The sequence below is a fragment of the Rhamphochromis longiceps genome, linkage group LG19, assembly GCF_057381845.1.
Source record: "Rhamphochromis longiceps isolate RC_006_pf linkage group LG19, R_longiceps_female_GT1.1, whole genome shotgun sequence".
Taxonomy (NCBI): Eukaryota; Metazoa; Chordata; class Actinopteri; order Cichliformes; family Cichlidae; genus Rhamphochromis; species Rhamphochromis longiceps.
This window is the reverse complement of record NC_140575.1, coordinates 15144277-15272901: the sequence shown is the minus strand read 5'-3', so window position 1 is coordinate 15272901 and position 128625 is coordinate 15144277. Positions and strand designations below refer to the sequence as shown.

Genomic DNA, 128625 nt, shown 5'->3' with positions numbered 1-128625 from the left:
CACAGGTGTTCATGGCTTAGTTAACGTAAGCAGAGTTACACGGAGCCTTTATAACTAAGAAGTATGTCGCATTGTTATTTATATGCTGAGAATATCTGTTAAAAGGCATATAGCCTTCTGTAGGCTATATGCCTGTTTTATGTTCTTGTCTTTGCATATGTCACGATAACTGAAAAAAATGAAAAAGAAAAAAACGGCTAATTTTTAACAAACCAGTAAAATTGGTTTATTTCACAGATATTAAAAAAAATGTTTATGGTGATTTCTTTGTCACCTTTGCTAATGTTTAACTGACAGCTTAGCTAAAGGAGTGCCTGCTAACGGCAGAATTCGGTTTTTATAACCAGAGGTTTTAGGTACTTATTATTTGTTCGTGCTGTTTTTTTTTTAATATATATAATAACATCAATTATGGAGTTGTGTTATTGATTTGGGTCTACATATTTCGATTTAAGAGATTAACTGTGCGTTTAAATCAATAATACTCACCTACCTTTTGCAGTTACGTTTTAGACGTCAAATAACAGCCAACGGTCTGATGTTCTAGAAGGAATCTGCTCGCGACCATCAAAGTGCGTGATGCGCTCGAGACAAAAGCCGTTTATTTCGATATACTTAGTGTGTAGAGGGGTGTCTACTCATAAGACAAACAGTCAGCTGGTTAAAAACTTTCATCATTGTTAACAATATTACAGAGGCACTGCCAGCTCATATTAATGTCATCAAGAGTCACCATGAACTGTATCTAGCAGATGTTTTGTGCCTAACATCTGCAGCTGTTACTTTTCAGCTCAACACCCGCCCCCCAATATTAGAATTCACCTTGCATTTTCAGGAAATAACAAGCAAGTACCTTGTAACTAACCTATAGATTGTATTATCTGTCAGGAACAGGAGGAAAGACCCAACTTTTGAAATTGCTTATGTGGCCACTTTTTTGACAGCTGGAACATAAAGAACACATTGTTGTGTAGAACAAGTCCTTAAGACCCTCACGGTTCAAATTGTATTTTCATTGCCTTGGGTTTAGAAGCAGTATTTCAAAAGGTGCACCGATGCAAATTTGACAGGGATTTGCCACAGAGAAACATAATGTCAGTAGTTACTACAGGCATATTGGATAGAGCATTTTGATTGGCCCGATAAATTCAAACTTATTTTCCATTGGTAGAATTGTCTTCACCAGACAAATGGTTTAAATCAGGGCAGCTGGAGTTGATTGACGACTTTAAGATTCATGATCTAGATCTTTTTAGTAATTTCTATACTTCTAAACAATGTTAAAAAACCAAAACAATATTTAACAGTTGACTAAAAAAACCCACCCTGCATTACAGTATAATGTTTAAATTTGAGAAAATACAATGACATGAGTATTAAACAGAAATGTATTAAGTGTGGCATAAATAATATCAGTGAGATTATGATTTTATTTATTACAGAAATACAGTAATGACAGTTTATACTATATTTGGAATGATATATGTATATTGTTTAATTGTAACAAAATGTTATTGAGCCTGTTTTTATTTAGCTATCATTAGGAATTTACAGTTATATCTCTAGACACAAAAATAAGTATAATTTTTATAAGCTTTACTCTAACATGTTATGTGCAATTATCAGGTTGGGTCTGTGTCAATACACATTTCTAACTTGTTTTATATATATATATATATATATATATATATATATATATATATATATATATATATGTAGTATGCATTTGCATTAGTTTCAATTTGTAGAAATAATACCAAGTGTTATTTGGTTAATCTGTGGTTATGTTCATAGTATCTTTTTTCTGTTTTCCACACTTCACAGAACCAGGATCGCAGAGTTCAGGGGTGTCAGGAAAAACCTTCAACCAAACAACTGACAGTATTATGAGCGGATGGCCCAAGCTGTACACAGAAAAATAAGAAGAAGACAAGAACCGAACTTCATGGTCAGCATCTAAGAGTATCAAAACACTGCATAACAAACACTGCACTCAAGTAATTTACCAACCCTCACTGTAGGGAGCATGCAGTGCAAAGCCATATGGATGTGTGTGTTTGTTTGGTTTTTTTGTAGATAGTTAGATATCTAACTATCTATCTATCTATTTTAACTTGTACATAGTTAAGATTTGGCTCTCAATGCTCTAAATCCTAAATGAAGCCATCCTTTCTTTCATCATTCTGATATTTTATTTATTTGACTTTTGGGGGGTTTTTTGTTTTTTTTTTTCTTTTAAATGCTTAAAGCCACAGTGTGACCCATACCTTCACTATAATAAATGCCATGCAAGTGCCAAAACTATACAACTTAATACTATTGCAGTAGTATTATACTGTACCATTAGAGCTAATTTCGAAGCATCAGATCTATGCTCACAAGTAAACATCTCATACTTCAAAATTTACTGAAAATAAAGGGACTGATGGCCCATCTATCGATAGATAGTAAGATATCTGTCTTATTATATAGATAGATAGATATTTTATTTTTTGCTTATTACCCTCTTTAAATTGTGAGGCCAAGCTTTCAAATATAACAAATCTGAATAGATTACATACTGCTGCAATAGTGTTATTATATACAGCTTTGGCTCTTGCAAGAAATGCCAATCAGTCACTTTTTGTTTGGCCACGATCAGGTGGTGTTTTTCTTTTTATTTGGGATGTAAGGCTTTAAAATATTATAAATTTAGGAGATTCCTCCCATCAGATAGCAAACTGTACACAGTAATACTACTGCAGCACTGAACTTCTATAAGACACTGACTGTGACATACTGAATTAGATCAGCGACTCACAGATGCATTTACACCAAAGTGGTGGGTGGCCCCAGAAGTTGCCTCACTCGTCCTTCAACTGTTGACTGACCTGGATGGGGCACACTTCTCAGCATACATCTGATGCTTCCAAATTTGCTCATCCAAGAGACTGTTAAGCTGCGTTAGCTGAATGGATTAGTATCATGTTTTAGCTTTCTACAGTTCTTTGTGAATATACAGGTGTTCTTTTATATTAATTGTTCTGATTGTTTTATGTGAATATGGTAGGTAGATCACTTGTTTCTAATAATTTGTTTCCTTAATTTAATTTTGCAAAGTTGAATTAAAACCTCAGAAAGACAGCCTGTTTGTGTAAATCCATTTGTTTCACGTTTCCATAGCAGCTCCTGTAACCGTTTTGGGGAATTTTCTTTTTTCTTAAGAAACTGCAGTGTGAATGCTTGAATATGAATGTATGCACTGAAATGAATTAATTGCTGAATGTTAAGTTAAAAATTCTGAATGAGCTGGAAAATGCAGAATTTTTAACCTGAAAACAAAAGTGCTGAACTTTTGAAAGCTGATGTTCACACAGAAGAAGTTGGAAAAAAGCTAAACATGTTTAAAATGTAAATAATAAAAAGATGAGTAATGACAAAAGAAAATTTAGAGTCAGAAAACCTCTGAATGAATATTAAAAGTTCATATTCTTCTAATTGAAATGAACTTAAAAGATGAACAAACATTCTGCAGAAAATACAAACTTTAATATACAGCATAATGTTTTTCAGACATATACACATGTGTATATCATGTTTAATAGTATTACATACATCAATTTGTTTTGTATGTCATAGAAAATAACATAAAAATCTTAAGTCAGCTTTAACAGCTTCTTTCTGAAAAGGACTAGTAGAATAAATAAAAATAACTAAATTAAATAAGTAAATAAAAATAATAAGGAAGATATGAAATACATGAAAATTCAACTTTTAAAACCACAATCCTGAACCTTTAAATTGTGTTGGTTTCTTAGAACATGGCTGAACAGCTGTTTCTATCGGTCTACTTAATCTTCTGATCTGTCTACACATCTTTTTATTACTCATTCTTCTTTATGTTTTAATGTAAACAGAGTCCACACTGTGGTAAAAGAGAACTGTATAGAGATTTTTGAGTAAACTCAAATGAAAGCCTAAGGTGGTGACACAGTTTAACACATGCAAATAATCAAATAAGCACATTAGTCCTTTTTGTGAACATGGATAAATAAGTATCAATAGTTTACAGCATTGTTCAGCCATGCCGCTAAATGCTTTTTTACACATTGTTTTAACCTGGGCTCAGACACAAAGTCCCAAATTTAGTTAGTCCCTGACTTTGAGTTGTGGTTATGACTAATTATTATACACAAGGCTTTATCTATCTGAACTCTAAGGACACAAATATGAAAAAAAACTATACTTACCAGCTGATACCCCACACTACACACTAGGTGTGCCATGTGACCTGAAACTTTGGTACAAAATCATCATAATCATTCTGTTAACACTGTTTTTTAACACTGTTTGTGTTGCTGTTCAGCAGTTTAAAATGTTTTAGATTGGATTACATGGAATGAATTTGAATTTTCTTGGGGGGTTTTGTGTGTGTTTTGTTCTTAGCAGATTTTTTCTTCCATACTGTTGAATTCCAGTTACCACATTTCTGGTCATATGACATCCCGAGTGCCCACTTAAAAAAATCCCCACAGTTAATTCAACATTAGAACAAAATAAAAAAATGTTAAATAAATAAAGGTTTGCTCTGTGATGAAATACTAAATAAGCATACATTGTACAGAGCACTAACAATGAAAACAATCCTTTAGCCTGTTGATCAGAGAGAGGCCGTCATTATGTCCATTTAAAACCTGTAATCACAGAGCACAACGTTTCTGTGAAACTATGAAGTCCCATATGATCCTCATCATGTCCAGTGACTGCAGAGTGGATCCTCCCTGTCATCCGACCAGTGTTTGATGTGTGGCAAGCAGCACAGAAGCAGGATAGCGGAGGACTTTAAAAGAAGAGCAGAAAACAGGAATATGTAGTTGTAAATGTAAATATCAGTGATACTTGTCTTGTGAAAGGGAATAAAATAATGGAAATGTTAACTTACACACTCATTTAGGGAGGATCTTGACACTGCACAGAGGAGGCACAGTCAGTCTGACAATGATGGTGATCTCCAGGGATGTTTTCCTGCAGCAACATTCTTGCCAACTGGCCATATGATCCAGAGTAGTTGGTTTGTAATGAACAGAAAGGTGTATATGTTAGGTAGTGTGCACTCAGAGCTGGTCCTAAGAAACAAACACATCCTGTAATAAACTGAATACCTGTAGTAGTGCTGCTGCAAATATGAAGCCCTTCTATCATGTGTGGTTTCAAAGAAGGCTCAGTCACAGAAACTGTGCAGTCTGTTCAGTCCTGAGTGTCTCAGCTCTGAAGGGGATGAATCACAGAGGGAAACACCTGAGTACAGACATTACAATACACTCTAACACTCCTAAGGTCAAGTGAAAACACAATTTAAACAGTTTACAAAGAATGAATACATGTTTTCATGGAAATAATGTCATTAACCCTTTTTGTTGTTAGTAAATCTCACCGACTGCTTGTGGGACAAGCTAGAAGGAAGACTTATCACAGAATCTCTCCTGTGCTCCAGATGTGAAGTCTCACGCTCTGATCGTATGGCGATGAAGATGGTGATGATGAAGTTTCTCTGATCTGTGGCATTACAGTTTCTAGCTGCTATGTGCTTCACACTGTTGGATCTTACATGTGAAGCTTGGAGAAGACACAGGAGGACTGTGTCTCTCTTAAAAAGAAAAAAAAAGAAAAACAAAGGAAACCTAACAGGAATGGAAACCCCCCCCCCCAACTCCCACCGTAAACCCCCCCCCCTCCCACTCAACTCCCCAACCTCACACCATCCAATGTCTATACAAATGTAGGGTATCAGCTGGTAACAGAAAGCAAGTGTTACATATGTACTACATATGTAACACTGCTGAAACATTTCTGGCCAGAAATGTGCAGTTATCAACCCAGACCCACCCTGATGATTGCACTGGCCGAAACATGATAAAAGCTCATAAAAATTTGTTTCATAGAAAAATTTGTCCAAAAATATAATCGTATACTTTTGAAAAAGTTTAAAGTTTATAACAAACCAAAATAATAACATTTTTGTAAATAGTATTTCAAAATAGAGGCACACATAAAGTGGCTTAACTGTCATTATTGCTGTAATTAGGTTTGTTTGTTTGTTTTTTTAAAAAGCAACCTTTAGTCATTATTGTTCTCTCAGAAACAATGAAGAAGCTGTTGAACATTTATGTGTTGTGTAGGCAATCCTCTGGTCCACCCTCCCTCCCTCCCAGCCACAGTGAGACTGGGGCAGCCTGGCAGGATGTTGAAGCCTGGCTGCAGAGAGGATATGCCTACACTGTTCGTTTCAAACTGCTATATTTGATTTTTCTGACATTTATAGGTTACTGTTAGTGAATTTTAGATTTTCTGTAATAAATAAAATTGTCATCTTTTACTGATATCATTACTTAATTCATGTAATTGTATTTTATGTAAACAATTCAACCATTATACTGCAATGCAGGGCGTCAACTTTTAAATATCGCTCTACTTTCTTAAGTCATTCAAAAATATAGAAATTACTTACTGTATTCAAAGATCTAGATCATGAATCATCACAGGACAATACACAGTATACTGGGTCATGGTAACTATGGTATGTCTTCATGACTCCAGAATGGAGACATCGATCTGGCTGAGAAATGAAAATAAGGTCAAGCAGTGTGTTCTTCTCTGTGGTAGGGGCAGTGATGACCTGTGCGTATCCCCTAGACTCAAACAACTCCATGATTGGTTTGTTTGCACTGGATAAAACATTCTCATTAAAATCACCACAAACTATGATGGGATGACAGTCCATGATCTCCAATGAGTCTAATAGGCTTACCAGGTTTTTCAGGAATGGCCTCAGAGTGTAGTCTGGAGGTCTGTATACAACTGCAATCAGAGCACTGACTGGTGCTTCAACCTTTAAAGCCAGAAATTCAAGGTCAGTTACATTATGGATGTACTGTTTTTCATGCACTTGAATGTCACTTTTCACATAAACAGCAACTCCACCACCACTTCTGTTTGCCATCTGGGGAAAGTTTGTGTAGGACAGGTGTCTGTTGCGTTTGAACAAATTGTAATTTTCCAAGTGGAGACTCTCTGCGACAAAAGAGCCCCGCAGGTGTGTTTCTGTTAGGCACAAAACATCTGCTAGACACAATTCATGGTGACTTTTGATGTCATTAATGTGAGCTGGCAGTCCCTCTGTATTATGATGAACAATGGTGAAAACCTCTGACCTGCTGAGGGTTTGTCTCACGTGTAGAAGAGGCATCATGTCATCAAGGTTGGCTTGTCTCATGTTCTCAAGTGCTGCAGTGATTTCTGGGTTGGTGAATATTTTTTTCTCCTCCATATCAAGAAGATACAGTCCACTGAGAGACGTCACTCTACTGACAGCTACGTAGGCCATGCCGGGCTCAAAAATGCTCTTAAGAGAGACAACAGCTGATGTAGTTGTCATACCCTGTACCTTATGTATTGTACATGCAAAGGCCAGCTTCACTGGGAACTGTCTTCGTACCACTCCTTTCTGCTTCAGATTCTCCTCTGCTCTCTCAATGTACACCATGTCGTCTGCTGGTGTGCGGTTATTCTTTCCAGATGTCTCATTATCCATTTTAAGTCCAAGCTTGATGATGTGTTGGTCGTTTTCAGAGTGAACTACTCTAAGTAGTTTTCCAAAAGCTCCATTAACCAAACCATTTTGTATGTCAATGTTTCTGGTGAGCATGACACGAGCTCCTTCTGCAACTTTCAGTGTGTCTGGTAACTCGTTTTTACCTCCTTTCAACGGTCTGTCTTGAAGTGCCATTCTGCCAGTTCTAGGATCTTTTCTATAATCATCTGCATGGATGTCAATGATATGAGTGTGGAGCAGAGCCAGTGTTGAAGAGTTGTGTGCATCCACTTCTTTATTAGTTGCAAAAATGTGCAATGCATCAGTCGGACAATGGGCTGGTTCAGTTATGGCCTGTAACAACAAATCTCTATCTGCTTCGCAAAGCTCATCCAACTTTCCTTTTACACGAATTCTGTTCAGCATCTCAGCAAAGACAACATCATCTTTCTGACGCATAATCTCAGTCAGAGTGATCATCTGAAAATGCTCCCGCCACAGGTCGATCTCGGACGGGTCGTGCACACAGAGAGGTTTAGACTGTCGCACTGGGGGTAGCTGATAGAAGTCTCCGACAGCAATGACTGACATGCCTCCAAAGGGTCTCCGAGTCCCTTTGATCTGTTTGAGTCTTGCATCTACATATGCAAAGAGATGTCTTGACACCATAGACACTTCGTCAATGACGATTATTTCAGCATTCAAAAGTTCTGATCTGACTTCATCCAGCTGATTGCCAAGTCCCTGAATGGGAGGTTTTAAGCTTCTCGGGAGCTTGAGAAGAGAATGCAGTGTTGTTCCAGAAATGTTAAAAGCTGCAGTCCCAGTAAAAGCAGTTAACAGGACAGTGGGTTTTGATATGTCAACGTCGTCTGCATATCTGGGCACTTTGCTCAGTATCTTAGATGCTTCTGAGTAGATGCATTTGATAAGATGTGATTTTCCTGTTCCAGCACCACCATTAATATAAAAGAAAAACTGCTCTGGATTTAGAGCACAGACTCTTTTAATGCACCAGTCTCTAACTGCATAAAATATGCAGGCTTGCTTCTTATTCAGATTTTGAAACATCTGACGTAACAATGTGGGATCAATAGCAGGGGGTTCCCTGATGGCTCTGACTTCTGTTGAAGCATCAGCCTGACGGCTGTAGTCGGGCACATCTTCCTGTTCATTTTCATTGTCTCGCTCTCTTTCTTGTTCAACAAGTGGCAACCTTACGAGATCTGATTCAGGTGCCAGATTACACCATTCGTCAGTCACACCTCTGTTCTGCTCATATTCCTCAACAGCGCTCTCGATCTCCTCACTGTTTTTCTCATATTTTTCTCTGTTTCTTTTGACAATGTGTTGCACGTACTCAAGACGGTCAGTACCTGGCAGCTGTACACAGCCAGCACCATAGAAAGCCTGATAGGTTGGCAACGATGGTGTTTTCAGTTCGTGGTCTGAACGATGAGGAAGGTACAGTTTAAGCAGTCTTCCGTAATATTGCTCTGGATGTTTTTCTTGTGAGCAGCGGTGAAATCTGATGATAGCAGGCTTATTGTTTTTGCGCCTTTGCACAAACCCCATCTCATTGAGAAGGGGCAAAACATCTTTACCTTTTTTCTGTTGGCCATAGACAATCCTGCAAGTAGCAGCAAAGTCTGCCATGCACATCTCCTCATACTCTGGTGTTTCAGGTCTGGCTTTGTATTTGTCATTCAAAGATGTCATCCAAACATTGGAAGACTCAGGTGTTGTGTTGTCCAGAACTGACAGGGGACGACTCATTTTCACAGGATTATCATCAGTTGGAATGAATATTACAGCACGTGAACATTGCTTCATGTGAAGACCACATGCACGAGCAACACACTCCTGTGCACTGATCTCTCGCTTCTTTGAATATGCCTGCATGACGGCTCTCATTTCATCGCACTCATTTACACTGTCCTTATTGGAGTTCTCAATGACAGTTTTCAGGTACTCAGATAGCCCGCCCTCTTTTTTTGATATATATTTCATTAAATAATTTGCAGCACCAAAAGCATCTAAAACAAAGCTTATGTCGATATTACTGTTCCAGGCTTCAAGCAGATGTGGATTATAGCCATTTATCCAAGAGTCTTTTGGATCACGCTTTAGTATGATCGTACTCCTCATGTTCATTTTATTCAGGTATCTCTCATATTCTGCATGTGTCAACTTGCATCTTTCCAAGAGCTGCTCTAAACTCATGGAAGCAGTTTCAGGTTCATTCAGCAGCTGGTTCAGTGGTCTGAGCTTGTTCTTTGCCGTTTCTACTTCCAGTGCATCATCCTCACTGGGTCTTGTGATCATTGTCTCATTGCAGGGTGGTTTGGGAAAACCAAAACGGCACCCGGAGCTTAAACTCCTAAAGCACGTCTTTGTGTGGTTCTTACTGTGTTTTTGCACTTCTGTTACTTTTTTGTACAGTTCGGGTTGTTTATGTGGATCAGGCAGCTGAGCTGTGATGTATTTGTTTATAAAATCAACAACAGTTTGCTCATCATCCTCCTCAAACACAGGAGCACCTTCTACCCACAGGAGACAGTGTATGTGTGGGCTTCCTCTGTGCTGAAACTCAACTCTGTAAAAGTAGTCAATGACTTTGCCAAGTGGCTCTGCGGGAGATAAGAGTAAATCTCTGAATAATGCTTCAACTCTCTTGTCAAACATGCGCATTGTTGTGACAGGATTGCTTCTCAGGATGTCACACTTTGCTAACCAGTCGAGTCCTTCAAAATTCACTTGTTCACCTTGCTGCCTTGTTATTGCCTCGATCACTTCAGGCCAGCGCATTTCAGCAGCTGAAAATGTGCAAAAGAACGTGGGAGTTCCCAACTGTCTGATCATGGCAAAAAGATCTCTTGTTGTTTTCTCCCAATAGGCTGGGGTTCCTCTCAGAGGCTGCATGAATCTCACTGCATCTTTATTTCGCACCAGTTTCTCCACCTCATGTTTATCTTGTAACATGCCTGAGGTTATTTTTCTACCATCTCTGGTCAGAGGCTTTGCCTTCCTTAACTGTACTGTCATGCTGGATGTAGCCAAGTGTATTTCAGTCACAAACTGTGCAAAGAATAAATAGTTTGTGTCTTTGGCAAAACGATCATCAATGCAGAAAAGTCTTGATTTGAAATACCCACTGGGGGATACTTTGATCAGCCTTCTTTCATCAAGTGTGTTTTGGCCTGTAGGAAACTGCACAGGGAAGGCCATGGCCTCCAGTTTAGGTGTTTTGAAAAAACTTATTGGATTGTTTCTCTCTGCAGGAGCAACAGAGTAGATTCCTTCACTGAAACATAATATCTCCTCAGCCACATCAGGGGGCTGCAAACAGGACTCGAGTGCAAAACCACCATTAGTCAGTCCATCTTCTTGCTCTGAATCATCTCTCATCTGTTCATGTGATTCTTCACCATCACAGGGTAACATGTCAATATCCTGTTCATTTTTATTTTGTGCTTCACTCAGTGCATTTTTCTCACAGCTGTCAATTTCCATTAAATCAGCCTCATCATAATCGTCCTCATTCATGTTTTCATCATCATCATCATCTTCATCAGGAAGTGTTGGGTCACACAGCTCAGGATCATCTCTGATGCTCACATCCTTATACTGTGGATGAATCTGCTTGAGTTTATGCAGTGCTTGCACAAGTTTAGACCAGCTTACAGTCTGAAACAGCTGATGACCTTTGTAAGACAAGCGTCTCTTCAGTTTTACTCTGATCACCTGAGAATTAATTCTTAATCGAGGCAATGCTTCAACAGTTTCCTGTACCTCGGATGGGACACAGACCACATTTCCTCTAATTGCTCTTTGTCTGCCTTTGGGAAGAGGAATGATCTTGGCAAATGGTATGCACTTGGCTATGAGATGTCTCTCCAGTATGTTGAGATCAGACAGTTCAGGTGGAGTATCAGCAAGATCCAGTTTATTGGCAACAGCAAGCGCTGGCATGGATCCATTTTTAAGATGATTGTGGCAGGTGTGACAAATCCACTCTCTCTTTCTCTCATCGGGAACATTGCACTGCTCATTTCTGCAGTTTTCATCACAAACATGAACAAATCTTCCAGTCAAACATGTTGCAACTACATGTGGGTTTTTGACATACTTTGACCTTGTGCAGGGTCGCACTTGGTTTGGAAATGAAGCCTTGAAGCATACAGTACATGGGTATGATGGTCCAGCTTTGATTTGTGATTTGAACACAGATATGGCCTCGTTGATCACACTGTTGTCACTCTCTTGGGTTTGTCTGTTCACCCATCTGTATTTCCTTTTTATTTTCATTGCACATCTCATGTTGTGCATAATCCTGAATGCAAGATTACTTTGATACCTGTCTCGCATTAGTTGTTTCATTAGTTGTCTGTGTCTTACTCTGAATGCATTGTCACGTGCATAACGCTGAGTCACTCGAGATCTCTGTCTCTCTCTGAATTCAGGGTTTTCTTGATACCTTTTAGTCATATAGTTTTTTTGTTTTTGTCTAAATTCAGCATTGTCACAGTAGCGTCTTTTAATATATTGTTGTTGTTTCTTTCTAACTGTAGCATTCTCAGAAAAACGTTTTTTAACATATTGTTTTTGTTTCTTTCTGAATTCATCATTTTCACAGTAACGTCTTCTAATATATTGCTGTTGTTTCTGTCTGAATTCATCATTTTCACAGTAACGTCTTTTCATATACTGTTGTTGTTTTTGTCTAACTTCAGGATTGTTTTTATATGTCTCGCTTGTGCAAGATTTTTTCTTTTCTTTGTAATCTTTATTTGAAGCATACTTTTGTCGTTCTTTCCTTTTTTGGTTTTCTTTTCTCTGATTTCTGGGTTTCTCTGATGCCATTAATCTTCTTTTCCTTTTTTGCCTTTGTTGTTTATTAACTTTTTTCACTTTTTGTAAAACTATATCAGAAAGGTCACAGGCAGCAACATTTGTTATGGCAGCATTTGATTGACATGAAAAAGCATCACTTGATGGAAGGAAACTTAATTCACTGCATAGTTCTTCAGTTGGTATATTAGGAGGTTCATTCTGATCTTCATATGATGTGAACTGAGTCATGTGGACTTCTTTTTGTTTCACCAGTGGCGTACAAATGGACATTTGACAAAAGATATTTTCAGTCGGATCAGTGGTTGTGTTTCTCCTTGGAGTAGAGGGGTTTGCTTCATCAACAGTTGTATCAGAGTGAGTAGGTGCCACAGCAGTGGCAGCTGTTGGTCTGCAGACTGTGTCTGTGATAGTATCACTCAGGTTGACTGTGCTCATACTGTAGAACTGCACAGGCTTCAGTTCATAGTTACAAGAGGGTGATATCTCCATCATTTCATAAGAATCTTGGAGCCTCTTAATCATGTCACTGAGGAGTGTGAATTTCAGCATCACAGCTGTACCACGATTACGTGACTGTAGTAGTAGAGGAAGACCAATGGGTGTTCTGGGGTGTGGGTCAAAGAAACCATATATGCCTGATGTGGATCTGAACACTGCGATACACAATCCACTCATAATCAGTAAGGCATACTGCACATCTGACAACAGGCAGCTCAGTCCTGCTTCTAAGCTCAGAAAGGTATCTACTGCCTCCTCTGGAGGTTCTTCAAATGTCCCATACCGGGAAGGCTGTGTCATGTTGACATGATACATAGACCTGCGAGCATCAACTTTGTCTGGCAGCTCATCGGTTGCCAAATGAATATTTTTAGGAAATCTTTTCTTGGCCTCTTTGTACATCACATCACCTTTATCCAAGACCAGATTAAGGTCAGCTGTAGTCATGTTTTCATTCTCATGAAGGAAAGCAAGAAATGTGAGTGAGTTACATGTGCACTGCTTGTTTCTGGAGTCTCCATATTTAGGATGAGCCTGGCTGCGAGATGCACAGACATGTATAACAGAGGGCTGGTTTTCAAGGTTCAGTCTTTCTGCATGAGATGGTCCTGCCACATCACTGTGACAGCCTCTTTTCTAAAAATCAGCATAACCCACCTGTGGGTCACATAACACCTCATGTTGTTCATTAAATTCATGCTGCAGTCCACTCTTTACAGCATCAGCATAAGATACCTGTTGTACATGTGCAGGAACATGTTGACCTGCCTGTTTGACACTGTCAGAATTGGTCTTTGTAGACACACTGTCTTCTGCAGAGCTCTGAGGAAAATCAAACTCAGCTTGTTCACATGTTGGTACTTTGTGAAACTCATGAAACTTTTTCCAGCGTTGTTTTGCAGCTTGTGACTTTGTCTGCTTCCTTGGCATTTTCACACACTGCAAGTGTTTCTTAGTCTTTAGAAAATATGTTCACAAGATAAGAGTGGCACACACCAGGAGATGTTGTCTTTGTTTTTATATTTCAGTTTTTATTTGTCTTAAACAGTTGTCTTTCGTTTGACAGTTTGTTCTTCAGTTGAGAGAATATTATGCACTCTCTTTATTGGCTTGGCACAACTTAGCAGCAAGCCAAGAGTGAAAAACAGGTAGAGAGAAAATTTAGAAGAGAGAACAGGCAGAGCAGGAGAGACACGGCTGGGAAATCACAATCAAACCGTGAATTAGTTTTCTTTGTTCAGTTTGTTCTCAGGTAGAGGCAATATATGCACTCTTTATTGCTTTAATGGCTTGGCGTTTTTCAGCAGCAAGCCAAGAGTGAAAAACAGGTAGAGAGAAAATTTAGCAGTGAGAACATACAGAGCAGGAGAGACACGGCTTTAAATCAAACCGCAGATTTTTCTTTGTTTGTTCAGTTTGTTCATAGGTTGAGGCAAAATATGCACTCTTTATTGCTTTGTTGGCTTGGCGTTTTTCAGCAGCAAGCCAAGAGTGAAAAACAGGTAGAGAGAAAATTTAGCAGAGAGAACAGACAGAGCAGGAGAGACACGGCTTTAAATCAAACCGCAATAAGATTCTTGGTTTGGCAAAATTTCTCACAAACCACAGAGTGAAATACAGATGGAAAGAAGGCAGAGACAACAGGTGGAGCAGGACAGAGGATAGAGGGGTTGGGATGTGAGAGAGAAGACTGGAGATCTGGTCCTTGTTCTTCTTCTGCACACTGTGAACAAAAAACAAGAAAAAAATTATTTTATTAAAATTATATCACATGGTAATTGTATGAACTAATTGTGACTACTGAAAAAGGACAAAACAAATATTCAAGCTAAACTGTTGTCGGCTGCCATGTGCAAAAAGTTGCATAATTGGGCACTTTTTAAAATAATAAATATTTAATTAAATTCAGCAATAATATTTTTAAATACAAATATGATTGAGTGAATCATTAATTAATCACATGTAGTGTGACTACAAAAATGTACGAAAAAAATATTTTAGCCCAATTGTTAAGCTGCACTTATGTGTATTTATTATAAAATTGTGTTTAAAAGGTCTAGCACAAAGTTTGAACCCATCACTTTACATCTTATATTAGTCAGATTATTTTATTATTTTGGTCTACTTCTCTTACAGTATGTGCACACCTACCAGGCAAAGCACAGTGTCAGTCAGGTTCCTGAAAGTGTAACACGAGAAATAATACGTTAGTTGTCTGTACAGTGTTATCAGACTAACAGAAATACAAAGCCCACACGACATGATACACTGAACTTATAGTCAGCAGGGTAATTATAGAGTAATATAGCACACCAACTGATACAGCAGCCATTTTACAATTCAAACTAATTAACTGAAGTATTGCCACTTATGTAAGGCTACTGTTAGACTGTTACTAGCCTTAGCATTGCTGCTAGCGCTAGCATTCCGGCTAGCATTAGCACTTCAGTTAGTGTTAGCAATGCAGCTAGCGTTAGCATTGCAGCTAGCGTTAGCAATGCTACTAGCGCTAGCACTCTTACTGTTAAAACTGAGCCACAATGGCAATAATAAAGCTCATTTCTTACTTTTGTCTCACTGACCGGCAAGAAATATCACAGGAATATTATTTTTGTCAGTTAACAAGTGCTAAGGCTAGTGTTAGCACTATAGCTAGCGTTAGCATTGTTGCTAGCATTAGCATTGTTGCTAGCATTAGCATCGAAGCTAGCGTTAGCACTGCTGCTAACAGCAAAACATCATAAACGTATATAAATGATAGCGAAGGTTATTCTTTTTTCTTTCTTCTTTGAATTCTTTTTAACTCTGTTGGACTTGATATGTGAGTTTAAATGTCAAACATGTATTTTTTCCATCATAAAAATAAAACACTGCAGTACTGAGTGTACTGTACTTACCACAGCAGAGAGCGAAGCGGAATGAGGACAGTTGGTCCAGTGATAGGTTAAAAACAGATGAGGCGTTCAGGTGGTGCTTGGAAATTTGACCATCAGTTTGAACAGCAATAATGAGCATATACATGTCTGTGTGTTGGTCTCTGTGTGTGACAGACATAGAGAGATAGAGGGAAAAAATACACTATACTAGTGTACAAATTGGTACTTTTTGCCCAAGTATAAGCGAATGAGTGACATACAGAAAAACAGGGCAACTGGCATTAAATGAGCAAATAAAAAGTATTAAATCTTGAACTGTTTTGTGGGTTTTATTTTAAGACTACTCCGAGTGTATTCGTGGGGAGATAAACTATACAGACTATAAACAGAAACATTAAATGAGATTAGATTAGTTAAACGTTAGTTAAAAGGTGGGGAAATTAACTACAGACCAATAGATGCTGAGAGCTTTAATTATCCAGTCAGAAAGGATGATTTTGAAGTCATCAACTGACTCCAACTGCCCAGATCTGAAAAACCTTTGTGCCAATCACAATGCTCTACTTAGTTGGCATATACTAACTAGTGACAAACTATTAATCTGTGGCAAAACCCTGTCAAATCTGTCTTATTGTACTATTGAAAAAGTTAATCTTACTACAATCTAACATTTTTAGGTTTAACCTTGGCAGAGTGAGAGAGAGCTCGTTAAGCAGGCAGGTGTGAGCCTGGTTGCTATAGTAACTGCACCCAATGGCTCCATACACACGACACAGACATGCGCCTCACTTTTGCTGCTTAAAATGAACAGAAAAGTCAGGCCGAAACAAATTCTTCCCAAATGAAAAGTACATGTCGTGTTGACAAAATTCTTTCACCGTGAGCGACAGCAATGTCTAGTCTACTGAATTCTCAGTTTTCATGTCTGTGGAGTTTATTATATGGACGTGGTGACAGTGGAAAGACACCATGCTCTTCTGATTTTCAAACGAACCTTCTGAGCCATTTTAACATTAGAGTCTATGGAAGAGTTGGAGGGAGGAGGCTGTGCATTGGTGACATTTATGAAAGAACCATAACACCTAGTACAATAGTAAACACATTGGATGAAAGAGGACAGCCATGGCTACGTTTTGAGGGTAAAATCATACCTGTAGAGCAAACGCTGTGGACACAGCAGCAGTTTTAAAAAAGATTTAAAGATTAATTTTTTTGCTCCTCTCACTCTAGCAGTTGAGCTGCCTCACTCTAGCCCCAACATTCCGTCCCATACACACCCATTATAAACTCTGAAACGGGTGAAAAAACATCATGAAACTTAAACTGGAACTGAAGACAAAGCATAATAGATATTGAAAAGATAAATACAAGTTGAATAGTTGAATGTCTTGTCTTTGTTTTAAAGTTTGAATGGTGGCTCTATGTCAATGTATGTGGAAGTAGTAAGAGTTTAAAAATGAGTAAGTTGAATGAGGATTTGAAGGGTATCCCCATTGAAATACATGGGAAATTTTTGTTGAATAAAGTTGAATAAAATTAAAAATATAAATGTTAAAAATTAGAAAAATAGAAGCAATCATGTCCAAAAGAATAGGAATCTAATGGTGTTTGAATGGTTTTTCTAAGTTGAATGGTTTTGAAGGAGTAGGCTTTCAAAAAACGTACGGAATAGATAATAAAATATAAGAACTAGAAAGTGCATTTTCTGAAGAAACTGCAGTGTGAATGCTTGAATCTGAATGTATGCATTGAAATGAAATAATTACTGAATTTAAGTTAAAAATTTTGAATGAGATAAAAAAAAAAACCCCGAATTTAACCTGAAAACAAAAGTGCTGAACTGCTAAAAGCTGAAGGTTACACAGAAGAAGAAGTTGGAAAAAAGCTGAAAATGTTTTAATTGTAAATTAGAAAAACCTAAGAAATGAGAAAAGAACATTTAGAGTCAGAAAACATCTGAAAGAATATTAAAAGGTCATATTCTTTGAATCACTGAATGACTAAAATGTGATCCCTCCACTTGGACCCACACAGTTTAAAAAGTTTACATCTCTGAGCTTTGAAAGACAAGATGTTGGAAAAAGAACAACGATGGCGATGTTTTGAGGGTAAAATGATGGCTTTAACACTGTGGACACAGCAGCAGTTGAAAGAGAAGTGTTTAAGATTAATTTTGGCAGAGTGGCAGAGAGAGCTCGTTAAGCTGGCAGGTGTGAGCCTGGTTGCTATAGTGACCGCACCCAATGGCTCCATACACACGGACACAGACATGCACCTCACTTTTGCTGCTTAAAATAAACAGAAAAGTCAGGCCGAAACAAATCGTTCCCAAATGAAAAGTAAAAGTCGTATTGACAAAATTCTTTCACTGTGAGCGACAGCAATGTCTAGTCTACCAAATTCTCAGTTTTCATGTCTGTGGAGTTTATTATATGGACGTGGTGACAGTGGAAAGACACCATGCTCTTCTGATTTTCAAACGAACCTTCTGAGCCATTTTAACATTAGAGTCTATGGAAGAGTTGGAGGGAGGAGGCTGTGCATTGGTGACATTTATGAAAGAACCATAACACCTAGTACAATAGTAAACACATTGGATGAAAGAGGACAGCCATGGCTACGTTTTGAGGGTAAAATCATACCTGTAGAGCAAACGCTGTGGACACAGCAGCAGTTTTAAAAAAGATTTTAAGATTATTTTTTTTGCTCCTCTCACTCTAGCAGTTGAGCTGCCTCACTCTAGCCCCAACATTCCGTCCCATACACACCCATTATAAACTCTGAAACGGGTGAAAAAACATCATGAAACTTAAACTGGAACTGAAGAAAAAGTATAATAGATATTGAAAAGATAAATACAAGTTGAATAGTTGAATGTCTTGTCTTCGTTTTAAAGTTTGAATGGTGGCTCTATGTGAACATATGTTGAAGTAGTAAGAGTTTAAAAATGAGTAAGTTGAATGAGAATTTGAAGGGTCTCCCCATTGAAATACATGGGAAATTTTTGTTGAATAAAGTTGAATAAAATTAAAAATATAAATGTTAAAAATGAGAAAAATACAAGCAATCATGTCCAAAAGAATAGGAATCTAATGGTGTTTGAATGGTTTTTCTAAGTTGAACGGTTTTGAAGGAGTAGGCTTTCAAAAAACGTACGGAATAGATAATAATAAAATGGAATAATAAAGATTAGAAGAACAATACTGTGAATGCTTTTCAAGCATTCACACTAATAAAGATTAGAAGAACAATACTGTGAATGCTTTTCAAGCATTCACACTAATTACAAAAACCTTATAGGAAAACCCAAGAAACAGTTGCAGAAGCACAGAAAAAAACTGCCGTGTACGTTATAGTGTGTAAATTCAAAAACTGTATAGAGAGAATGGTGCAATGAAAACAGAATAAGATAAGATGAACTTTATTGAGTAGAATATAGGCAGTAAGAGTTTTTTAATTAACTTTAAATTATGTTTGCCAAAGACAATGCAGCAAATTAACCCAGTTCTACCTGCTAGCTAAAGATGTTATGCTTCTCCCCCTTATACCGTTTAGGACGACTATAGAAAGTTACTAAAATAACCATTGATGAAAACGTATCAAACTTTAAGTATTTACCTTTGTCATAGTTTTCGATTCTTTGGTATCCTTTTGTCCTCCACGTTCTTAAACACCAGGGAGAGAAAAGGCGCAACAGACGAAAGACCGCGAAGACTAGACGCTAGGCGGTGCAATCTGCTCCTCCCTCTTTTTAAACGAGCCAATAGGAGCTGCTCACATTAAAAACAACTTTATTTAAAAAGTCGTTTTACACCTGATACAAAATTTTTAAAAGTCAAACAATGCACAAGTTTAAAAGAATAATTTTATTTTTAAAAGTTTTTTAAGCATAGGGATGGTTAATATGTTTTAAAAAGTAATATATAATATTTATCAAAAAGTGTCACCCAAATCAACATCATAATAAAAATATAATTAATAAAAATATAATAATGATAAGAAGAAGAATAACAGTTTACCTAAAAGCTCTTCTAACATTAGACTGGTTTTGAAAAGTTTCAATAGTGTCAATACACCATAAGGACAAGGGAGTTTCACAGTTGAAGTGTGACTGCTTGAAAGACCCCATTCCCTCTCCTTTCCACTAGTTCAAAGAAAATATAAATTATTTCTGGTTATATAATTTGAGGGCACAAGTTTGAAGAGTAACATTTTAACAGATCGGTAATATACTTCAGGAGCTTTACTGGATCTGATTAACCAAAACTTCCATCTTCCATGTAACTAACTGTCTTTTCTCTAATACAGTAGAGTGTGTCTGATCTACTAAAAATCCTCAACTGCATGTTTGCTCAAGTAAATAGTCTTAATTGTTTGAACAACCAGTAATCCTTAATTTGCAAATGCCAAATCTGGATTTTGTCTGTGTAATTCACTTTTATCTTAGGTTTTTTATTCGTATTTTTTGCTTTTCTTTTTTTCTACTCTTGTGTCCGTTTTAATCACTTATTATTGCTGCTGTGACAAGTGAATTTACCTAAGAAGAATCATGAAGTCCTTATTTTATCTTATCTGAGCCTCACCATGCAGCCTACCATGCAGAGTTCACATTAAGTACATAAAATGAAATCTAAAATTAAAAAGTAACCAGTTTCAAACCAGTTATTTGGAATAGTGTGCAGAGTGTTTTGAGTAACATTGAATGTTCAAAAACACCAAAGTTCCTATAGTCTCACTTGACAGCTGGGTTGTAGTGTCTGATAACACATAACATCTTGAGGTCTCAATGTGGACTTTGAGTACATTTGCTAGCCAAGGCTAAATACTGAGAGGGTCAAAAATGAAGGGTCAAGAACATCTGACTGTACGTAAGGGTAGCAAAAGTAATAGACTGAGGTTGTGCCAAATATGTTAAAGTTAGGGTGATTTCTTAGAGAATGGTACCACATGGGTGCCGTCTGCAGGTTATGAAAGAGAGTTATGTTCATACTTTCTTTTGAGATTATTTTTACAATTTGACTTTCAGAACTCCCTGGGTTGTGCGCAATCTGTGATGGGCTTGTTTGGAATAAATCCTCCTTTATTCAAATAACACTTTCTCAGGCTCTTCACAGAAGAAGAATCCTCACATAAGCATGTGCTACCATTTTGAACCAATGTACACATTTACCATCACTAACCCAACTAGGACCTACATTGGATGCCCACCCATATGGATTTGATGTTAGAAACGCAAGTGGGTCCCATATATACTAAACAATCTTGAGCCCATGTAAAATATATGCCCATATTAATTTAACATAACCCATTTGGGGCCCACATAGACATGTTTTCAGGGTCTGACTTGCATTTGCCCATGTGTGACACATATAGTTTGACCAGGTGGGCCCCACCTATGTCATCAGTACCAAAAAATATATACCGATTACCTCACTTTGCCCCACCTGGGGCACACAGCAAATGCTTTTCTTTAAATGACTGTGTTTGCCCATGTCTAACCCAGGTGAAAAACCCAAGTGGGTCCTACGTGTGTTTCCCATTTTGAAACAAGTGAAGTGTTTCCCATGTTTGACCCAGCCAGGACCTACTATATGTTTCCACTCGGTTTTGCCCATATGGCTTTAATGTGAGAAACCTAAGTGGGTCCCATATATACTAAACAATCTTGAGCCCACATAAAATATATGCCCATATTAACTTAACATAACCCATATGGGGCCCACATAGACATGTTTTCAGGGTCTGACTTGCATTTGCCCATGTGTGACCCATATAGTTTGGCCAGGTAGGCCCCACCTGTGTCATCAGTACTAAAAAATATATACTGATTACCTAACTTTGCCCTACTTGGGGCACACAGCAAACGCTTTTCTTTAAATGACTGTGTTTGCCCATGTCTAACCCAGGTGAAAAACCCAAGTGGGTCCTACGTGTGTTTCCCATTTTGAAACAAGTGAAGTGTTTCCCATGTTTGACCCAGCCAGGACCTACTATATGTTCCCACTTGGTTTTGCCCATATGGCTTTCATGTGAGAAACCCAAGTGGGTCCCATATATACTAAACAATCTTGAGCCCACATAAAATATATGCCCATATTAACTTAACATAACCCATATGGGGCCTACATAGACATGTTTTCAGGGTCTAACTTGCATTTGCCCATGTGTGACCCATATAGTTTGACCAGGTGGGCCCCACCTATGTCATCAGTGCTAAAAAAATATATTGATTACCTAACTTTGCCCCACCTGGGGCCCACATAGACATGTTTCAGGGTCTGACTTGCATTTGCCCATGTGCGACCCATATAGTTTGACCAGGTGGGCCCCACCTATGTCATCAGTGCTAAAAAAATATATTGATTACCTCACTTTGCCCCACCTGGGGCCCACATAGACATGTTTTCAGGGTCTGACTTGCATTTGCCCATGTGCGACCCATTTAGTTTGACCAGGTGGGGCCCACCTGTGTCATCGATACTAAAACATATATTGATTACCTAACTTTGCCCCACCTGGGGCACACAACAACAGCCTATCCTTAAATGACTGTGTTTGCCCATGTCTATCCCAGGTGGAAAACCCAAGTGGGTCCTACATGTGTTTCCCATTTTGGACCAAGTTAAGTGTTTCCCATGTTTGACCCAGCTAGGACCTACTAAAAGTGCTCACTTGGGATGGCCCATATGGGTTTAATGTGAAGAACCCAAGTAGGCCCCATACAAAAAGCCCAGTTTGAGCCCATGCCCACATGGTACCCATCCAGCCCGAGCAAAAACCAGGTGGGGCCCATATATACATGTTGGCTGGGATGGTTGACCTCAGTGCCTATTCAGCCTTCACACTACGCAACGTATTTTTTGTGAGACGTATTACAGTGGGGCAAAAAAGTATTTAGTCAGCCACCGATTGTGCAAGTTCCCCCACCTAAAATGATGACGGAGGTCAGTAATTTGCACCAGAGATACACTTCAACTGTGAGAGACAGAATGTGAAAAAAAAAAATCCATGAATCCACATGGTAGGATTTGTAAAGAATTTATTCGTAAATCAGGGTGGAAAATAAGTATTTGGTCAATAACAAAAATACAACTCAATACTTTGTAACATAACCTTTGTTGGCAATAACAGAGGTCAAATGTTTACTATAGATCTTTACCAGGTTTGCACACACAGTAGCTGGTATTTTGGCCCATTCCTCCATGCAGATCTTCTCGAGAGCAGTGATGTTTTGGGGCTGTCGCCGAGCAACACGGACTTTCAACTCCCGCCACAGATTTTCTATGGGGTTGAGGTCTGGAGACTGGCTAGGCCACTCCAGGACTTTCAAATGCTTCTTACGGAGCCACTCCTTTGTTGCCCGGGCGCTGTGTTTTGGATCATTGTCATGTTGGAAGACCCAGCCTCGTTTCATCTTCAAAGTTCTCACTGATGGAAGGAGGTTTTGGCTCAAAATCTCACGATACATGGCCCCATTCATTCTGTCCTTAACACGGATCAGTCGTCCTGTCCCCTTGGCAGAAAAACAGCCCCATAGCATGATGTTTCCACCCCCATGCTTCACAGTAGGTATGGTGTTCTTGGGATGCAACTCAGTATTCTTCTTCCTCCAAACACGACGAGTTGAGTTTATACCAAAAAGTTCTACTTTGGTTTCATCTGACCACATGACATTCTCCCAATCCTCTGCTGTATCATCCATGTGCTCTCTGGCAAACTTCAGACGGGCCTGGACATGCACTGGCTTCAGCAGCGGAACACGTCTGGCACTGCGGGATTTGATTCCCTGCCGTTGTAGTGTGTTACTGATGGTGACCTTTGTTACTTTGGTCCCAGCTCTCTGCAGGTCATTCACCAGGTCCCCCCGTGTGGTTCTGGGATCTTTGCTCACCGTTCTCATGATCATTTTGACCCCACGGGATGAGATCTTGCGTGGAGCCCCAGATCGAGGGAGATTATCGGTGGTCTTGTATGTCTTCCATTTTCTGATGATTGCTCCCACAGTTGATTTTTTCACACCAAGCTGCTTGCCTATTGTAGATTCACTCTTCCCAGTCTGGTGCAGGTCTACAATACTTTTCCTGGTGTCCTTCGAAAGCTCTTTGGTCTTGGCCATGGCGGAGTTTGGAGTCTGACTGTTTGAGGCTGTGGACAGGTGTCTTTTATACAGATGATGAGTTCAAACAGGTGCCATTCATACAGGTAACGAGTGGGGGACAGAAAAGCTTCTTACAGAAGACGTTACAGGTCTGTGAGAGCCAGAGATTTTCCTTGTTTGAGGTGACCAAATACTTATTTTCCACCCTAATTTACGAATAAATTCTTTACAAATCCTACCATGTGAATTCATGGATTTTTTTTTCACATTCTGTCTCTCACAGTTGAAGTGTACCTCTGGTGCAAATTACTGACCTCTGTCATCATTTTAAGTGGGGGAACTTGCACAATCGGTGGCTGACTAAATACTTTTTTGCCCCACTGTAGCTGTATGTAAAGATGAATGGCATGTCTCCACGTCTTTGCACTATTCAAATGATAAGATTAAAGAAAAAAAAACAAGCACAGACATCTGTTACTTGTCATTTGGATCAAGAGTCTGCACAATAGTGATGGGGCAGTGCAGCAAGGGATATAGTTCTTGTCCATCCACCTGCCAGAAACAAACTGAAATCAGCTGTCAATAATGACAGCTCACAGCCTTTTTATAACATTGAAGTACACTTCAAAGCAAACTGATCAGAAAATTTAACAATTGAACATACATTCGCATGATAAGAAGTAAGTAAAATGAGAGAAACTCTATCAGAACAATTTATTTGGCATGTACTTTGAGGTTTTAGTTTGTCCCCTCTGTTAACAGTCTGCCACCATAAGATTCCACATTTAAGCTGCAAGTTTAAAAATTATCATGTCATCTATTTTTATATACAGTAAATGGCTGGATGCTAAAAACAGTTAAATGCGTCGCCTACTCGATGTTGAGGAACTGAAAGATGAGTCCAATGATACATCTGTCTCTGAAAGATCACTGTTCACATATTTCTGCATTTCTTCTGAAAAGCAGTGATAAGAAAAACACATAGCACAAAAGACAATTACTCTAAAATAAATACATAAATAAGAATATTTTGTTTACCATTGGGATTCATTTGGATTTGACCGAGGCTCATTCCCTTGAAGTCTTACAGTCTGCCTTGTTCTAGGGGTAGGGAACTCCAGGCCTCGAAAGCCGGTGTCCTGCAGGTTTTAGATCTCACCCTGTGTCAACACACTTGAATCAAATGATTAGTTCATTACCATGCCTCTAGAGAACTGCAAGACATGCTGAGGAGGTAATTTAGCCATTTAAATCAGCTGTGTTGGATCAAGGACACATCTAAAACCTGCAGGACACCGGCTCTCGAGGCCTGGAGTTCCCTACTCCTGTTCTAAAGCAATGAGCACTTTGCTGACTTTAGCCAACTCAAGTGTTCCTTCAGGCAGTCTATAGTACTCCCTATGGACTATTATATCATGGCCTAGAAAAATTGCGAGGATGTCCATCTCATTGTCTCTCAGGTTTAGGACTGTGGACACATGCTTTCTCAACTTAGTTGAGGACAATGTTTCTGTCTGATGGCATTCGATCCCCTAAAGTGAGTGTCTGCTTTAGGTCTAGAGAAGAAAAAGGGATTTTCATCAGACACACCACAGGCCCGCCGATGTGAAACCAAGGCTTCTGTTGAGGACAGCATGTCTGGTGTTAAGAGGATAAGAACTTTTCTGTTTCTTTTCCCTCTAATTTTGATGCTGTGGAAATGCAGACAAAGTTTTTGTTCAAACTCTGAAAGTCCTACTGCCAAATCCGAATGGCCTTCTGAAGTATTTCGCAGGGTGAATGCAGTTAGTGGCATTTTTGATACCTCACCCTCTCTCCTGCGGTTAAACAGTATCACTTCACAAAGAGTCAAATTGGCCAGCATGGACCAGTTCTTCCCATTGGGATCACTGGCAAGTCTGGCTTGGTATTCTTTTCTGTACCTATCAAGATACATATGCATGGTTTTTACATCCTCAGTGAAAGGGAGGAGTTGAGGAGTGTTCTATTTTCCTTCTTTTAGAGTTTGCAGGGCAGGAGATGAAAAAAACACATGCCATTTTTTTCTCATAAAGATCCCGGCTTCTGTTCAGAATCTTAAGAAATTCCTCATTGAGAAAATCTGCCATCTTTGCTTCACAATCAAGAATATCTGCGATCTTCTTGAGACTATGGCCCAGTTTCAGAGCCAGTGATGGAGCTCTGTAGTTGAAGCAGTCAAGGATGTGGCTGGCTTTGATGAAGACAAAAACATCTACAAAGTTGAAGTTGGAAGGTACATAGAAATCCTCCATTTTTTTCCAGTCTCTCTGCTTCCCATGAGCACAGAAGTAATCATCCTATTTCTCCCATTTTTTGTCTGATGTACTTATGTTTGGTCTTGTCATGTCCATGTTTTGAATACAAGTGTTCTCCTAGTCTCAAGATATTTTTCTCCTGTCTGATGATGTTTCTGACTTCATCCCGATGCATAGCATTCACCAGTTCCCAAACCTTTCTGCTGACACCATCTGGGACAGGCTGTACAAAGGCACAAAGTGACTGGATCTGACTTTTGCCTGGTTTTGCTGTCTGCACCTCTGTGAAATATGTCTCCATAATGAATGCCTTTTCAGCAATGCCTGGCAGTTTATGCAATGCATGTAGTCATTGGCCTTCACTGGTTTACGAGTTTGCTGATTTGGGATTAGTGTCCCACAGCCAGCTTTCAGAACCTCAATATTATGAGCATGGTTCCCCTTGTTTCCAATGAGGTCAAAATGTAGTTTTCGCTCCTTTGATTTCAAAGGAAAACTGATTGCTCCTGCTATAGCTAGTTCACTGCTGTGCTTGTGTATTAAGTGACTTACTATTTTATGGCACTCCTGTGGACGGTATAAGCAGTGATGCTTTTTACTGTATACTCTAGTTCCATCCTTCTTTTTTTGCAGCTTCATCACAGAAAAATTTCCCTGGTTAGGTTCAGAGCTTTCACTTTCTCCTTTCTCATGGTCCTTATCCAAAGATGTACTTGGGAGTGCTTTTCTTCTGTAAGTCTTTTGTGACTTCTTTGTTTTCTTGATTTTGAACAATGGGACCCTGTTTGTCAGATCCCTCTGAACTGCTTTCATTCCTTGAGTCTGTTGATGGAATATATTCATCATCAGTGCTTTCAATATAACTTCTAGAAGCTTCTGATGTGTCATCCACCTTAGAGATTGACTGATACAACTGACAACCAAATGTCAAATGTTTGTGTCAAAAAAGCTGTAAAATGATTATTGAACAGAGCTGTTCAAATAATTGGATGTGAACTCCTGTATTTTTTTCTTCTCTCTCTCTCATTACTTTACATTTTTCCTCCAAGGAGGCAGACTTTCTTGTAATTTCTAAAGTGCTCTTGAGCAATAGTTCTCCAGACTTCGGAAGGTCTTTTAAAGTTTTTCTTTGGACATTGGCTACCACACACACACATTTTTACAGCACCATCTGGGCGTAGCATTTTCAGTGAGCACAACATTAAGTTACTTATCCAAGTGACTTCTTCAGGCTGATCTTCTTTTTCAGACACCAACTAGGGAGGATAAGATAGACAAACGCAACAATGTCGTCATCTCCTATTTCGCCGGTTTATCAGAAAAACTCAGTCTTCTCCAAGCATCCGAGTGTACTTCAGACCCAGCCACACACTCAGACAAAAACTGGCTCATCCCAAAGACAAAACTCCTAAACACAAACTTGACAATGTAGTGTGTGCAGTACAGTGCAGTGAGGAATGCTCAGACTTTTATCTTGGAGAGACCAAACAGCCACTTCACAAACGCATGGCACAACATAGAAGAGCCACCTCAATGGGACAAGACTCGGCTGTCCATCTGCATGTAAAGTACAAAGGTCACTCTTTCAAGGACGCCAATGTTCAAATTTTGTACAAAGACAGATGACTTCTTTCATTCCTCTTTCAAACTATCTATGTCCACTGTGAACGACCATCTTTGAACAGAGTCAGCGGCTTACACCTCCAACTGTCTTCCATCTATAATCCAGTTTTGAGATCCCGTCCCAGACACCTTAACACCCACTCATATTCTTGAGGGACACTCCAATAGGGCTTAAAAATCTGGGACTCTCTGCCAATTGCTCTTAGAACTGAATAAGCTTCTCAGATGAAAGGTGAAACATCTTCAAGCAACTTCAAGAAGTCCAGACGCTTTTCTTTCCAAGCTCCTTAGACCACGATGACCTGAATGACTGAGAACCTTCACAGACATTTTGGAACCCCTGGCACACCCATGTTTCTGCATGTGGTACTCAGCCTTGTATGGGAAATAGGTGGAATTAAGACACAGTTCCAAAAGTAAACACACTTGGTTGGTGCTGAGAGTGGTGCTGTTGCTGAGGTTGGGGTCATCCTGTAATCTCTTACGCACTACCTCCAGCAGTTCAGTGACTGGAATACAAGTGAAGAGAGATGTAAAATCATACTTACCTGGATGACTGTGCATGCATCAAGACAAATTTGAAGGTAAATAATTCACCTACTGAAAAAGTGGGCACACAAATTGAGGTTATGTTTTCACATAACATTTATTTCAAATAGCCTTTGAGTTTTTGATGTAAGGGCTGAGTGTTTAAATTTCAAAAGCCAGAATGTCAGTGAACTAGCAGCTCACACAGCTCATGATCCATCACAATTGACTGCTAAATTTGACATGTTGACAACAGAGTGAAGGCAATAAGTTATTGCTACTGTTTTTGCTTGGCTATAACGTACAAACAAATTAAAATGCACAGAGAATGACAAAATGCAAACTGGACCTCAGGTACAGTTTGGATGATGACCAATTAGGTGCTCAATATTAACAAATTTGACAAATTTTTGGTCAATACTGTAGGAGTAGCTGTTCTAGTGAATTGTGCCAGGATGGACAGGCACACACCTTGACAAGACCTCACTTGCCCTATGGCCAGCATGTAAAAATGTCTTTTGCATTAATGAACCTATACAAACATATTTGCTGATAACCAAAATCTAATTAATTATTATAATAGCTAATTATTATAATCTGTATCCAAGTTAGTTCTCCAATTGGAATGTGTGACATAAAAGCGAATGTAAAAGAATCTCAAAAGATTCTATTTAAGTGCTTCATATAGAGAATGCAATCTTATTTATTTATTTTTTTTTAATCTAAAGAAAAAACATCTTGGTCCAGCAGAACATTTAAAACAAAAACAAAAAGTCAGGTGAGGCATAAAATTAACAGTTGCAGCCTCAGACTTTTTGAAGGTCTATGCTGGAGGGCAGTGATCCAGTTTTTAACAGAACTGCATTTAAACATGCTGTTCAGCATTTAAAAAATGCATAGAAGCGTGTTCAGTGTGTAAAACTACAAATTTGGGGTTATTACATTTAAGTTGTTCATACACTTCTTTTCTCTTAGCATTCATGGTTTTAACTGGACCCTTAGCATTGCACAGACTCACTGTCTGCTGCTCTTGCACGGACGCCATTCACACAATCTCACCCTTCCATGATGCATGCTATGGGAAAGGAAAGGAAGGGGGGAAAAAACACACTTTAGCCATTTCTCAGAAAATTTACGTTATTCATTTAGTTACTTTCCAGCTGAAGCCAACTCCGAAATTAGTCCCCATGGTGTACTGATATGTCAGGTCATGGTCCCCACCAGCATAGGAAAACAAACACACACACAGAGCTTGTTTAACCTTGATAAAATGGCTTCAATCAGGTCTCGTTCTTCACTTGGTGAGAATTGTTGTCCTAATAGCACAGTTTTACAGCTCATTAAAATGCAGTGTTAATGTTAAGGGCATGGCTGAGACTCATTTAGCTTACAGAAGTCCAAAAATCTCTTTTTACAGGGGTTTTGTTGTCTTTTTTTTTTTTTTTTTACAGTTTTCAAAAATCTCTTTTTACACTTAGATAAGATAAGATAAGATAACCTTTATTAGTCCCACACGTGGGAAATTTGTTTTGTCACAGCAGGAAGTGGACAGTGCAAAAGTTATGAGGCAAAAATTAGAATACAATAAGAATAAATACAGTACACAACTGTACAGAATAGAATAAAATACTATATACAGTAGAATACAATAAAATAAATATACAATAAGATAAAAATAGAATACAAATACTATATACAACTGAGTAAAAATACAACGATGACAGAAAGGATTATTGCACTTAGTATTATTGCATATGTATGGATGTGTGTGCTTGATCAGTTAAAGTCTTTATTATGGAGTCTGACAGCAGTGGGGAGGAAAGACCTGCGAAATCTCTCCGTCCCACACCGTGGGTGCCGCAGTCTCCCACTGAAGGAGCTGCTCAGTGCTGTCACAGTCTGCTGCATGGGGTGGGAGATGTTGTCCAACAGGGATGACAGCTTAGCCGCCGTTCTCCTGTCACTCACCACCTCCACTGGGTCCAGAGGGCATCCTAGAACAGAGCTGGCCCTTCGGATCACCCTGTTCAGTCTCTTCCTGTCCCCAGCAGAGATGCTGCCGCCCCAGCAGACCACACCATAAAAGATAGCAGAAGCCACCACAGAGTCATAGAAGGTCTTCAGGAGTGGCATGTCTAGCATGTGCTAAATAACATTTACACTTTGCACTGAAAGTACTTGAGTGTATGCCGATCATGCTGATAATTTTTGACTATTTTTAAAACTGTTTTGGCACAGGAAGTGACAGTCCACATCAACTACCAGATGGTCTGTGTCTCCATACTTTCCATCAGTGAGATTTAATTAAGTCAAGTCAAATTTATTTGTATAGACACCAGGCACCAGGTTATTCAGAGTGCTTGTACTGCACAAGGTGGCAAAGTACGGAGTCAGCTAATTCTGGACAGGCTAGTTTTCATATTTGTATAATGTGAAGAAATCATGAGGGGAAGTATACACAAAGCAGACTGCAAGTGAAGCAACTTCATCTGACTACCACAATTATTTATTTATTGATCATCATTAAAGCACAATTTGCACTGTAAATGAGGTAACTTTTCTAAACTTTCATTAAACTTGACAGCAAAAGGAAAGATAATGAATGAACTCTTATGAACTGCACTTGTATTGGATCAGGGCAGCTGCTGTGCTGGTAGATGTTCAGTATAAAGGCAAATCTGTCAATTTACTTTTAATATATGTTTATACTTGACCTATGGCCAATGACCAAAAAGACTGGCTTGCTAATTTAAGTGGCTGAAATGAGCTTCCTCCTAAAGGTGCTCCTTGGAGATAAGGCGAGCAGCTCCATTGTTGTGGCTCAGAGTAGAGCTCACTGTTTCTCTGCACAGGTGTGATGGGTGAAGGATCTGGCTTTGGATGCCTTCAGGAGAGAGCTGGGCATATCCAGTAGGGAGTAGGCCCCAGGCAGATCCATGACCAGATGGAGAGATTATGCCTCTGGAATGACTTAAACTCAAGATGCAGTGGCTAGGAAATATTTGTGTATTGTGTGAATATTTATATAGCCATTATAATATTTATAATATTGTGTAAACATTTGTGTATTATGAAACTAGAAAAACCCAAACAATTTAAATGTCCTCATTCCACTGACTGTACTTAAATCACCAAGCAATTAATGTAAATCATCCTCTCCAGACAATAGAGTGGTTGGTTCTAACTGCAGCACAGTGATAATGTATACATAACGGCCATATGCGCCCACACACACCAACAGAAACGCAATAATCCTCAAAGATACTCTATACCAGTTGTTGGCATACTGCGTACCCCATGTTATAAAATCCCTTTAAATCTCTTTCTAGTTTGATTCCATGGCACGCACGCGCGCACACACACACACACACACACACACACACACACACACACACACACACACACACACACACACACACACACACACACTAAGTGAACTGTACACTTGAAATTCTCCTTGCTTCAATACATGAAACCTGTATCGGATCATTTTGTATTCTTTGTGTATGTGTGTACTGTTATACAATACTACTTGTTGTAAAAGAATGACATAAAATAGTTGCCATTAAAGAATGAACGTCTGTGAGCATCACTGTCAGTGGATATCAACAGCCAATCTGTTTCATAGATGAAAGAATGACTGAGGAATATTGTATCACTCTTTTTCATGCACAATTCACACTGCTATTCCTGGTTAATTTAGCCATACAAAAGAAGTGCAGTTTTATGCTACAGATCCTGGAATTCAGCTGCTTTGTAAGAGATTTAAAGTTCACAGTACAGCCAAAAAACTAGATTATTTTGCTTTGGCAGAGGTAATTGCTGAGTGTCATTAGTGCTGTCTGAAACCTCCTGGACAAGTGGAAAATGAGAAAAGGAAGAACTCTTAAATTATTGGTGTTGTTATTTAAAACTGGTCTTTGCAGACCATGCATGCTCTGAGTCCCTTTGTTTTTGAAAGAATTCAATCAGTTAAATTGTTTTGGGTCATTTTACGTCAGAGATTAACTTATGATACAGTGTGCTGACTCTTCTGTGACAACTTTTATTGTTTTAATATTGATGATTTTGGCATACAGCTCATAAAAACCCAAAATTCCTATCTCAAAAAATTAGCATATTTCATCCGACCAATAAAAGAAAAGTGTTTTTAATACAAAAAAAGTCAACCTTCGAATAATTATGTTCAGTTATGCACTCAATACTTGGTCGGGAATCCTTTTGCAGAAATGACTGCTTCAATGCGGCGTGGCATGGAGGCAATCAGCCTGTGGCACTGCTGAGGTGTTATGGAGGCCCAGGATGCTTCGATAGCGGCCTTAAGCTCATCCAGAGTGTTGGGTCTTGCGTCTCTCAACTTTCTCTTCACAATATCCCACAGATTCTCTATGGGGTTCAGGTCAGGAGAGTTGGCAGGCCAATTGAGCACAGTAATACCATGGTCAGTAAACCATTTACCAGTGGTTTTGGCTCTGTGAGCAGGTGCCAGGTCGTGCTGAAAAATGAAATCTTCATCTCCATAAAGCTTTTCAGCAGATGGAAACATGAAGTGCTCCAAAATCTCCTGATAGCTAGCTGCATTGACCCTGCCCTTGATAAAACACAGTGGACCAACACCAGCAGCTGACATGGCACCCCAGACCATCACTGACTGTGGGTGCTTGACACTGGACTTCAGGCATTTTGGCATTTCCCTCTCCTCAATCTTCCTCCAGACTCTGGCACCTTGATTTCCGAATGACATGCAAAAGTTGCTTTCATCCAAAAAAAAGTACTTTGGACCACTGAGCAAGTTTTTAAAAGCCTCAGGAATCTTTTGCAGGTGTTTAGAGTTAATTCGTTGATTCAGATGATTAGGTTAATAGCTCGTTTAGAGAATCTTTTCATGATATGCTAATTTTTTGAGATAGGAATTTTGGGTTTTCATGAGCTGTATGCCAAAATCATCAATATTAAAACAATGAAAGGCTTGAACTACTTCAGTTGTGTGTAATGAATCTAAAATATATGAAAGTCTAATGTCTGTGAAGGTTCTCAGTCATCCAGGTCATCGTAGTCAAAGGAGCTTGCAAAGAAAAGCGTCTGGACTTCTTGAAGTTGCTTGAAGACGTTTCACCTCTCATCCGAGAAGCTTCTTCAGTTCTAAGGTCAAATGGTGGAGAGTCCCAGATATAAACCTAGTGGGAGTGACCCCCCACAGAGGGACAAAAGGACCCCCTGATGATCGTCTAATCGCCTGAGCCAAGGTGTGAAATTGGGTGTGGGTCCCAATCAGCCAGAGTTTCGGGTGTGTTCATTGTGAAACCTGGCCCCACCTTATCATGCGAATTCCTGAGGTCAGATGGCCCAGGATGTGAGTGGGCGTTAAGGCGTCTGGGAAGGGATCTCAAAACTGGATTATAGATGGCAGAGAGTTGGTGTCGTAAACCCCCGCCTCTGTTCAAAGATGGTCGCTCACAGTGGACATAGATGGCTTCTTTCACTCCTCTTTCAAACCATCTGTCCTCTCTGTCCAAAATGTGAACATTGGCATCCTCGAAAGAGTGTCCTTTATCCTTAAGATGCAGATGGACTGCTGAGTCTTGTCCTGTGGAGGTGGCTCTTCTGAGTTGTGCCATGCGCTTGTGAAGTGGCTGTTTGGTCTCTCCAATGTAGAGGTCTGGGCATTCCTCGCTGCACTGTACAGCATACACCATATTGTTAAGTTTGTGTTTTGGCGTTTTGTCTTTCGGGTGAACCAGTTTCTGTCTGAGTGTGTTGCTGGGTCTGAAATACACTGGGATGTCATGCTTGGAGAAAACTCTCCTGAGTTTTTCTGATACACCGGCTACATAGGGGATGACAATGTTGTTGCGTCTGTCCTTCTTATCCTCCTTCGCTGGTGTCTGGTCTTCTTTTCTGTGCCTCTTTGCTGACTTTAAGAACGCCCATTTAGGATAGCCGCACGTTTTGAGTGCTTCATTTACATGTGTGTGTTCCTTCTTTTTTCCTTCAGGCTTAGAGGGAACATGTTCTGCCCGGTGGTGTAGGGTCCTAATTACTCCAAGTTTGTGTTCCAGAGGGTGATGGAAGTCAAAAAGGAGGTACTGGTCCGTGTGTGTGGGCTTCCGGTAAACTTCGATGTTGAGGTTGCCATTCTCTTCAATGTGCACAGTGCAGTCCAGGAAAGGCAAACAGTTGTCCTTTGTGTCTTCCCTGGTGAACTTGATATTTTTATCCACAGCGTTAATGTGCGCAGTGAAGGATTCCACTTCTTGTGTCTTGATTTTGACCCAGGTGTCGTCCACATATCTGTACCAGTGGCTGGGTACTCGTCCTTTGAAAGAGCCAAGAGCCTTCCTTTCCACTTCCTCCATGTAAAGGTTGGCTACAATAGGTGACACGGGGGAGCCCATGGCACAGCCATGTTTTTGTCTGTAAAAGCCTTCGTTGTACTTGAAATATGTAGTGGTGAGGCAGAGGTCTAACAGTGTGCAGATCTGATCGGGTGTGAAGTTGGTCCTGTCCTCCAAGGAGCTGTCTTCTTGTAAGTCGTTTTCTGACAGTCTCCACGGCCTCCGTGGTGGGTATGCCATTTGACCTTAGAACTGAAGAAGCTTCTCGGATGAGAGGTGAAACGTCTTCAAGCAACTTAAAGAAGTCCAGACGCTTTTCTTTGCAAGCTCCTTTGACTATGAAAGTCTGTTTATCAGTACATTACAGGAAATAATGAACTTTATCACAATATGCTAATTTTTTGAGAAGGACCTGTATTTTAGAATTTCTCTTTGAGCAATGATTTCAGTTCAACTTGGAGACCACAACCACATTTACTTTCTCTAGTGTTGCCAAAGGATGACCTGATGTCTTCTCATCTTGTGAGGTGGTTGATGTTTACAAGTGTGAATTCTGGCAAATGTATTTTGTCTTTTGCTCTCCACATTTACTGTACCTGTATTCAACATCAGCCCAGATTGGTCAAATGAACCAGATTATGTATTTTCATACGTTATAACACTGGTATGATTTTTATTTTATCCCCCCCCCATTTTTTTTTAAATAAATGAAGTTGTAATTAAAAAAATTTAAAAATGTGAATTTTTTTGTCTAGTAATTCTCAGAAATCCAGAAATGTTTTCACTTATCAAAGTTATCTCAGATAAGAAAATTCCTTTACAAAAGTGAAACTATGTTTAATTACTTCTGTACAGGAATGTGAACAGACTCAAACTTTAATTACACATTGTAAGAATAAGAAGAGGATGAAAACAGACTGACTGCTACTGGGAACAAATAGATGAGCAAATAAAGATGAACACAATTATTATTTTGAGGCGGGGGGGGGGGGGGGTCTGTCATAACCCTGGGGCTACAGACTACAACATTTTTTATCCTCTTAAACAGAATTTTTTCTCATCTGAACAATTCTTGTTTCTTCTTGCTTGCTTCTCTTTTGACCTCCACCATGTATCACCTTCTGTCTCTTTATCTTGGTAATAACACCAATTCCAAATATTTGCTGACCAGTGTGATTCTAATTGAATGCAACTCCTGGAGCTATAACCTCTCACGATTCTATCAATCTAATCAAGTGGACTTTAATCTCATTCTCTATTTCTTTTCTTTGCGCGTTGTTATAGCCAATAAGGGCAAGGACGTGACAGCTGCATAGGAAGGCTAATTTGAGTCGCCTTTTAATGAAACGATTTAAAGTTGAGTGTGAGTGGTGCTGCTTGGACTGAATGACGGATTTCAAGTGAAATGCAATCTTTATAATGCTGCCAAATTGCACATCACAGATATTTTTTTTTCGGTGTAATGTGCCTCATTTTAATCACAGAGGACAAAAATAAAACCCATTGTGTTACAGAGGTGTACAGCATCAAATATAACAATCAGTGTAGTGTTATGTCTTAATCCAAACCTAGTGCAACATTTCTTTCACTGCACAATCAATGCGCTCCTGAAAGATGTTTCTTCACTTTCTTCTGTTCATGTTGTGAGATTTATTGTAATTTGTAATTGTAATTAAATATTTGTTGGAAATATGGGAAAAGAGATTCTTTAACAACCTGACATGCCACGTTGATGTCTAAAAATGTTTCGTTTTGAACCGGCTGGAGTCACAGGGAGCAGATTCCTCTGTGAATGAGTCACTTGATTTCTCTTTACGCCACACAGGTGCCCGTTAATGGACAGTCAAGATTTGTTGGAATGGAATGAGGGTGGCTAGATTGGATTTCCAGGGGATTCTCATTTCAGTCAACTCTAATCTGAGAGAGAGAGAGTAAGGAGGGGGAGGAGTACTGTCATTATGTGTGATGGAGCAGTCCAGGATAAAACATCCCACTGTGAAGCTTTTAAATTCTGCCACTTGGAGAAACCACTTCTGACTGTGTGTGCGCGTTTGTGTGGAAAAAGTGTGACCCCCTGGTTTTTTAATTAAATATGTAAATTGCCCCCAAACCCCCAACCTACAAATCAGGAATTATGTAAACTGCAAACTCACAGACAAATATTAAAAAATAATCTTACAGTGTGTAAAATCTCACCACTAGAAGTCAGTAAATTGCAGATTGAGTTCTGTTTTCTTACAAGCGCATAATTTTTGCGATGGTGGCTGCTATAGCAACCATGTTTTAGTCAGTCGGAATAGATCAAAAAGAATTTAGTCGGTTGCTGCTGTTAGCCTCTGTTAGCTGCTGTTAGCCATCCATCCATCCATCCATCTTCATCCGCTTTATCCGGGGCCGGGTCGCGGGGACAGCAGCCTAAGAAAAGAGGCCCAGACCTCCCTCTCCCCAGCCACCTCCTCCAGCTTATCCGGGGGAATACCAAGGCGTTCCCAGGCCAGCCGAGAGATATAATCTCTCCAGCGTGTCCTGGGTCTGCCCCGGGGCCTCCTCCCAGTGGGACATGCCTGGAACACCTCACCCAGGAGGCGCCCAGGGGGCATCCTTGTCAGATGCCCGAACCACCTCAGCTGGCTCCTTTCGATGTGGAGCAGCAGCTGCTCTACTCTGAGCCCCTCCCGGATGGCCGAACTTCTCACCCTATCTCTAAGGGAGAGGCCAGCCACCCTTCGGAGGAAGCTCATTTCTGCCGCTTGTATCCGCGATCTCGTTCTTTCGGTCACTACCCACAGCTCGTGGCCATAGGTGAGGGTAGGGACGTAGATCGACCGGTAAATTGAGAGCTTCGCTTTTACGCTCAGCTCCCTCTTCACCACGACGGACCGGTGCAGCGTCCGCATTACTGCAGCTGCAGCCCCACTCCGTCTGTCGATCTCCGGCTCCCTTCTCCCGTCACTCGCGAACAAGACCCCGAGATACTTGAACTCCTCCACTTGGGGCAGGAACTCATCCCCGACCCGGAGTGGGCACTCACCCTTTTCCGGCTGAGAACCATGGCCTCAGATTTGGAGGTGCTGATCCTCATTCCCGCTGCTTCACACTCGGCTGCGAACCGTTCCAGTGCGAGCTGGAGGCCCTCACCCGATGAAGCCAACAGAACCACATCATCTGCAAAAATCAGAGATGAGATTCTGAGGCCACCAAAGCGAAAGCCCTCCGCCACTTGGCTGCGCCTAGAAATCCTGTCCATAAAAATTATGAACAGAACCGGAGACAAAGGGCAGCCCTGGCGGAGCCCATCACCCACCGGGAACGAGTCCGACTTATTGCCGGCAATGCGAACCAAGCTCTTGCAACGGTTGTATAGGGATCAAATGGCCCGTAGCAATGGGCCAGACACCCCATATTCCCGCAACACCTCCCACAGGACACCCCGAGGGACACGGTCGAATGCCTTCTCCAAGTCCACAAAACACATGTAGACTGGTTGGGCATACTCCCATGCACCCTCAAGTATCCTGGAGAGGATAAAAAGCTGGTCCAGTGTTCCGCGACCAGGATGAAAACCGCATTGTTCCTCCTGTATCCGAGGTTCGACTAGCGGACGAACTCTCCTTTCCAGCACCCTGGCATAGACTTTCCCAGGGAGGCTGAGGAGTGTGATCCCCCTGTAGTTGGAACACACCCTCCGGTCCCCCTTCTTAAAGATGGGGACCACCACCCCGGTCTGCCAGTCCACAGGTACTGCCCCTGATCTCCACGCAACATTGCAGAGGCGTGTCAACCAGGACAGCCCTACAACGTCCAGAGCCTTCAGGAACTCGGGGCAGACCTCATCAACACCAGGGGCTCTGCCACCAAGGAGTTGTTTAACTGCCTCAGTGACCTCGCCCCCGGAAATTGGCGGGTCATTCCCCTCATCCCCAGACTCTGCTTCCTCCTCGGAAGACGTGTCAGTGGGATTAAGGAGGTCCTCGAAGTATTCCTTCCACCGCCTGACAATTTTCTCAGTCGACGTCAGCAGCGCTCCGCCAGCACTATACACAGTGCAGGTAGAGCACCGCTTTCCCCTCCTGAGACGTCTGACGGTTTGCCAGAATCTCTTCGAGGCAGTCCCAAAGTCTTTTTCCATGGCCTCTCTGAACTCCTCCCACACCCGAGTTTTTGCTTCAGCCACTGCCCGAGCCGCATTCCGCTTGGCCTGTCGATACCTGTCGGCTGCCTCCGGAGTCCCACAGGCTAACCAAGCCCGATAGGACTCCTTCTTCAGCTTGGTGGCTCCCTTCACCTCTGGTGTCCACCATTTGGTTCGGGGATTACCACCACGGCAGGCACCAACCACCTTGTGGCCGCAGCTCAATGCAGCAGCTTCGGCAATGGAGACGCTGAACATGGTCCATTCGGACTCAATGTCCCCAGTCTCCCTCGGAATGCTGTTGAAGCTCTGCCGGAGGTGTGCGTTGAAGATCTCGCGGACTGGGGCCTCTGCTAGACGTTCCCAGCACACCCTCACTACGCGTTTAGGTGCACCAGGTCTGTCCAGCGTCCTCCCCCGCCACCTGATCCAACTCACCACCAGGTGGTGATCAGTTGACAGCTCAGCCCCTCTCTTTACCTGAGTGTCCAGAACATATGGTCGCAGGTCTGCTGATACGATTACAAAATCGATCATCGACCTACGGCCTAGAGCGTCCTGGTGCCACGTGCACTTATGGACACTCTTATGTTCGAACAGGGTGTTCGTTATGGCCAAACTGTGATTAGCACAGAAGTCCAATAACAAAGCACCGCTCGGGTTCAGATCAGGGAGGCCGTTCCTCCCAATCACGCCCCTCCAGGTCTCGCTGTCGTTACCCACGTGAGCATTGAAGTCTCCCAGCAGGACAACAGAGTCTCCAGGTGGAGCACCCTCCAGCACCCCCTATTTGTCATAGCTGGGAAGGCATCACTTGGATGAGTGATGAAATGCATTTCCCACTGAAAATGCTGCGTCCTGAGATGTTAACCAGCTGTTATTGTTTAACCATCTCGTTGTCAGCTGAGTGGAGAAGGGATGTCTAACCTGCTGACAACAAGTAATTGTGACAATATCGGAACTATATAAGCAAGTTTATGAGTGGTTTTGTGTGTGTGTGCGCGTGTGTGTGTTAGAGCACCGACTTCACCGCAAGGAGATGATGCTTGAGGTTAGGAAAATGCGATTAGGCAAATGGAAAATTCCATCAATTCTAAGTTTATGTGAATGCATCATTACTTGAGTAAAATATTATTTTTCTTCCTATCAAATAATCTCAAAAATGATGGAGTGTACCTTTTAAATAGCTTATCAAGGACCATGAAGTCTGGGCTGATGACACAAACAAAGAATTCAAAAGTGATTAGAGCACTTGACACTTTTTCAACAACAAGCAAACAACTATGCAGTCACTCTGTTGTGTTTACTGTTGGGAATCTGATGTTTGCGCTGATGTTACGAGTGGTTGCAAATGAGATACAGAGATGGAGAGTGATCAAAAATTCCATAGTGCCTTACTGCATCAATCTGCTGAGTGTTTGATGGTTAGATTACCCCTACTCCAGAATATAACCATGATTAAACTATCACCAGAAAGAGCCTCCTCTCATTTCAGCTTGCTCTATCGTCAGTCACTTCAAATGGTTCACACAATAGGACGGTTTCTCTCTCTTATTGTTTTGGGTATTTAAAATTTAAAGGTTTTAAAGTAGCATCACCTCAGTGGACAATAGATGCACATGAATTACACGTATATGCTAGTAATGACACATAGAAAACAATGTCATAAACATTGTTACGCTGCATTATTGTATGCTCCGTACATTAAGCATCTTCTGTGTAGTGCCTATCGATGTTAAAGGTTATTCAGTCAGCAAACACGAAATGCTCCATTTCTTTTTAATGTTTTGTATAAAGTTAAGATCTTTTACTCACTTATGTCTGAAGTGATTAGCTTTGTTCTACGAGCTTAATTGGAAAAAAGAAATTGTGCTTTCTGCGTTCACAAGCAGCACAACATCAAGATCGCAGACACCACACAAACATAAAACCAAAGCCAACAAGCAAAGAGATGAAACTGTTGCCTTTATTGCCAAATGTGGCCCTTGATCTTAGCAGATTGGATCTCAGAAGCAAAGAAACAGAAATATGGAGGTTGAGAGAGAAAAAGTGGGAGAAATCACTTTACTTTTTTTCTTTTTTTGCAGCGGTACAAAAATGAGCTCACATCTTTATAGCTGCTGGATGAACAGAGAATAAAAAATCTGAGTACAGAAGAGGAGGAAAAAGGGAAACAAGCGGAAGGCAGGGAGGGAGAGTGATTGCACGACAGAAAGCTATAAAAGTCCCATTAAGCTCTCAGCCTTGATTGGTCTACAATTAAATGTCCATTTTCTTTGCCTGCATAGACAAGGTTGGCAACTTCACTTCGGCAGTTGGTTTACTGTGTGTGTGGGGGGGGTAAAAGCCAGCTATTTATTGTTGAGTCTAAGTGGTGCTGCTACACAACCACACTTACCTGTCCAAGATCCAGGAGCCTGCCAAATTGATTTCAAAAATCAGTTAATTGAATAAAGACGCAAACAGTATCAGAGTCCAAAGCCGTGCCTCTGTAATCATGGTTTGTTTGTCCTGGAAGTTCACACGAGAGGGCCGTTAAACAATGTTTCTGTTTGACAGGGTGGGAAAAAAATAGGAAAGCCTTCATATAATATTACATCAAGAAAATCTGCTGTACTGGAGTGTAAATGGATGATATTTAGCCAAGCATGTACTGGAAAGCACTTGGAAAGCTGTAAGCAGTGGTTATGTTTACACCCATGCTCTGGATCGGCTTCTTTTCCATCTGCACCTTTCAACATTTCCACAGCATCAGGCACCTGCCTGCACTCCTGATCTATACATTGCGTTTTATATATTAAGTTTCCCTTTAAAAATGTGTTGCATCAATATATATTGCATTTTTTCAGTTTAAAAAAGTCAGAGGTTGAAGATTTGCATAAATGTACTCAGAGTTAGCCGTTTGTGGATCTAACTGCCTAAAGCAATTAAAATCTTTGCAGCCTTGGCTTCAAATACATTTCTCTCATGAGGCTGCACTGATACTGATCAGTATCAGTGAATCAGATCCAGTGCTATGCTCATGTACACGGACTCCTTAATCATAAAATTCATCTGCTCTACAGCAATCACATTAACCTCACCTCAAGCAATGACACAAGTCTTTTCGGTCTTTAGAGACCAGTGGCAAAAAAACATGCGCGCTGGCTTCATTAAAAATGTAGCAGGCACTACTGCTACAGCAATGCACTCTTAAAGGAAAGAAATTTCTCCCCAAGTCCCTTTTGCTTTTCTTTTTTTTTCTGAGACGCTTTATTTCAGCATGTTTTAGTCTGTGCCTCTGTCCTGCAATATACCTGCTGGGGGGAAGGAGACACGGAAACAAGTGCAACAGGACACTCCAAAGGGGCGATTAATTCACCCAATATGTGTCAAGACCTACTCAAGTTAAGTGTGTCTCCTAAAGCAGAACACCTCTCACCCGCAGCTCATCAACATCAGGGGCACTGCAGAAAATGGGACCCAGCAGTCTGATAGTCAGGAGAAGTGCACCAAAAATCCATCAGCCACAGCGAAGCCCTGGGTTTATTATGGCTTATTGGTGGTTACAAAAGTTTCCAGACTAAGAGGGGCGCAAGATCCTTCATCTATCAGCCTTTCTTTTGAATCAACTTCAACATATTTTTTTCCTTTGATATGGTGCCTGTAAACCCAACTTCTACTGGCCAACAAAAAAGCAGCTGAATAGAGGTTACTATACAAATGCAGGCCATTTACCATTTACCATACACATTATCTGGACTTCTCTTTTTTCTTGTTTGTGAAGCAAAATGATCATCATTTCTTTAGAGGAATTTAAGAATTAACTAAAGCTCAGCCAAGACTCATAAATGTATTTAGTTAAGTGGAGCTATGACAAAACATATTTCAGCTGGAACTCGAACCAGCACAAAGAAGTTCATTTTGTTTGGCTGTGCAGTTTAATTACTGAGGTTCGGGTAAAAATAAGCCACAAAAGAAATGTAAAGTGTACATTTTGCTAATTGCACAAAATGTGCATGTAATTTTACCTTTAGTACCAGATTGCACAACTATGGATGCAGACCAAAGTCGAGTCTTGTTCTCTCAGAAACTTTGTGAACAGCTTGCTGCAGTGATGGTGAGTCTCCTTTCTCGTTTGCATAATGAAACCAGACAGCAGCACTAATGGCAGCACGACAGTTACTGCAGTTACATTAAAGCAGAGCTCTAAGAGGTTCTTAAATGTTTGAGTGAGTTAAATCCAATACAGCTACTGATTTCAGTGTGTGTGTGCATCAGTTTGAGTCAGTCTCAATATATTGTTGTAATCACAAGGATCTATAACACCAAAAAGCTCATCAAGCATGTCATTTCTTGACTTTTCTATGGAAAGTATTAACATTTATATGCTAATGCTCAATGTAAACGTGCTATTATTGTTGGTAGAAAGTGTCCTGTTATTGTTTGGGGTGGTTGTTGAGTGGCTGGAACAGCTCTCTGTCATATCCCTGTAACATGTTCCCTGGAAGATCCACTTTATGAAGTGCTACTGAGTAAAATAGGTACTATGATTCATTATAATAACTTCAGTGTTATACAAGGATTACCATGCAAAAAGTATTAATTTTTTCAATATCCATTGAATCTACATTCTAAATTATTATCCTACTAAGCTATACTTTCTTTTTGCTATCTAATTTCAGCATGTTACCTTCCTGAACAAAGACCGTGAACAAATTAAACATTACACCCACCTAAAATCAGCATGATGGCATTGTCAGTGTAGTCATACAAACAAAAACTCTTGCAACAGAAATTATGCACAAGTACCCTCCTGCAGGGCCACAGGCATGGCTGTGGACTCCAAGAGGATGATTATTAATCCTGAAGTTTTTTGAGTTTTTTTACTGTTGTGGAGGAAAAAAACCTTTCCATAGAAAATCATTTCAACATAGTTGACCAAGAAAACATTCTCTGAAAAAGAATCTGCAGATTTACTTCAACAGCAGCACAAGGAAAATTTGCTTTTTCTATCATTTATTTAACAAAAATATCAAGTGAAGCAATGTCTTTTCATGGAAACAGCCTCAGAAACTACTGTTGCTTCTTACTTCTTGTGGGTGTTTTGCATAATTGTCCATCAGTCTCTGGCACTGATTTGCTGTAATTTTTGTGACTAATCTCCCCTGCAAAACTCCTTCAGTGTCGAGATGTTTTCTTGCATAAGACTGCCTGTTTCTAATGTTCCACAAGCTCGTACGTATTCTTTTTGAGTCATTCCATGATGGATTTACTAGTGCACGTGATCATTACAATGTTGAAAGGTCAACTTCAGACAGATGGCCTCTCATTATCTTCAAGCACTCTTTGATATTATGCGGCATTTGTAGATGAATCAAAGAATGAAGGCTGTGGATTCCCTGAGAATTGCAAGCTCTCGCTGTCTTTAGTCTGCATGTCTACTATTATTGCCAAACAGTTCTAACTTTGATTTGATTGTGCAAATGTTTGGCTGTATTTCACTAGCAGACTGTAGTTTAGCTCTAATTTTCTCTGTGAACAGCAAAAGCTTTATTTCAGCACAGCTGCTATGCAGATCCAGCGGTTTTAAGCGTTACCTGGGTTTAAGTGTTTTTTTTCCCTTTGCAGTGAAATTGTTTAAAATGTTTTAAAAATAATCTGTAAATCATTTTCAGAAAGCCTGCAAAACTTACAGGAATCCTCTTTAGAGGGTGTTGGCATGATGATCACACACACTTCAACACATTCCAACAGCAGACACCAGACCCTAGATGCCAGATGGTAAAGATGACAGGCTTGAAGAATAGCACCCTACGAAGGATTTAGGGTTGTACTTACTTGTGAAGATGACTACCAAATTTTAATTTTGCATGATTAACACCTTTATTGTTAGGTTCTTCAAAGAGAATCAACTGTTTGCTTGTTCAACTTAGTTTTCACATGACAGCTCCCTGTGTGCGTACCAGTCTATTTAACATTTAAAAAATAACCTGCTTTAATGATGAAGAGGACTCCTGGAAAGTAACAAAATATATTCAAGTGTTTGATTCCTTTATCTATGTTTTGTTTGTTTTTGTTTTCTTTTGCTGCTGAGCTCATTTACTGGTTCAAGAGAAGATAAGTTGGACCTGAAACTGTGTATTTATCCCACAGGAGTAAGCTGTGCGATAAAATGCTGTCAGCGCAACAAGAAAATCTGTGACTAAATGAGTAAGTGGGCAAAATTGGTGCTTTTGACTAAAGGAGTGTTTATTTCTGTAAACAGATACTATGGCCCATTCAATAGTCATTACTGGTTATCTTAGCACACAAAACTAGACTTGCTATAATGAAAGGTCAGAAAAAACACGCAGAGAAAGGAAATAAAGGATGAAACATATCTGTTATACATTTTATTGTATTATTACTCAAGTTAATTTACTGTATTGTGCTTTTGAGATTTCATTAAAGGTTTTTTTCTTCATTTTTTGTACTTGTAATGGTGGATGCTCATATAAACTATGACCAAAGATTCAAATACTGAGGTCAGTCTATGCTTAAATAATAACTGCAAGTAAAAAAAACTGCAGTTATTTTTTACTCTTGGCTCTGTGTCACTGCATGAAAACATCTTTGTAAAACTTTTGGTCTATCTCACTCTTATACCTAAATTATGCTGATTTGCAGATACAGACATGGACAACTGAAAAAAGGCAAATGCCCAACTGGACATTCGAAGCTGAGCTTTAAGTGTGTTTTTAAAAGAGACATAAGGAGCACTGATATACACACTTACTGTTGGGAGGAAATTTCCTATTTACACTGATGTAAATACTGTTGTCCGTGAGGAAGTCCACAGGCCTGCCTTTCTTTTCTGACCACGTGGACTACAGATAATTTCAATTACAGTGCACCAATTATGCAAGCTCCCCAGGCAGCAGACTTTAAGTGGCTGTCAAAGTATAACATGAATGACTACTTTGCCTGTCCAGTTAGGTACTTGCCTTTTTTCAGATCTCAATAGTAAAGGTCTTTTAGGATCCATTTATTGAGTACGTGGATGTTAGTGGATGTTCTGGCAAGTGTCTCCATGTTGGTGACCTTGTGTTTGTCTTTCTAACAGGAAAACACAAAGTGTTTAACTTGTTGTCCAAGAGTGCTTAAAGGTTGTCCAAGATTGGCTGCCATAGTGTGTCACACACACGGTATATAGTAAAAGTAAGTTTTTATTGCAGCAACCAACAGGCACAATGTACTTTCACCTCTGCAGGATGAGCAGTTGACAAGTGTTTGTATGTCAACATCTTCCTCGCAAACTACAGGTGAGCACAACAATCTGCTGAAACCACAATCACTAGAAGACTTTTGGTGCAAAAACCTCTTTGGAGCCTCCACCATTGACTCACCATGTATTCAGGGAATGCTCATTTCCCTAGTGAGTGGGGATTGTCAGGGAGCTGGCAACAAGTCTCTGGGTCTGTGTGACTGAGTCCTAAGATAAAGATTATACTGTTCTGTGAATCATCCAAAGCTACTCTAGTAGCTCTATAAAAATACAGATTTGGGAATTTGCATAACAGGTACCCTTTAATAATGAGTTTTAGGAGCAAAAAAAACCAAAAACATGAAAAGCAAAGATTTGAGAGATCATGATTAAGCTCATTTGTTTTTGTTTGTTTATTTTACCATAGGTTTCTCCTGAATACAAAAAAGAGAGGCCTCAAAAGTTTTTTTTAAAGCCAGTTTTATTTACTCAAGGATATTAAAAAGCAAGTAGGTATACATAACAAATGCATAAGAAAACGTTTATACTATTGCTTAGTAAGGTAAATATGCAAACCTGTCACAATTGCCCCCAAAGGTCCATTTTGAGCATCTGGTAGGGTCTAGTACAAAGTCTAGTTGGTTTAGATACAATGAGTGTCACAAGTTACCATTTAAGTTTTCTCTAAAGAGACTGAATGACTCATTAAGCAGATTGCCGCCATTTGTTTAAGACACATTCACTGTTCTTCATTTACAATATCCTGCTCAGTCATGACCATTTCATTCCTGTTTTAAACTGATCAGTTCAACTTCACATACGTACACATTCATACAGCAAACAGAAAATCTCTGTTTTAGAAGAACATATTTTGTCTTTCTTCATCATGTTATTGCTGTATTTTACAGTGCTGGAACAACCACACGCAACCAAAGCTATAATCACATTAAAGGACAACAGTTTTATGGTCATAGTAAACATATGTTGTCGTGATTTGATTTAAATCTCCCTTCATCCCCATTTCCCCTACCCCTCTTGTCTCCTCCTGTTTCTTTGCTTCTCTCTGTCTTTCTCCCTCATGAATACTGAGCAGCACATCAAATATTCATAGCACACAACACACAATCAGCCACGCACTGGGGCGCGCACACACACACACACACACACAGGCTTCCATATGGACTTTTAACAAACGAACTTCACGCACGCTCACCCTCGCCCACTCTGTCTTATGCACTTCAACGCACACGTTCACACATATACGTACAGTGGTGCCTGTAATTTACATGCTGCAAGAGAAAGAACCAGCTCAAACCAAGCGGCCATGAAAGTTTAATACATACAGTGTCCAATGGATTCACAAACAGACACACACAGAGTCATGAGTGTGTGCTAGTATAGACTCACCACATCTCTTTCTATACTCACACCTATTAAAGTTTAATCTCCAGGATGTCAAGTGGGTTCTTTTATTGAGCTGTTTGTACCACCTGTATTTTTAAGAGGTCTTAAATAGTTGAAACATTTTCACATTCTATGATACTACCAACATCATTATCATCATCATCATCATATGCCTACTGTTAGTCTGGTGAAGCCAACAGGACCACCATATGGATTCATATTCATCATTAAGGGAAAAAGCAATATGCTTTTTATCATAGTATTTCCTGAGCTGCGCCAGCTGTTAACGTCTTTTTGGCTCTATGTGCTGCACAAACTGTCAAATGATGTGAATAAATGTATTCATTTTCTATGAGAATGCATTATATTTCTAAAATTTGTATTATGTTATAGTTCATCAAAGAAAAACGTTGTTTATACATAAAAATCATCCCATCAAAATATTCTGGTCTACTGTGATTCTTGAGGTGGGCAGATCAATCCAGATATCAATAGCTTTTATTGGTATTGGATCGCTTAATAGTTGAGACTTTGTTTCAAGCCTCTAAGTTCAATATGCAGTCCACTGAATTGTGGTACTGTCTTTTTGGGGAAATAAAAACTATACCTCAAAAATATCTATCTGAGCCTTTTTGTATTGACTGTCATAGCTCTTTTATTTATAGCCTGTGGCACATTTTAACAACAGAAGTAAGTAGACTCAAAGTCCTTTATAAACATGCACATTCCAGGTTTCCACAAAACATATCGATCGATACCAAGTAAATACTGGGACATGCACTTACTGGGTTGGCTGGTCGTTCTAAATTATCCATAGTTGTGCATGTAGGTCTAATTGGCTGTCTGTCTCTCTGTGTTAGCCTTGTGACAAATTAATGACCAGTCCAGGTGTACCCAGGCTCTCGCCCTATGGTGGCTGGGTTAGGGTCCACCCCCAAGACCCAGAATTGGATAGATGGAAAAGGATGGTTGTGTTCATGGGTAAGGACTGTTTGTCCCATGCTTGAGACAGACAACTCTATATTATAAACTACAACTATCTGCATGGCTTAATATCATTGGCTGTAATTTGGGTGTACTTGGCCCTATAATGGTACATCAGCTAGTGCATCTCATTCATGAAAAAAAAGTGCAACTACTAATAAGGGCTGCAATAAGCACTTTCAGTTACCATGCCCAAACCAAACACCATATTGTCTGTCCAAGTTTCCCTGTCCTGACATGCTCTTGACATAAAAACTTAGCCTTGACCGTTCTGGAGGATGTTTTTGTTGCAACTCTTGACCTACAGCCTCCTGTAGGAAGAAGGTGAGCACACATTCTTTGGGGAATTAAGAGTATCACTTAAGAAGGAAGCAGGTTTGAGAGAGCCCTTGATTAAAGTGAAAGAACATAAGGGCTGTAAATGCAGGATCAAAGTCATGGACGTGTCTCTTTCTGAAATGAAGAGGCAGAATGTTGCACAGTCAGAGAGAGCAGTGTAATCAAAGAAAGAAGACGAAGACTGAGGCAAGAAAGAGAAATGAAATGAAAGGGACAATATGTGAGACTGTAACAATGGTTTCAGTCTAGCCTGAGCAGTCACGCTTGTGTAATTTGAGTGCTTTCATAAATGGTCAGTAGATGGTCATAGTGTGCGGACAATTGGCCATTCTACAAACTAATTATTGTAGAACATCTAATCCTCAAACCAAAGACTTCAATCTGGTAACATTCTCCACTTCAGACTTTGTTCTGGTTATTTTCTAAGGGGTTTCCTTTAATTGCAACTAAGCACCCCAAAGTACAAGAAACCTCACCTTGTGCTACCACAACAGCCTTGAACCATGGAAGCATTGACTCCAGAAGGCCATGAATGGAGCCTATAGTGCAAAGGAAAGAAAGGAAGTGAATAACTACAATAAAATGTTTTTTAAACTGTCATTGTCATTTACTGGGAAGCTAATTCTACTGCCAAATAATTTACGGTTCGCCAAACTGGGTTCAGCACCTTGGACAGCGCTCATGCTTCACACAGGAGCAGCATCAGCACAACATGTGGCCCACAAAGAAAACTAGAGAAATACAGTAAATATAAATGTAAATGCAGCATATAAGACAAAAACAGAGTTTTTTTTTCTATAAATCAGTGAGCTTGAAAGTCAATATTTGTTTTGGCCACCTTTATTCTCCAACACAGCCTGAACTCTCTTCGGCAAACTTTTTAATTTCCTACACTGCTAATGATCCCACACTGATTCAGTAATATTGAGGTCTGGGCTCTGGGGGACTAATCTATGATAGTGTTCAATTGTGTGTTTTTATTACACTGTCAGTGAGTTTGGGATCATTGTCACTGTGATGCTCAGCTATTTCTGAAGGACATTCCTTTCAGATATAGTTCATCTGCTGTAGATAGTTCTTTAGGCCTGACACTTCTTCATTTGTCCTCCACTTGTCCAGTTTATTTATTGTGTTTTCTGAGGACACAGTGGACACCACACTAAGATATGCCAAGTTTTCATCTAATAGCTCTTTGGGAAAATGTCATTTTATTCCTGTCAAACTGTGTTATCTCTTCAGCCTTTTTGTAGATTTGCTAAGTTGTCTGTTATGCGTAGACACAACACTGCTTCATATGCTCATATGGTCAATACTGCTGCACATGGTCATCCTATTTCATTTTTAAAACTATTTTTCAGTTTTCTCCTCATTTCAAGGAGACAAACAGTTCCCTATAGAGAAGAACGGGTAGATGTTTGATAGCATGCCTTCCTCTCTCTTATTTTTATCTCCCTTTCAGTCACATTTCTTCTTCTAGGTTTCAGACACCCTGCTCTTCTATTTTTCTCTCTATTACTGTCACTGCTACTTCCGTCATATTTCCTGTCCCTCACTTGGCAAAGTGAAGAAAGGCACCTCTGCTAGGATTACATTCCCAAAGGGGCACTCTTGAAAATTACAAGCTGATGGTGGCCTGATTGGGACTGTGTGTAAGAACATTTATCCTTAAAATGCAAATGTAGCTCCAGACCAGGGTCATATCTTGTACCCATAGCCTCTCATGTTTAAACATGGTTCAAGCCTGAGAGCAGTTTTCATCTTTTTGGCATTAAAAATAATGTATCAATGTTTTCCCATCATCTTTCAGTTTTGGTATTAAAAATAATTTTGTTTGTTTAGGTTTTTAACAGCTATGGCTTATAAAATGATAATAGTATCATTTTAGTTTTATATTTTCTGTTAAGTGTTGTCAATCATACCTCTCTTATTTTAATAGAAAGTGTTAATGTAACAGGACAACACAATTATTTGTATTTAAAAGGTGCTGTGTTTTTCTTAGAATCCCTGAAAGGAGCTGAGAAAAAGCAACTTGACAGAAACAATGGCAGCCTGTAGCTGAATACATTTGCATGAGGCAGTATTGTTTGAATCTCTATTTTTAAAAATGTATGCCCCTTCATTTTGTCATTTTTCCCCCCCTTGGTGTCAAAAAGGCATTATGTATTATTTTCCTGGCTATTGGTGTCCGGTTTGATATTCTAGTCTTGTGACAGCCATAATATGAACACAAAGTGACGATGAAGTTCAACCTCGCCTACGCCAGTGCTGCTAACACCACATCAAATCTTTCAAAGCAGCTGCAGAATATAAAGCAAAGAGCAGGAAATGCAGAATGAGGTGACAATAAGTGTATTTTGATCCCAGTCAAGCAGCCAAAGTTTAATTTTCAGTATTCAGTAAAAGCAGGGCTGAGCAGCCCAGCCTGTTCCAAACAAGCCTCCATAGCAGTTTTTACAGCAGAATCACATTTCTGTGCTCTGTAATTGGCTGATTTTCACCACTTTTGCTCTTGGCTTTGTTAAAACACTTAAACACCAGAAGAAATCTTCTGTGTGTGTGTGTCCTCAGTATGATAGGGATTTGTGTCAGTGTGTGGGTATGTGGCCTAAGGTCGAAAGTGTTAATGGGTAATTATTTGACAAAGCATCTTAGGACTAAAGCAAAAGTAATATAAGGAGTAATCTGTGCAACAAATTACATTTAAAAGGAATAAATAAGTACTTTATATAGCCATGGGACATATTTTGCATTTGATTAATGTGCCATCCTGAGGGTAGCATTCAGATTAAAACATGGTCATTTAGGGCAAATTGAAATAAAATTCAAGGTCTGATACCTTTACTATAAGCAAAGAAAGTCTGGAATTGGAAACACCGGATGTCAGTTTGTTTAATATCCACAGTGATCATCCCAGGTTCCCAAAAACACACAAACTATTAATGCTATGGTCTGTAATCAGACGAGGGATGTCCTAGGCACAGTTTATAAGGGGTCATACAGAGGCCACCTACAGCACTGCTGGATAAAACTGTTTTAATGTCCAGAAGGGTCATTTTGAGGGAAGCCTGGGTTTATCATCCAGGGACAGGCCTAGGGTAATACCTATAGGAAGAGTCATTCTAGAGATTTTACTATCCAGAGGATGTGTTGAACTGCCTATGGGGCCCACCAGGTTCTAATTAATATTACATCTTTCATACAAGGCCCACTGTGGGCTAAAAATGAACTGGAAAAAGAAAGAGACAACTAGGCACAGTAAAGGTCTTTATACTTTGTATCTCTCCATTTTTCTCCATTCCTGGAGCTGAATGGGTGGTCTCGGGGGTGCTGACTATTAAAATTAATTTAAAGTTATCACTGTAATCTATCATTGATGGAAAACAGACATTATGGACCCACCTTAAATGCAAAGTTAAGGGTCTTCAGAGGGACATGCAGGATATGAGAGTAAAGGGGGGCCGGGCAGATGGTGAGAAAAAGCAGAAGAAAGCAGAAAGTCATCAAATGAACAGGAAGGATGAGAGGTAGTGTAGACTATGTGAAAAGCATTTATTAGCTTTTTTCTGTGTGCTGAACTTGACTAACATTTTAAAGGCCTTGTTTCTTTGCTGACTCTTGTTTAGTTCAAATTATTTGCTGTATAAAGTATCATAAGAACACACATGTCAGCTGCAAAACAGTTTAAATTCTGCCTTTAATATTAACAAAGCAAACTAAAAACATTTTATCCACAACACTCGTACACTGTGACTCAAATCAGGTAAACCAGATAGAGCTGCTTTGGCTTATTTTGGCTTATTTTAGCTGAGGTAGATATCGGGTAAAATTGCCTTTTACAGCCTGCTGTGAAGGAATACTGAGCAAAAAAAAATCAGTGAAGCACAAATTTACAAATTCTTCTTATGCAAGAAAAGGGATGGGAATCGATAATAATTTAGAGATTCCGATTCTATTATTGATATCAGTCATTGATTCAACTAATAGCTCTTTGGGAAAATGTCATTTTATTCCTGTCAAACTGTGTTATCTTCAGCCTTTTTGTGGATTTGCTAAGTTGTCTGTTATGCGTAGACACAACACTGCTTCATATGCTCATATGGTCAATACTGCTGCACATGGTCATCCTATTTCATTTTTAAAACTATTTTTCAGTTTTTTTCAGCCTGCTGTGAAGGAATACTGAGCAAAAAAATCAGTGAAGCACAAATTTACAAATTCTTCTTATGCAAGAAAAGGGATGGGAATCGATAATAATTTAGAGATTCCGATTCTATTATTGATTCTATTATTGATTCAACTCCCTATCAGTTCTGTTATCCATTCTCATTGGGTTCATTGTCTCTACTTTCCATGTACATATTGTCTTTGACAAATTAATTGCATGCTGTGTGGTCAATTGTTTTTGCACGTTGGAGGTATTTCCCCTCTTTGTTAGGATAAGTATTGGGGTTGTTCCTCAAAAAAGTAATAATTTAACATATAACACAGAACACTTTTCAAAAAAAGAATGCTGTATGTTACTTAATTACTCCAAGAAAAAAGTAATTCACTGTACTACTCATTACAGTACTTTCACGTTACTCTGTAAAATAGCTGAAACACACTGTCTCATAACTACCATTTAACGATACTAATCTGAAGCTGCAGCCCCACACACCAACACAAATCCCTATCTTGAGCATGATCTTTCTCTTGGTATTTAGGTATGATCACAAAGGCAAAAACACAAAGCATCAGTTTGTTACCTGTTGAAGTTCAGGCTGCTGGGCTGGGGTTGGCATTCACCTTGCTTTCAGCCTGGGTTTTTGGCTAGCTGAGCATTAGCACGCTGTTTGTGCAGGTGCTTGCAAAGAGGCGAAGTTGTGTTAGCAGTGTAATGCAGCTGTTTCCACTTTACTTTACTTTATGCAGTTTCTCATTCTTTTGTGCAATAAAAATATAAGACATTGTGAGGAAAACACAAAGTGAATACAGACAGGGATTTTGTCAGTCTCACTTATTCTGCTAAAATTGTGGGTGTTCTTTTTATTATTCAAGACTTTACTAGAAGATATTTCAAATAATAAGAAAAATAAGCAAGAATATGAGGATACATGATTGCTTTAATGAATTATAGTTAACGGCTAAAGGTAAAAGCAGCAGAATCACTGTTTCAAGTTCCAACAAAGGCAGTGGGTGACATAAAGCAGTTGTGCTTAAATAGAATATATTGTTTCTCACATAGTAGCCTATCCCTCTCCGTTTGTCTTCAACACCAGGGTGATTTTAAACTAAAAATGCAAAGAGTGGGCTATTATCTCATTATGTTATCAGTGAACATAGTATGTCACCCACTGGTTTGTGGATAACCCTTCTGAATCCTCAGCTTGACCATTCTGACCACTGCCATCGGTGTTGAGTCGTAATCAGTGTTGGGTAAGTTACTTTAAATTAGTAACTTAGTTACATTACTAGTTACTTCTATCAAAAGTAACTCAGTTACTTCAAGTTACTCGTTACTTTCAGAGTAACTCGTTACTAGGGAAAGTAACTTTGGTTTTACTCAGAATTCTCTTGTTAATGTGTTGCTTCCGTAACTGGATACCCAGCAAGATTGCCAGTCTTCTAGCTTGCTTACTTGCCACAAGTGCACTGTGCCACCTACCAATAGAAAGGAAAAAATAATGTGCACATTTCCACGAGAGAAATCCCACACCTGATTCTATCCTAGCCATTCTATCCTCGCTTTTTACATGCAACACAAAAAATGCAGTCGTGGTGCTTTCGATTGTACTCAGAACTCGGAAATTCTGCCTTCTGAATATGAAGATGTAGGTAACACCAGACTGCAGATGAGCTGCATACAGAGCTGGACTGGGACAAAAAAAATCGTCCCGGGCATTTTGACTAGAGACCAGCCCACCATTATAAGAAAAATCATAAAGCCTTTGAATGAAAATAAACACTGTTGTGACAGTGATGTACACTGTTTTGATGGTATATATGCATCAATCTATCAATTGTTTGTTGCAAGACTCAGATAATTATTTTTTTAAAAGTGAGACATTTTAAATGAGAATAAGAAAGTATTTCCTTGTGCCCCCCTTTCCCTGTTAATGCCCTACATGGACCCCTGGCAACACTTTGCTAGATCCGCCCCTGCACAGTTACCAGCTGTCAGCTACTTAGAAAAGGATCCTGGTGTTATTTGTCTCTCAGAAACAGTTCATAACTTCCCTTCAACTCATTCATGTCACCTAAAAGGTAAACCTGTTTCTCCATCACAGCTCTGATGATTCAGTAAGGACATGTCCTGGTTTCATCCTCATGTTTCCCTCTCACCAGATAACCAAACCGATATCATGACCAGCAGCTTTACAGCTGTGGCTCCAGCCAACATCAGCTGATACTAGAAATTAATATTAAATAAATTCTAACAACATCTGATCAAGCTTAAAAGTGCTGCTGTTGTTTACTGCGACATCCGCTGGTTTCCTTTTTCTGGCGCAAAGTGGGCGATAAATAAACAAGAGAGAAAAGCCGATCAGCTGATCATTGATCAGTTTCATGATTGAAGTAGAAACAGGAGAGGGAGGGTGAGAGGATGAGAGAAGAAGAGGCAGCTGTGCAGCGTAAACACAGAATAACTCCAGCTTTGTGTCTTTTTCATTGTAGCTGAAACACAAACTGTGTTCCTTTTCACCTCGATACGAAACGCATGATATTTTCTCTGAATACGAGACGATTCCGTTTTTTACGGGACGGTTGGCAACTCTAATTAACCTTATGAACAAAATAAAGTTCAACATCATTAACTTCATAGCACCACCCAGCTGTATAGAAACTCCGTCATGCTAGCTAGCACGCAGTACGAAAAAGTCAGCATAACGAAAATAAACTCCACCTAAACTTGGTTCATATCTGACCCAGATGGACTGCAGGTTATAACTTCTTACCTGAAGTTCAGTTCACCTGACACTCTCGGACCAGCGGCCGCTTCGGGTCTCTCCTCTTGCCTCCCTTTTCCTTCATCCACTGCTGGCTTCCACCACTTGCTAATGTTATTGAATCTGTGGAAGCTCCGCGATAGCCACCACACGAAGTAACGAATAACGAGCCTATCTAAATCCCAGTAACGAGTAACGCGTTCCCGGTTTTGGCATAATAACTAGTTACCGTGCTCGTTACCACAATAATAACGTAGTTACTGTAACGCGTTACTTAATAACGCGTTAGTCCCAACACTGGTCGTAATAGACATTTTTGTTTCTGTCCTGGACCCAGATTGCATTTTACCATCGCACTCTCATCCTGTCATACAATAAAAGTGAAGTAATGTCCATGTGTCCACCCCTTATAACTTTTAGACCAACCTCCTCCATACAAAGTGAAATTAGATGGAAGAAAAACATATATATTTTTTCTGTCCACCTGGTATGCAGACAACTAAAGAATCTTTGGAATCCAAGTAATGATGAAATTGTAACTGTAATATAAGTTACTGAATTTAGTTCAGTAACTTATATTCTCAATATAAGTGATAATAGTAATGTGTTATTGTGGAATACATTACACCCAACACTTGCCTCCATGTTGGACTTTGAAACCTGATGTCATGAATGAGGGTATGCATGATCATGTGGTAGTGCCCTGTCACGCCCCGAAACATATTAGTGATGATTTCTTAGGCTATACAATGTGTTCACATCAAAGTTTATGCATGGCATGCTCATGTGCAAAGTCCCTACAAACTGAAGTAAACTTGAACAGTGCTGCAAATAGAGCTCTTGATTGCACATCTGAAGGTTTGAAAGCATTTGTACTTTAGTTTAACTCCTTTGACCAATGTTTTTACAATCTTCTATTGTCCAGTTTAGGTGCTAGCATTAGCTCAGTTTCCTGTTCTTACCTGAAAGGAATGGCACACTGTGTGGTCTTCTGCTGCTCATCTCTATCAAGGTTCACCAGGTTCTGTGTTCAGAGATGCTCTTCTGTGGAGCTCAGTTACAAGTGGTTATTCAGGTTATGTTTGCCTTCCTATCAGCTTCAAGTAGTGCAGCCAGTCCCTAACAAAGTAACCCCTTTGTTTGGCACATCAACAGCAGCTGGATTTGGATCCACCTTTTAAACAGCAAATCTGTGGATGGGCTGAAGAACAACATCCAATCTGACCAAGAAGCAGCTGGGACCTCAGTGGTCCGGCATCAAAAAAAGGGATCGACCATTAAAGCTGAAGACTCAAACCACAATGGGAACACAAGTGAGCTGAGGATGAAGACTGCAGCCAGACTAAACACACAAACACCCGCCAGCTCAGTGACAAAGTTCCAACACAATGCTTACATACATTATCACAGCCCTGCACACCATCCCCACGACCAGCATCACAGAAACCAGTGAAATGGCATGTGCCACTACAACAGCAATCCTCAAGATCAAGAATGCTACATGCAGAGAGAGCCCCCCCATGGAGAAGAAGGTTGGAAACCAAGATCCAAAGAGGTGTGTTCCTCAACTAACAGAGGTGCAGATCTTTCTACTGTGTGGAAAAGAAGTATAACAAGATGTCACACAGAGAACAGAGAGCTGTTCATAGTGTTTTGTATTATTTTATTTTTAAGGCAGTAGCTGTGATCTCAGAGCAGTTTTCAAAACTATTCAAACGTTAGCGCACTCAGTAAACTAAAAGACTCCCATATTTCCTTGGCAGACAACTGAACCTCTTAGATAACATAGTCTGGAGTTGACCAACTACACACCTTTTAAAAAGAAAAAGTAGTTGGCAGATTTCAATACTATACTTACTTAACTGGACATTATAGTTATGCATGACTGCCATCTTGTGGCAGCAAATGATACTAACACATGATAGTGATATGTGCAGTATACCAAGAATGTTAAGTGGGGTTATCATTTCTTCATTTTGTGTGTTGAAATAACTATTTGAGGAAATCAGAGTGGGACTGTGGTTTACAGGCCAATGTTTCTGACTGTGGAAATGGTATCGTCTGAACTTCTACTGATCTATGCAGTGCTTATCTGCTTTCACTTGTGAATAATCAATGCTAGGCTGGTGGCCAACAGGAAACCTCTCATCTTCAGTGATGTTTTTCAAGGCATAAACACTGGACACACTTACAGATACAGTTATACAGATGAGTATTAGCAGCAGGTTCTCTCTTAAAACTTGTGAAGTTATCTGATTACAACAGCTGTATAATTGAATCCTAAATCGCACACTCCCAGATGCAGTCCCTAAATGTGTCTTTCATGTATGTGCTTGCAATGGCATTTCATTATCTTTCCTTTTATAAATCCGGTTTAGTCACTTCAGTCTAATTACAGACAACAATCAATGTTTTCCGGTTTATGTTTCCTCTCATCTCCAAATTTCAACATATTTCTATTTACTTATTCACATATGTGAGTTAACTTTTCACAAAATGCTTCCAAAGGAAAAAGTAACTATTCCAGTCACATTTCTGCCTTCGAGTTGAGGGGAGAAAGTCTACAAGAGGCACGGGAAAAGCGATGACGAAGGAATAGAAAAAGCACTGGGTATAGACGTGGAGGAGAGAATGACTGAGGCACATGGGAAAGAGAGTAAAAAGACAGACAGAAAAGGGAGAACCAGCCGACATTTAGAGAGCAGTTTTCATTCCCCTGAGAACTAATTACACCATCACCACAGAGCTCAGTTCAAGGCCACTTTAAAAAACTAATTTTTTTTTTTTTTTTTTTTTTTTGCCTGTCCCGTTTGGCTCTTTTGCCATCAGAATTGTTGTCTAAAGGCAAAGAAAGATGCCCAACGGATTTACTTTACCAAACTGACCATCCCAGCCTTGCCGTAATGGTCCATTTGATTCACCTTTTATTGTTTATTTTATTTTCACTTACTGAATACGGGACAGACTTGACTGGGGGAAAGAAGGGGAGAAAGAAAGAGGGAAAGAGAAACAGCTGAGAAGAGGGACGGGGGAGAAGGGCAAAAGACAAAAACCAACAGAACGGGCAGAGAAAAAAAAAAGCATATATCAATCACCTGGATCACCTGCTGAGAAAGAAAAAAGAAAGCAAGCAGAAGAGAACAAGAGTAATAGAATAAACAACATCACAATGATATATGGGAATATGACAGTAAATACTAAATGTTAAACATTATTGTGCAGCACATAAGATCAACAGAACACAGTGTGCTTTGAGGTAGGAGCCAAAAAGGGTGTAGTTTGTGGGTGTGATCACCCGTGTGTACACCTGTGAGCATGGACGCGCTTGTTTTTTGTTTTTTTAAAAGGTTCCTTCATGTAATAATCTGCTAGAGGGTGTGGGGGGGCCACAGCCCCGTAAAAAACTAATGTTGTTTCTTTTTTCCTCCCCCTTTTTCCTCAGCGGCTGCAGATAAAAAACACACAGCTTCTCCAAATACATCCCATGCTGCCATCTAGTGAGAAGCATGGATTTGAACAGCTTACAGAAGGATTAATGAAGCAAAGTGAGTCTGGCACATGTCCTCAAGTGCTTTCTGTTATCTAAACCCAGAAGGTTGTTTTCACATTGATCTACTGGGGTGGGTGGACTCACCTTTACACTCATTTTAAAGGATACTGATGATGCAAGGACAAATATTTTGGCAGCCAGTCCTTGTAATTACAAAGCCCCTTAAAGAGGACCTATAGTGCTTTTTCCCAGCTCCAACATCTCAATTCCTCTCTGCTTGTGACAGGAAGATGTAAACAAGCAACATAGAGGGCAGCCATGTGGATCAGCATTGCTGGTGGTACTGCACTATACTGATGTAGAAAATGAATACCCGTATAGTGGCTGTAGTCCAATCCAGTCGCTGATGGAGTGATGCTTAACCCCGTTCCAGACAGGCATGTGGTGCCAACATGCAAGGAAATAAATAATTCTGCGGCTACTAGCACTTGTAATGTTAGGCGCCCTTGGCAGATCAATGAGCTGACATGATGATTATACAAGATAAAAATCCAGGATAAAAAAAGAGTGTTTAAAGCAGTGTGAAGCCTGAGCTTTTTGGCTCATGTACAAATGTTGAGCTCATTATTTGAAACTTTAGCCATGTTTCATATGAACAGCTACTATTATAGCCGTATACATACATGTCAGAAAGTTTAAAAAAAATGAATAGTTGACCTTTAGGAATCACGAATGGCAATATTCATCTAGACTTTTACTGTGATCCTGATCCACATGAACAGCTTATGTGTTACAAGTTATGTGGTAAGATAATGTGGCATTTATTTCTCATTGTAAAAGCTGCTGCATGAGAGCACAGCAGTTCTTCCTGGCTGTTGTTTCTTGTAGCTCTATGGTGTAATCTATGCTGTTGTATGCATGCCTACCCGTACTGCTATCCGAACCTACAGTGCTTCTGTGACAGGTGTGTTAGCAATGCACAGCATAAGAGCGCACACACAGCTCTTTCAATCTAACACTCACCCAACCCAACCACCACTGCATATGCACACACCCATTAACTCCTGTGTCAAAGCCAAAGTTGTAACAGCCAAAGCACAGCAATGACTGGAGCCATAATCACAGTGACAGCTATATGTCATCCAATAGCTGCAGTAATAATCACTGCAGACAGTGAGAAGCTGGATGGACTAGCTGCCATTATTTCTGAATGCTGTGCTACAGGCTGAGCACACAAAGCTGAGGGTGCCCTGAATTATGCTGTGCTAGCAACCAGTGCAGCCTACTCCTTTATACATGATGCCATCAAACAGCTCAGCCAATCATTGCAGGTGAGAGGAAATGTAAAATGTACTTAAAGCTTTCCTCATCATCCTTAATTGAGTATTTAAAAAGAAATGTGATACGGTAGCAGCTTCCAACATGCATACTGTATGATTAGAATGGACTTTGTGGTGATACAAGAGGACTGCACGCTGGTTAAAGTCAAATATTCAAAGATACAAAATCATAGAAACATGTGCTTTATTTTTATTTTTGAAGGTTTTTAATTGAAAAAAACATTTTAATGTCTCTTATCTACAGCGGAGTCCTTAAATATCATAAGGCAGAGATGTCAAACTCATTTGACATTGTGGGCCACATAAGACCCACTTTGATGTCAAGTTGGACCAATTAGATTCAATTTTATTTATATAGCATCATATCTCAGCTGTTGCATCAATGCTCAACCAGTGAAACTCCTCTTTCTGTCAGTGTAAAGCTTAAGTATAAATTTAATTCTGACATATCTTCAAATAAGAAAGCGAAGTGAACTTTCAGCCACAGGTCTTAGTTTTTCTACATTATAAACAAATGCTGCTGTATTAAATGAAAAAAAATATGTCAACATGACTCTTTGGGCTTAAACTGTGATAAGCAAAATTGCAGGAAAATTTTCACGTAGGTCATTATGCAGACTTGTTTTTCTTACTGGAAAAAAGCAAAAACAAGAGTTTTTCTGTAATTTAATTGTTTTTCTATTATTTAATTACTTTGGTTTAGTATAAATGTAGCAAAAGCTGTGAAATTAAAAAAAACAGATAAAAGTCAAGATAAATTACATAACATTGTGCCTAATAGATAAAATACACAAACTCCAAAGTCCATAGGTCGACACTGGCACTGTTTGGCTCACAAATATGACAATAAAATATAATGTCCAATCATTTTATTGAATCACTGTATTTTGGAAGAGGTAACAATTTCAGTGGGTGTAATGATGCTGAGTTTGGAATTCCATGACTGTTTTCATATGGTCTGTTTTTTATTTCCTTTTTTTGCATTAAATGTAACAAAGGTAGAGGAGTAGAAGAAGAGCACCGGTCTGAGATCTCACAAACACTGATGCTATTGCCGGTGTCCTTTTGTGCTAGCATCCTTCCCACTTTGAAGCGGGCCTTCCTCCATGCATCTTTAACGTGCTTGGTTCCTAATAATTACAAGGCCTCATTTGATGGTTGTTGCAGTTCTTGTTGCCACGTCGAATGTTTCCTTTTTTTGACTTTAGGTATCCAATCACCATAAACACAGCTTTGGAAAATGAGACCAAGGAAACAACAGCAGCCATTATGCAAACAGCAGCCCTCAGGTTCGTCATAATGGCATCAGTGTCGTGAACCTTAACAAGGTACTGAGCAATGGTTTTTCTGTGGACTCTGCCCTTCACTGCTTCTACTGTCTCACATCTGTACAGTCCAGCATCAGAATAGGAAGGTCTGATGATGAGACCCAGACTCAATACAGTGAATTGTGGACCAAAATGAAGGACGTTGTGAGAAAAGTACCAGATGATTGGTAGGTTGGTGTCAGGGGAACATGGGAGGAGCTGAGATATGTTGACGTTGAAGTAGACAGTGACAGGTTTCTTTTTTGCTGAGGGACAGATCAAACAAAACAAAAGCTCTTTATATCTCCATGTTGTTGTAAATGGTAAAAATTAGTGATCTGTTTTTGTCAGCCTGCACTTGCTTGCACTGCAAGAGAATGAATGCTGCACTTACACTCAGAGGGTGGGCACATCGTGATGTCTCCATTACTGAGACTCTGAATCCTAGAAGGAGGGAAAAACCTTCATTTAGTCCAAAGCTTAGCACTCTCGCTCTTTAGCATGGTCAGTAATTTGGCTTACATTGATGAGTTTGATGCACCAAAAACCGATGCACACTGGCTTCTGATCTGGTCCCAGCCACAGTATGGATCTCTGGCAAGAAGGCAGTCATCACATGATGTGTAGCGGCTACAGTCTCTAAGATTAATCTGAACAACTGCATTACTGGTGCCACTGTACAGATGGCCCTACAGGGAAAAAACAAACAAACAAAACGAGTTTACAGCCATCTCTTTACAAGCATATTTAAATTACTACTGCTCAGAGCTGAGTAAGACAGCCATTAAACTCAAGTTAAAGATTTCCCAGCTTAGTTTTGCATTTGGACAAAATTAGTGAACCTTACAGTCTTGGAGGAAAGCTGCAGGAAATCCACAGGCTGAGGCTCTTTAAACAGCTGCAGCTCCTCAATGATACGCCCGTCCTCACCTTCAAACTTCACCGCCTTCTGCAGCCAACCAGTATCTGTGGGAAAGAGAAATGAATCCATCATGGAGCTTCATCTGTCAGTGTGATTCATCTGTCTTGTGTGATTTTGTTACTGGCATGGATGAATGTGCACCTGTGCCGACGAACATAATCAGGTGCTGTTGTCCATCCAGTGACGTGACTTGGTCCACTACAATGTTCGAAAAATGCGTCATTGGCTTGAAAAGCAGAGGCTTGCCAGTCATTGGTGAAACCACACCCTCCATCAGAGGGTGGTTCTTTACAAACAACAGCGTTGTGTCTGAGAGGTTCAAAGAGCTCGTCAGGCCGCTGGCACGCATTTCATCATCAATGCACTGAGTATATGACAGAAAGCAAGTCAGATTATGTTGTTTTTTATTTAAAAGGAAAAAGTCAGTTAATATATAAAGTTTGGCTTAATACTCACTGAACCAGGGTAGGGGGATGGCTCCTCTCCTGTGTATATGTCCCAGTTCCCAGTATCCAACTCAGTCAGAAACCTCCCACTAAACACCTGGCTGATGTCTGACAGCTTGTATGCACAGACAGCAGAGTGACTGCAATCACAGGAGGGCTCCCTGCAACAGATACAAAAAAATCCCTACAGCATATATATGACTGCTGATACACTGCTTATACCTGTACTTGGTATTTGTTTGCAACTTAACACAAAATGTTTTATCTCAGAAAATAATTCTAATATTTCACTTGAAAAAGCTGAATTAAATTTATTTTGGTATGTCTCATTTTGTCATGTAATGACAGCAGCTGTTTTAGCCCATATTAACCACATTTTCCCTGCAGACTTGGAAAATGTTCCAAACAGACTCTTGTAATGTCAGGAATGCTTGGCCGCCTTAATTTAGTGCTACAGAAATGTTCTTTGAAGCTGTTAGGTGTGGTTGGGCCAATTATCCCTCTTCAGTAGTTCCACTGTGGTGTCACTCTCTCTCTTCTTCATCTCTTTACATGCACCCTTTTCTTAAATCTCTAACCCTGATTCATCAGTAAGTAGGGGTTTTCTATGATCCGCTGTGAATGGAGATACATCTTCACCCACTGGACTTGTTTCCTTTTCTGATAGCTAGTTTTGAGATACTAGACCTCTGAGATCATTATCAGCCAGCTTTTGGTATCTGTTGTTGTTTATTGTCTCTTGTGTTTGTTCACTTTTACTCTGCCTTGTGATTTAATCCTGAGATTATTTACTAGGTGGCTTTGTGACAAACTACAGAAAGTTCTAAGAGAAACATGGTGCACCACCATATTTCTAGCAGTGAACAATTGCTGCAAGCTATGATGAGATGACCTGAGCTGTCGTGCAAGATTTTGATTAAATTAATTCACTTTGACCTAAAAATGGCACCTTTTATATATTTATCTGGACATCCATCACCCAGTCGCAAAAATCATTTAATCAAACTACACTGGAACATTGAACTCATGAAGTCATTACAGTATACTGTTGCTTTGGTTTTATCAGTACTGTACATGCAAAATAATGATGCTATAATACAAATTAACACAGCTTACGAGTTGGAGATGAATGTGGCGTAGAAGACGCTGTTCCTCCAGTCATTCTCGTCTGAGAGGAGAAAAACATCCTGGACCAAAGATGGTGAGCCAACATCTCCAAATGGACAGTTCAGTCTGGCTTTCAGGAAAGAAGTCCACTTTTGCTGTAGTGTCCTTTTGCCCCCCAAGTCGCTCTAAAACCAAACCCATAAACAATTGTAACATTTGTGCCACGTTACAAAGACATTTATTGCACACGAACATGGCCTTGATATTTTCTTTATCAGATGAGTTTACAGTAGCTACCTTACACACACGAGCAATCCTGGACACTGGGATGCTGCCGTGAAGTTCCTCCACAGCATTTTCATAGAAGAACAGAAACACGTTGCCATCTTCACCCTTGCTGCTATTTTTGCTTGCTTCAATGAGGCTTATGGAAATCATGGTGGGATCTGGGTCAAACCATTTACAATATGAGATCAAATAGTTAAGAGTTTTACAAGGTGGAGCTATTAAGGTCTGTCTCAGGTATCTGACACCTTATAATGAGGTACATAATTGGGTTACATGTCCAGAAAGATGAAATTACCATTTAACCAGGAGCGTTTTAATTCAGTCTTGACAGGGTTTAGTCCGAATCTCTGGAACACCGATTCTGTACCCAGAAAGTTTGTCGAAGCAGCAGAGTACAAAGTATCACCTTTTGAGTGGAGAGGAAAAAGCTTTAGCTTTCTGGAATCTCATCTTATGCCAGACTATTATTCATCAAAGGAAGAAGAATACATACAGCTACTCACCATCCATAAAGGTCGCAAAGCGTTGGTAGGGGTCAAAAGGAATTTTCCCCCGACCTGTTTGTGTTTTTCTTTCCAAGGAGAGAGTTCCGTTTGTTAAAGTCTGTTAAAAGATTAAATCATGTTTAAGGGTCTCACGTTATTAATCAGTGTGGACAGTGTTTTCACTACATGCTAAACTTTACAAAGTACTATAAGCTGTTACAGTAATGGCAGAGTTTGGTGTAGTATTGCATTTTCTTGTCATATTTTTGACTTTTGTTTCTTGTTTTCATTTTTATTTTTTCAAGCTGAGTTTTTGTGTTGTTGTTCAGGTGCACACATTTGTTCTAGTCTCCCGTGTGTATAGTATTTGTCCTGCTGGTTTCCTCATGTGTCCTGCACTTTCTCTGTGTGTGATTGTAAGTAACAAAAGTAATTAATTTCATGCCAAGTGAACTAGCATGCCTTATTCATTTTCATGCCAAAGGGTAAATAAAAAAATCGAAACAATATCTCTGACTCTCTATTACTAAAATACCTAATTATGAACTGTAATAAGGTTAAATAACCTTGTTCTGCCGAACCTTTTTTAATAGCCTCCGATTTCATCTAAAGATCACCAACTAGCACTTCATTTTATATTTCCTTAATAAATAAATCAATAAATATAATGCTGCAAACAATATGACTGTTTACAATGATGGTACAAACAGTTAGGCTAAGATTATCTATAAAGCTATTTAGCAACCATAGATGACAGGTCAGTCCCTGAAGTTTAATATTCTACTGTTGAAGATGTAAAGTAATAAAATAAATCCCACACTATATAAAACGGTGTCTGTTTGAATATTATGCATTATTTCCACTAAATTGTTAATTTTATATATTTTTGCTCTGTTGCTCCAGCTGCAAATTGAAACACAAGCCGATGCTTGTCTTTGGAAATATATTCATCATCTCTTTTCCCATTTCGGATATTTTATTTTCCTGATTTAGTGGCATATCCATGTCTTTACGTTTGGTCCTGTGTATTCTAAGTTTGCTTTTACAAAGATACTTACCATATAGTCACACACAGGGTTGAAAGCGTTTGTCCCACACACAAGCATTTTACTGTCCCCCATTGTGTGCAGGGTCCTGATAAAGTTATCACATTCCTGTTGGAAGACCATACAAAAATAAAAGAATAAAGTCCCAAACTGTAAGTTGTGTTTGGGAGTGAAAACCTCCACGTAGAGCTGATAATATTTGCTAACTTTTTACTATACCTCAGCACTCTTGCCCTTCATCTGACAGAGGTCTTTATCTGCAGAGCTCACAGCCCATTTATTCTGGAAGAAAAAACTACTGGTAATGACCAAGACTCTTTTATGTTTGACAAGCTTCTTATGGTTCTCTATTTGAGTATTTTGAAACCTGCAGATTAATTCTTTCACATTAAAAAGGGGTCGCCATTCTGAAGTAGAGCACAGCGGTCTACTCAGACAAACAAAGGTCATACCTCGCTGGTCTGTTTGGTGATGTCATCCAAGCTAAGGGTGAGCACTTTCCCTCTGGCACCAAGGACAAGCTGACCAATGTCTTCTCTTACCATCCAAGAGCTCAAACTGTCAAAGCCAGACTCTTTGAACTGTTTCAAGTTTATGTCTAGGGCAGACAGGTGGACAAGGAGCTTGAGGTTATCATTCAAACCCATGCATTTTAATAATGTCCGCTTTGATGTGTTATGTTGCGTAGTCTATCAAGTTTTCAACAAAAATGCATAAATGCCTGTTTTATTATAACTGTGTGCTTTGATTTAGAATATTCTTAATCATATATATTGTAATATATATGTATATCAATGCTTTGTCGAAGGTGACCCTACAAATATTTGCCTAGGTTAGGTCAAAAAGCTGAATTTTAGCTGCATAATAATGGTTATAATAATAATAATAATAATAATAATAATAATAATAATAATAATAATAATAATAATAATAATAATAATAATAATAATAATAATAATAGTGACATTGCTCCAGAAACCAATTAGCATGACTGTTAAAGCATGATGGTGTATGCAATGGATTTGAAGGAGAAACAAGAACCCTTGACACCTAAAGTGAGGGGATCCAGTGGCTCTGATATGCTCTGGCATGATGTGGGTGCACTGTTACCAAAAATAAAAGGTCACTGCATAACAATAGAGGATTATTCTGTGATAACCTTTCATCATGTGATGAAATATTACAATCGTGATAGAACTGGTGTCTAGCAAGATGACAGCCAGTCTATAGAGACAGCGCTTCAGATTATAAAGTGCTGCAGAAAAAGTGTTCGCCCCCTTCCTGATTTCCTGTTATTTTGTATGTTTGTCACACTTAAATGTTTTAGATCATCAAACAAATGTAAATATTAGACAAAGATAACACAAGCAAGTTTTTTAATGAAGGTGTTTATAACAACATCCAAGGAACTGCAGGTCCCACTTGCCTCAGTTAAAGTCAGTCAAGACAAAAACCACTGCTAAGCAAAAGGAACATACGGGTAAAGGCTCATCTCAGTTTTGCAAGAAAACATCTTGATGATCCCCAAGACTTGGAAAAATACTCTGTGGACTGACCAGACAAAAGTTGAACTTTTAAAAGGTGTGTCTCCAATAACATCTGGAGTAGAATATATTTGTCTAATATATGCTATGTTGTGTTATATTTGTCTAATATTTACATTTTTAAATTAATTTTTAAATGTATTTAAATCTGTGTGACAAACATACAATAAAAGGAAATCAGGAATGGGAATAACACATTTTTCATACCTATTTATCCGATCACCAAATCTAGACCTGGACTGAAATGTTAGGCAGTGATCTCTGACACCAACTTTAAAACACCAACATCTTCTGTTAATATTTTCCATCTCTCCAGCAGAGCTCCTTTAGTGTTATATATATATATATATATATATATATATATATATATATATATATATATATATATATATATATATATATATATATATCACACTGCATAGTATATAAAATAATTTGCTCTTCATTAGTCACTGTGTACTGCTGTTAGGCTCTCTTTCAAACTATCATGTAAATAAGATGTCTTACCTTGGAAGGGAACGCTCCTGCGGGGTGTGTTGCTTAATGCAAGCCCTTCACTCATGACAAGGAAGCAGTAAAAGAATGTGATAGGATGCGTCATCGTAACCTATCAGACAGGGAGAATAGCAAAATGGCCATCAAGTTGAAATGACACAGATTAGGTCAAACGTTCAGTGTAATGCATGCTGCTTATTTCCCACTGGCACGGGAGCTCATTTCGGAGAAGAAAATAGTGAGGAAATCACAGTTTCTGTTGTAATACATAGCCATCACAGGCTCACTGCAGTTGCTGGTGTGTGGCAGCCGAACCAGAGGAATCACAAATGCTCCACTACCATAGAGGAATCATTGTAATCACGTATTTGGAACTTATTTTGATTATTTTTTGCAGGTACATGCAGTTACTGACATCAATAGTGCAATGCAGAGTGATAGTCTAAATGGTATACCATGTCAGGGCCTTGGCACCATGTTTGTCCAAATGAAATCATTGGGGAGAGACAAATGACTGACAGAGAACATTAGGTCATTAGTGGCAATAATCAGCATTTAATTAAAGTCATGTGTTGTTTCCTTGTAACCATCACTCAGGTGCAATGCACGGTCCGAACACTTATAATTAGAGACTGGGCACATTTCAAAGTAAATGAAAGATATCAAATTATTATTATTATTATTAATAATATCATTAATATCATTATATTGTCTGGCTCTTCAATTAGCAGCACCCAAACTCTATCAACATTTTCATTGACATTTGTTTTCCTGACCCTTTACTATGTGTTCCTGAGGCCATCAGTCTCAGGTCTTCAGTCTTTATTTTTACACAGCAATTTTCACTTGTTGCCATTCCAACCTTGCGCCACAAGAGGGGGTAGCTAGACTGTATTTTCAGCAGAAATGATCGCAGTCACAAGGACAGTGAGTCAGAAAGCTGGTTTGATGCTTAACTCGTGATCTTGTAGAATGTGTTCTGAAAGCCTTTAACAGGGCAGTGCAAAGACATGAATCCACAAAGAAATCTGAGAGAACTTGCACCACCTTTTATCTCATATTAAGTGGATGATTTTTTTAAGACTTGTGAGCATGGTTCGTGTTTCTATTTGCACACATATGACAAGCCACAGTTCCATAATTAGTTAAAAATCTGATACGACACATAAGAAGATTGCTCCATATCATTTATCAAGCTCATTAAAGATTTCTTTGCGATTTGTAATTGTGTTTATTAAATCTGGGGCTGCAGTGGAATAATAAGCAGCTTACTTAATGGGAATTTTTGCTCCTGTGCCAACAAACAGAATACGTGCCTGAAGATATGCTGTTCAACCTGAACTCAGACGACTGGGAAGTGTTTTCAGCTTTTTCTGTTTGTCACTGTGTGTGATGGACTACAGACAGATGTGACACGTGAAGGAAGGATAAACACGGCCAAGATTCAAATTAAAGTCTAGTGTTTTGGTCTTTTTTCCGTCAAACACAGAGTTTTTTATTGTTTAAAGAATGTGGTGCCATTTGATATCAAACCATCTTGCACTTGTGACGCCATAATAAGTACCTCCACTAAGGGGGGGATGTATTTTTCTGATAGCATTTGCGTACGTGCATGGGTGCAGGCATGTCATTCTGTATGTAAATACAACAGCGGGAGAGGTTTTGAATGAATTCTGATAAAACTTGGTAGGAGTGTAAAGTAGAGTCATGTTAACAAACCACTGAAATCTGGCTTACATCCACCAGGGTCTTTAAGGTCAAATCTATGATTTATTGGAAGAAAATTGATCCCAAAAAAATGTCTTATAACTATAAACTGTGATTTTTACAAGTGCACCGTATAAAGGTTTAAAATATTAGGTCACATTTGACCTCTGACCTCTCCTTCAAAGTCAATAGATTGATTTCAATGTCAAATTGATATTAAACATATATATATATATATATATATATATACAACTATTTAAAACTAAGTTTCTTGCATATAGGTATACAGGGAATAATTTGTGGGGATTCTAGTGAAGCTTTCATAAAATGTCTTTTTTATCTTCGAGACTATGCTCACAATTCTACGGCCTTTAAATATCATCTCACATTTGACCTTTGAGTTAACATTTACATTTCACCTTGCTTTTCTGTCAAGTTGACCTGGAAAGTATATATCTATATCTTTAAAGATAACACATACGATAAGATAACACTATAGAATAGTAGTATATCATTATATCATACAGTTATTTGCAAATCAATACCTATTATCTACATAATGTTTATATTCAAAGTGCAGTACTATTTCCAGAAAATAAGGTGCCTTCACATGTGTGGACTTTATATTAGAATTTTGAGAATAGTTTTAAGGGTAGGGTTAGGGGGTTAAAATCACCCTTGATTAGCTTCTTAACTGCTGTTAGTGTTTTAAAGCTGCTTTGAAGTTTTCAGTTTTTCTTTCCCTGTTTGGAAGTACTGTTTGGAAGTACTGACGAAACGTGATGAAACTATGGCGATTTTACCCCCTCATGCTAATCATTTCAAATTTATTGTGAAATATTATAAATATTAACACTTTAAGTTTAGTTTTTAATTGTATATAATTTCTGTTAATCCTCCTGAACCTCATGTACTTATGACTAATTTGTAATATTTTATTTATTTATTTATTTATTTTAAATGACATCAAAAACATCTGTAATGAGTTGTAATCAAATGTACATAATTTAAGCCACGCCTCTCTGTAGACATTATGGCCCCGCCCCCACCAGGACAGGCTTCGGTTTACGTTGGTTTACGGGGCGTTGTTTTCCGGTATTGAGTATCTAGATTTTCAGGTTACACAGGGAGTGGGCTGTGCGTGTGATTGCTGTTCGTGGATCTGAGCGTGTCAGGGAGTTTGTAGTGCGTGTGCTTGTAAACGTTCACTGCTCGGATACTGTCACCGCTTTGCACCGCGGGCAGGCTCCGTGTTCCTACATGCAAGTTACTGTGGCAGCTCCACCATTCCTGCCCAGCAATGACCGAAAGCCCCGAGACCAAAGCAGCCGACGACGAAGTGTGTCGGCGGGTGAAGAACGGGCTGAAGCCGGAGAGAAACGGTTTGGCAAAGAGCCTCTACCCCCGCCCCTGCCATGAGCGGCCGCCCAAGAACCGCTGCCACACCGCCGAGGAGGAGGTGAGGCCCGGGATGGGACGGGTCGGATGGGTTGGTGAAGCCGGGGAAAGCATCCACTCTGTGGACTCGTGACACCGAAGGATGCTGTTAAATTCCCGTTATTATGATAAAGTCCTGTGGTGTTCGGGTAGGACAGCTGACCGAGTCCTGCTGCTGACAGCAGTCTCACAGCATGCTGTCATCGAGTTCTGATGTTTCCCGGCTCCTGTACAAAGTAAACGCCGAGCTCCATTTTTTTTAAAAGTCCACTTTAAAAAGTTTCAGCTTATTTGTCAGGTTAGATACCTCGTTTTTTCTCAATGACTTACAGCAGCGTTTTAATTCCCCATTATAATATTTTTATTTTTTAAATCAAAGTCTAAACTTTGAATGGCTCCTTGATGCTCTCCAACCCATTTTAAGAGGAGTCCAGGTTTGTGACTTTGATCAGAGGCTCAAACTGGGAATGGAATAACTCCAGACAATTTTGAAACAAATCTAAAATTCATCCACTCAGTTGATTGTTCTTTAGGGAGATTGTTGTGTTTATTTCGTGCAATATGTCAGCTTTTTCTTTCTGTTTTAGTTTTAAATCTCGTTCTTTGGCTCTGTTCATCTTGGCTGTACTTTTCTCTCACTTGTTTGGCAGTAAAAGTCTGGAAACATTTCTCTTTCATGAGGCGGTTGGCTTTCATTTGCAATCCACACTGAAACTGTGATGAGTTAGTGATTAGGGAGACACTGAACCAGTGCACCTGTTCACTTCAAGCTGTCCGCTGAGACTTGAGTGCATGCTGCAAAACAGCTTTTCCCAAATAGGCTAATGAAATTTCCACCCTTGGGTACATCTTCTGTAGCTGGCCCAATTAATGGGCCTCCTCTGACTGATTAGGTGCTGCTACACACACTGGCATTGAAAATACAGAGAATTTTTTCCCCTGTTGTTTGAGTCAGATTAATATTTCTTGAGAGGAAAGTAATCCCAGTTTTCTCCAGCGTGTGGTTCTTAAGTAAAATAACGTGAAGCACGTTGCTGTTTATTATCTGATTATTCTAGTCACTAAAGAATTTGGTACAAATTGCACAGAGGGTTTCTGCCACACTTGCTTTTCAGGCTAAGAAACTGAGTGCCTGCTGACTAAACCTCAGCTGATTAGGGTTCATGCAGATGTCAGCATTGCTATTCTGTAAGGAATTTGAGGGAAAGGCATGACCGGTCACATGCAATGCCCTAATAGCCATGAGCGCGATAGTGAAGTGAACTGCACAGTGCCCATTAGGTTTCATTGTCTATCCAATTACTTATCAAGATGTAGAAGAAAAAACATTAGAAAGTGAATTCTATCTGTTCAAGTTTATCAACACAACCTTCTCCTCCCTTATTTGGCAGTCAAATCATCGCTCTCCCTGTTTACTTCCCTGAGTACAGAGCTGAACCAGAACGTAATAGTTTGGTCTTATCTTCCTTTTTCATACAGTCTGGCTTTAAATAAGTACCTCTAAGTGAACCATCTAAATGTCAGCCAATAAAAACAAAAGTTAAACCACTTTTTCGTAAATAAGACAAAGGAAGAGGCGAAGTATATTGTATGCACAATGACATGGAAGTTTATTCCTTTTAAAGTCTTAGTTAGGAAATGTTGTGAATCTCTTTTTAGGCTAGGTTTGCATAAATACAGGTAGCAGCGGTTGGGTATCACTGTAACATAATCCTGCGTAGTATGGCTTCAGCTACTGACTTTTTTTATTTTTAAGTAATCAAAGGATATTTTTCACTCAAAGGTTTCATATAAATTGGAAAATGGTGAAGAAATTGAATAAAATGTAGTTTAGCACCAGATATGACAAAGACGACTATATTTGAAGAGCAGCAAATCAAGTTTGTGTATTTTTTTTTGTTTGTTTTAATTTTCAGCTCTTTGATGTTACACAGCACAAAATATCAGCCACTGCCATTATTAAGATACTAGCGAGCTAATTTCAGTCAAGAAGGTGGATAAATCGGTACATCTCTACTCAAAATATGTTTCAATTATCAGAGCACTCCCAGGTTAATTTCAGCTAGATCAGCAGATTTGTCAAACATATTGTTGCAGTTTGATTTCCTCATTTCTTTTCACTTTGTTTTTTACTGGCACTTTGGCTTTCAGAGTATCATCAGGTAGACACCCTGCAAGCTAGCAACGCTGGTCTCGTATACTAACTGTCAAAAATATAAGTCTGTTTACCAGCATCTATACAAACACCATTCACAATGAACAACACTGTGCAGAGCTGAGTTAAAGACTTTCAAAGGTAAAATTACAGTGACATGGCAGGGAAAGATGAGCCAATATGACAGGCAAACCTAACTCTGAAATAATTCAGTGGTAATTCTCCATATTAATGCAGACTGATATCTTATCCGTGAGAAGCTCTTCCACCATGGTAGCTTAGAGAAGCAGGGCTTATTGCAGAAATAACCAATCAAACTGAAATAGGGACTCACTGCTGTCAGAGCTGCTCAGAGTTTTTTTTGATTTTACGACTTTGAAACACAGGGCGGAGGCTTCAAGCTCAGATCACAGCACATCACAGTGAACAAAAAGAGATGATATCTCAATGTGGAACACATTATAAACATGCAATGAGAGCAACCTGCTACGTGAGTGACAGAAAAGGCTGCATTCAATATTATGGAGTGTTAAAAGTGAAGCGACCTTTCTTTGTACTATAATTACAAAGTGTAGTGTATACGGTACCTGCGCTTTGCTTGTATGAACTCCTCTTGAAAACTGAAGCGTTTTAAGCTCTTTTTCCTGCTTGACTCACCTCTGAGCACATGCTCCCACTTACATTTAAAGTTGTTATTTTTTAAATGTGCTGTTTGAATGTGACAGATTCAAGTATAAACACAATTCTTCACAGCTTCTTAAGCACCCATACACATTGAAAGATGCCTTTTGCCACAAGATTATTATAACAGATTAAATTGGTTATTTTTATTCAGCAAAGTTTTGAATCAGTTGTCACGTTTCATTGCATAACTTGTATGACCAAATGTAAACCATGGAAGCCGTGGATGCACTGTGGGCTGCAGTGTGAGCCTTGTTCTATAGCTTGGACTTAAGAAACGTCCTGTAACATTTACTGACAATAAACTACTTTATTGTTTGTTTGTTTTTTGCATTGGCTCCAATTACGCACAAATAGTAACACAGCGTGATGTGAAACATGCTAGTACTACATATTGATAAGTCACATTGCTGCCACTTGCAACACAATCATCATTATGCCAAACTTGTATATATTTTATTTAAAAAGGGAATAATTTAACCAAAATTTCAGCATTTTTTTTGTACTTCTTTACCACTTTTCTCTGTTCAGCAATGCAGATGATAATGTTTCATGAGTCTTGAAGTTCATTTAGTGTTGTAAAATTGTTGTGATTGTATTGTTTGGATTGTTTTAAGTTATTTTGTGATTCCTAGTTTGCATGGCAGATATTATTTCATGTCTTTCATTAAAATAATTAAACCACTTGCTTCTGTACATTTTTCTGATTTACATAGGTCTATGCAGCGTCATACAACAGCAGGCTGTACAGCCGGCCCTTCATCGAGTACTTTGAAGAGACCCCCATGATGGTGGCAGTGCTCACATACATGGGCTACGGCATCCTGACCATCTTTGGCTACCTCCGTGACTTCCTTCGTCACTGGAAGATTGAAAGGTGCCACATCGCCAGAGAGAAAGAGGAGCAAAAGGTAGGATGAAAAACAAATGCAACAGTAAATTTGCAGGAACACAAAATCAATTGATCTAAAAGGTGGTAATCAAAGTTAGGGCTCATGCTAAGAAATTCCAGATAAAGGCAGCAGTTGAGAAACTTGGCTGCCCTTTACCTAAACGCAGTAGCTGTAGCGTTATGATTGCTTCTGGCAGGGATTCATCTCGCATTTCAGGTGTTGAATGGTTCTTATCTGGGAGACTGAGCTCTAATTACATGTTGCCTGGTGACCAAATTGTTGCAGTGTTTGTGCGGGAACAGTAGTGATAACAAAAAGGGGGGGGGGGGGGGAACCTTTTGTAGTTTCATTAATCAAAGTAAGCCAATGTGATATTTGCACACTACAAAGCAAGCATCCATCCCAATCACTAGAATCTGCAATGTAGGTTGTCATATTGCAAACATTTTAATCAGCATTGCTTGAAGCTTGGTGTTTTTTAAAGAAAGCAAGCATCAGTTGTTTGAAATGAACCTGTCAGCTGTAATTATGTCCAGCTATGGGGAACTTTACATAGAAATATTCTTTGTTGCCTTTAATCCAAAGTGTGCATGCTTAAGATTGCATTTTTGTTAGAGGTGGAACATGTTTAGAATGTCTTCTGTGTCACTCACTTTTGTTTCCAACATCTTATGTAATGTGTGAAAGTAAAGCCCATTGTTCTCAGAATTTAGTTATGTCAAGGAAAGGAAGCCTTTCGTGGGGAAATCATTAAATGGGCCCGACGATATCGGACGGATGTTTTCCTCCATGAAACAAGGAATATCAGCTCCCTTGATCATGTGTGTTCTTTTAAATGTTGTTGTAATGCTTAAACTGGATGAGATTAAATTCTTTCCTTGTGAGCTTTTGAAGAAACTTGAAACTGTGAAGATCTAGATATCGTTACAGGAAATACCAGTGATGTAGGAGAAAATTCCTATATGTTGTGCTGCTTTTTACTTTCCTTTATTATCTACCTTTTCATCCATGTGTAGGATTTTGTACCGCTCTACCAGGATTTCGAGAACTTTTACACCAGAAACCTCTATATGCGGATAAGAGACAACTGGAACAGGCCTATATGCAGCGTCCCAGGAGCCAAGATGGATCTGATGGAACGAGCCACCTACGACTACAACTGGACTTTTGAGTGAGATTAATGTAGCTTTCATTCAAGAGCGCAAATATTGTTATCATTAAGCTAACCTTAAGGATTTCAGGCACACAATAGCAATGGGAAGTATGCTTTATAACTGCTATGTTACCAACATCACACAAAGTTGGCCAGGTTCCAGACGTCTCTCACTGGACACGGCTTTTTAAAAGCTCCGGCAGGCCTTTCCATTACCCCTGATTAAATAAAACATGAAAACTAATGTACAGTACAATAGCACTAGACTGATAAATCAGCCAGATGTCAGGTGACATTTGCTTAATGTGTTTGCATAATAGACACAAAACTACCTTAATTGAGTTGTGGAATTCAAAAGATGCTGGAAACCTGCCTTTGAGATTGACGTGGTTTTCATAGAAATTTTTCACCTGGACATTAATATTAATACACATCCCCAATATCCCCTGATATGATACGACTGTATGACTATAATAGGAGTTTTGGTTTGTGACTTGGTGCATTAATTTGGAACAGAATTCAAGATTTATAAGACCAGGTTGCTTTTCCTTTTGAACTGTCCTCTTTTGACAGAGTCTGTGCCCACTCCAGCCTTAGCTTTCTGTTGAATTTCTCTTTTTTTGAGCACAAAGTAATAAAAGAAGCTGTTCACTGGAGGTTTGTTACTTTTGTTTCACACTAAAGGCTGTTGTGGTGAAAATCCTGTTTTAGCTGATTGGATAAGTGACTCAGAAGGTGTAGAGTTGTTCCTAATAAAGTTTATTTCTCTAGATCCTAATAAAAGTAGAGAAATCTTGAACACATTTATTACAGCATTATATTGCATAGAGCAGGTAGGATTCTCACCTTGTTTACCTCTGTGTATAGTACCGTATGTAAATTCTATGAACAGACAGAACATGTGTACTCAGACAATATAAACATAAGACAAGATAAGACCAGAAGCTTGTTGTTTAGAGTCCATTGATCACTAATCCTTAAGCAGGGTTTGGTTTCATGCACATGAACAGTTAAGGTGGACAGGGAAGGTTGGATTGCGTTTTTAATTTGTCTCGTGGTGTGCTTTGGAAATCATCCTGTTGATGCAAAAAGAAATAAAAATGCTATTTTTTTTTTTTTGCTTGTCAGACTGTGTTACCTTTGACCTTTTTGTAGATTTAACTAAAGAAATGTGAACAAATTCTGTGGTTTTGCAGCACGGTGCTAATAACAAAGCTACAGTTTAATAGTTTAAAGTTGGCTCTTTGCCAAGTTGTCTGTTTGTGGAGACACAACACTGGCTCATCCAGCGAGTTAGGTGCCTTTTTTTATGCTTAAGTGTTTATATTTCAGTGTTAAGTGGCTTAACAAAGAAGGCATGTGTCTGAAAATGTTCAGGTACAAAGACTGGACTGGAAATAAAAACCATTGAAAGACTTTCAGGAAGCCTGGACAATTGTTCCTCAAGACAACTTTAAAAATTGCACGTCATTCTGGTTCTTGGCTGCAAAATATAAAAACATGTTGAATGGCTCTAAGACTTTAGTACAGAATTGTATATGTAGCAGTTTTGTACATTATATATATATATATATATATATATTCGCACTCTTTATATTATGAAGGTGATAACCCCAGAATGAACAGCCATGTAGCGTTCATCTCATATTAAAATCGGTCCAACTTAAGATCTATAATGTTCGTGAAGTCAAACAAAACACACAAGTGAGAAGATGTGGGAGAGACAGACACCAGAAAGATTGGAAAAACAAAAAAGAGCACGCTGATGCTATCAAACCTCTGTCTAGTTTTTAATTACTTCTACCAATCATTACTATTAATTATACCAATCTGTTTCCCAAATCATTAGTTTCTTCTCATTGATTGTTTCCTGTGTCTGTTTATCTTCTCCTCTCGCCCTCTCTTGCAGATACACGGGTCGGGTAGTGCAGGATGTGATTAACCTGGGCTCGTATAATTACCTCGGCTTCGCTGAGAATACAGGTCCATGTGCTGACTCCGCAGCTGAAGTCACTATGAAGTACGGTGTTGGAGTTGCGAGCACGAGGCAGGAGATTGGTACAAACACATGGCAAAACACAGACACACCCGCTACCTTTGCTATCACTGCTGGGTCTTAAATGGCAAGACTGAGCACAGCTGAATTCACCTCGGTAAACAAAATGTCATAAACCAGTTAGTTTAGTAAAGCTGTGGGAACTAGTATGATGATCATCTGTGCGCGGTGTTTGAGCCAATTGCAAATTACCGTGACTTTTCTGTCTTTACAAATGCTTTCAAATAAGTCTCACTGACCACTTTGTAAAGTACATTTTAGGCATTAGTCTGGTGTTGGAGCACCTTTAACCTTAAGAAAGGTTTTAATTCTTCTTGGCAGAGATTCAGCAACATGCTGGAAACATCCAAACACATCTATGATGCAAATCTCTCCCTTGGTTGTAACGAGTAGTTATTTGAGTTACTGTTGCCTTCTTATCAGCTTGAACCAGTGAACTGCTGCTCTCACTGGATCTTTTCTCTTGTGTGGGAAAATCCCAGTAGATTAGCAGGTTCTGAAATGCATCGGGCACCATGCCACATTAAAAGTCACTGAACTCACCTTTCTTCCCCTTTCTAATGCTCATTTTATCTTGACTATGTTTACAGGCCTAAATGTGTTATCGTTGCCATTTAAATAACTGATTTAATATAGTTGAACACGTCCCTAATAAAGTGGCTGGTGAGTGTAGATGGCTGTAATGCTTATGTACACTATAGGAGTTTATGTCCAACATATTATGTTGTTTGTTGAAAAATATTTAGTCATAATTGACCACTTAAGTAGAGCTTGGATCTTGGATTTGTACGAATACTGGAAATGGAGCGAAACACAAAATATAACAGTTACTGGTTAATGTTGCAAACATGTTGTATCCTGATTGTTTAATTCATACAAAAGCAAAGAGACAATATTTAAAGTTTTGATAACCTCACAGGATGCGAAGAAGTCTGTGCCTCTATGTGGGAAATACTACATGTATCATAATGAAATCCACAACTTGATGTCTTTACACTTGGATGTTATATGATCTGGACAAACAAGATATATCATGTGAACTTTAAGTATCTGAGTATCGACAGGTTCCTTTTTTAACTCCCCAGACAGAAGCGCAAATTTATTGGAGCAGAATGCGATCAGTGCAGTTTGTCAGTCAGCACGATTATGCAAGAAATCTCAAGGTGAAAGTGATTAAACTTGGTGGAGAGGAGAAGCATGGGCAAAGGAGGAAGCTGTTCTACTTGGTGAATACAGTGGGGCAAAAAAGTATTTAGTCAGCCACCGATTGTGCAAGTTCCCCCACTTAAAATGATGACCGAGGTCAGTAATTTGCACCAGAGGTACACTTCAACTGTGAGAGACAGAATGTGAAAAAAAAAATCCATGAATCCACATGGTAGGATTTGTAAAGAATTTATTCGTAAATTAGGGTGGAAAATAAGTATTTGGTCACCTCAAACAAGGAAAATCTCTGGCTCTCACAGACCTGTAACGTCTTCTGTAAGACGCTTTTCTGTCCCCCACTCGTTACCTGTATGAATGGCACCTGTTTGAACTCATCATCTGTATAAAAGACACCTGTCCACAGCCTCAAACAGTCAGACTCCAAACTCCGCCATGGCCAAGACCAAAGAGCTTTCGAAGGACACCAGGAAAAGTATTGTAGACCTGCACCAGACTGGGAAGAGTGAATCTACAATAGGCAAGCAGCTTGGTGTGAAAAAATCAACTGTGGGAGCAATCATCAGAAAATGGAAGACATACAAGACCACTGATAATCTCCCTCGATCTGGGGCTCCACGCAAGATCTCATCCCGTGGGGTCAAAATGATCATGAGAACGGTGAGCAAAGATCCCAGAACCACACGGGGGGACCTGGTGAATGACCTGCAGAGAGCTGGGACCAAAGTAACAAAGGTCACCATCAGTAACACACTACAACGGCAGGGAATCAAATCCCGCAGTGCCAGACGTGTTCCGCTGCTGAAGCCAGTGCATGTCCAGGCCCGTCTGAAGTTTGCCAGAGAGCACATGGATGATACAGCAGAGGATTGGGAGAATGTCATGTGGTCAGATGAAACCAAAGTAGAACTAGTCATCAAAGGCAATCTGTGGCGGGAGTTGAAAGTCCGTGTTGCTCGGCGACAGCCCCAAAACATCACTGCTCTCGAGAAGATCTGCATGGAGGAATGGGCCAAAATACCAGCTACTGTGTGTGCAAACCTGGTAAAGACCTATAGTAAACGTTTGACCTCTGTTATTGCCAACAAAGGTTATGTTACAAAGTATTGAGTTGTATTTTTGTTATTGACCAAATACTTATTTTCCACCCTGATTTACGAATAAATTCTTTACAAATCCTACCATGTGGATTCATGGATTTTTTTTTTTCACATTCTGTCTCTCACAGTTGAAGTGTACCTCTGGTGCAAATTACTGACCTCTGTCATCATTTTAAGTGGGGGAACTTGCACAATCGGTGGCTGACTAAATACTTTTTTGCCCCACTGTATCTGTCTCACCATCTTAACCGTGAAATAGGGACTTGGCTTTGGCAGTGGATCCTTGAGTTCTCTTGTTTTATTTAACCTGAACAAAGCTGGGGTAGCTGTTTCCCTCCATCTCCAGTCTTTATGCTTATTTTATTGATCTTCTGTGGTATCATCTCCCAGGAGAAGCAAGTAAATAAACAATACTAAAAAAATCGGTCAGTTTTAGAACTTCAAGGTGTTCAGTGGTATCCGTTTATTTTAAGCTCCCATGTTTTTTGTGGGTTATTTTCTTTTAATTCATGTATTTATTTATTTTTTGTTCCTCAGGTAACCTGGACAGACACGAGGAGATGGAGAAACAGGTGGCTAGGTTCCTGGGTGTGGAATCAGCCATGGCGTTCGGCATGGGATTTGCAACTAACTCAATGAACATACCAGCACTCGTTGGCAAGGTAAGACCCCAAGTGACACAGGGGACAAGGATGAGCTTATTTTTAGCAAGATATCCTGGATGTTCATGGGTCTTTTCTAAGTATGTTTACTTAATAGTACGCTATTGTAGGTCACCAGTTACACCAAGCACCTTATCTTATATCAGGAAGAAACACTTGCTGGTGACTGGCTGGTTGTGTGTGTGTTAAAGTGAAAAAGGAGCAAACTAAGGAAGTGAAAGCCAACAGTGGTGAGACTGCTAAAGACTTCTGCTCTAATAAAATGATTCAGACCTGCTGGTATAAAGGTGTAGGGTTAGACTCAGAGCAGTGAGGTATGAAACAATGCAGTTCTACAAAGCAAGCTGCATTCTCAGTGTAATTCTCTCAGCAGAGGTTGTTCTATATAATTGTAAAAAAAAGGATTCTCCAGCCTCTCACCAGCCAATAAAAACAATGTTGACTAAAAAAACGTAGCAGTCCATCTGCTATTGTGTGCAACAAATCCTATATGTGTGAAATATTAATGCTAATTAATCTTCTGCAGGGTTGTCTAATCCTGAGTGATGAGCTGAACCATGCCTCTCTGGTCCTGGGAGCCAGACTATCTGGGTCCACCATCAGAGTCTTTAAACACAACAGTGAGTCTCCTATTTGTTCTTATCCATCTGCTTCCTATTTGCATTTATTCCCATGCATTAGCCATGTCGTAAAACTTCCATTGCTTCTCAAGGTCTGTAATTATAGCGCTTTTTATTAGTTTGATTGTCTGATCTAATGTTTGCCAGCTTTAAAACAACGTCAGTGGAAAAGAGAAAGCATTTTGATGTAGAATACAAAGGAAGACCACTGCTAAAACCACAGCTTTCATTTTGAATGTTAACACTTCAAATTTTTGTTTTTTCCTGTCAGATATGCAGAGCCTTGAAAAACTGTTGAGAGAAGCCATCGTTCATGGCCAACCCAGGACTCGCAGACCATGGAAGAAGATCCTAATAGTGGTTGAAGGCATTTACAGGTACTGCTTTGATTTCCTGTATATGTCATACATGACTTCATGGGGAAAATAAATATTTAGAACGTTTAAGTCTGTTAGATGTGCTTATTTAATCTATTGGGAGTACATTTAAATCTTGTCTTTGGTAGGAGAAAGTCTCAGCGCTGAATTTATACAATTTTTGCAACTGTGCTGAAATTGTCTTTGGCCTTATGCAGTAGAAAAAAAGGAGTTGCCCACTTTTAAAATTCCCTTTATTTTCCTTCCTAGTTTCAGGTTGAGCAAGACCTAAAAACTTTATTGCATAAGCAGCAATTCCATCTGTGGCCAAAGCCCCTGGGCGGATTATTAAGAATGATTGTTGATGCATGTGCTTAATGCATGTATGTCTTTGCACCAGAAATACAAGAGCAGGTTCAGCTTCCTCTGATGGTTTATTCAGGTTCAGCACTTTAAACTGTACTGAGAATGTGTCAGTGCTTAGTTAGCTAACCTGATTCTGTCTGATGGGGTGCTACAAAAAGCATTTGCAACGTGCAAGACAGTTTCTGCTGTCTTTTTTGTTTTTTAATAAGTTTAACTTTTTTTTATTTGAGTCAAAAGTCATTTCAGCTGTTTATTCTATGTTGACAGCTGTTGGGTGGATAGTTTCTGGTGCAAAAGCTGAATTTGTTGGGAAAAACAAAGCTGTAACACCTCAGGAGATGTAATGCACCTTCCACTCTGCCGGTTTCCTCCCTGCAGCATGGAGGGCAGCATAGTGCGCCTGCCAGAAGTGATTGCCTTAAAGAAGCGCTACCGGGCCTACCTTTACTTAGATGAAGCCCACAGTATAGGGGCCCTGGGTCCAAGAGGAAGAGGTGTGGTGGATTACTTTGGCCTCGACCCATGTGACGTGGACGTCATGATGGGCACTTTTACCAAAAGCTTTGGTGCTGCAGGTGGATACATCGCAGGGAAAAGGGTGAGCTTTATCTCTTTGTTTATTTTTTGATTTTTTGAAGAAAAAAAAAGGGGGGGGGGGGGGGGAAGAGTGCATTTTCTAGCATAACATCAGTTTAAACTCATAGTTTTTCAAGAGTGCACTGATGCATGGACTCTCTAAGCGTCACTTGTTGCAGACACGAGTGCTAGTCATTGCAACAGTGCATGTTGCATTCTTGACAACAAAGCTTGCTTATCGAGATGGTTATCAAGATAAGACACTTTGTCTAAATCATCATGTAGTGGCGTCTTAGAACTGCCGAAGCCCTCAAGCAGAACAAAGGAGTCGGAGAAAATTGGTCATGAATCACTTAGGAATGTGTTAACAGGTTACAGGATGTAGCTCACATTATGCTTTTAATGACTTTCATATCCTTCTAAAAATGTAACGGGCAGATTGACAGGTTTGAGAGCGCAAAGCGAAATTCAGTTCTCACTTTGTGCTTATCAGACTGTTGAGGTTTTTAATGTAAATCTGGTGCTTCTAAAAATAAAATAAAAACATTTTCACATATTCGTGAAAGAGGGAAGCAACAAGCAACGTTGTGAGGGACTGAGAGACTGCAGCTGTTCATGCGTATCTGCTTATGTCTTCTGTGTGTCTCCTGGGTTTAGGAGCTCATCGAATACCTGCGCTCCCATTCCCACAGTGCGGTCTACGCCACCTCCATGTCTCCTCCTGTGGTGGAGCAAATCATCACTTCTATGAAGTGCATTATGGGAGAGGATGGCACAACAATAGGTAAGCCTCAGTCCAGATTGTTCACTTTTTTATATGTGAGAAAACTGCATTTCAAGATAAAGTTTAAAAATGTTTTGCTTTTAAGGAGTCATTATGTTGGATGTTGAGACAAATCTCACTTTCCACTTGCATATAGTGCACTCCACATGCACTGCAGTCCATGACCACATCTGAATCTGATTGGTATATAGGCACACAAAGATGTTATGTTGAGGTCAGAAAACTTCCTCTATAGATTGATCAAAGAGTGATAAACAACTAAACTCTGCAGCAACGTCAAACTGCAAAACAGTTTCGGATTAAAAATGTAAAAGTTAAACGGCCAGTTTCAGCAAACTTCAGGCTGTTCTTGCATATTTACTATAGTGCATAATGGTGCAGGTCCTTGGTTATTTGTTTTGTTGCATTATGTTTATAATTTGGTGACGTCTCCACTTCTGATGATTTTATGTCAGCAGTAATTGTTATGATGGGCCACCAGGTGTCACTGCAAAGTTAAGAATTGTAGGACTGGAGCCAGCCTCTGGTCTTTTTCACCAGATGTTATATAAAGAAAAGGAGTAGAAGGGGGGGGGGGGGGGAAGAAGGATGTCCAGTTATAAATATGTATGTATTTTTTTTTTTTTTTTTTATAATGGTTACTTGATTTAATTAAAGAGGTTAAGGAATATTTTATGATGATCTGTGTTTATAGACGAGGCAATTCTATCTCCTCTACATGGATTGTTTAATCTAACTTCAACCCTTTTGCTAGAACAGTTCAAGATGTCGCTAAGCAAAATCTAAAGTCCACAGTACACAGTTTGATTCCAATGTAGACGTGCAGAACGTTTCTTTTTCATCTTTGGAAAGCATCATTAAGAGCTCATTTTTATTTTTTGCACTTCAGGAAAGTCAAATTTAGTAAAGAGTAAACAGCCCTCGGTAAGAGAATCACCTCTAAAATTGAGTTGCAATCAGTTGCAACCAGTGACTGACAAAATGTGGATGTAAAGAAAAATTATTAAAAACCCACAAGAAAAAATAAATCCAGACGAAACTAAATATGGGTAGATAAAAGATGAATGATACAAGCATGACACAATTTAAATCATGCAAATGCAGATTTACACCAAACAAACTCGTTATTATAAACAAATAATAAACTTGTTTGTTAACAAACCCAGACCAACAATAAAAACAAAAACATTTAACTGATAAAGCAGTAAATGCAGCCAGGCTTCATTAATGAGTTTGCTATATCCAGTGAGTGTGAGTAACAAGTTACACTAAGCAGAGATGAGTGGATATCACAGCGCTCTGTGAATATTCACATATTGTCCATTAACACATCAGGATGTGATGACTTGTGTGTCTAACACGTTAAAGTTGCAAAGCAAACGGCTGTCATCACACTGCATAAAACAAAACCTAGATGATTAGATATAGATGATCTTAGAACGCAGGACATCCGTGTGATTAACTTCCATCGTGCTTCCTATCAACTCTGTCTCCAAATTTCTTCATCATCCTTAGGCAGTGAGCGTGTGCAGCAGCTGGCAGAGAACACGGTCTATTTCCGCAAGAGGCTTCGAGAAATGGGCTTCATCATCTACGGCAACAACGACTCTCCCGTCGTACCCTTGATGCTCTACATGCCCGCCAAGATAGGGTGAGCCTCCATCTTTGCTGTTTACTACTGCTCTGATTGCTGGAACTCTTAATTGGAGCCTTAGAGCAATACAGTGTGATCAATTATATCATTTGTTGATGGGTATTGGGTTTTTCGTTTTTCCCCTGAAATATTATTAAGGTAACAAGTTTAAAAACTCTGTTATAGCAGTGGACAGTAGACAGTGTCCCAACGTCACATCACAAGAGCTCAAGGTGTTAAACTGACTGCAGAAACTGAGTCTAGGTGCACACATGCTTTAGTATCAGTACAAGGACTGTACCTCTGCAGCTTTAATTAATCCTGCTGTAAATATCAAGCAAAACACTGGGACCAAAGCAGGTTTGGGACCATTCCTTTTTTCTTCTAATGAAGAATTTGTCTGTCTTCGTAAAGCTTCTGCAGACATGTTTTCACAGAAGACTTTACCCATCTTTTTTTGTCTGTCATACTCTTTATTAAACCTCTGCGGTTATTTTTGCTATTCAGTTTTTTTAATTCAATTCAGTTTTATTTATACTGCACCAAATCACAACAGTTGCCTCAAGGCGCTTTATGTTATATGGTAGACCCTACAATAATACGTACAGAGGAAAAACCCAGCAATCATATGACCCCCTATGAGCAAGCACTTTGGCGATGGTGAGAAGGAAAAACTCCCTTTTAACAGAAAGAAACCTCCAGCAGAACCAGGCTCAGGGAGGGGCGGGGCCATCTGCTGCGACCGGTTGGGGTGAGAGAAGGAAGACAGGATAAAAGACATGCTGTGGAAGAGAGACAGAGATTAATAACAAGTACGATTCGATGCAGAGAGGTCTATTAACACAGAGAGTGAGAAAGGTGACTGAAGAAGAAACACTCAATGCTGGGAATGCCCCAGCAGCATAACTAAGGGAGGATTCAGGGTCACCTGATCTAGCCAGCTTTGTCTCTCCCACCAGAGCGTTTGGCAGGGAGATGCTGAAGAGGAACATTGGCGTGGTTGTCGTGGGCTTCCCTGCTACACCCATCATCGAATCGCGAGCACGCTTCTGCATCTCTGCCGGCCATTCGAAAAACATGCTCGACCAGGTAAACACACACTTAAAAATATCTTAACACGTGTTTAGTATTCAGCATGTCTCATTTAACACATTCTAGATATGATATTCTTTTATGGTAATACTCATAGGTAAAGGTCAACAATGATTTCTCAAAATGGGACAATTTCTTTCTTTCTTTTTTTTTTTTTGGTCTTTAAGACCAAGAAGAAGCTGTTACACACCACTGTGTGTCATTAAATCCTGCTAAATAATGACCACTAAAAATACTGTTCTGCTCTGTTCTGATGTCTGATGATGGCAGTTAATTGGATGTAATATTCTGCAGCTTGTACTTAGTATGCAAAAGCTGTCAGGTTTTTTTTTTCTTTAAAGAAAGACTGCAGCACCTACAGCTGCAGATGTATTGATGCTGACTAGTCTTGCGTATCCACTTCTCGCTGTCCACATAGGCGAACGGTCAGGCTGAAGCCATTACATTTCAGTGAAAAACATTCCCCGAATTCCTCTAATTATTCAGAATTGTTAGACCCGAGCCTCTATGAACTAAGCTCACTGGTGTTTTGCTAAGTGTACTTTCACAGGGGTTATGGCTAATTACTGGGCCTGCACACAGATCAGGTTTTTGTCAAAGTTTTTCCAGCATGTAGCTTGTTAGCTAGATTTGCCGGCAGGAGTTCACAAGGAGGAGAAGGGTGCAATTACTAATAGTCTACCAGTGGCAGGCTTATTTGAGTGGTGCTGGCTGCTACTAGCCAGGCCTGATTTGTTTAGTTATACTCTCTAAAGTTTGTTCATTCCTGTTTCACAGCAGTGTAATGACCTTTGAGCTGTTTGAAACTAAGTGGAGAAATCTAGTTGGCATTAAATAAAGTGGAGCAGTCTAACAGGGGCAAACACTGTCTGCAATTTGAGGGACGCTGATATGATCTCTTTTGACCTCAAATGTCTACCTATGCCTTGAGTAACTTAGAGCATGCCGAGTCCCTTGCAGCTTAATGTCTGACATCCCATTGCCAGAAATCCATCAAAGGACAAGAATGCCTCACTTGGATTTAGAGAGTGTCAGGAAAAGTCTCCCAGAAGAGGCTCCATATAAAAATAAAGTGTCAGCTGTATCACTCTGCAGGTTAACGTACTGTTTGTTCCCTGTGTTTTGAGTGTAGACCTCAACATTGCTCTTTGTGTTGGCCTGTGTAAGTGCAGACAGTTCAGCTTTGATTACAACACATCTAAATCCGCCCACTCTTCACAGCGAGGGCTCTTCTGCGTTGCTGAAATGAGCTCACTGCAGACCTGTTTGCTCTTCACTACGGGCCACCGTCTTAGATCCTCCACGGTTCTTTTCTTATTTTGACACTAATGTAAATCCTCTCACACAGAGGTTGAGCTTTCTCCTGTGCTTCCTGTCTAATGTGTGTAGCTCAGTTGGCGCAGATACAAACTGTGTCTCCAGGAAGTTTTGTATATCCAGGGTTATGGTATCTTCCTATTATTCTCGGTGCACTTCAAAAAATTGAACAAAATAAGCTGAAGACAAGGAGTGGGAGTACTGTACCGTAGTGCTTTTATCTGTCATGGTGTAAAATCTGTCTCCGTTAGTCTTCCTCTCTGTATTATTCTTATGCACTTTGAAGTGTCATCTTGGTTTGTGTTTCTTTTATCCGCTGGCGAGCTTTCAGAGTATTATCTTTTCACTCTCTCACACCCACACTTACATCCCGACCTAAATCCTTTTATTGCCATCGTTATTTCATTCTACTGACCGCAATAATCTGTCAACCTTAAATGTCAGGTTATAACTAATGTATCTGAAAATGTGGAGACGGTTACAAAATTGTCCACCTAGTGTTGATTTGGAGGAGCTACTTCGACATCTGATGGCTCAAAATGTTAAAAGCATCAGAGGTAGAATAGTGATTGATTCTTCCATGAAATATATATTTTTTTATTTCATTTTATTTTTTTTTCTAGTCTACCTGAAAAGCCTTACTTGATTAAGGAGATGAACCAACTTAATATTTGGCCGAAACGACACAGAAAGATACTCATGATTTGACTGCAATAAAGCATTTCAGTTCCTTTTATACTTTAAGATGTGATACAAAGCCCATCTGTCATCCTCACAAAGCTTTACCATAAACAGAAGGTATATATTGCTTTACTGGCAACCTACACACATTGAAACACTGAAAAACTCCTCAAGCCCCATAAATAGTCACTTATCCAAAGTTGCATAAGTCCAGGAATTGGTGAATAAACATCTGGTGTAATGGGAACAATGTACTCCACGCATGCATGTTACTCCACAGCTCTAATTTCAGAACAAAAACGCGTTGTATAAGGTTTTGACGCACTGGGAGAAATCTAACTTTACTCTGAATTTTTGGAAATTCTCCACTTTTTTTTTTTTTTTTTTTTTTTTTTTTTTTTTCCTCTTGTATTTCTTTTCCAGCCTGTTACTTTATTATTCCTGGTTAATGTCACCAGTGTGAGATGTGCGACAATAAATCTCGTTTCCTATTTCAGAAAAGCAGCTGTGTGCTGCAGGACTGAGGGATTTAACAAATAGCTGGTGAACAAAATGTAGCATTTGCAATCTTGAGAGAGAAATATTAATTTTAAAAAGGAAACTGTAGATTCATAAAAACGGGAGTCCAGATTTATGCCAATTAATCCATTAATGTGCTTTTGAGCTGACAGTATTGAATCTTAAAACTTTTTAAAAGGTTGTTTGTTCTGCAGCTTGTTGCTCTGACCTCAAGTGAGCAGAAATCTACTGATGAAGCTTAAAGTTAAAACTGATGAAACAAACATGCATGATGCAACAAAGCAAAACCACATTAAAATTTCAGCAATATATATACTCATCCCTACATTGTGTAATTATTGTCGACCTTATGCTATAACAGCTTGAACTGTAGCACTTCAGTTGCATTAACCAGAGCTCATGCGCTCAGAGTGAATATGTCCCCCTTAGTTGTAGGGCTTTAGATAGAATGACGATTTGCTGCTGTTTGGAAGACGTGTCTGTATGAACTCATCACTTTGCTCTAACACCCAGGTAATAGAAGTGAAAAATGTAAAAGTTCAAACCAGAGATCTTTCCTGCTTCGGCCCCAGTTTACAATTTGGTTTTACGAGGCTGGTGTCTCTGCATCTGTAAACGTCCTCGCTCTTCATGTTGGCCTTCAGACTGACAGCATTTTTTTTTTCTTCTTCATTGTATAAATGTCTCCACAGGCGCTGAACGTCATCAGTGAGGTTGGAGACCTCCTTCAGCTCAAGTACTCCCGTCACAGACTGCAGCTGTCTTCTGCGCGGCCTTTTGATGATGATGTGTATGAGGACATTGACGACTGATGAATCACTCTGCTGCTTAAGTGGCGTGAACCAGAACAACCCCGGAAAATACAGAGCGGGTCGGTCAAGATGGATCACAAGTCTTCCTTAAGGAGAAACTTGTGCGTACGTGCCCCCTGCCATCATGTTGCCAACTCGTAACCTCCCCAGACGAAAGCAAAACGCTTAAAAATACCCTCAGATTTTATTTTGCCTTACTACACATGCAGAGATTGTGAACAGTGAAAATGGCACCTCTGCTTCCTGTGTCTTTTATCACTTTTTTTTTTTTTAAGATTTTTTTGTTTGTTTGGTTGTGTCTTTAGTATTTGTGGTTTTGGCCTTTGTTAAGCTTGTAATTACAGATCCAGTGTGCACGTCATCTTTTTGTTTTTTCTTCACTTATGACATGAATCTGACTTAAATCGAAAATGTAAGGAGACTAATAAGGAGAACATCGTTACCATCTATCAATGAACAGTCCTTTCTTCCACTCCTTTGAAAGGAGCCGTTATTGTCATAAGTAGAAATCACTAGATGCATTTCCACAAGACCTAATTCTTCACCACCAGGAGCCTGTTGGCGTGCAAACATGACATGACTTACAGCCAGTTCCTTCCGTTTTTTTCGAGTAATGTAACAGGGAATCTGTCAGTTTAGAGCTAATTACCTGACAGCTTTCCATTAAAAAAAAAAAAAAGAACATTTTGACATTTATTGCTATTATTTAGAAGTTTAGATGGACAAAGTCAGCCTCAAGTCTTAAAGCTAAGCTCACCGTTTGCTAACTTTCACTTCATATTTTTCCTGCTGCATAGCATAGATCTGAATTTAAGCAACAAAGCAGATGAGCGCATTTCCCCAAATCCCAAATACTGTCTTTTATGTATCTCCAGTAAAGTGAAATATCTGTCTTCAGCAGTAAGATGAAGGTATTGCCATAATTTTGCGTTTGAGAATTTTATTTGCCTCCACTGAGATCAGCTCTGGGTCAGTAGAACAGTGCCAAAGTGAACAGAACAGATTATCTGTGATGTTTGTATGTGTGAGGAAATGTTCCTGAATGGGCCGCATGGCTCAAAAGAATAAATGTTTAATATCCTGTTCAAGGCTTCAGTAAAAATCACAAGTTGAAATAGAAATCAAAAACTAATTACTCTTTCAAACATTTGATTTTATCTTTTTTTTTTTCAGTAATGAAATGATTGCAATGATATTACATGTTTTGTTTTTTGTTTTCATTTTACTTAAGGAGGACCTGCTCTCTGTATTGTTACTGTTAAACTCTTATAGAGTAGCTTTGCATTATTCACAGTTCAAAATAATCTTTATTTATGTGATACTGAGCCTTGGAGCCGCCTCTCAGTTCATCTCAATTTGTTAGAAAATGACCCATTTTTAGCACCCTTTCATTGGAACTGACTTTCTTCTGATTGGTCACACCTCCCTAAGTGTTTGCTGATAACAAGTGGGCGTGGTTTCTTCACTCAGAGCGACACTCGTGATGATTATAACAAAGACATCTTCTCTAAATGAGACGAGCCCCAGGAGTAGAAAATCCTTTTGATAACTGAACATTCAGAGCAGTCTAACGCTGAGGTTTTGACTCACAGAGATGACGTTTGCATTCGCTGACATTTTTATTTGAAACTTTGGGTAGAATTATTATAAATATCCACTGCTGTAGCGATTTTATATATACAAAAAAAAAGGAAAAGCTTAAACGCGCCGCTTTAAGTGAATAACACTTTTATAATAATCAGTTTTATGTTGCAAAACTATAAACATGATTTCTTTCATTGACAGAACTACCACTTTCCATTTCAGAAAAAAACATTTTAAAAAGCCATGTTGAGATTTAAACACACTTGAGTGCTGCTACTGGAGAAAAAAAAAATGGGGAATTTAACCCTAAAACATAATACACATTATACAGTCAGCGTCTTTTCCCCCCACCAGGACCAGAATTACTGGGACTGTGTTTGTCTTCCTGTTTGTTACGGGGGGGTTCCTCTTAAGTCATGTGACGAGGTTCAAACTGAAGAATATCTATTAGCGCAGGTAAACTAGTGTGGACAGGATCCAGCTCTTTGCTGCTTTGTGCCTGATAATTGTTTTGCCTTGAAAAACAAAATGCTTTCTTTGTGCTGAGACTAATGAGTCAATAATGATGTTAACAGTCTTCTTAGGATAGGCGAGTGTGTTTTGCCTTTACGTTCTTCCACATAAACAGCAGCTGTATTTGGAAATGTGGGCATTTACATTGTACTACTGAGCTTTGGGACAGCAGCACTCCTTAGTGAAGGGAACTCATGTCCCACGTGTATATGCTACCGCTTGCATGTGTGCACACTGACGAGTGCTGTGCAAGCGCTCGTCCTTCATACTAATGCACACACAGGAAGAATTCCTCCCAGAAGCTGCTCTGCACCAGAGCTGGTGGTGCTCAAAGTGACACATTGTTGCTGTTTTTTTTTTTTGTAACCTACTACATTCTGTCTTCATGTCTTTCTGGGGTTGCTGAGTTGTTTTATTTTTTTTATTTTTTGGTCCATCTTTGCGGATCTTCTGATGTGTAATGTGGGATACTTGTGTAACACGTCTTATGTTATCCTTTTGGCTTCCTTTCTGCAGAGAATCGATCACAGATGGTCGTTCGTGAGCTGAAAGTTTGGTTGCAATGTTGTTCATACAAATACAGAATGTATCTATGTATTTTTAATTATGAACCGAGAGAAGCTGTACCGTTATACTCACAGCAAATATTTAAACATATGTTTACGTTATGTAAAGATTTTATGTCCTGACATTTTACTAAGGAGTTTCTGAACATTAATTAGATCAGTTTCCCTTCAGTTCATTGGTACTTCTCAGTAGTCCTCTGCAAAGACTGCATCTGGTTTCAACCATAAAAGCAAAATAACCTCATTGTTTTTATTCTTTGTTTTGGTAAAACGGCATGAAATGCTGTTATGGATGATGGCTCGCTACAAAGTTTATATATTGTTTCATTAAAAATTAGCTGTTGGGACGGATGTGTGAGTGTAAGTTACCACACATCAGAGATCGTTGTTCTCTGATATAAAGTAGTTCCTTTGAAGCAGATTTTCTTTCTAAGAATTCTGGTTCTACTCTCATAACTTCAGTTGTTCATCTTTGAACATCTTAATTGTTCTCTTCAACTACTTAGTCTTCAGCAGTACTCGACTGTATAATTAGCACTGTGTGATATCCATGTTAACTAATTTCTCTGCATTTCATCATAGAAAATGCACTATTTCAACATATCGGTAAAAAATTTAAAACGTAATGTTTCACCCTTGTCAGTTACACGAGTAGATGAATAAAAGAGTTTAAAATATTTGGAATTTTCTTCATTTTTTTTTTTTTTTTAATACCCCAATGTAGTGTGTCATGATTGTGTGTTAATTTGGAGGGCAGACTTTCTATTTTTTTTATTTTTTTTTTTAAATGTTTTTGTCAATAGTTCTGCAGGTTTCCTGAAAAACTTTTTAAGTTGTTCTTTTGGACACTGGTGGCTTTTTCACTCATTTTCAGTCCTAGTGCTTGACCATTTTCAGAAGAGCATTTTGTTTAAGCCACTTGATCCATTTCAGTTTTTCTTTTTGTCAGATCAGCAAAAACAATGCCAAAGACAACTGTCTGACTGCATAACAATAGTATTCTTTGCCGTAACAAAGTGATTACCAATGTGTTTTAGTCCAAATCCTGGTGTATTTCAGCATGATTTGCAGTGCAAATTTGAAGAAGTTGGTAGTGGCAGGGTTAAAAATTACCTCCAGTCAATGGAGTGTATCTGGAAGTCTGAAAGCAAAGACTGCATACAGGAGCTGATGCATCTGATCTTTCAGTTGATCAATCTGTTATTGACTGAAGCCTTATCAGAAATCGTCTCAGTGTAAGGTTGGCTGTCAAGATGCTAGTCTTAAGGAAGGGAGACAAGTTTACTTAAAAGAGAGTTTATTAAACTACCCCATCAGGAGACAAACATCACTGATGAGTTGGTGGCCAGTGAAGTGAAACAGAGATGGAGCAGGGGTGTGTACTGAGCCCTCTCCTGTACTCACTCTACACCTACGACTGCACAGCCACTAACAGCTCCAACATCATTGTGAAGTTTGCGGACGACACTACAGTGGTGGGTCTTATCACCAACGGTGATGAGACGGCTTACAGGGAGGAGGTCAGCGCCCTGACCCACTGGTGTCAAGACAACCATCTCACCCTCAACGTCGCAAAGACAAAGGAGTTGATAGTGGACTTCCGGAGGTGCAGAGAAGTACACACCCCCATCACCATCAACGGCGCTGCTGTGGAGAGAGTGAGCAGCTTCCGGTTCCTTGGAGTACACCTGGCTGAGGATCTTACGTGGTCAGTACACACAAACAAAACAGTGAAGAAGGCGCAGCAGCGCCTCTTCTTTCTCAGGAGACTGAAAAGATTCGGCATGAGCCCCCGCATCCTCAGGACCTTCTATCACTGTGCCATTGAGAGCATCCTCACTGGATGCATCACCACCTGGTATGGCAACAGCACCGCCTACAACTGCAAAGCTCTCCAGCGAGTAGTGCGGTGCTCTGAACGGATAATTGGAGGTGAGCTTCCCTCCCTCCAAGACATCTACAGGAAGCGGTGCCTGAGGAAAGCGGGGAGGATCATCAAGGACTCCAGTCACCCCAGCCATAAACTGTTCAGACTGCTTCCATCAGGAAGGAGGTTCTGCAGCATCCGGTCCCGTACCAGCAGACTGAGAGACAGCTTTTTCCATCAGGCCATCAGACTGCTGAACACGTCATAGACACCTCAGCTTCACTACTGGAACTTCAACATTATGCACTCCACACTGTATATAAATGCCACTTGTTTTGCACATTTTCAACTCTGTATATTTTATATATTTTATTATTATTATTATTATTATTTTATTTTATTTTTTTACTATTTAATTTGTAAAAATGTGTGTGTATACACACACACACACACACACACACACACACACACACACACACACACACACACACACACACACAGGAAAATATTTAGTATACACATCCAGAAATGCATACACTATTATATATTGTACATATATTTATTAGTTTCAGGTTGGCCATTCTTGTATTTTGCTCGTTTGTGTTGTTGTGTTTGCACATCTCTGTTGCTTGTGGGGCTCGCACACAAGAATTTCACTCGCATGTGCTGTGCCAGTGTGCCTGCACATGTGATGTGACAATAAAAGTGATTTGATTTGATTAATCTGGGGCAGCCTTTACTGCCTAGAAGTAAGAGGTAAGCTGCATCAAGTGCTGATCTTCCTTTGGCAGCAAATCAATAACAGTAGGCTGCAACTAAGAAAGCAGCGCGTGCAAGCATTATCTGCGCCAAATCAAAGTGTTGTTACTTAAATGTACACCCGACCTCATCACATGGCCTGCAGCAACAAACACACCACACTGCTTCGCAAAATCTTTAGTAGTCAGAAATCAAAAATCAAATTAAAGCATGAGAATCAGCCATAGTAGCAAAACAACCAAAACATCCAAGCTGCCACCAAAGAGGGAACCAACCAAATTCACGCCAATTCAAAGCTCAGTCAATGTTGTCTACACCAAAGCTGCCAGACCAAACTACTAAATTTAAAACATAACATTATTCAAGTCATACCAGTTACACTTGTGGCACAGTTATGCCACAACCAATTGTGAAAACTCAAGCCATGTGTTTCATAAGGCCACAAACCACAAGAAAATGACTTCAACCACATTTTCTGCCAGACTAAAGAGAAAGCATGCTCCTCTGTTGAGGTCAGCCACTTAAGCCTATTAAAGGGGATGCATGGCTCATGAAGCTAAACTCATCCCAAAATACAGGTGTTTAATGGCCAGGCAAAATGGTGACTATTGTTGTTCTCCTCCAGCATAAACCACAGAACAGCTCAACCTTAATGTAACCAATCCAAATCTTATCTTATGCGGAACTTATTAAGATATTGTATCGGGCTGTACTCAAAAAGCAGAACAGCTTTAAGCTATGTTAGCAAACAAGTTAGCACTGACCCAAACTTTAACCTTACCAATGGACTGAACATCTCCCATTTGTCACAACCTCACTCAAAGTGGGTGACAAAGGGCAATTTCCCATAGTTCACATAAAAACCTATCATAATATAACCAAGTGGCAATTTGGGTGCTTCCAGGTATGGTAGAGTAGAGACTGGATAGTACATCTAGACCAGCTTTTATAGCCTGGAAGACCCATGTGAGCTGCATTAGCTGACTATGCTCTCATGCCGGCCAATCACCAATAAAAGCAGGTCAGGACTTTCTTGATAGTGGGAAGGTCATCACAAGTCACACATTAGAAATAACGAAATGACGTTAGCTCAGAGTAATGTGTTTGTTGTTTGATTCCTAATGACCAGATTTGTTTCTTCATTCCCCCAGGTGAACAGTTAGAGCCCATATTTACAAAAGGTCCTGTTCAGGTGCAAAAAGAAACTATTTGGAAAACTTTGTGCCAACCCCACAGTATGCTGTTGGTGTGAAATGCATTTTGCTTGCAGTTAAACTTGATCATAACTGTATCTTTTTAAGTTGCCAGCTGTTTGTGAGGTGATTGTTTCACAACCGTTGGAATACTCTTAAATAGTTGGGGGACATTTTAACAGGGAACAACAGTCCTGAACTTTTCTAGATATAATGTCCAATTTAGGGTTTGTTTGGGTTTTTTTGGATGACACCGGAGGCACGCAAAAAGCTAAAAGTATGGAATGCTGCTTTTAAGTCTAGTGATGAGGCTGTGTTCAAGACAGCTAGAGCCAGCCTGAACTGTGCATTTATGCTGGAAGGTTCAGTTTCTTCTGTGACCCTATAACACCAGGTGCATGTGGCAGGAGATTCAAGCAATAATAGCTTATAAGGCTACTCCTACACTGTATGACAACAACCCACACCTCCTCAACGACCTCAACGAATCTTTCTGTAGATTTGCAACAGACAACACCTCTGCAATAAAAGCCAGTCTTCACGCGGATGAGAAAGCGCTGAATCTCAATGCGGATGATGTCTGGGAAAACACTGGGAAAAGTGAATGTACGGAAAACATTCCAGGATGGGTACTGTTGGAATTTATTTTGATCTTTAAGGCTAATATCTCATAATTAGTATCACATATTTGTGTTTTGTCCTTTGTTGCACACAGTGTAATGTAGGAGTTTTGGAAGTAGACTTTTACTCTGATACTAACAGAGACAACACTTCCTCACAACCCCCTCACAGGAATGTGGCCTTGATCATAAATCTGCTGTTATGGTATGCACTTTACACCCCTTCTTTAACTCTACGGGGCTGACCGGAGAACAAAACGTGGTTTCATCGTAACGGGAGTGTTGCCTGCAAAAGGGCGTCCCCAAATAAGGAGAGGTCCAGAAAGCTGCAGAGCTGGTGATTGGCCGTGAGCTGGTATCAGACCTAAGGCCACTCTCAGCTCTTTCGACCAACCATGTCAACATTCAGTTTCTGTGACCAGCAGTAAAAAGTGTATACTGCCTGGGTGCGGCAGCCTTTGAGCCTGAGAGAGGCCTACAACGCCATGTAAAACTAATTTTAAATTTTAAATTTTTTATTAATTATCTGTGAAAACTTATAATTGGAGCATATTTGTCTTGTCTCTCATAATAAAAACCCCAACAGTACTCGGGGAGTGCGGTGACCAGCTAGCAAACGTCCTTAGAGATATCTTTAACAACTCCTTGGAGCAGACTGTGGTTCCATCATGTTTCAAGTCTGCCACCATCATCCCTGTGCCCATCACGTGTTTTAATGACTACAACCCTGCTGCACGAACTCCCATAATGATGAAGAACTTCGAGAAGTTGGTAAAGGACTACATATCTTTAATGCCTCCCATATTTGACCGATTCCAGTTTGCTTACCAGCCAAACCGCTCTCCAGAGGACGCCATTTCCTCTGTTCTCCACCTGAGCTTGGTACATCTGGAGTAGAAAACAGTCAGCACTCCCATGGTTAACTGGCTGCTGGACTTCCTCACCAACAGACCTCAGTCAGCGAATGGGAAACAGCATCTCCATCTCCATCGGCTCCACCGGCTCCACTCAGGTCTGTGTCCTGAGCCCACTGCTGTTCACGCTGTGACACATGACTCCAGTGCTGCATCTGCTTCTAGTCACATCATCAAGTATGCACATGACACAACAGTGGTGGGTCTCATTAGGGACAACAGCGACCTGTCCTATAGAGATAAGGTGAAGCCGTGGATCTGTGCAGTGCTAACAATCTGTTCCGAAACGTCAAGAAGACCAAGGAGATGATCATCGAATTCAGGACAAAACTCTCATCAATGACAACAGTGCTGTTGAGGTAGTCACCAGGGATTTTCTGGGGGTACAGATAACTGACAGCCTGGACTGGAATGAGCTTGAGAGTTTGTAGCAAGTTTTATTTCAAGGTCTTGAGAAGGGTAGTTGATAATTATAAAGTTTATGATGGGAGTTCTCTCAAAGACTTGTATATTGACCTTTATCTATATAAGACTAAAGGGCTGATGCAATATCTAGAACTGTTACTAAAGTCCAGTTACATTGTACACAAATCCAAAAGATAACATTTCTAATGTGCCAACTTACTGTTACGCACCTGTGATTGTACAGTTGACTAAGAAATCAACTGTCAAATTTCCAAACTGTGAATGTGAAGCCTGAGTGCCACCGAAATCTTTCACCTCCTTGACATACTATATAAAGTTTTCAAAATTATAGAACAATTCAGTGGATTTGTCATTGTGATGATTGTTGTTGAGTGTCATAAACTGTGTAATTATAAAGAAATAAATGTAAATTTTTATGCCATTCAGCATAAATGACTCACAATGGCCACTCAAACAAAATAACAGAAATACAGCGTCAGGTAGCTCTGTAAGTTGTCATAGTTTTTGATAAACGCAGTACAAAAGTGAGTTTTTCCATGATTTATTATCATCTGTGTTGACTGTGGGTTGTTTGTGCAAACATAGCAGCCTCCATATCTATTCTCCATATGAGTTTAAGCAAGGGAAGAAGAAAAAACGTTTTCAGTTTGCAATCATTGAAAAGTCCCTGCCCATCTGGTGGTTGCATAACTCCCTCTCCAGCTGTAGTATTTTAGCAGCAAGTCCAAGCAAGTTTCTCTGACTCCAGTCCTGCAGCTCCTGTTGCTTTCAACTTTTTTGTGACTCTGTCATAGTTGCAGAAATGTCCACCGCTGGTAAGGTAGGTACATAATTCCACATGGGAGGCCTCATTTACAGCTTTAATGTTTTAATGTGGGTTTTTTTGTTTGTTTGTTTGTTTGTTTGTTTGTTTGTTTGTTTGTTTGTTTTTGTTTTGTTGTTTCAAAAAATTTTGTTGCAAACCTCACATTAAAATATTGTACTTGGTTGAAATGTATTTTGCTGTACCTCTGTGTCTAAGTGTGGGTGGGTGTGTCATGAACACTGTAATAGCCGAAAGTGTTACAGATAAGGGTTTCAGGGCAGTTGAGCAGTTGTTAACCTACAGTGGGGCAAAAAAGTATTTAGTCAGCCACCGATTGTGCAAGTTCCCCCACCTAAAATGATGACAGAGGTCAGTAATTTGCACCAGAGGTACACTTCAACTGTGAGAGACAGAATGTGAAAAAAAAATCCATGAATCCACATGGTAGGATTTGTAAAGAATTTATTGGTAAATCAGGGTGGAAAATAAGTATTTGGTCACCTCAAACAAGGAAAATCTCTGGCTCTCACAGACCTGTAACGTCTTCTGTAAGAAGCTTTTCTGTCCCCCACTCGTTACCTGTATGAATGGCACCTGTTTGAACTCACCATCTGTATAAAAGACACCTGTCCACAGCCTCAAACAGTCAGACTCCAAACTCCGCCATGGCCAAGACCAAAGAGCTTTCGAAGGACACCAGGAAAAGTATTGTAGACCTGCACCAGACTGGGAAGAGTGAATCTACAATAGGCAAGCAGCTTGGTGTGAAAAAATCAACTGTGGGAGCAATCATCAGAAAATGGAAGACATACAAGACCACTGATAATCTCCCTCGATCTGGGGCTCCACGCAAGATCTCATCCCGTGGGGTCAAAATGATCATGAGAACGGTGAGCAAAGATCCCAGAACCACACGGGGGGACCTGGTGAATGACCTGCAGAGAGCTGGGACCAAAGTAACAAAGGTCACCATCAGTAACACACTACAACGGCAGGGAATCAAATCCCGCAGTACCAGACGTGTTCCGCTGCTGAAGCCAGTGCATGTCCAGGCCCGTCTGAAGTTTGCCAGAGAGCACATGGATGATGCAGCAGAGGATTGGGAGAATGTCATGTGGTCAGATGAAACCAAAGTAGAACTTTTTGGTATAAACTCAACTCGTCGTGTTTGGAGGAAGACGAATACTGAGTTGCATCCCAAGAACACCATACCTACTGTGAAGCATGGGGGTGGAAACATCATGCTATGGGGCTGTTTTTCTGCCAAGGGGACAGGACGACTGATCCGTGTTAAGGACAGAATGAATGGGGCCATGTATCGTGAGATTTTGAGCCAAAACCTCCTTCCATCAGTGAGAACTTTGAAGATGAAACGAGGCTGGGTCTTCCAACATGACAATGATCCAAAACACAGCGCCCGGGCAACAAAGGAGTGGCTCCGTAAGAAGCATTTGAAAGTCCTGGAGTGGCCTAGCCAGTCTCCAGACCTCAACCCCATAGAAAAGTTAAAAGTCCGTGTTGCTCGGCGACAGCCCCAAAACATCACTGCTCTCGAGAAGATCTGCATGGAGGAATGGGCCAAAATAGCAGCTACTGTGTGTGCAAACCTGGTAAAGACCTATAGTAAACGTTTGACCTCTGTTATTGCCAACAAAGGTTATGTTACAAAGTATTGAGTTGTATTTTTGTTATTGACCAAATACTTATTTTCCACCCTGATTTACTAATAAATTCTTTACAAATCCTACCATGTGGATTCATGGATTTTTTTTTCACATTCTGTCTCTCACAGTTGAAGTGTACCTCTGGTGCAAATTACTGACCTCTGTCATCATTTTAAGTGGGGGAACTTGCACAATCGGTGGCTGACTAAATACTTTTTTGCCCCACTGTATATCCTTTTACACATGCATGTTTATTCCACTAAGCCCAGCCTAGAGTTACTACTTTGATTGCAATAAAACTGTGATGAAATACATCTGTGAAATATTGCGTTTCCTATTTTGACTTGGAATGCACTTTCAAGCCATCGAGACAGTTTTGTGCAACTGCAAATTTTGGCAAGGATGCTGCTGTGGAAGGCCAAAAGAAAAGTATGGCCCAAGAATTTAGTGCAGGGAATTCAAAAATAATGACCAAAAAAGCCCCTTTATTTATGTAATGTAACAACATGTGATTTAGTGAATGGTTTATTTTGTGTTATTCAATTTCCAGAGTCTACATTTACTACATTTGCTAAATGAGACATGGACTTTAGACTGTTCCTTGTCATATGATGTTTGCCCTTCTGCAGGAAAAGCCTTATCTGAACTATTAAAACCAATCTGCTGTTAAACAGTGGCTCTTTTGCACAAACTCTTGCTTGCACCAGTTGAATAGTATAATTTAAAGATGTTTGAAATTTCTCGAGTTGTGCCAGGCAGGCATTAATGCACTTCAAATTACAAATGCTACATGAGTAGGTGCTTGTCATAACTCTCCAGAAACCCATCTTGGTATAGTTCAGCAGCACCCCAAAAATGTGACATTTCACGCTGCCACTTTAGGTCATCAAGTGCAAGGCAGCAGTGGCCTGGGAGCCAAACAAGCCTATGGTGATTGAGGAGATTGAGGTAGCCCCACCTCAGGCCAATGAGGTCCGGATCAAGGTGAGAATCGACACACACACATTCACAGATATCTCTTAGTGCACTTGTGTTGGTGAATGAAAGGAATCATAATAGTGGGTTCTAATCTAAGCAAAAGTTGCAGGAAACTGTTTCTCATGGTGAAACACAAAAAATGGGTAATAAGGCAAAAGTGAAAAATCTGAAAGATAAAAACTCGGATAACTAAAGAGCAGAATCTCCACTTCTTAGCTAATATTCAAATATTCAAATCAGCTGTAACCTGACAAGGACAAAGTGCAGGTGACAAAAATAGACATAAAAAAATATACAGGGTGGGCCATTTATATGGATACACGTAATAACATGGGAATGGTTGGTGATATTAAAGTCCTGTTTGTGGCACATTAGTATATGTGAGGGGGCAAACTCCTCAAGATGGGTGGTGACCATGGTGGCCGTTTAGAAGTCGGCCATCTTGGATACAACTTTTGTTTTTTCAATAGGAAGAGGGCCATGTGACACATCAAACTTATTGGTAATGTCACAAAAAAAACCAATGGTGTGCTTGGTTGCCCCACCCTGTAGATCAGACAAATAAGACAGTGTTTACTTGCGGACGTATGATGTCAGTCAGACCCAGTGAAATTACGTTCCTTTCAAAATGTTGCTCAACATTGTTTAGTGACATGTCAGCACATTTCAATGTGAAATGCAGTCAGAATACCATCAGATGCTCTGCAGACTGTTTGTAAAATAACTCTTAGCTCCTTTTTAGGATCTTAAAGTAATTCCAGGCTCATCTTCTCCAAGATTTCATGTCCAGTTGACTGACAAGAGGCACAGAGATGCAGAGATGAGACCTACAATGTCACACAGTAGATCTTGCCTTTAGCTCTAATAAAGTATACTAATGCAGCTTTTTATCAGCTATCATTAGCTAGCAAATGAGGCTATCATCTAAAAACTGAATCTCTGATGGGAGCAGATATGAAAAATATTGTCTTTCAGTAGTACTTGTTGGTTCTATACCATTTAATACTGTTCAAAATGATTCTAAGGCTAAAAGCTGTAGGCGACAGTGAGCAGTTTTTTTTTTTTAACTAGTCATTATGGAATTGCAGTACACTATCCACACAGTATGACAAAAGAAACTGTGGGACTTGGACACCTTTTACCACAAAGAATAACCATGTCTGACCAGGTTTGATGGGGTGTAGCCACTGTATTTAATCTCTAAAAGTCCATGAAAAATCAGGACAGAGATGTTAGCCACTGGACTCGGATAAAGACCTAATAACATCCGGGGGAAATTTTAACCCCAGAAATGTTCTTATTTAACAAAATGCTTCCTCATTTTGGGTGTATTTCTGGTATATAGCAAAAGACAGAGTTTTATCCATTCCCTTGCGTTTCCATTTCTTTCACATTCTTGCTATGTCAGGTAAAAAGCTTAGCAAACTGCACAGATAAAACCACAAGCCAAACTCTTCAAGTGTCCAAAAGAAACAATCATCTGTGTTCTCATGCAGATCGTTGCAACTGGAGTGTGCCACACTGACCTGTACCACCTTTTTGAGGGTATGCACAAAGATGGCTTCCCAGCAGTGCTTGGACACGAGGGAGCTGGCATAGTAGAGAGCGTTGGCCCCGGCGTTACTGAGTTTCAGCCAGGTCAGTTAAAGCTTTCATTTGTCTGTCTTGTCATGTTCACCAGGTGGTCTCTGTAAGATGCAGCATTCTCAGCCTTGTTTTTGAATTTTAGGAGACAAGGTGATCCCTCTGTTCATCTCCCAGTGTCGGGAATGTCGCTTCTGTAAGAATCCTAAGACCAATCAGTGTGAAAAAGGCTGGTGAGTTAATAGTTTTCTTAATTTCGCTTAATCGTAGAATTTGTTTTATATGTACCCTCTGCCACAAAGTACTATATTTTTTAACCAATGTTTTCTGTACAGGGCTGCTGATAGTCATGATGTGATGGCTTTAGCAGAATCCAGGTTCACCTGTAAGGGGAAGAAGGTGCTGCAGTTTATGGGGACCAGCACCTTCTCTGAGTACACTGTGATGAACCAGATGGCTGTGGCTAAGATCGACCCGGCTGCTCCTCTGGACAAAGTCTGCCTCCTTGGGTGTGGGGTCTGCACTGGATATGGGGCAGCTGTTAATACTGCTAAGGTGTGTATGTAGGTTTGACAGCAGGTGAAGATTGATGTTTGTTACTGTATGAAGTCTTAACAAGTCCAGAGTATCCAAACTGACTGTTTTTTTTTCCTCCAGGTTGAGCCGGGCTCCACCTGTGCCGTGTTTGGTCTGGGAGCTGTGGGTTTGGCTGCAGTCATGGGCTGCAAGGCTGCAGGAGCCAAAAGGATTATCGCTGTTGACATCAATCCAGACAAGTTTGAGAAGGCCAAAGTGTTTGGAGCCACTGAGTTTGTGAACCCAAAGGATCACAACAAACCCATCAATGAAGTTTTGGCTGAGATGACTGGTGGAGGTGTGGACTACTCCCTGGAATGTGTCGGGAACGTGGCAGTCATGGTGAGGCAGACTGACAAATTCGAATGAAGACTGGATCAGTTTGTAAATATGGTCAAGAACCCTATGTTTACAAGTCAGCTGACATTTGGCTGGTTTTATCATGTAGCGCAGTGCCTTGGAGTCTTGTATCAAAGGCTGGGGTGTCAGCGTGCTGGTTGGCTGGACTGATCTCCACGACTTTGCAGCCCGACCCATTCAGCTCATTGCTGGACGTACATGGAAGGGCTCTTTGTTTGGAGGTGAGGCACATGTGATCATCCACACTAACTAATGTAATTTAATGTAACCACCACCGCAGCATTACTGAGCACAGCTTCCAGTTTTGGGGAGGTGTTTCTGCATCCATATGCATCTAACTTTCTTCAGCTTTACATCAGCACATTGAGTGCAGAACTTTGAAAAGCACCAGGTTGTATTCAGCACATTCAAACATCTGCACATTTTCCATAATTGGTTTCACACACCAAATTACCAGGAACAGTACCTCCTGTGCTGTGACAGTGGCCAGAAGGCTTGAAGTGAGAAAAGACTAATTGATGTTATAATATGCTTTTTATATCTGGGGCTCAGGATTTAAAAGTAAGGATGGCGTCCCTGAGATGGTTAAAGCTTACCTGAACAAGAAGGTGAAGCTGGATGAGTTCATCACTCATAAAATGACTTTGGACCAGGTCAACGATGCCATTGAACTGATGAAGCACGGCAAATGGTACATACTTTCTCAATTATTACTAACTAGATGCAAAAATGAAAAACTAATAGGTGCAAGTCTTCTAATTTGTGCTTTGTATTTGTTTCCCAGCATCCGGACAGTTCTGAGTGTTTCTCCACAGTAAGACCACTTCATTCCTCAGTAATCTGAAGCCATGCTCTACAGTGAACACCATTCAACAGATTATGTGCAGATTGTGTTTGTAAGAATTATCATCAGTGTTCACATGATCAAAATCTGAGGAGTGATTGTGCAGCAAAATAAATGGTTTTAACAGATGACTGGTTTCCTCACTTCTGATCAGATTTGGTTGTGTTATTTTATAAGTCGGTGCAGAGGCTGTAATTCAGTTCACTATTTCACTGGTTGTAGTGTGGCACAAGCTTTCTAGTCAGTTTAGATTTACAGACTTGTCTAATCAACTATATGTACTTAGGTTGGCAAACAGTGTTGAAATTACACTACTAGTGATGAGATCATGGATTTATTACCACAGCTATTTCTGCCTGTTGCACTACTTTCCTGGTAACATCAAGAGGCAATATTTCAGCTAAAAGAGTTAAAGCTATTAACTTTCTCCTATAAACCCCTTTAGAAAGCCTTTTATATTTTCTCACTCAGATTCTTGCTTCAAATATTGACAGGGGTTATACACGAATGCACTAAGATGCATTTGTTTGGCTGAATGATGCAGTTTTTCCTTTTATATTGAACTTTTATTTGCAAAAGTACCCATCCAGACAGAATTACTTAGCCTTCTTTTCAGTAACAGTTCCTGGAGTTCTAGAGGAAGCACAAAGAGAACATGTGCAGAAGGGTCTTCGACAGGTTTGAACCCAGGGCCAACTTCTTGTTGGGCGATTGAGGTAATCACTGAGCCACCATCGTACTGTGCATTCAGAAATACTGTCCTGAGTCATTTTTCTGGGGTTGTTGGATGAAAAAACAAAACAAACAAAACTGTCTTTCACTGTAGATTCATATTAAATTCATATTATATTTATATATTTATTTTTTTATTTTTGTACTTGATAGATAGCTTAGCTTAGAATAAACTCCCATCAATTATGATGATGGTGATGATGATGATGATGATGATTATTATTATACATTATTTGCAGTCGGACTTTGAGTCATTTTAACGTTCCAGGTCAGCTCATTTAGGCATGCCTCATTAGCCGCTTTCCTTATAAGGAAAATGCAGCTGCAAAGCGAATATTGGCCAGCCCTTAATTACCACCCTGCACCTTGGAGCATCCGTTGTTTCCCACCTGTTGTAGACCCGCTATTTCCTTCAGGTATGTGCAAGTTGCTTTCTTTGTGATTGTGTTTACGGTCTCGTTCTGCCCTGGAAAAGCAAAAATTAGCTGGCTGAACTCGTTTAACTGATCTCTCCTTCATTGCTGTGTTGTTGTGCATTTCTGAAATGCTGCCAGTAATGTTAGAGGTTTTCTAAGCAGTGGGAACTCAGAATCATTGTTTCAACATGGTAACCCAAGCCAGCTCATGTTTCATTATAAACTAGTAAGATGAGTCGAGTAACTCTGAAATAAGTGACCTTGTTCTAGAAAGGTTGATCAGAGTGAGTTTCAACACCTGTGTTCCTCCTGAGTTAAGTGAAGCAAATCCATCCTAAGTGAAATGGTATCCTTTTAATGTGGCCTATGTAGCATTTTAACTTAAAGAATTAGAGGGGACAATGGAAAGCTTTTTGGGTTCCTTGTCTTCCCAGTTATAATTTACCCTACTTTAAATTTTATTAACAAATAAAAGAACCACATGATTGATGATTACATTTGAGTTTAAAGAAATTGAATCTAATTAAATGTAAATCAGCTTTAATGTAACTGGGATTAAAGCCACTGCAGATTGAGTCAAAGCTACAGTGTACTTATGCGTGTGTGGTGTTCAGACCCAGTCAGGCCTCCTTTAACCTCTCAGTGGAAAATCTGAAGCTTTAGACTGATTTGATAACAAATATTGTACCTCTCCAAATCAACCTGTCTGCATCCTGGATTCAAAACATCTTTGAAATCAATTTAAGATTAGACAATTCATTTACAGACTGGCCCTCAAATCGTTGCGTTATTGCAAAAGATGAGTTTAGATTTAACCTTACATTTAAAATTCAACTTTTTGGTTTAACACCTATATTTCACATTTAGATGGAACTGGTTTGCAAATGTTGCAAACATGGTTTGAAGAGTTTTTGTTTTTTAAATCCACATTTTAAAGTTTGGAACCAAATTGACTTCAGCATGGTTTAGTTTACAAAACGCATAACATACAGGTTAATTATAAAGCTTGGATGTCATATGTGGGGAACATTTGTATTTGAAGCCACGTCTGTTTAACCTAACTGGTTAATGGTAGTAGTTGGGTAGCTATAAACAAGCCCCACCCCCTCTAGTTTCATTCAAAAGAACACCGTTCACAACATTTGAAAGCATCACAAGCTCTCTGATATGAGAACTCTGCTGGGTTATTGATTGGTTTTAATTTTGAACTAACACTGCTAATACAGAGGAAAATTATAAGTTTGTGTCCCCATGAACTGCTGTCACACTACTTGTAACTACTCAAGTCCATCTCTCCACCTTTTTGTTACAGAAATGACCACTGCTGGTAATGTAAGTGTAAAATTTCCTTTCTTTTATTTCCTTCTATAATTTTTTGTTTTTCAAAATTAAGGCTGAAAAAGGCTAATGGAGGCTAATTATAGTAATTTAATCATGTGCATTGGACTTGGAATTTTCTTCTTCCTCCAACTTCCCCTTTAGGTCATCAAGTGCAAGGCAGTAGTAGCCTGGGAGCCCCAGCAGCCTGTGGTGATTGAGGAGATAGAGGTAGCACCACCCCAGGCCAATGAGGTCCGCATCAAGGTGAGACGTCCACTTTCAAGACTTGCAGGCCCTCTCATCCTCTGAAATGATCCTGGAGCAATGTAGTACCTCCAAAAAGTTCCTGTTTTACCAGAAGATTCACCAGAAACAACCTTGACTTTGGATTTGATGATTATTCCCGTGGTTACAGATTGTTTCAACAGCGCTGTGCCATTCAGACCTGTACTGCCTGTTGAAGGTTGTGGAGAAGGAATTTTTCCCAGTCGTCCTTGGCCATGAGGCGGCCGGCATTGTCGAGAGTGTTGGGCCTGGAGTCACAGAATTTCAGCCAGGTCAGTTTTTAACTTTGAACAAATTAAACTTCTCTCCGTGAACAAGAGATTGACCCTGACATCAGCCACAGCTGTTCCCATGGTGTTCAGGTTGGTTTTAGGAAGAGACTTGATTGCCTTTGTCCAAAGGGTGGTTTTAATTGTAAATTGTGATGTTCAAATTTTTAAATTCTCAATCCAAGTAAATGTGGTCCATAAGCGGGCACTCGGTTAATACACCAAAGCAGAACGTGTGACCATTTATTTTTCCTCAGGAGACAAGGTGATTCCCCTCTACCTTCCTCAGTGTGGAGAATGTCGCTTCTGTAAGAGCCCTAAGACAAACCAGTGTGACGTAATTTGGTGAGTACAATCTTGCTTTATTCTCACCTCTCATTGCCACCATGTGCTGATGCGTACTCTTGAGGTTCATGTTTTCCCTCTATCTTGTTCAGGACTAGAATGGGTTCAAAAGAAATGGCACTGGAAAAGTCCAGGTTAACCTGTAATGGGCAGAAGCTGCGGCAGTTTATGGGAATCAGCACCTTCTCTGAGTACACTGTGGCTCATCAGATGGCTGTGGCTAAGATTGACCCTGATGCTCCTCTGGATAAAGTCTGCCTCCTTGGGTGTGGGGTCTGCACTGGGTATGGGGCAGCTGTTAATACTGCTAAGGTGTGTATGGTGCTAGAACTGAAAGGTTTTTTGTTTTAGTAACGACCTGTAAGCACTCATCCAAAATGAATCCCATTTACTGAAATCATCTCCTGCAGGTTGAGCCAGGCTCCACCTGTGCTGTGTTTGGTCTGGGAGCTGTGGGTTTGGCTGCAGTCATGGGCTGTGAGGCTGCAGGAGCCAAAAGGATTATTGTTGTTGACATCAACCCAGACAAGTTTGAGAAAGCCAGGGAGTTTGGAGCTACTGACTTCGTCAATCCCAAGGATCACAATAAACCCATTAGTCAAGTGCTAATGGCGATGACTGGTGGAGGTGTGGACTACTCCCTGGAATGTGTTGGTGATGTGGAATGCATGGTAGGGGAATTTTATGAAATTTAGATTCTCAATAGAGGGAATTAAGTGAAACAATTTCCTTTTTGTTTTTAAAACCCAAAAGACCTTGAGTCAGTTTAGTCTTTTCAGTGACTTCTATCCTTCTGCTGACTTGTTACCATTTCTCCATCTAGCGCAGTGCTTTGGAGTCCTGTGTGAAAGGCTGGGGTGTCAGTGTGATCGTGGGATTGACAGACATGCAAGACGTAACCACCCGACCTCTTCAGCTCACCTCGGGACGTACATGGACTGGCTGCCTGTTTGGAGGTGAGACAAATGTGACCATAACCAGTAGTTCTAGTGGGCTGGACCAGCGTACAACATTTTCACATGAGTGATTAAATCTGATGGGCAGCTCACAACAAATTGTTTGTGGTCTAAGCTGGCATGCTTCTCCAAATTAGGATTAAAGTATGCTTGATATGCAGCCCACCTGTTATAAGGCAAGAAGCGGGGCACTCCCTGGAGAGGTCCCCAGTCAGCTGGACATATTCATGTCATGAATTGGACTGAGATCTGCATAATTTCTTGCATCTTCTGTTGTAACAAACTGGTTAGTGCCGTTCTAACTTGTGTGTCTTTGGGTGGGGTCAGGATTTAAAAGTAAGGATGCTGTTCCTAAGATGGTGAAAGACTACCTGGAAAAGAAACTGAAGCTGGATGAGTTTATCAGTCACACTATGACTATGGATGAAATCAATGATGCCATTGACCTAATGAAGCAAGGCAAATGGTACATACAGCCTCAGCTGACATAACTTAATTACTAGATGTCCAAAACGAAGACCTAATTTGTGTTGTTTATTTCAAAGCATCCGGACAGTTATGAGTGTTTGTCCAGAATGAGGTAAAATGCAGCAAATGGTAGATTTACACTCACTGGCTGACTAAATGACACATTAATCATTCTTCTTTCTGTATCCAGGTGGTCATGAGCTTCTCCACAAAATAAACTCCAGTCCTGAATTCAACAACCCTAAAATAACTCATCACTACACTGTGCATAAAGGGAATCAGACATCCATGGATAGTTGAAATCTGTGTTGATAAGAGAAACTAAACACTGTTTAAAGAGCAAAATAAATGGTTTAAACAAATCTGTGTAGTTTATGCTTTTGTTGTACAATATATTAAGCAATGCATTGAATAGTGCCAGATGTAGTGACTCACATTTCATTAAGACTCGTGCAAATATTGCCTTTTAAAGTTTATTTTTGTTTAACACACTTTGCAATGCCTGAACTAATTGTTTTCAGAGTTTGACTATTTAACTGCTGTTCACATTTACACACAGCCTAATATAAATATGTACTTAACATAGCAGGGAGTGCTGTCGTCATCCCGCTAGTTTTGTCACAGATGTCCCTTGTTAACTTCTACTTTAATGTAATTGCTTATGGCAGTGAACACAACTTCAGAATTCCAAACAGATCTGCCATTTGTATTCCTATCCTCAGATCCTTTAGATCCTGGCTTCATATGCACTTGCTTCAATCTTCTGCCATGACCACTCAGTACCAACTGTACACTTAAACTAATAGTTCTAAATTCCATCCATCCATTCGCTTCCGCTTATCCTTTTCAGGGTCGCGGGGGGCGCTGGAGCCTATCCCAGCTGTCATGGGGCGAAAGGCGGGGTACACCCTGGACAGGTCGCCAGTCTGTCGCAGGGCTAACACATAGGGACAGACAACCATTCACATTCACTCGCACATTCACACCTAGTGGCAATTTGGATTATCCAATTAACCTATCCCCACAAGCTGCATGTCTTTGGACGGTGGGAGGAAGCCGGATCAGGAGCAGATCTGTGCTTCTGTGTTCAGCCAGGGTTTAGTTTGCCATCCTACAGGGGGGGTGGGGACTGAAACTTCAGCTTAAGTCCATATTCTAGTTTACTCATGTTGTCACATGTTGGAGTAAACTTGTCAATTCCCCTTTGACCCTCTTTAACTCAGGACACATTGGGAATGTCCTGAAACACTTGCTGGCTTGCATGCACTGCAAGAATGAAGTGTGATAACAGGACAGCATACTGCATTTGGGATGGGTGTGGTGTGTTTTGGTTTTCTTCATAAATAGTATGCTATGTAGTCTGGATATTCTGAGACACGTTGTGTTAGGTATTTTAGTACCATGGTAGCATTTACTGGATATTGTTTTATAGTGACATTATACAGGAAAACTCTGTCATTCAATAAGGCCCCTTTGTTTTAGTTATTTTTCTCTTTGACCCAAGAATTGATGTGTGAGAATCACAGGCTGGTACAAGGTTGAAATACCACAGAGATCACTCCCTCAGCTACATTAGTTTCTTAATCTTTTAGACGCCTGTTGAAGGCCAAATGGTTTGTTTCAGATTTCACTAATGAAAGAACTCTTCGTTTTGTGCCTTGAAAATATGTCGCTGAGATAATCACAATTGTAGCTGAACTGATGCACTACACAAAGGATGCTTCTTCACCCAAGGGCAGGAAGACGCTCCCTTATCTTGGTCTGTACTGGTTTAAACTGATAATCTGCTGTCTCATGAATTTTACCCTCTATATAAACTGTTGTACTTGTGAATAAAGTTGAGTCAATTTGGGAAGACAATCTGAAGCAGTCTCTGTTTTCTTGTTCTCCCGAGCTCGTACTAACACGCTGAATGGCATGCTTGAATATTACTTGAGAATATATTTGACTGTGTTACAGACTAAGGGACATTCTCTGCTGATAGACGTCCACGCCTCGAAGGAAGTCGATCCACGGATTAGGCCCTGGAAACCGTTTCCTTCACGTTGGAAATTAAAAATATAGTTCAACAGTTTTAGGATTACCTAAAGACTTTTGCATTACGGAATTTTTGTCATATTCTGCAAGTACATGTAAAAAGTGCTGATTTCACAATACCACCACAGGTGAGCAGTATTCCCCGAGGCAGTAAGACCATGTACATCTTGTCCTTTGGACAGAAACTTGACTATAATAATGGAACTACATGTAATTCCCAGATTGTAAACAGTCTCATATAAAATGCTTGCGTAACCGTGCTGGGTAAACCTGACCTCTGAAGTCCCTACCAACAAATGTTTATGCGTCATCGCAGAATTTAAAGTCCATTCTTCTGTCGAGTTTTCCTCATTTGGTTGCAGAAATGGCCACAGCTGGTAAGGTAAGTAAATCATTTAAATGTGTTTCAATTACTTTTGCAGATTTTTATTTTTTTTTATAAAGGAAAGAATATCATAACACTTTACATGTGCTATGATTTAATGGTTTGCTTTGCACATATTATAGCGAAATCATATTTTCCTCGAGATGGTAGTATTGTACTGATTTTACTGCTTAATTTATTAAGAATAGAACCACCAGGAAGGGTCACATTGAGTCATGTGTGGCATAGCTGCACTGAAATAAAGTCTGCATTGAAACTGTGAGGCAGGCATCAAAAACAGATCATCTTCTATTTAAAATTAACCTCAAAGCCAACTACAAAAACACAAACTAATATTGTAAAATTATTTAAACTGAACAAAGTTTATCATCTCATCCACATCTGCCTCTAAGGCTCATGACAAAATGTGTCTTAAAATTGTGTTGCCAGGGCAGCCAGCATGTGGTTGGATATTAATTTCTATGGGGTGAAAATGACCACCTCGGTGGTGCTGGGTAGACCCTCTAAGTCAGGGGTGTCCAACTCAAGGCTCCAAGGGCCGATGTCCTGCAGGTTTTAGATGTGTTCTTGATCCGACACAGCTGATTTAAATGGCTACATTACTGCCTCAACATGTCTTGAAGTTCTCCAGGAGCATGGTAATGAACTCATCATTTGATTCAGATGTGTTGACCCAGGGTGAGATCTAAAACCTGCAGGGCACCGGCCCTTGACGCCTGGAGTTGGACACCCCTGGTGTAAGTGGTCATTGTTACAATACTTTTGAAATGGCACTAATGGTAAGGGGGGTCAGCCACTGATTAATAATTTCCTTTATTGCATATTTAAAGATTTTTATTTAAATTTCTCCATCTGCTCTGTTAAGTTGGTTTACAGAAATGACCTTGGTGGATAATTTTAATATTGTAACTCTGCCATTTAAGGTCATCAAGTGCAAGGCAGCAGTGGCCTGGGAATCCAGCAAGCCTCTGGTGATTGAAGAAATAGAGGTAGCCCCACCCCAGGCCAATGAGGTCCGCATTAAGGTAAGAAGCAGCCGGCTTTGATGCTCTTGTATGCATGTATGTTCTTTACGCTTTTCTACAACTAAACTCCTATAATCTCATTCAGTGCTTCTTTTACCGTCATATTTGCTGTAGATTGTGGCAACATCTCTGTGCCATTCAGACCTGTACTCCCTTTATGAGAGTCTGGACAAATCGCTCTTCCCAACCATCCTCGGTCATGAGGCAGCCGGCATTGTAGAGAGTGTTGGGCTGGGAGTGACGGAATTTCAGCCAGGTTTGTTTGAGATTGTTTAACATCCAAAAATATGCTTATTTGCATTTTGTGCAAGAGAGAAATAAGACTCATCTCAATCCTGTGTCTAAAGTCTGTAACAAATTTGCAACAAAAATGCAAGCAACTATAAGACAAAAAGGTAATGTTTCATTTAGTGTTCTTTTCTGTACAAGAAATTTATATTTTAGAATTTTAAGGATATTTTATCTTGCAGTGTTTTGAAAACAAATTCATGCTGGAATGGATGGAGTTTAAAAATGTTCAGACTTTCATAATTTGTTCATACGCAAGGTCAGAAGCACTCCTAAATTTGTTCATGGAGCATAAACAAGTTAGGTGCTATGTGAAATGTTTGTCATCCTCTGTGGATGTGAAATGTTTGACGGGTTACGTATGGATTTGTGTATACATGCTGTAAATGAGGCTCAATGCTTTCTGTCTTCCAGGAGACAAAGTAATTCCTCTTTTCCTACTCCAGTGTGGAGAATGTCGCTTCTGTAAGAGTCCTAAGACCAACCGGTGTGAAGAAGCAATGTGAGACTCATTTCATGCCATCTTATTCAGTTTTCATGTGCTTTTACACACACTGCACTTTTTTACAGACTAGATATAAATGTTGTGAAAGTATTCCGACTACTCGTCTTTTTATCAACTAGGTAACTGTTGATTTCATTCCTTCAAGAGGAATACTTTTAAAAGTTGTGCATAAAAAAATAAAAAAAAATCCAAAACATCAAATATGTCTTGTTTAGGAAAAGGCACGCCCAGAAAAGCACAGAACATTCCAGGCTTACCTGTAAGGGGCAGAAACTGCAGCAATTTATGGGGACTGGGACCTTCTCTGAGTACACTGTGATGAACCAGATGGCTGTGGTTAAAATCGACCCGGCTGCTCCTCTGGATAAAGTCTGCCTCCTTGGGTGTGGGGTCTGCACTGGATATGGGGCAGCTGTTAATACTGCTAAGGTGTGTATGGTGGGCTAACGGAATAGCCATTGGAATTGGACATTTTGTGCTGGGGGTGTTTAATTTAATTTTTATGTCCAGTTTTGATCAGTCTCCTTTCCTGCAGGTTGAGCCGGGCTCCACCTGTGCCGTGTTTGGTCTGGGAGCTGTGGGTTTGGCTGCAGTCATGGGTTGCAAGGCTGCAGGAGCCAAAAGGATTATCGCTATTGACATCAACCCAGACAAGTTTGAGAAGGCCAAAGTGTTTGGAGCTACTGACTTCGTCAATCCCAAGGATCACAATAAACCCATCAGCCAAGTGCTGATGGAGATGACTGGTGGAGGTGTGGACTACTCCCTGGAATGTATTGGGAATGTGGAGTGCATGGTGAGGAAGATTTAATCTACTCGGTAGTATCAAATGTCTAGTTTAGTAAAAGTCAACTAAACCTTGCTCTTTTCCAGCAGTGGTTATTTAAGAAGTCCTTCATTAACATATCCTTGTATCCTTCTACATACAATTCTGCTGCTCCGCTGTTTCTCCATGTAGCGCAGTGCTTTGGAATCTTGTGTGGCAGGCTGGGGCGTTAGTGTCATTGTTGGATGGACAGACTTGCATGACGTAGCCACCCGACCTATTAATCTCATGCTTGGACGTACATGGACTGGGTGCGTGTTTGGAGGTGAGATAAATATAAGGGAGCTTACGGTGTCTTTATTAAGCTTATGTTGAGATTCATTACAGCTTGTCGTTTTGTCTTTTGGGGATCAGGATTTAAGGGTAAGGGTGGCATTCCTAGGATGGTTAAAGCATATCTGGACAAGAAGGTGATGCTGGATGAGTTCATTACTCACAACATGACTGTGGACCAGGTCAACGACGCCATTGAACTGTTGAAGAACGGTAAAAGGTAGATTTGCTCTACTATACTTTCTCCTCCATTATTGAGTCAACAGCAACACAGATTAGACCAAAACTTTGCTCAAATCTTTTCTCCTTTTTCCCCACAGTATCCGCACAGTCATGAGATTTTCTCCACAATAATGCTGCTGTGCTGCCTTCAATAACACTAAAGTTACTACCAGCGAACACTAATCAGTGTTTGAAGAGTAAAATAAATGGTCTCCCAGATGGATCTGTGTGTGTGTGTGTGTGTGTGTGTGTGTGTGTGTACTCATTTTTTTGGGCTGCATGTTCTGTGTCTTCGGCTATATCCACGATTTCACTACTAAACTGTACTTAAAGGGGCCTATTAGCTGCCAGCTGCTGGAAAGGTGGGGTGAAAAAGTTGCCAGCTTACAGCCAACAGACTTGCTTAACCATTCACACCTACAGTAAATTTAGAATCACAAGTTCACCCAACATACATGTCTTTTGACTGTGGGAGGAAGATGGAGTGCCCACACAGGCACAAAGAGAACATGTAAACTTCATTCAAATCCAGGATCTATTTGCTGTGAGGCAACTGTGCTAACCAAATATTAATAGATTTCTATAAAATTAACCCAAAAAACCTACATATGATAAAAGATTGAAGAAGTGATGTAATTGCCTTTGAATGCATTAAATTCACTCTTATGACTGGCAGCACCAAATAAATTGTGAGGCATACATTTCCTTCTTTAGCCAATCACTTATGCCAGCTGTTCTACATTCTTCAACAGAATTGGTTTCTTCTGACTGGGACACGATTTAGGCTCTCAGCCGGTCTTGTTTTCATTTCTGCACCTCCATCAGATTTAAATATTGGTAACCCTACTGATCCTAAATATTAATTTATTGCACATTGAATCATTCCAGTTTAACAGTGTACTGCAGTTCTGTAGGTGATCACACGAAGTCCTGTTGATGAACTGCATAGGTGGTTAAAATTCAAATAAATGTACTGTCTATTTCATTACTTTGAAAAGTGACTCCAACCACTTTCATTTTTCATGTAGAATTGTTTGTTGCTTTTTGGTTGTTGGTGGGATACATGTTATAGAAAACTAATTAGTCTTTCAAGATTATGTCTCCATTTTAATCTTCAGCATGGCAGCTATAAAAATGCAGTGTTGATCTGACTGCTTTGAGACAAATGAAATTTTGAGAGTGAATAATACTGGAAAGATTTTGCCAGTTTACTGTAACCAGTCAATCTAACATTCCAAACATTAGCAATTATAGTAAAGTGACCCAGACAATTAATGTGCAACTTTCCCTATGCTCGACAAGCATCCTCGTGGGTGTATTCACCCAGTTATGTTTGTCTGAAATCCCAGTCTAAGAAATGCATCCATTAAGCAATTCTTTTTTTCTTTTTTTTAAGTGTTCCATGTGTGGGGAAAACATGTGGAATGCAGATGCAGGCACTCAGTCTTAGACTGCCTTGCTTCCAGAAATAAGCAGAGCTTTTCTTGCTATTTCTGAGATGGTGTCTCCTTAGAAAAAGCTTGTGTAGTACATGAAATAAATTAGATTTTCACCTGTGAGCAGTATGGTAATGGGGGGAAGAAGAAAAAAAAAAAAAGTACAGCAAGTACAGAAGTAGAGCAAGAATAATTAAGCAATAATTAAGCTGGAAATACAAACTTCTTTTTTCTGTTTTTCCTCTTTTTAGATCCTATCATAATTGTGAGCTGTTTGTGGGACTGGGTTTTGAGAGAGTAAATTGACTCACTGCAGTGTTTGTAAAATTAACCCTGCAAAATTTTGTCATGAAGTTAAGCTTTATGTTTTTCATAGTGTTTACTTTTTTTTTTCTTTTTTTTTTAATCACGCTAGTGTCTCCTTCCTGTTGGATATGCCCAAAAACCACATCTAAGTGACAGTCACCAAAGAAGCATCCTAGTCAGGTGCCTGAACTACCTCAGCTGGCTCTTTGGGTCACTTCCTACAGCTCTGGGCATAATAGGTGACAGTAGGAAGTCAACGTTCCAATCTTTTGCTCTTTCCTTCTCATTTGGCTAAACAATTAGCTGGTTAGGTTAGTAAACCACATAATATGAGGAGTATTAATTAGCGCAACATGAAAATCACCACTTTAGTTTAGATGTAATTTTAAGTCATGCAGCACATGGCTTGGTTGGGGCTTAAACATGGGCCTCTGCACTGAGCACACCTACTTATGGTGTGTACGCTCTTGTTTTAATAGTTTTAAATTTATTTGTATAGTGCCAAATCACAACAACAGCTGCATCAAGGTGCCTTACATTGCAAGGTTAAGACCAGATCATATTACCCCCTATGAGCAAGCACTATGGCAACAGCGGGAAGGAAAACCTCCCTCAGAACCAGGCTCACGGATGGGCGACCATCTGCCACGACTGGTTGAGGTTAGGGGAGCAAAGCAGGACAAAGACATACTGTCTTTGCAAATGTTCGTTAGGGTTCTTTGTGCGTCCGTTCATTTCCTGCAGCATACTTGAGTCAGGGTTATGAAGGTAACCAGCCAAGAAACATAGTCTCTTCAGCATTCCCTGAGTCCGTCCCATGGTCTTCTCCTGGTTGGATGTGCCAGAGATCCAAATAGGAAGCGTCCTAGTTTTTTATTTTTATTTTTTAATCTACTGCATTAAAAATCATTTCTGCTTTTGGCTTCTGTTCCCTCTGGAGAAACATTGACTGTCCACGGCTGACCTCACTGATTGTCTATCCACACAGTTTTGCACAATTGTTGAAATTGGCAGTGACAAAGTGTTACTGAGATAACTGCAAGCTAATAAATTCACTGTGGTATCCCAGGTCATGCTTTCGCTTTTCCAAGAATAGCTGCGATTATGGTGGAATTAATAAATCACCGTTAAACAAGCTTAGGTGAGTCTAAGCAGCACACATCACATACATTACACACATTTGTATCTCTCTCTTCCATTTAAAAAGTAAACAATATAATTTAAAATATTTTAACACATTTTAAACCATTTCTCTTTGTATTTAAATTACTGTTATACATTTGGAACATTTAAACACATTACATTCGGTCATCATAATACATAAATTATTTTAGCAAGGACTACATGATCAGTGCAAGAAGGGCTTAAAACTTCTCAGCCTACGCAGGTTAAAAACAGCAGCAGTTAAGTTACAGAAAGAGGTGTGTCATCACAGCGCCTTCAGGAACCCCTCCAATATATCTGGGTGTGCTCGATAAGTACATGTTTTTCATAGCGCGGGTATCAACGCTTTTGGAGGGAAAAATGACTGACCTAAACAGACAGAGCATCAGTTAAATTCATCATCAATTCATTGTTTTGTGATTATTGATTGTAGCGACATCAGCGTGCCACGCAGATCTGTACTACCTATACTGGTTTTTATTGTGTTTGGAGTCCTCAGTATTATCTGCCAAAATTGCTCTGTCAAGCTATTTTAATTTCACTTTAATACTAGCTGAGATTTACACAGACCAACCTAATAATACCAGTGTTTGCTTAACTTGGCAGGCAGTGTTGTAATTATTCTTCTAGGATGGACTCCAGGATTTGTCCCCAAGCAGTCCTGCTGCCACTTTCCTTCTGAAGTTTTGCAAAAAAGAGATGTTATTGCAGAGAAACAGCAGATATACCAAATGAAATTATATCAAACCATAAAACTACATGTGATAACAGATTTATGTGCACGTCCTCTCATTTGACACCTTCAGCTGCACAGCTAAATAATAACTTTGTAGCACTCCTGATCGGGTGTTTATATTTACTGATACCGGATTTTATTGCAGCAAATAAAGGATGACATATCCACAGCTTTTGTTCCCGTCATCATCCTCCACAGTAAATTTAGCATTTTCTGCTGTACTTCAGTGTTTCTTTAATTGTCGAGATCTTGTTCCAGTCTTCTATTCTCCTTCAGTATCCTGCACCATGACACATCGCCTTGGTTTAGTATTTTCTTATTACTTTCAGTATGTACTGTAGCTGTCCATACATTCTACACATTGGTGTGTGTAACTGGGGGACGCTGCTTGATTATACCACTGCAGTTTGAACTTTGACCAGCTTGCCTGCAATGTGATGCTGGTGCCATAGATTGTACAAGAATAGGCAGCTTACAGCAATATGTGACCAGATCCAGTAGGACATCGTGAATGAGGCTTTTATTTCTTCATATTTTACTAGCGAAAAAAGGGACATGGGTGTGGTGACTTATTAAAAACATCCAAATAAAGTATATAAGGCAAAAACAGAGTTGGTACAGTTCTAACGAGCTTGAAAGTCAAAATTTGGTTCGACTGTGGCAACCCACTAGAGGGCTCCACTCACACCCAAGCTTGGAGGAGGGGTTCTGTTGTGTTTGGGTGCGATATGCTTAGTTGATGTATGGAGGTGAATAAAGTTAGAGTGGAAAACTAGAGCTCCTGTGTCGTGTGTCACATGCCTCCATATTGGTGACCCTACTTTGAGCACGCGGCGAACCATGGAGATCACCCAGGACACACCAACGACCGCTGGCTCTCTGCCTCCTGCTACGGCTACGTTTGGCGTGGGGCTCCAGTTGTGGGACTTCTGGCTCCACGACCCCTCGTCATGGTTCGTCCACGTGGACGCTCAGTTTGCTCTCCACGGCATCTCCGCTGACGACACGAAATTTAATCATGTGGTGGCATTGCTCGACCCGCTAGCCACCCGCCATGCGATGGCTCTCCCCCGGGACCGCCTTTGCGCGGGAAAATATGTCGCCCTTAGAGACCTACTACTGCGGCGATACATCCTCTCCGGTGCGAGCTCGCCGAGAAGCTTCTCTCCCTCTCCGGCCTGGGCGGAGGCACGGCTCTTGAGCTCATGGAGAACATGTTGTCCTTGCTCGGTTCGGACAACGGGGGATTCCTAAACATCCATCTCTTTTTCAGACAACTGCCTGTCGCTGTGAGGACCGGCCTCGCCAACTCCCCGTTTCTAGCGGCGCAGGAATACCGCTCCCTGGCTGAAGAAGCGGATCGCATCCTGCTGGCTTCCCGCACGTTCGGAGTGCACGCCCTGGCTGCGAACCCGCCGGTGTTGTGCCAAAAAGTGATTGTCTGCCATAAACTGATTTCCAGTATTTTCCAAAAAGTGATATTTAAACTGCTATAAGTAACTTGTTGGGCTATAATATGTGAAACATATGTGAAATGCATCCCTCATGGATGACACAAAGTCATACTGAGCCACAAACAACATTCATGTAACAAGGTAGAAGCCGCAATCAGGTTTTGGCAGTGACTTTTATACAACTTTTATTTATGCAGTTAAAAAAATCTCATTAACATTGAAAATGTCTTTTGTAACAGTAAGCTGGACAATAGGACAGCAGAAATGGCAGCAAATATTACAATAGTTCTGTAAAAATATTTTAAGTGGGGATAAAGGACCGGATTGGTTATAATGTAAGTACAATAACAGAGATGAAAAGATACTTGAAAAACAGATAATTTTTTAATACTATATATAACCCCTTTGTAAACGCTGTTCACCGAAGTCTATTTACCAACATATGTAAAGATATTAGACATAAAAAATACAGGGAAACATTGGAAATCATTTTTTGGCAGGAAAAACTTTTTGGCAATACCCCCACCTGCCTTCTCTGGAGCGGACGGCCTGGCGCTGACGGCAGTAATCGCTACACAGCGGCACCGCAGGAAAAGACAGAGCGCGTCGCTTGCCACCCTGCTCTTTTTCCGGTGTTGTGCCAAAAAGTTTTTGGCAGACAATCACTTTTTGGCACAACACCTGCCCAAGGAAAGGGGACTGCCACGGCGCCATAGCGGCCGCGGTCACTGACGATATGGAAAGGCTGCTCTTCATTGAAGACTCTTGCTCCGGGCGCTGTTTTCTGGTGGACTCTGGCTTCCAGAAGAGCCTTTTCCCGCCCACCGCTGCGGACCGCGGCGGACTGCGGCTAACGGTTCTCCTATTTCAACTTATGGGGAAAGGTTAGTGACTGTTAGTTTCCACGGTCGGGAATTCCAGTGGAACTTTGATGCTACTGCCAGCTCGGTGCCTATCTTCGGCACCGATTTTCTTTGTGCTCACGGGCTGTTACTCGATGTTGCGCACAGTCGTTTGATTGACGCTTTGTCGTTCTTTTCGCTGGCCCGTCTTAACGGGCCGCCGACCCCCTCGTCCGCGCCAATTTGGTAGCCTCCGGAGACATGTTTCGGCGTTTGCTGTTAGATTTTCCGTCGCTGTCAACTCCTAATTTTCTCCAGCGCAGCCGCGAAACATGTGGTTGAGCATTATATCCCCACGGTCGGTACCCCGGTGTTTCGCGTCGTCTCTAACCCGCGAAACTGTCCGTCGCCCGGGAGGAGTTCGCGGCCATGGAGCCCCTGGGCATTGTGCAGGGCTGAACAGTGCCTGGGCCTCTCCACTTCACATGGTGCCCAAGTCGGACGGGCGGTGGCGACCATGCAGGGATTTTCGGCCTTTAAATAACGTTACGGAGAACGACCGTTACCCGATTCCCCACATCCAGGATTTTTCCGCCCATCTTGCAGGGACCTCGATTTTTCCCAAATCACCAAGTGTCGGTGCACGCTGGGGATGTTCCTAAAACCGCTGTCATCACCCCTTTTGGCTTGTCCGAGTTTCTGCGCATGCCGTTTAGGTTGAAAGTTGTCGCCCAGATCTTTCAGCACCTGATGGACTCTGTTTTGCGCGGGCTGCTTTTCGTTTTGGTCTACCTGGATGACATATTGGTGGCCAGCAGCTCGGCGGGCCAGCACGAATCTCATCTGCGTTAGGTTTTCCAGCGTTTGGCGGAGCTCGGCCTGATCATCAACTGCCCAAGTGCCAGTTTGGTTTTCCAGTCCTAGATTACCTGGGGAACCGCATCTGCGCTGACGGTGTGGTCCCGTTGCCGGACAAGGTCCAGGCCTTCGCAGCTTTTCCGCGTCCCGTCTCGGTTAAGGCATTGCAGGAGTTCCTGGGGATTGTGAATTTTCATAATCGTTTCCTTCCCCGGGCCGCTCACCTGTTATAACTGCTCTACGCTGCTTTAAAAGGTAAAACGGCTGAGTTTCCTAATGTGTTCTCAGCTTGTTATAATTCTAGACAAAGGGGAGTAGCAATTTTAATACATAAAAATATTAATTTCACAGTACTCGATACAGTTATAGATCCAGAGGGCAGATTCTTAATCATTAAACTATCTATACTTGATAAAAAGCTATGTATTGCAAGTGTATATGGTCCAAATGTTGATGATCCCTCATTCTTTCACGGTTTTTTCAGTGCACTCTCTGAACACTTAGATGGCACACTTGTTCTTGGAGGCGACCTCAACCTTGGACTAAATGAAGACATGGATAGGCTCAATACAGCGGGAACTCAGCGTAATTGGCAGTCCACAAATATAATCAAACAGTATATGAGCGACTTTGGTCTTTGCGATGCATGGCGCTCCCTTCACCCCACCAGTAAGGAATATACTTTTTTCTCACATGTCCATCACTCCTACTCTCGTCTGGATTATTTTTTGGTCAGCAGCTCACTGCTGAACGACATTTCAGACACTGAGATTCATCCTATAGCTGTCAGCGATCATGGTCCTGTATCTTTAACACTAATGCACAAGAATAATACTACGCCAAGAAAAAACTGGAGATTTAATATATCACTACTTAAAGATGAAGACTTTATTAAATATTTTAAAAAAGAGTGGACTTCATATTTGGACTATAATGACACTCCCGAAACATCAGCTTCTGTTCTATGGGAAGCAGGGAAAGCTGTGATGAGAGGTAAAATAATTTCTTTCTCATCACATAAAAAGAAAAAAGAAAACAAAAATATTCAGGAATTAGAAAAAAACATCAAATCCCTAGAAGAAGCCTACGCGTCCCACCAAGATCAGGAAACATTGAACAAAATACGCAAAACAAAACTAGAATTAAATGAGATAATTGATAAAAAAAACAAAATTCTTAGTACAAAGACTACGCCTACAAAATTATGAACATGGTAATAAATCCGGTCAATTTCTAGCAAACCAGCTAAAAATAAATAAAGAAAAAACAACTATATGTGCTGTTCAAGATTCGTCTGGGAACACAATATATGATCCGATACAAATAAACAACATTTTCAGGGATTTCTATAAAACGTTGTATTCACCACAAATAAACCCATCTAAAAAAGAAATTGATCAGTTTTTGGACAACATAACTCTTCCAAAATTATTGGACACTCAAGCAATGGCACTGGATTCACCACTGACACCAGGTGAACTCCAGGAAGCCCTGATAAGTATGCACAATAATAAGGCTCCAGGACCAGACGGCTTTCCTGCAGAATTCTACAAAGAATTCTGGTCGATTCTAGCACCAGTTTTCTACAGAACGTTGTTGGAAATTAAAGAAAAGGGCAGACTTCCATCAAATATGAATTCTGCAAACATTAATCTCCTGCTAAAACCAGGCAAAGACCCTGTATATCCCTCAAGCTATCGTCCAATATCCCTTATAAATGTAGACCTTAAAATAATCTGCAACGCTCTCTCAAAGAGACTGGAGAAAATAACCCCCCTCTTAATTCATCCTGACCAAACTGGTTTCATAAAAGGTAGGCACTCATCAACAAATACACGTAGATTACTTAATTTGATAGACTACTCATACAGTTAAAACCTAGAAACTACAATATTCTCTTTAGACGCAGAAAAAGCATTCGACAGAGTTAACTGGAAATTTCTATTTGCAACTTTACACAAATTTGGTTTTGGATTCTCTTTCATAAACTGGTTAAAAATATTATATAATTCCCCAACAGCTTGTGTTAGAACAAATGACCAGACATCCTCCAGCTTCTGTCTCTTGAGGGGCACCAGACAGGGATGCCCACTCTCCCCTTCACTGTTTGCAATTTTTATTGAACCACTAGCAGCAGCAATTAGACAGAATTCAGTAATTAAGGGCATAAAATGCAAGAACGTGGAACATAAAATCAGCCTTTATGCGGATGATGTGTTACTCTTTCTCCAAAATTCACAAACCAATATCTCTGGGGTGATTGAATTGATAAACTCTTTTGCAAGAATATCAGATTACTCAATTAACTGGTCAAAATCTACAGTTCTACCGATTAATTGCTCCCTCCATAACTCCTCTTCTACACCACTGCAATCGGGAAATATAAAATATTTAGGTATTAATGTTTCTCCCAAGCTTGCAGATCTAACTAAATTAAACCATATCCCACTTTTAAAGAAGGTAGAAGATGATCTGGCTAGATGGAAATGTCTACCCATATCACTCATGGGAAGGGTTGCCGCTATAAAAATGATGGTCTTACCAAAAATAAATTATTTATTCTCAATGATCCCAACTAAACCGCCACAAGATTGGTTCAGATCTCTAGATTCATGTATGTCCAAATTCCTTTGGAAAAATAAACCCCCACGAATAAGCTTAAAAACACTACAAAAGACCAAGGATAAAGGAGGACTAGAACTGCCTAACTTTCAGCACTACTTCTTAGCCAACAGGCTTCAGTTTATCTCAGGATGGCTAAAACATACCCTCTTAGATGAACCTTGGCTAGATGTAGAACAAGCACTTTGCAATAATCTAGAGATCTCAGACCTACCATTTATCAGCTCAAACATCCAACGACATGAATGCTTTAAAAGCATCAACATCAGCGCTTCTCTGACAGCATGGTGGGAGTTTCTAAAATTGACAGCGTCTTCATTAATCCCATGCAAACGTACACCTATCTGGAACAACCCTGACATATTACAAAACAATAATATGATAAACTTTTCAGATTGGAGTGGTAAAGGAATCAAATATTTAGAACATATACTAGAAGGAACAGAATTTATTTCATTTGACAGACTAGTTACACAATATGGGATCAACAAGAAAAGATTTTTAGAATATCAACAAATTAAATCCATAGTAAAAAAGAAATTTAAACCAGGTCAAGTTGAACTACAAACACCACCAAGTGTGGTTCAATTTCTTACTCTTAAAACCCCCAAATTACTATCCAAAATATACAGAATGCTTTCTAAAACAGATGAATCAATATCACTTCCTATTGCAAAATGGGAAGCGGATTTATCAGTTAACTTAGACCTAAACTTCTGGTCTCAGATTTGCTTAAAAACCTTTCATCTAATTAGAAATCCCAGTCTTCAATTAATTCAATACAAAATATTACATAGAGTGCACTATACAGGTCATCGGATGTTCAAGATGGGCTTTACGTCTACCAACAACTGCTCACACTGCCAAACCAATTCACCGGACAATTATATCCACGCTCTTTGGTCCTGTCCACCAGTTCAGAAGTTTTGGCGCGAGATATGTGAAGACTTATCGAAGTGTCTGAAATGTAACATTCCAACTTCCCCCTTAGTGTGTTTGTTGGGCAGCTTAGATAATGTCACTTCAGAAAAGAATATCGCCCATATGGTTTTCACTGCCCTATGCATAGCCAAGAAAACAGTCCTCATGAACTGGAAAAATAAAAATAATCTTAATTCTAACCAATATAGAAATTATCTATTAGATTACATTAGTCTTGATACAGCCTCTGCCACCACATCAGATCAATTGCTCTGGGCTCCTTTGATCAGCTCCATCACCTAGTGGGGGTGGGGGGTCATAGTTTGGTCCCGCCTTCACTGTTGTGATTGGTGTGGGGGTAGGGACAGGCTTAGGGCGTCGGGGGGTTCCCCGGAGGCATCTTCCTTGGGGGGCTCAACCCGGGGTAGCGGTCATGTCCGGTTAGGGGCTCTGTTGGCTCTCAGGTGACTGTTTCCTCGCGGCTGCGTGCAGCGGGACTAGGGGAGGGTCTGTGCTGACGGACGTGGGTTACTGACCTGGTAGCCTGGCTGCCCCTGGGTGGGTCCGGGATGGGCGTGAGGTTCTGGGGGCGCTCCGTCTCTGGGCTGGGGCCCAGGCAGGGCCTCGGGGGCTTGGGTCCTGGTTGGTGTGTTGCCGGGGTTGTGGGCGGGTGGGTGCATGGGGGCCCAGCCCTGGAGCAGGGTGCCGCCGGTGCATCGAGCCACCTGGGGGGCTCTTCAACTGGTGGGGAAGATTGTCACATCTTGCAGGAGCTTTCCTCTCCTCAGGGGCTCTCTCTACAGGAGGGGGAGATACAGGAGAGGTGGAGGAAGATCTCAGCCTGGGTGTTTATTGTCTTATGTAGTCTGGAAGAAGAGTGGATGGTGGGGTGGGTGCAGTTTTCTCTGTGGTGGGGTTGGGTGGACTGTCCTGGGCTCTGTGGGGCCGGGAGGCGCTGCTGCGCTGGGCCCCGGTCTGGATGGACCTGGGCCCCCTTTCCCTGGTGGGTCGCGGAGTATGGGGGTGCCTACTGGGGTCAGCGGGGTCACTTGCCCCTCCCTTCCTTCCCTCCCCATCTCCAGCTGCCTCCCTCTTCCCGCTCCACCACAACCACCCACACATGCAGGACCTTGGAGTAGGGGTATGTCTGGCTGCCTCTGCCTCAATTTTATCCCACAACTTAGACATTCACATTACTCACACTCTCATTACACATACATATAGGATCTTGGGGGTGGGCACGATACACGGAATCCAAAGTACCATCAGGGTGTACACCCCACCCCTGGCGTCGTTGCCCACCTCTCAATGTTAAATACACGTAGACATTGAGGGCCAGCAGGAGGGACCATGCGCTTACCTGCTGCTCTCTGGCAGGTAGCTCCATGCCCTCCTGGGTTTTAAATGCACCTTAGAACACACATGCATCAACACTACAATGAGCGGGTGGAGGGAGGTTTGGAATCTTCTCTCACCCCCGTTCTCTGCGGCCTGCTGGAGCGGGGGGGCTAGGAGGAGGAGTTGGCCGTCCGACTGCGGTCTGGAGTGTGGGGCCTCCCTGCTTCTGCGGAGTCGGGGCGGTCTGCCTCTCCCCACCGCAGGGAAAAGGGAAACACCACCTGGGTCTGGGTGCAGTTCCCCCCTCCAGGGGCAAGGGTACCTAGACCCGGTTCGTAGAGTACGCTTGAGGAGTGTGATCGTGTGTACAGCGTCTCTTTATGTCTGTCTCCACGTTGCTTGAGTGTGGAGTAAGTGTATATGAGAGCATGAGGGTGGGAATGGATGTTTGTATATGTGTGTGCCTGTATGTCTGTGTCTATATGTCAGGTTGTGTTCTGTTGATCTTATGTGATGCACAATAATGTTTAATATTTAGTATTTACTGTCATATTCCCATATATCATTGTGATGTTGTTTATTCTATTACTCTTGTTCTCTTCTGCTTGTTTTCTTTTTTCTTTCTCAGCAGGTGACCCAGGTGATCGATATATGCATTTTTTTTCTTTTTTTCTTCTTTTTTTTCTTTTTCTGCTCATTCTGTTGGTTTTTGGTTTTTGCCCTTCTCCCCCGTCCCTCTTCTCAGCTGTTTCTCTTTCCCTCTTTCTTTCTCCCCTTCTTTCCCCCAGTCAAGTCTGTCCCATATTCAGTAAGTGAAAATAAAATAAACAATAAAAGGTGAATCAAATGGACCATTATGGCAAGGCTGGGATGGTCAATTTGGTAAAGTAAATCCGTTGGGCATCTTTCTTTGCCTTTAGACAACAATTCTGATGGCAAAAGAGCCAAACGGGACAGGCAAAAAAAAAAAAAAAAAAAAAAAAAAAAAGGTAAAACGGCTAAAGACCCTGTTGACTGGTCCCCAGATCGCGTCCGCGTTTTCCGCGGAAGTCGGCGCTGGCCAACGCTGCTCTGCTGGCCCACCCGTTCCCGTCAGCGGAGATCGCATTGACCACCGACGCGTCAGATGTAGCGGTGGGTGCCCTGGCAGCCCTTCGCCTTTTTCAGTCGCACACTCCGAGACGCTGAGCATAAATACAGTGTTTTCGACAGAGTTATTGGCTGTGCATTTCTCTACGCGACATTTTCGATTTTTCCTCGAGGGTTGCAGTTTTACCGTGTATGTTGACCATAAGCCTCTGACCCTTGGACATGGCGAAGGTCCGCAAACGGCGGTCCGAGTTTGCTGTGCGACTTGTCGCCCGCGCCCGGTCGTTCCCCTTTCGTGGCGCCGTCGTGTTTTCGACTCCATTCATGCCATCTCTAACCCGGGCGTACAGGC

General features: G+C 40.3%; 5 protein-coding genes and 1 pseudogene across 6 annotated transcripts; 4 read left to right on the top strand and 2 right to left on the bottom strand.

The window, feature by feature from the left end:
• Positions 1 to 32521: 32521 nt before the first annotated feature.
• On the bottom strand, positions 32522 to 54131 carry LOC146646439 (uncharacterized; annotated as a pseudogene).
• Positions 54132 to 61308: 7177 nt separating this feature from the next.
• Positions 61309 to 98904, bottom strand: LOC146646437 (semaphorin-4E-like). The gene is made up of 15 exons (XM_085391866.1): positions 97833 to 98904; positions 68151 to 68250; positions 66552 to 66697; positions 66319 to 66381; positions 66112 to 66207; positions 65072 to 65171; positions 64864 to 64974; positions 64578 to 64726; positions 64290 to 64465; positions 63184 to 63334; positions 62869 to 63091; positions 62653 to 62771; positions 62328 to 62494; positions 62200 to 62249; positions 61309 to 62071 (listed from the first exon to the last, which is right to left on the bottom strand). Exons 1-15 carry the CDS (start codon positions 97890 to 97892, stop codon positions 61629 to 61631), a joined length of 2154 nt encoding a protein of 717 aa, XP_085247992.1. The 5' UTR covers positions 97893 to 98904; the 3' UTR covers positions 61309 to 61628.
• LOC146646438 (serine palmitoyltransferase 2-like) lies at positions 70900 to 93242 on the top strand. Its single transcript, XM_085391867.1, has 12 exons — positions 70900 to 71304; positions 74835 to 75029; positions 76028 to 76182; positions 78074 to 78222; positions 81022 to 81146; positions 81673 to 81766; positions 82038 to 82143; positions 82867 to 83086; positions 83722 to 83848; positions 85364 to 85499; positions 86441 to 86570; positions 89783 to 93242. The coding sequence occupies exons 1-12, from the start codon at positions 71146 to 71148 to the stop codon at positions 89900 to 89902; spliced, it is 1716 nt and encodes a 571-aa protein (XP_085247993.1). The 5' UTR covers positions 70900 to 71145; the 3' UTR covers positions 89903 to 93242.
• Positions 98905 to 99018: 114 nt separating the features above from the next.
• LOC146646436 (alcohol dehydrogenase 1) lies at positions 99019 to 105283 on the top strand. Its single transcript, XM_085391870.1, has 9 exons — positions 99019 to 99164; positions 101696 to 101797; positions 103288 to 103429; positions 103521 to 103608; positions 103711 to 103930; positions 104033 to 104293; positions 104400 to 104532; positions 104864 to 105002; positions 105096 to 105283. Exons 1-9 carry the CDS (start codon positions 99147 to 99149, stop codon positions 105127 to 105129), a joined length of 1137 nt encoding a protein of 378 aa, XP_085247996.1. The 5' UTR covers positions 99019 to 99146; the 3' UTR covers positions 105130 to 105283.
• Positions 105284 to 105419: 136 nt separating this feature from the next.
• Positions 105420 to 111108, top strand: LOC146646435 (alcohol dehydrogenase 1-like). 2 transcript variants are annotated; one of them, XM_085391868.1, is made up of 11 exons: positions 105420 to 106303; positions 107616 to 107635; positions 107786 to 107887; positions 108039 to 108180; positions 108435 to 108522; positions 108615 to 108834; positions 108933 to 109193; positions 109346 to 109478; positions 109806 to 109944; positions 110024 to 110058; positions 110137 to 110273. In XM_085391868.1, the coding sequence occupies exons 1-10, from the start codon at positions 106204 to 106206 to the stop codon at positions 110055 to 110057; spliced, it is 1239 nt and encodes a 412-aa protein (XP_085247994.1). In that variant the 5' UTR covers positions 105420 to 106203; the 3' UTR covers position 110058; positions 110137 to 110273. The 2 variants fall into 2 exon arrangements, with proteins under 2 accessions (XP_085247994.1, XP_085247995.1); XM_085391869.1 differs by lacking the exons at positions 105420 to 106303; positions 109806 to 109944; positions 110024 to 110058 and having other exon boundaries at positions 106568 to 107635; positions 110137 to 111108.
• Positions 111109 to 112246: 1138 nt separating this feature from the next.
• LOC146646434 (alcohol dehydrogenase 1-like) lies at positions 112247 to 116494 on the top strand. Its single transcript, XM_085391871.1, has 9 exons — positions 112247 to 112365; positions 113292 to 113393; positions 113508 to 113649; positions 114096 to 114183; positions 114402 to 114615; positions 114722 to 114982; positions 115145 to 115277; positions 115367 to 115505; positions 115606 to 116494. The coding sequence occupies exons 1-9, from the start codon at positions 112348 to 112350 to the stop codon at positions 115637 to 115639; spliced, it is 1131 nt and encodes a 376-aa protein (XP_085247997.1). The 5' UTR covers positions 112247 to 112347; the 3' UTR covers positions 115640 to 116494.
• The last annotated feature ends 12131 nt before the right edge of the window (positions 116495 to 128625 follow it).

What these genes read in the sequence shown, in the direction of transcription:
- LOC146646437 (XM_085391866.1), bottom strand. Translation starts at nt 97,892, where the DNA reads ATGTACCAAGCTCAGGTGGAGAACAGAGGAAATGGCGTCCTCTGGAGA. An exon ending in TCTGGAGAGCGGTTTGGCTG is followed by an intron (nt 68,251 to 97,832) that starts GTAAGCAAACTG and finishes CCTGTCTGATAG; the next exon opens with GTTACGATGACGCATCCTAT. An exon ending in GGATTGCTCGTGTGTGTAAG is followed by an intron (nt 64,466 to 64,577) that starts GTAGCTACTGTA and finishes GTTTGGTTTTAG; the next exon opens with AGCGACTTGGGGGGCAAAAG.
- LOC146646435 (XM_085391868.1), top strand. Translation starts at nt 106,204, where the DNA reads ATGCAGCTGCAAAGCGAATATTGGCCAGCCCTTAATTACCACCCTGCA. An exon ending in AGACCCGCTATTTCCTTCAG is followed by an intron (nt 106,304 to 107,615) that starts GTATGTGCAAGT and finishes TTTTTGTTACAG; the next exon opens with AAATGACCACTGCTGGTAAT. An exon ending in AAATGACCACTGCTGGTAAT is followed by an intron (nt 107,636 to 107,785) that starts GTAAGTGTAAAA and finishes CTTCCCCTTTAG; the next exon opens with GTCATCAAGTGCAAGGCAGT.
- LOC146646438 (XM_085391867.1), top strand. Translation starts at nt 71,146, where the DNA reads ATGACCGAAAGCCCCGAGACCAAAGCAGCCGACGACGAAGTGTGTCGG. An exon ending in GCCACACCGCCGAGGAGGAG is followed by an intron (nt 71,305 to 74,834) that starts GTGAGGCCCGGG and finishes TGATTTACATAG; the next exon opens with GTCTATGCAGCGTCATACAA. An exon ending in GTGGTTGAAGGCATTTACAG is followed by an intron (nt 82,144 to 82,866) that starts GTACTGCTTTGA and finishes TCCTCCCTGCAG; the next exon opens with CATGGAGGGCAGCATAGTGC.
- LOC146646436 (XM_085391870.1), top strand. An exon ending in CGTTACTGAGTTTCAGCCAG is followed by an intron (nt 103,430 to 103,520) that starts GTCAGTTAAAGC and finishes TTTGAATTTTAG; the next exon opens with GAGACAAGGTGATCCCTCTG. An exon ending in TCGGGAACGTGGCAGTCATG is followed by an intron (nt 104,294 to 104,399) that starts GTGAGGCAGACT and finishes TTTATCATGTAG; the next exon opens with CGCAGTGCCTTGGAGTCTTG.
- LOC146646434 (XM_085391871.1), top strand. An exon ending in CAGCTGTTAATACTGCTAAG is followed by an intron (nt 114,616 to 114,721) that starts GTGTGTATGGTG and finishes CCTTTCCTGCAG; the next exon opens with GTTGAGCCGGGCTCCACCTG. An exon ending in TTGGGAATGTGGAGTGCATG is followed by an intron (nt 114,983 to 115,144) that starts GTGAGGAAGATT and finishes TTCTCCATGTAG; the next exon opens with CGCAGTGCTTTGGAATCTTG.